The sequence below is a fragment of the Lacerta agilis genome, chromosome 2, assembly GCF_009819535.1.
Source record: "Lacerta agilis isolate rLacAgi1 chromosome 2, rLacAgi1.pri, whole genome shotgun sequence".
NCBI lineage: Eukaryota > Metazoa > Chordata > Lepidosauria > Squamata > Lacertidae > Lacerta > Lacerta agilis.
This window is the reverse complement of record NC_046313.1, coordinates 55,008,851-55,148,488: the sequence shown is the minus strand read 5'-3', so window position 1 is coordinate 55,148,488 and position 139,638 is coordinate 55,008,851. Positions and strand designations below refer to the sequence as shown.

At 41.0% G+C, this 139,638-nt stretch overlaps 4 protein-coding genes across 8 annotated transcripts; all 4 read right to left on the bottom strand.

Annotated features, from left to right (window-relative positions):
- Window positions 1–52,804: 52,804 nt before the first annotated feature.
- Window positions 52,805–76,210, bottom strand: CATSPER3 (cation channel sperm associated 3). Its single transcript, XM_033141843.1, has 8 exons — window positions 75,834–76,210; window positions 73,730–73,883; window positions 69,641–69,880; window positions 62,034–62,216; window positions 60,212–60,352; window positions 59,197–59,316; window positions 55,998–56,155; window positions 52,805–52,901 (listed from the first exon to the last, which is right to left on the bottom strand). Exons 1-8 carry the CDS (start codon window positions 75,938–75,940, stop codon window positions 52,805–52,807), a joined length of 1,200 nt encoding a protein of 399 aa, XP_032997734.1. The 5' UTR covers window positions 75,941–76,210.
- A 1,193-nt stretch (window positions 76,211–77,403) lies between these two features.
- On the bottom strand, window positions 77,404–112,806 carry PCBD2 (pterin-4 alpha-carbinolamine dehydratase 2). 3 transcript variants are annotated; one of them, XM_033140125.1, is made up of 4 exons: window positions 112,657–112,806; window positions 105,910–106,041; window positions 80,315–80,395; window positions 77,404–78,411 (listed from the first exon to the last, which is right to left on the bottom strand). In XM_033140125.1, exons 1-4 carry the CDS (start codon window positions 112,750–112,752, stop codon window positions 78,316–78,318), a joined length of 405 nt encoding a protein of 134 aa, XP_032996016.1. In that variant the 5' UTR covers window positions 112,753–112,806; the 3' UTR covers window positions 77,404–78,315. The 3 variants fall into 3 exon arrangements, with proteins under 3 accessions (XP_032996016.1, XP_032996017.1, XP_032996019.1); XM_033140126.1 differs by lacking the exon at window positions 112,657–112,806 and adding an exon at window positions 102,919–103,049 and having other exon boundaries at window positions 105,910–106,042; XM_033140128.1 differs by lacking the exons at window positions 105,910–106,041; window positions 112,657–112,806 and adding an exon at window positions 80,824–80,841.
- Window positions 112,807–114,647: 1,841 nt separating this feature from the next.
- Window positions 114,648–119,156, bottom strand: TXNDC15 (thioredoxin domain containing 15). Of its 3 annotated transcripts, none has more exons than XM_033140122.1 (5): window positions 119,000–119,155; window positions 117,651–118,141; window positions 116,837–117,000; window positions 116,108–116,238; window positions 114,648–114,909 (listed from the first exon to the last, which is right to left on the bottom strand). In XM_033140122.1, exons 1-5 carry the CDS (start codon window positions 119,070–119,072, stop codon window positions 114,713–114,715), a joined length of 1,056 nt encoding a protein of 351 aa, XP_032996013.1. In that variant the 5' UTR covers window positions 119,073–119,155; the 3' UTR covers window positions 114,648–114,712. The 3 variants fall into 3 exon arrangements, with proteins under 3 accessions (XP_032996013.1, XP_032996014.1, XP_032996015.1); XM_033140123.1 differs by having other exon boundaries at window positions 117,651–118,138; XM_033140124.1 differs by lacking the exon at window positions 114,648–114,909 and adding an exon at window positions 115,706–115,752 and having other exon boundaries at window positions 119,000–119,156.
- A 6,500-nt stretch (window positions 119,157–125,656) lies between these two features.
- On the bottom strand, window positions 125,657–138,261 carry C2H5orf24 (chromosome 2 C5orf24 homolog). Its single transcript, XM_033140120.1, has 2 exons — window positions 137,932–138,261; window positions 125,657–130,297 (listed from the first exon to the last, which is right to left on the bottom strand). Exon 2 carries the CDS (start codon window positions 130,292–130,294, stop codon window positions 129,728–129,730), a length of 567 nt encoding a protein of 188 aa, XP_032996011.1. The 5' UTR covers window positions 130,295–130,297; window positions 137,932–138,261; the 3' UTR covers window positions 125,657–129,727.
- Window positions 138,262–139,638: the final 1,377 nt, after the last annotated feature.

The following is a 139,638-nucleotide window of genomic DNA, read 5'->3' as shown; positions in this document are numbered from 1 at the left end:
TGATAAATATGATCTTTAACTATTAATACGCATTAAAAACGCATATGAAGTTTTCCTGCAGACATATTTGTTGCTTCTTTCTGTCAATACTTATTACCTGTAGATGACAAAGAAACGTAATATAAAATGCACAAGGTACTTCTTTCCCAGTGTATTCCCACCTGTGGTAACCGTTACGCTGGATGTTTCAATAATGCTGTTGTGGAGGATGCAGTATATATATTGTTTTATAAGTTATGTTTTTGTGATTTTTTTTTTCAAAATTAAGAGCATGGGAATAATAATAAAAAAAACCCTCTTCAAATGCTTTCGGTCTTCCTTTCTAGCTATATTAATGTCTAGATCCTCTAATCTAAAGAAAATATCCCAGAGGATATTTTGAATATTACATTCAATACTGCAGTCTGGTAGTGGTGGGCTTTTCCTCCTTTGTCTTCTTATATAATGAGCCCCAAAATGTAAACATGCTAAGAGACCAAGTGAAAAAGTGGCCTGTGCATAAATTGATCAAGTATCACTATAACTTTGACATTGAACGTATTTACTTGCAATTGAGTCCCGTGGACTTCACCGTGGGATTTGCCTCAAAGCCATTGAATTAGTCCCCTTTATTTATTGCATAGATTCCAGTGATATTGTTTCCAAGATTGTGATCTCAGTGATACAATATTAAATACACTTAACTTTGAAGTAAACTACAATGAAATCGATGGGAGATGATTTTCTGCTTGAAGTGATGGGGCTTGCCCTTAAAATCAGGGTCTTTCCCATATACAGTGAAAGTACATGGGAGAAAGTAGAAAGAAAAAGAAAAGGAGCAGAGAGGCTTTTTGCTCCTCCATTTCTGGAAAATGGAAATAATTGGGTGTTGTTGTTGTTTTGCTCCTTGTTAATAGGAAGTAAGCCCTACAGTTTCCAAAGAGATGTCTCCAGCAGCAGAGCTCATGGCTGAAACCTGCAGTTTTGGGTAGAGACAGTCAGCAGGTTATTTAAGAGCTGAACATAGTTTTGATAGAGCCATCCAATGATGTGAACTTTTTTTTGCGTCAACTTTTTGGCCAAATAAATCTTTGAAACAATCCGAGGCCAGTTTTCCAGAAAAAAAGTGAGAAGATTGTGGACCAGCAGCCATCCCTCTCTTGAACCTTTTCTGAGGCGTAGGAGTGGGGGATGCACTCCCTTTTCCAACCTAAGTAACAATACTCCTGGTGTATACCCCATAGACTTCCAACACCTTGGTGGGGAAAAAAGATACTGGAGAAAAAGCACGGTATAACAGTAGGTTTTTAATACTCCACTTTAGGCCAAGAACAGAACCGGAGTCCCGGACACCCCCAATATAAACAGCTGAAATCAAGCTTGCGGTACTCAGGCAAATATTTAACCGTGATTACAAAAGAATCTTGTCAGGAATGAGTTCTGAGTAGAACTTGAGCTCAATGGGGCTTGCTCTTAGGCTGCAATCCTAAATACACTTTCCTGACAGAGAGAACCTTTTATGGACTAGAATCCCCTTTCAAGTGTTAGGTTTCAGTTGCTTGAGATGTACACAGCATGAATTCAAAGATGGGACTGGAGGAGGGATGGAGGGGCAAATAGCCATGAAATGCAAAGGTTGCTGGAGGTCTTTGGCTTTCCTGCACAGATCCCAAATCTTTCCAAGATGAGAGTAAAGTGACACATTCAAAGGAACAGTAATGGTAATTCCGATTTCTTCAATAGGATTTGAAGTGCTCCCAATATATCTCTATAGCTTCGTTTATTTTTACATATCAAAGCCATGCAGAGAAGGATAACACTACTGAGACTGTTGCTGAGGGCATTGCTAGGAAAGTGGTTACTTAAAGCCACTGACATCCCAAGCCTAAGAATACTTTGAAGCCCATTTGAAAACAATTAGACCTTTAGAGTAAATGTGTTGGGTTGTGAATGGAAAAGTAGAGGAGAATCTTTCAAACTGTCAAAGAAGGTAAAATTTGCAACTATAACTGTGAGGTTAGGTAAACATGAGCATCAGGAAACCCCCTTTTTGGAACAAAGGGTTTTTATTTAAGTACACATACATAAGCCTGGTGTGTTTGTTTCATGACATACTACCCTACAGTAAAACTAGCTTTTTCCATGTGCTGTATTTTTTGTATTCTTAAAAAAAACCCACCTAGTTCACTGCAACAAACTGTATGAAAAGATTAGCTATTTTGGTGAGTACGTCATTTGCAGTAGCCATTGGAACTATTTTTCGGTCTCATATTTTGAACTTGATTGCTGGTTAAGGGATGGGGGGAGAGAAATCACATGAGAAGTGATAAGTGGAGAACTGCCATATTTTCTGCATAAATCTGTGTCCAAGATCCTAAGACTTCAGCCATGTGAACAGATCCACAGCCAGGAAAGTGGCCTCAATGTACTATTTCTGTGTGGAGAAGATGCTCAAGTGATTGCTGCAAAACATCTCTCCAAGAGCTCTTTTCGCTTCGTTTATCTGGCAGTGTTGTTATGGTGAAGTCAAAGAAAGGCAGCCTAAGAAAGGAGGAGACGAAAAGCTTCTTGACTCCAATAGGATACTAGCTGTGGCAGTTTCACCTGGCATCTCACCGGCTGGGGCCAATGCAGCTTTTTTCAACACCATGGTATATCACCAAACCGTGATGTGTGGCTGACGATACACCACAATGTTGAAAACCCAATATCGCCCAGCCCTATTCCTGATTGACAAGCATTAAAGAGGGTCTCCCTGGCAGATCTTAACACCCGTGTAGGAATAGGGGAGAATTCAATTTGGTTCACACTGAAAGGTAAACATGCCTAATTTGTACACACAAACTGAAATTTAGCCATCATGCAAAATTCCTGTGATTTTGTAATGTAGAGCTCCAGCCAAATAATGTGTACAAAAATGCACATACTAGGGTAAAGTGTGCATGAAAATGCAGCTTGTTAAAATAACATTAAAATATGCATTATATTGGACAAATTACTTTGCACAAATGTGTTTATTTTCATGTGAGTATCACAAACTGGAGAAGTGAACTGTAAAAATGAGGCACTAAGATAAATTGAAATTTTCCCTTCCTTACACCCAGGCTGGTTTATATAGGGAGATGACTCATTCAAGCATGTACGGCCAAAGTCATTGAGGCATTTGGTATTTGGAATCTTGTCTATCCTACAGCAACACTCATCAGGGAGCCTGAATTAGCAGGAATTCCCAACTGAATGGACACTTGGTGGCAAATTCAGGTTTGTTTCTGTATAATGTGTGAAACAGCTTTGAAGTCTCCACTTAATGCTACATTCTGCATTTACACAGACTCCCATGTCTTAGACTGCAATCCTAACCCCACTCACACAGGAGCGCTCCATTGAATTCTGAATAGACATGGTTAGGATGGCACTGTAGATCTGAATTTGGAGGGAGATGCATGTTGCATCACATACACCCAATCCCCTTTAAGATACTGGTTTATCTATTAAACCAAATTTTGACTGGAAAGATCTGTGAAGTTGCTAGCAAGTTGTGTAAAAACCATAGAGTAGTTTCTAAAACATAACCAAGGACAGACTAATCAAGCAAAAGAAACCATAGCTAATCTGAGCAGGGCGGGGGGGGGGGATCAGTATAGACAACATTTAAAGTTTCACTCAAACATTTAAAATAACCAAAGGGCTCCAAGGTCACCTTCTAGCTATCAGTATTCTGTGGGAGTGACTCAGCTGCACACTGGAAATTGAGGTGTGCATAATTAAAGCGGATTAAAGTGCTCTGGTACAATAAATCCACATTTAAAAAACAAAACAAAACCAGACTTTTGTAGTTAGGAAAGTAACATGGCAATGCACTTAAAAGTGTGGGATAAATGATTGATGTGAAGATATATAAATTCCACATAAGAACATCAGGATGCATGTCATTGTTGTATAACCTCCCACAAACAAATAAAGAAGAATGCTCAATAAGGAACAGGCATCGTATAACCTCTGTATAAGCTTTTCACAAGCAAAGTGGGACAAGTGGCTGATAAAAATGTCACTGGAAAGAGCCCTAAAAGTCCCACAAAAAGATCTATCATTGCTTGCCTTCTGAAAACCAGCAGAGAGGGTCTCAAAGAAGGATTGACTATCAATCAATTCAGAAATTGTCTTAATTGAGCAAGTTAAATTAATTAAACTCGGGACCATTTTTGAAGCCCGCTCCTAGATAACCACTCTCTGTAACCTCAAGGTAGTGAGGAAGCCCAGAGCAGACCATCTGGAGAAGATTTTGATTGGTGAATAGGCTTATATGTGAGAAGGCAGGCCTTGAGGTATCCTAGCCTGGAACCATTTAGGGATTTAAAGAAAACCAGAAATTGGAATTGGGCCTAGAAACCAACTGGGAGCCACAAAGTTGTCTTAAAATCATCATCATATGTTCCCTCTGGCCTGCCCCAGATAACACCCTGGAGGCTACATTCTGAACTAGCTGCAATTTGGGAACACGATAACCTATATTATACCTGGCCAGGCTATTTGTCCACCTATCCCAAGGGTTGGGAACCTCAGGTCTCTCAATCCAGCCCTCAGGACTCTCCTCAGGCTACACTTCCTCCTCAGCCACACTCCTTGAGTGTTTTTGCTTGGCTGGAATGTATTCACAATGTCCAATAATGCCTCTTGCTTGCCCACACCCTCCAACATTTCTCCAATTAAAATAGGGACGTCCCATTCGATCAGGATAATTTTTACTATTTATAACCCACACATCTTACTGGGTTGCCCCAGCCACTCTGGGCAGCTTCCAACACATACAAAAACATAATAGAACATTAAACATTAAGAAAACTCCCCTATACAGGATTGCCTTCAGACTGCTCGGGGGGTCAGATAATGCCATACCCTCCAACGTTTCTTCAATGAAAATAGGGACATCCTAAGGAAAAGTGGGACATTCTGGGATAAGGTTACCAGACATGCCCATTTCCCAGGGACAGTCCCCAGATTTACAAATCAGTCCCCATACAAAATCCATTGAAGTTGAAAAGTGTGCCCGGATTCATTGACAGAAATCTGGTAACCTTATTTTGGGATCAAATCAGAAACCAGGGTGGCTTCGCTAAATTAGGGACATCCCTGGAAAATAGGGACACTTGGAGGGTTTGCTTGCCTGGATGGAAGATACAGAGGAGTATAGCACTTAATTCAGACAAGTTAAAATCTGGGTAGGTGGCAATTATCAGGTTGGAGTGGTTAAAAGCTATTTCTCGGTTGGGATTGGGGAAAGTGGAGGAGAACCCCTTTCAATGCTTACCATTTCCTCACATGCACCCTGGGGCAGATTTTGTCCCTAGAGTTTTCTAGAAACTCTTGGGATATGGCTGGCTATATCTGCAGGCATCTTTTGGCATTCTCCATTCCTGATTCCTGCTTGGGCAAGGCCACATTCTGGACTGTGGAAATTTATTTGAAGGAGGCAATATGTGAAGACTTCTGTTTTAGTGAGGTGTTTTTGATAACTTTTGGGGTTCTTGCGGTTTTGTGAGTCACCTCAGAACAAAAAGAGCTATGAAAAAAGCATTAGACCAGGCTGAGGAAGGCAAGAGAGTCTCCTTTAAAAAAAGTGCCTGGGAATAAAAATGAGCAAAAATAAAAGAAAGTATACAATTTGGCAAGTTAAACATAAAAGTAAAATAACACTCAAGAAGGAATTTGAGGAGCTACTAAATTAAAGACAGCAACACAAACAGCAACAATAAAGTTTCTTCCTTTCTCCCCTCCTCTCTCTCTCTTTCTCTTTTTCTCTCTCTCTGGTCAAAATAAATCACAACAAGGAAGTCTGCCAAAGAATCACTATAGACCACCCAGGTGAGAGAGAAGTACTTAACTATACTCTCTCTGAGTATTCCTTAAGTGAATTCTTTGCTTCCGTCTTCACAAAAGAGGCTGTTGGGGAGATGCTTGTGTTGTCTAAGCCATTATTTTCGGTTGGCAGATCCAAATAATTGCCACAAATTGCCCATAAAATGGGTTTGAATTGCCCATAAAATGGGTTTCAGTTTAGAGCTCATTGGTAGATTAAGCTATGCAAGTTGGCTTTTGCCAAAAATTGACTCTGATGTTACATAAGAAGTAGCAAATGTAGCAGCAATTTAAACAAAACAAAACACAACTCACATCCTAGAAGAAAGTAAACTTGGATTCTGTGGCAGGCAAAATTGATACAAATGGGGGGCGGGATATTATCTTCATGGATAAAAGCTGTCTAATCCTAGAGTGGATTTTTCCACCCCAAAAGAGAGATCAAACCTTCCAAGTTCTTTTATTGATGATATTAATGGGGAGGTGTAGAATCTTTGACTCAGTGGTTAATTCCCAACAAAGGAGATGGCCAAATTGAAAGCACTGTCCTCTAATCCTATATGCTTGGTGGTGAGGATAGTTCTGAGGAAAAGGAACTCTTTGAGGATCTTCTGCATGCACACCATGTGCTCTGCCATTGAACAATGGCATAAAAGTCTTTTGAACTTACTGGTTGGCACTGACTTGCCTTCTGAGGATCCTCAGTGCAGTACTGTAGTTCACAGGGGTTCGATGGCAGACACAAACAGGGCCGTAGCTAGGGGGTGGTGAGGTGGGCCCCCACCGGGGCGCAGGCAATGGAGCGGCACAAAATCAGCTAAAAATATTCCATAAATATAAATATTGATTATTGCCTCATAAGAAATGGTTTTAAATAGAGGGTGAATTGAATGAGTGGAAGGGCGGGGGGGGGGTTGGAGGAGAGGCAGAAAGAAGAGCTAATTTGTCCATGGCTGAGGGGCGCAATCTGGACGGTTCTGCTGGGGCGCAAGATCACCTAGCTACGGCTCTGGACACAAATGGTTCAGCGCATTCAACTGTTTGTTGATAAGGGGACTAATCTGACTTGGTGGGGCTTCTTGTTTTGCATAAACTGATAATGTTGGGGATAATGGAGACAGAAATTCCCAGGTGTCAAAAAAGGCTATTTATGTCTGCCACTACTGCGGCTTGTTTTCCAAATGGAAAACGAGCGAAATCCCAACTAAAGAAGACTGGCAATCTAAACTGATGGAATATGCGCAGCTTGCAGACCTAACATATAGAATAAGAGAACAAGAAGAACATACGTTTAAAGAAGACTGGAAAATATTTATTGAATATATGGAGGGAAATTGTGTATATCTGAAAACGTGGGCAGTGTTAAAATAAATTCAACAGTGTAAATAAGTTTCGATGGATGTTATAATGGAATGCTGAATTGTTTAGTTTATACAAAATATGCAGGGATTTATGTTGTGCAAAATGGACCATAGAAAGAGAGGAAGGGAAGCTATTGGTATTTTAAGGTTGTTTAAGTGAATATTCTAAAATGTAAAACAGAAATCTAATAAAAATTATAATAATAAAAAAGAGAGAATGTCAACACAACTCCCGATGCCTGCCTGCTGTGAGTGGAAGACACCTTTCACACAAGGGTACTTCCAGATCCAATTCTTTTAAAGCAGTAATAACATCTTGCTCCAAAAGCTGCTGCAAGTTGGAAAAGATTAGGCTGGCGAATTAGGCTTTTGCTGCTAACTGCAATGGCACCAGTTCTATTTTCAAATTATCTAAGTAAAAATGGCTTTACTGATTAAAACAAGATTTTCTCTCCAGACTGGCAAGCTGGATGTGAAACATGAGTTTGATACCTTCAAAACAACTCGAGGTCCTGACTCCTAAATCAAGGTTTACTCATGTAGTTTTTGAAAATTAAATTACATGGTGATCTTGCAAACAAAAATGGTGTTTAGCAAACAACATTAGGACCAGCACTTCCTACACATGCTTTATATATCAGTGCATTAACAGAAGCATCTTGATCTTGGGCTGTTCCCAAACATTTTTCTTTTCACACCCTGAGAAGGCATTGAAAACAGCCTTTAGATGATAGATAGATAGATAGATAGATAGATAGATAGATAGATAGATAGATAGATAGATAGACAGACAGACAGACAGATAGATACCGGTAGATAGATTAAGGTTACCACACGTCCCCGTTTCCGGGGACAGTCCCTGGATTTACACATCAGTCCCCATACAAAATCCATTGAAGTTGAAAAGTGTCCCCGGGTTCATTGAAAAAAATCTGGTAACCTTTAGATATAGATAGATAGATAGATAGATAGATAGATAGATAGATAGATAGATAGATAGATATAGATATAGATATTTGAAAACTACTTTCAGTTAAGACAGCTGCAAAATAAAACAGCTTCAGCTGCATACCTCTCTTTGCTTTCCAGTCTTGCAAAAATGGCTAAAGGGGGCTACACAGAGTTCTTTCCACATGGTTAGAAACTGTATATACTGTAAAGAATGTGTAGAGATGGAGCAGGATGCCTTGCTGCTCCTGTCCCAGATTCCAGGAATTAACCTATTCTATTTGCAGAGAGCTTACATCCATTCACCAGCTCTGTACATACTCAGTGCAGCTCAAGGGCAGGGATGCTGGTACGAGCCTGGCCTCCCTCAACAGTTCCATTCTCCTTTTCTGGATGCTGCACAGTCTGCTGTCATCCCCACAAAGTACCCGGCTGCCTCAGGTGCTGTGGAGGATGCTTTCTTGTCACAATTGTTGAAGCAAGACTCCATTGCAGGGCCAGTTGGCTTCTGTACATGGAATGAGAGTATCTCTAAACATTTCTTTTTGGGGGGGGGGAGAACTGCTTAGGAGTATGTGGCGCTGGAACAGTCACTCTCTAATGCAGCTATGCAAAGCAGTTGCTTTTTTCAATTCTGAAAACCAACAATAATTTTTAAGAAGCAGAGGAGCAACTGCCACCTTTTTTTACATTTTAGGATAACCAGCAGCAGCATTTTAAGGATTCGAAAAAGAGGCATAGGGTGACATTTTAAAGCACGGGTGTGGAACCTGTGGCCCTCCAGATGTCTCTGGGTTCTAGGATGGACACAAGACCAGCCTAAGACCTTTTGCTCCCTGAAGCAAGAACAAGATGGCACTTCTCCCTATTTTGACTCAAGAAAACCACCATTTTATAGTTCAAATTGTGAAAAATAAATACAGTAAATGGACAAAAGTACAAAGATCCACAAAACATTTAGGGGTATATGTTCCCCTGAGTTCCCCAGGGAAAAAGCACTGCTTCTAAGAAATTACATACATCTGGGTCATCTAGCTCAATGTCCTATCTATGGCAACCGTCGGTGCCTGATAGTTCAGTCCAATGATGGAATAATCCATCCCCTTACATTTATTCATCTCTTTTACAAAGCAGACATTTCCAAATACTTGACTATGAAATTGCATCCCCCAGTCATCTTGGCTCTCTGCCAATGAAGGATTTAATCACGAAGAATTTGTTTAAATCTGTGTTGAATTGAACGATACAGCCTTGACAACATCTTTTGACAGTGGGTTCCCGAAGTGTTCACAGCACGGAAAGGTACCTAATTATATTAAACCCGATACATATTAATGTCATCCTGTTCTCCCTAGTTCTTGCTTTACAAGAAAGGAAAAAAATAAGAGTTCCTAATTCATGTCTTCCATACCGTTCTTGATCTTTTATTGCATTCTGTCAAATTTCCAAATTGATAAAGGTCCCTTGTAGGGAGACTCTGAGACATGAAATTCAGCCTTATAAAGCTGTATAATTTTATTTTGCATTCCCGTTACATGGTAGTGTAGCATATCCTACATAAATCCAGTTACAGGTAGGTAGCCGTGTTGGTCTGCCATAGTAAAAAAAAATAAAAAATAAAAAAATCCTTCCAGTAGCACCTTAGAGACCAACTAAGTTTGTTTTTGGTATGAGCTTTCATGTGCATGCACACTTCTTCAGATGTTTTATTTTTTGTTTTGTTTTGACTTGTTGTTGTTGTTGTTGTTCAGTCGTTCAGTCGTGTCCGACTCTTCGTGACCCCATGGACCAGAGCACGCCAGGCACGCCTATCCTTCACTGCCTCCCGCAGTTTGGCCAAACTCATGTTAGTAGCTTCGAGAACACTGTCCAACCATCTCATCCTCTGTCGTCCCCTTCTCCTTGTGCCCTCCATCTTTCCCAACATCAGGGTCTTTTCCAGGGAGTCTTGTTTTGACTACCGGTACATAAATCCAGTCACTGAATATTATAGATGCTTGCTAGAAATCTCTTAGGAGAAATCTCACAATGAATCTTTCTGCAAATGTTAATTGACTACAAAGAGTATAACCTTGATAAGGACAATTAAGATGTCTTGAACACGCTGCAAGCTTAAATGTGCTGCATAGAGACAGTAGAAAGCAGAGAGCTAAAGCACCACCTCTTTCAATTGATATGCCTTCTATGTCAGGGGTGGGCAGAAGGTATATTGAGATCAACCAGTAGATCTCTTGATGATTTGCAGTTCAATTACCATAGATCCTTGACTACAGTTGTTTACCATTAGCAACTATCTTTGATCAGAAGCCAGCAACTGGGATAGGCAGTTGTTTCAAGGAGAAACACAAGGCGGGAAAGAATCAAGAACATTCATTGCTTTTCCACTTTAGGTCCCCTTCTCACTTTATACCTGTTCAGTCTCATTCTTCTCAGATTCCTTCATGTTCTGCATCAAGTGAAAGAAACAGGTAAGTTTGAAAATACCCAGAGTTGCGACAAAAAGCAAATGCACTCCCCCTTCTGCACCCTCAGCAGTCACCGTGCATTGTGCCAAATCAATAGTTTTGGTACCTGATGTAGAAAATAGAACAAGTATTTCTTCCTGAGAGTAAAAACACAACAATAATAAATGAAACAAGTATTTGCTGCCCTTTCATGACACCCCAAAACAGTTGCCCAAGACAATGCCACTCTATTTAATGGCTGGACTAGCCCATAATCAAAAAGTTTCTTTTGGTTTATGCAAAATCTCAATTTTCTGAATAATGTAATGTTCAAAGTGAAAGTTTGGAAACGGAAGCATTAAATCTTGCACACACTGATCAGAGAAATAAGCTTGAGTAAAAGTATATTTTAAAGAATACTGTTTATCGAGATAGAGTAGGATCTACTATGGAAAGCTGCTTGTCTGCATTGCATTTGGACACCTCCTAAAATATTGTAACCAAATTTTGGTTCATGAGATCAAGGAGCAGATTTCCATCTTGGTTTGGATACAATTGGACGTCATTTTGAATCAAGATGGTGACCCGAGCCTTTCAAAACTGCACTGATTTTAACCATTGATTTTGAAACATTTTTTTATTGTTGTTGTTCTTTTCTGAAACAGCCTTCTGCCAGTGGCAGCGCCAAGGGGAGGAGGAGCCACCGGCCATTGAGCCGTACGGGCACCACGTTCAGCTCTGCCCCCAGCTCCTCCCAATGTCCTGGTGTCCTGTGCGGGATGTCGGGACATCACACACGCGACATTGCCCCTCCCTTTGCCCTTGCAAGTTGGCACCTCTGCTGTACAGAATATTCAACACTGGCCATGGGGCAGCATCCTCCAGTGTACCGGAGTGTAGAAGACTAGTTTAGGGTGTGCACATGGCACACACAGCTCTGTTCACTCTATGCCCCTCAGCAACTGCTGCCTGAGGCAGCCGTCTCACTCTGCTTCATGGCAAGGCAGGCCCTGACGAAAACAAAATGGCAACTAGGTAGTAGGCAAGGGACTGCATTTCCTCTAGAAACATTTATGCACCAGTTGGTCCTTATCTTGTCTTTCATTTGTCTGTCATAAGACTGGTCTCAAGAGCCGTATGTGGGTTTAATCCATAACCAAGTTCCCAATGGGTGAACTCTTAATATGTCCTTTCTGCATAATGGTTAATTGCAGTTTTAATTCCAGCCCTTCGTCTCTCCTCCAACCAGCAGCAATAAAAGAAGCACTGGGATATAGTACTACTGAGGGCTTAAGAATAGGGGAAAAAATCCCTTTATTTTTACTGATAACATGCAGCAGTTCAACACTATTTCAATGTTAAACAGAGATAGTGTTGTTGGAACTTACTAAAGAGATATTTGTTATTGCATGAATAGCCCTAACCTTGTGCATCAATAACTGCCATTGCAAAGGACCACGGCAGGGTCCGAGGTGCAAACTTCTATGTTGAGTCACGAACTTATGGCATTGGTCCAGAATCCATTTACATCAATGACAGGCCTCTGACTCTTAAGGCCATTAGCGCTTTGAAAAGTCAAACAGAAGAGAGAACACATGTTGTAGCACTTGCCAAACAGATATCACACATGTTGTCTTGGAACAGAGCCGGTGCCTTAGTGCTTCCCATCACTTGCAAGTACAGCGTGTGCAAAACTCTGGCTCTTTATTGGTGGTGTTATTGTAACAACAAGGAAAGCCCTCCAGTTTTCCAGAGTCTGCCTGTTGTGAGAACACTGCACCCATCAATTACCCTCATTACTCACAGTTTGGCATTTCAGGTGGTGCCGTAACCAACATTCTTCACGCGGGACTTGACCTTCGCTCTGCGCACGGAGCTTTGTTTTTGCTATTAGTATTAGCGTATTAAAAAATGATTACGGCTCAAACACTTTCTAAGTCAGTGGGCTGGAGCCAAGTTCCATGAGCAAAGTTTCGCTCATACAATGGTGCCCTCGGAACAAAGCGTCTGCACACAACTCCGTTCTTCTCTGCCCGTTTCATTTCTCTGGATGTTCTAGGAGAGCAGGGAAGAGGGGAGCTGGTTACAACTGGAAGGGGAGACTCCTTGGCTTCTTCCACAGCCAGTCTCTCTGCCTCCTGGTCCCACTCCTCCCCAGCCCTGCTTCTGCCTCAGACTGCCCTCTGCCCCAGCCTCTTCCTGCTCACTAAACCCCGTTACCTCTTCAGCTTCTGACACCTCCTCCTCCCAGTCTGCTCCTTCTTCTCCCCCTGACCACTCACCATCATCATCCCACCACCAGTTTCCTGGCTCTGAGCCTCCTCCCACTGGGGGTTCCCTAAGTGATTCCCTGGCTGGTGCCTACCACTACCTCCTCATCCTGCCAGTCCATGGCAGGTTGTGTTTCGGTCCTCATGTTGTTTTGGAAAATGCAAATTATGAAGTTCCCCTTTAAATGTGAACTGAATCAAATTCCCCCTCCCATCCCTTGCTACAAGGCCAGAAAAATAATACCCCACCTTTTTGTTGCCATTATCTAGCATCCACCAAGCTCATGTAAACACCATAGAACCATTCTTGCTCAGTATAAATGAGACGTGTGCATGAGCTATGACCCTCCATTTCCTGCTTCTGTTTTTCAGTTTTCAGTTTTTCCTCTTTTCCAGGCCAAAGAATTCTGTTCGCTATTTTTTTTATTTTTTGCCTGCATATGCAGGGGTGAAGGGATTAGAAAAAACTCCGAAACTCTGCATTTGAAAAGTGTCATAAAACTGAAAATAAACCCTAAAAGCTTTTGGACCAATGAAGTATCAAGAGGCCAAGCAGCTCAGGTAATTTATCACACAATGAATAGCTGCTGATTCAGTTGCTATAACACCAAAAATAAAAGGGCAAAGAACAGCCTGTAGAATTCCTATCACTTACCCGTGTTTGGAAGGATGGAGCTGGAGAGAAATCCTATGGGAAACACTTAGGAAAGGATCATAAATTCTTCTTGGGATACATCTAAAGGTAGCAGAGCCTATGACATACATGGCTGTTTAGGGTTCACAATCAGAACCGTGTGTGAAACTTGGCTTGCCAGTCAGGTTGATGCCCGAGCTAAACTTCACTGCTATAAGCTGAAACAGAAACCAGAAACAAGGTCCTTGTTGTCAACAGCAACAGAAAGATGACTACTTAGTGAAAAATCTCAAAGCTATCGATTGTCTGTTTAGATTAGTGGACTTTGAAAGCTCTGCTCTTAGTGCACTTATGTGAATTGGATTCTGGGGGCTCTCCCCTTAAATTGAAAGGAGTTTTACCACCTTGGGAGCGGTGGAGAGGTGAACCCCTTCCTTCCCTGTTCCCCACATCCAAAGCCCGAGGCTCAAAGCTTGTGTGTGTGTGTGTGTGTGTGTGTGTGTGTGTATTGAATTTCAGCTTGCAGGATTACAGAGAAGACTTTTAGGGGCTCTTTCTGGGGGCAAAAACAAAGCAAAGCAGCTGGGAGGGATTAGGCCAAGCTGGTGTCTACATTTCCAAACTGATCCACATCTTTGCTCCACAAGATATTGTATCTGAGCCATTCTGAAACCTATTCAAAGCAAACGATTTTCATTTTGTAATGAGACAAGTGTTCAAGGTCTATTTATAGTGGGTTTGAGAGATCATTTCTGAAAAACCAAAAAAAATTGTATTCTTGGAAACACCCCCCTCCGAAAAAGCTTGGATTCTACAATTGGAGGCATCAGGAACAGACACTTTTCAAAGAGGTATGTGTTTCATTGTATAGTAGGCTTCATTTTTAAAATGCATGCCTTGTTTCAAGATGGAAAAAAATTAAGTGAAATTCACACTCTAAGGCTGGCTGAACACAGCTCTATTAGCTCAGAGGAAATTTCCTTCCTTTGGATTCAAGTTAAAGGTTGGTCCTATTTTTAAGGTGGAAACATGGAGGCAGCAGTGAGCCACATGAAGAAAAAAAAAACCCCCAAAGGCATATTGCATTTTGCAACACCCCCCAAAACCTTTTCATCCCAAAGCTTTCACTGCTTACAATTTGCAGCTCTGGTGGGGACTTCCAGGTCCATAGTTTGGGCTTTTAGCCACTATGCTGCATTAGCTCTATTAACCACCATGTCCTCATATTTGGTGTTGACTAGGAAAAGGGAAAGTTAATCAGATGTGTTCTCTCACTCAATACTTCATTAATAAGGGATTGCAGTGAGATCTAAAGAGCTGTTTGACACCCATGGTTTACCTCAGCAGCAGAATGTCTGACCCGCAATCTCACCTCAAACATCATCTGAACACAGAAGCATTATGTGGTGACTTAAAAAATTAAAAGAAGTCAGTATGAATTGAATGTAAAGGCAATGAGTGGAGCAAGCGATGCCCACCGATTCTACTTTAGCCTCAGAAATAATACACTCACTTTATCACCTCCATATTCAACAATCTGCTTGTTACAAAATGCCATGGCTTGAGCATCAACCTGGATAGAGCCGTATATGAGTCAGGCCTGACATTTAACACCGACAGCTAGCTGCTAACAGGGCAAAATGAAGGAAACAAGCGCTCTCTGTCTGAAGAAGAGCGAAAGTGAGTGAAGAGAGATCAAATAATGTTTTTAAGCTAGTCAGTCAGGTAATTCATGAGCTTAGCCATAGGAAGGGAGAAGGACAGTAAGTCATTGATAGAGGACATGTGTTGCATTCAAGAGGTACAAGGTTCATTCAATCCCTTGCGTTCCCAGATAAGAGATGGGAAAGGCAGGTTACTGCCTGTCAGTGTAGACAACACTGAGCTAGATAAATCAACAATACGACTTGATATAAGGCAGTTTCCTGTGCTCCTAAAAAGAGACCTGTGTAGCGAGGCAGGATAGGCACATTTGGGGAAAAAAGTTCAGAGTTGTGAACAGTTCCAGAGATTCACTGTGACCATCACTCATATTTCTGTTGATGAGTTTAGAGTACCAATTTGCCATTTTAGGTTAAGGGCAGAAGAATCAACCCCATGCTCATTTTGTTTACTTTATTCAGGTTTCCCTCAAAAGAAGCACTGCCTCCGAAGATAACAGAGAGGCTGCCTGCATGTGTGGACACACTCTGTGGCAGCCTGAAGTTGCTCACGTTTGAAATTTGGGAGCTTTATAAACATGACAAGTCAGCAAGCCCCTCTCCCCACAACATCCACAACCCTTCTACCTCTTGGAGATGGGAGAACTGCACCCTACAATGCACCATATGTCTAGTATGGAGCACATGAAGACATAACAGCATTGCTGAATTTCAATTGTGTGAATCAGGCTTTGATGAGGCAGAAGGTGGCAGTCTCAACCTTTATTTTACTTTACAATCATTACCGTGGAGAAGTTCTCACTGCTGAAAGTGAACAAAGTTAAGAAGAACATTGTTTTTTTTTAAGTCTTACGAATACCATCAAATTCAAACGGATGGTTAATCGGATAATGCAGTCTCGTCAATAGTTTTCCTTGTTAGAGTTTTTTTTTTAGAAGTTTGTATAATGGTTTTGATCAAGTTCAGCAGACGTCTTTTTCTGGGTCTGATGTAAGCCCAATTTAAATTTAGGCCAATAACTAAAACTCCTGTTATGGTTAAACTCATGTCTGATTTAATAAGGAGGGATCTCCCTCTAACTGCTTGTTTTCAAGTCTTCCTAGACATTTTGTGCGAGACATTTTGTTTGTTTAATAACAGCATGATAGTAGATTTGACTGTTGAATGGCTCCATAAGGAATTAATGTGGTTTAACTATACATTTTAAACATGTCAAATAACACTCTTAGGTAGACAGGAGTTAACACATATTTAAACATGAATTAGTTTACTTTGACCATACTTCTTACATAGAATAAGCCTACACCACTCTCATACATCCCAGCTAGGGGACTTCCATGCAAATACCTGTCGTTAGATGAAAAACTATGTGCACAAAGGGGTGCTGTGTGTATAGTCCCTGCCCTGATTCAGCTGCCAGGACACAGCCTTGGCCATAAAATAAGTGACACGGTTGATCAGCTGTTAGGGAGTGGGAAACAGAAGGCTGGATTTAGTCCCCCACCCCAGAACAGCTGATCAGGGCTCTTGCCAATTATTTGACTAGAAACAGGCACATAAACCCATCAGCTGTGCATGCATTTAGTAGTTCAGTGTGCATCACTGGTGAATGAATACATGTTTACTATATCATATCACTTCAGACAAGCTCAAAGATTCTGGCAATCTTGCTCCCCACCTTAGATGGGAAAGTCTGGGGTTTTAAAATATATATTTCTATCGATTAGGAGGAGAAAATGTTGGGTGTTTGGAGTGAATTTTGGATCCGTATTCACTTATGATTAAAAAACAAAAACAAAACCTCAATGGATTTTCTCCATGACCAATATTTGCTATCTAGCAGACCATTGCTCACTTTGGAACTAGAATTCTTGGGTTTTGTAGTGTTATGAGTTGCGGAGGGTGGGGGGTGGGGAGTAGGTTGTATACCAAGACTTTTCTAATTCCTGGAATAGCCAAACTGCTGCAGAAAACCGGAGAACTCAATTTAAGATTGGAAAAATAGAAACTGACAGAACTGAAATTAACAGCTTCTTTGTTCCCTACTTAGGGGCCATCCTATCACCGGTGCTTTCCATCTCGTCATTCCATAGTGAGGTCAGCGCCTTGATGGGAGCATCAGACATACAACCAGAAAATCCCCGGAGCACTCAGGAATCCTTGTGATCCCATTAATTTCTAGGGGCTGACCACAGTCATCGGTCCTCCACCCCAACAGGGAAAGACCGCTACCATCAGATCAAATCTCACCAAGGGAAAATGTTACATGTAACCAGGGCTTTTCTTCAGCCAGAACTCACCGGAACTTAGTTCCGGCACCTTTCAGATGGGCGCCATTGCCATTCTAAAAGAATGAGGGCGGTATTAATGGTGAGTTCCAGCGCCTCTTTTTCTAGAATAGAAAAATACATGTAACGTATGATTGCCATTATACTGAAATAGCAACAGAATAATAGAATCACAGAACTGTAAGAATAGCTACAGAGAAGACATGTGCTTACCTCTATCAGCCCAGGGTTCAAGGGGACAATTTTATTATGTTAAGCATGGCCATTGTCTCAAATCAATCATTAAGATCTATCTATGAACAAAGACCAGTGATGTTAGATGAAAGTAAGGATGGGATAACTGGCCTTTATCTGAAGGACAGGTAAGATAAGAAAAAGAATATCGCTTGATTATGGAAGGGGTGATGAACTTAGTCCATACAAGCATGTTTTTTAAATTGTAGATGGCTGGGTTGCTTATTTGACAAGCATTGTGTTGGTGCAACAGCTGAGACAAAGAATCAAGGGTAGAGACTTCATAAAGAGATAGCAGATAAGGCATTTAAGGCTTGTTTAAATGTTTTGTAATTTAGATACAAGTTATTACTAATACTTGGTATGTTTCTAGCACTTTCCCAAGGCATTCAAAGAGCACCCCAGTTGGTTGAAGTGTGATACTGATAACACCAGGGTTGCAGGTTCGATTCCCATAAGGGACAGCTGCATATTCTTGCATTGCAGGAGGTTGGACTAGATAACCCTGAGGGTCCCTTCCAACTATTCTATGATACTTAGGCCCAGGTGGCCTTGGTGCCTACGAGCACATTTTATTGCCTTCAGCTGGTGTGACTGCTGTCGCTGTTCCAAGGACTGGGATAGTTTGACCGCACAGTTCCCAATTCATGGCACACATTTTTAGCAACTGCCACAACAGCTACAGTAGTTCTTCCTAAATTAACATAATTTAGTTTTACAGAGGAAGAATAAAAAGCAGTAAGCATTTGGATAATAGAGATAGTTGCGGAGTGTGCAGAGTTGTACATGGATCCCCAGCCATTTCAAGGGACAGCGATAATTTGTGCATCAAAAGCAATGGCAAATTGGATCCCTCTCCAGCATTTGATTTACCTGTTGATAATAGGTGATTTGTTCACCAGGTCCAAGGAGCTCCATATGCACTTCTGAGCTATCATACCTGAGAGGCATTGAAGAACCAGAGTATTTGCTTACTTGAAATCATTCACTACTACATTTTAAATGTATTTCCAGTGTCTGCTGTTTGCAGCACTACTCCTTGGGCCTAAGAGCATACAAAGAAATCTAAACAGACATGCTGAATCTAGGGGAAACTATTGCTAAGAACTGGAACCACTACCTGCTTGTCTACCATCAACTTGATCCTGTTAGTAGGGATGCTTCTCCTGCCCACTCAGTTCAGGCTGCAATTATACCACCATTTACCTGGGAATAAGCCTCACTTAATTCAATAGGATTTGCTTCTAAATAGATATGGTTAGTTAGGATGGTGCTATTCATCACAAACAACAGCATAGAATATAACCTTGTAGACAAAATGAGAGAGGGTATTGGAGCAGATTCTTTGAGCCCAGGGGTATTGTCAAGGTTAAGGTAAAAGGTAACTGACTCCTGAATGGAACCACTGAGCCTCTTGGGCTTGCTGATCGGAAGGTCGGCGGTTCGAATCTGCATGACGGGGTGAGCTCCTGTTGCTCTGTCCCAGCTCCTGCCAACCTAGCAGTTCAAAAGCACACCAGTGCAAATAGATAAATAGGTACTGCTGTGGCAGGAAGGTAAACGATATTGTTAACATCACATGTTTAAACATCATAACTCAGGTACTCAGAGTTTTCAAAACTAATAAACTCATTCCCTCCCTTCAAATTTACCTATGATTTTTAACAACATTTAGAGAACCCTGAAGCCATGTTTGTAAGCTTTTCTTGGAAAATATGATGGTTAAATGAGCATTTGGAAGAAAATTTCAAGTCCTCTCTACATAGGCAGATGGGGTTCTAAAGATAGTTGCTAAGCCCAGCCCCAACTTGTCGTCGTCGTCCTCCTCCTCCTCCTCCTCCTCCTCCTCCTCCTCCTTCATTATCATCCATGGCAGCCACAAGATCAGAAGTGCATATTCCCAGTGGCGTAGGGAACCGCTTTGCCGCCTAGGGCGAAAAATGCGGGGGCACCCCCCTGGGGGCGGGGCGCCACTTCCTAGCATGCGCGGGCCCTGACATCACAACGCATTTGCCGTGATGTCACGGTGCGCACGCACCATCCTGGATGGACTGCGCATATGTGGACATGTGCAGTCCACCCAAGATGGCGGACGCAAGCGGGCGGCACCCATTCTGACCGTGCGGCGGCGCAGCAAGTTTCAAGGCTGCAGTGCGCGAACAGCAGACTTAAAAGTTGCCGCTCCACACGCTTTGGAGGCGCCGATCATGGGGGTGGGGCCCCGCCCCGAGTGTCACCCCCCAGGGCAGTACCCGGGGCAGACTGCCCCCCTACACCCCCCTCGCTCCGCCCCTGCATATTCCAAAGGAAGGACCAGACTGATGGAAAAAGACACAACTACTGAACCTCAGATTCCCTGTCCTAAATCTATCAAAAGCTAGGGAGAAACACACGCCCTTACATTAGGAGACTAGATCTAAAGGGTGTGGGGTTTGGTAAAGTTAATTAACAGTATAAGCCTAACCATGCCTATTTGGAAGTCAATTCAGAAGCACTGGGGATTAATCCCAGGTAAGTGGGGTACCAAGGAAGTACCTTCTGCATGTGTGGCAGATGGTTTACCACTAAGCTACAACTCTACCCTTGAATGTCACTTTAAACAAGACATAGTAAGGGAGAGCTTGGCACATCAGGAGCAGTTGTGAGGCTGGGGGCAGAGCTGTGGGAGGGAAGGGAAGGGAAGCAAAACTTGTTCTTGTAAAAGATTTATAAACTACTAGGTAACTGTATGCTTACATGCAAACTATGAGCACCCCTGCTTATGAGCACCCATGCACAGAGCTTTTATCTTTGCATCTGCAGTGCAGATCTGAGCATGCAAGGCGCACACTGCAGCCCCCTAATAAAGGGCAGGCACTTTTATATGGAAAAGCACTGGAACAAAGGACAAGCTCAGCTTAAAAAGATGATGACAGAAGGCATAAGCTCCGCCATGTTCCCTTTCAGTTGCAGGGGAAAATACAGTAAAGCAATTTAATGAAAACACTTAAATAAGCAAACAGGGACGTTAATTGAACCCATATGTATGAGGAAGGAAATCTAAAGTATACTGATTCATTAAGTTTTATATAACTGTAAACCCTCATACCTAAGAAAGTGCAAGAAGCCATGATGAACTGCCAGCTCGGCTACCAAACTCTCTCCAAACTGGTTTGTTTTGACAAAAACAAGTGGTTTTAATGAGTACTGCAAGTAATAGATTCACCACCATTTTCAGATGCTTAGATCTGGAGAAAATGTGTACTTGTTCCCACAAAAGTGAACAACAAACACACATTGAGGAATATAGGGCAAGTTTTAAACAGATAAAATGCAGGAAAATTTCTCCACCTCCCCCCAAGTAAGCTTTTAATTCTGCTTGAGCCCAGTTTATATGCTTTTCATGTTCTTCTCTAGACTTGGGGTTAGGATTTCTTTTAAGGAAAACCTATGCCTACACAAACCATATGGGTTTATTATACTCAGACCTCCCCCCCCCCACATTTCTCCGATGAAGGCAGGGCTGCCTTCAGATGTCTTCCAAAGGTTGTATAGTCACTTGTCTCCTTGACTTGGGGGGGTTGCATAACTCCATACCCTCCAACATTTCTGCGATGAAGAAAGGGACGTCCTAGGGAAAAGTGGGACATTCCAGGATCAAATCTGTAAATCTGGGACTGACCCAGGAAAATAGGGACACTTGGAAAGTCTGTTAGACCTGTTACTTTAAGGATATTCCAGATTTTCAAGTTCACTGGTGCCAACTATAGGGAGCCCTAGGTGCTCAGGCACTCACAAAATTTTTGTTGTGGGTGCTTGGCACTCGCACCACAAGGCCTTGGACATGACTTCCAGGTCCTTGCGCAGCACAGAAAGTCATGTCTGAGGCCTCACGGCGCCTTGGAGGCAGTCTTGGGTGTGGCTTCTGGGGCTCCCAGGTGCCACTGGGCAGCCATAATCTGGCGTCCAACTCAGTGCCCTGTTCAATTTATTGTGTGCTGGCTTAGGGTAGGGGCAGGAAATGCAGAAGAGAAGGAAAGAAGGCTTCCAGGGCTTTGGAAGGCATTTTGGCTAGGCTTCAGGAGTAGACATTGGGCAAGGCCCAGGCTGCCTGTTTATTTTAAAGCGTTAACCCTACTTACTTAGTTATTATCTTGGGGATCTCTCAAATCCACATGGACGGAACGGCATCCTTAAGATTAATTTGTGTGTCTTTAATTTTAGTGTTGTTTATAGAATTTAATAGGGCTGTGAGTCAGGAATGCCATTTCCCATCAGGCTGCCTTGTGAGGACTTTCCTAGTAATCCCACCTTTTGGGTTAGGAGGGTTGGAGAAGAAAATGGAGGTTCAAGGTCCTGGGTGCAAGAACACTTCGGCTTGGGGAAGTCTGTGGTTCTCTTAGACCAGGGGTCAGCAGGGGCGTAGCAAGGTAAATTGGTACCTGGGGGCAAAAATATTTTTGTCAACCCCCCCTGTAAGACCATAATGGGCTCTTGAGCTCTTGAGTGGTGGATTCAGGAACACGAAGAGGCAAAACACCATGCAGGGTTCAGCAGGATTTATTTTGAGTTACATATGCAAAGCAAAAGGCACAATCCAAAAGTTGGACTGAGCACTGAGAGACTGGCGCGTACTCCTTATAAAGACAATACAGAAACCGAAAATAGAAACCGAAAATTGGCTCAAGGTTCACATGTTCCCTAGGAGGGTAACCTCCCTAGCCTCCCCAGTCTGGGAATGTGTACCTGGCGAGCTTTGAATATACTTGGCAGGCTTCCCAGAAATATAGCAACATCACCTAGCTTGTCAGCACACAGATCCGCTATTGTATGCTGAAGGTTGAACCTATTCATAAGGCATGTGTGTGTGCCTAATCAGCAAGAAAGCATAACTTCAGTTAACCGGCAATAATACTTGTTGCATTAGATAGGAAATACAAAAGCATAAATCAATAATACCCATGCAGGGGGATGAGTCTACTAACTAGGAAATACCTTACATCTTAATGGACTGAATATAATGTTAGTACAGTTGGCAGGAGCCAACTCCAGCTGCATTCCTCCTGTCTGCTCAGAAAGCGCATACATCCCGTCCAAGGCTGAGAGCCCCCCTTGCTCACACAACTCAGAGCTGCCCCTCTCCCAAAGACTCATAGGAACATTACACAAATATAAATCAATACATACCAATACATGTAATGGATACACAACTCCAACAAGCCTGATGCCTCCAGTATGATCAATCAACAAGACCAGCTCTTAAGCCCATTAAAGGCTAACCACAATTAATATTAACGGCACATTCCTTAAAAGGGGCTTTCCGTCCCCCTCTCTCGTGATGGTGTTTCTATGGTAACAGCCAAGGTGCTATTTCTGTATTAACAGGCCATTGTTTAATTCCAGACCGTACACCGTTATCAAAACCTTGAAGCTGCTGGCTAGTTTTGGCTGATTTCCCAGAAATAGTTGAAGAAGCAACATTAAGCACATTCCTTTGTCTCTCTTAATATTACAAAAAAATACAGAAAATATATTAATGCACAAATGCTGTGAATGATACACAAATAAACAAGCTTAGAAAGCAATTAAGGCATTTATAATCAATATGGGATATTTAGCTATTTGAACTGTCCCCTTCATTCCCTCCTTTTCTCTTCAGACAACTCGGACTTCACAGTACGAGTTCGTCTGACGAATCCTCCTGAGCCAAACTGCGATACAGGGCCATTTTATAGGGATCAGTTATCCTTTGCACAGAATCAGAAATACACTTTTGGACACATTGGGCTAAACAAGGGGCCATGTAAATGGATAACAAAATAACAAACAGATATGGTCCTCGGCCATGGAGACCAATTGTGAGCCACTATCAGGTAGCACCTCCTCTCCATTTATAGGGGTAGTAACATCATTAACTCTCCCGCAATGGTATGCATGTTCGTATTTAAAGCAATCAGGTTCAATGGGATGGGTATCAAAGGCATTTCCACCCTTTGCATCTATGGGGCCTGACATGCGTACCGAGCAATTTTCCTTTGGGTTCCTCCCCACAACCTACGCTCCTGTAGGTGCCTCAATAGGAAAAGAAATACCACCACCATGTAAAGTATAGTTAACATGATGCTAACACCTAGAAAACTCAGTGTATTCTCTCTTTGTGTGGTGTTCTCGTGGGGCATCATTTCTCTGCTCTCCACCTTTGGGGATCAACGTATAGGCCACACGTACCACAGGAAGATTTCCTGCTGTTGGAAGTATTCCAAGCAGCTTAACTACTGTTTCTTCCTGACCCTGGGTTCCTGGAACCTCCACCTGAGGGAATGACCCTTCCATTTATTGACGAGAGAAAACTGACTTGCACCGTACACACCTCCTTTCTAATTCCTGACTCAGATGGTCCTGGTATATCGCTTGGCCCCTGTGGCTATAGCGATTCCTGTAAAGCAATACACCTCGTGTGTGATGCCCACCTTCCGGATTAGGAGGAACGGTCTATGGACCCACTCCTGTTCCCCAGTGGCCCTATAGGCCCTGCCTTGACTGGTTGGACAAACCAATGGTAGCACTGTCCTGCTGTCCAACTGTCCTGATACCGTTCAGCTGCTGATGTTTCCCAGTTTCTTCTGCCGTGCGTAGAGGTGCCAGCTTCCCGGGTGTGGCACCAGCAGGGCTGTCGTCTCGCGGACATCGAGAAATAATCAGGAATCACTGTCCAATCTGCTTCAACTTCCTTCACACGCGGACGGTGGACCCACGGGATGGTACCGGTAACTTTCACTGTCGTTGGAATAGACAGGAGAACAGTACGCTGCCCTCGCCAGGCCTCGCAGAATGGGGCGGTATGTTGACCCACACTCAGCTCCTGGTTCGATAGCGGCAACGGTTCCACCAGCACACAAGGCGTTCTAGCCTGGGTCCACCTGTTCAAAGACAAAAATCTGAGACAGTGATTGCACATCATGCTCAATATCTATAACATTTCTCGAAACAGCTGAAACCATTTCCGTTGTCTCTTCAGCACAGGGCACTTCAGCTGCTTTTTCAACTCCTGAAGTTTCTTCTCTAGCTGTAATTGCTTCTGTGGTTACTTCTTGCTGCACTGGAGCTGCACAAAGTACATTTTCCTGTTGATTTTTTTTTTTTTTGTTCTTCTGCTACTAGCACCTGCTTCACTGCCTTCTGTGACAGAACTCTTTCCTTCCTCTGATAAAGCACCCGAGTCCGAGATGAGGGTGCTTCCACCTTTGGTCTTTACTGCTGCAGTTGCTACCATTCCTGTGAATTTCGCTTCAGTAGCTAGCTCTATGCTTCCAACCTTTTTTTTTTTTCCCTTCTCCTCTTTTTTTCTTCTTCTCAGGGGATCCACAGTTGACTCACTTTTCACAGTGTCATCCTCTGTTAACTCGGCCTTAGTGCGTTTTGATCCCAAAGTAAGCGCATCTTCCTTGTCATTCTGCAAAGATCCTTCAGTTGCAGTTACAAGCGTGACATCCTTCGGTTCATTACTTTCTGGAACATCAACTTCAACTTTCTTCCGTGCCTGCCCATCTCAAGGTATGGCTGGCATCTGCTACATCCATTTGGATGACATTCACTACCTTTTGATCAGGTGCTGAGACTTCAGCTACTCCCCTCTCCATAGATCTCTCAGCTACAGCTTGCTCTGTTGATGTTTTTAGGGCAGGGTCATCTTCTACTTCATTCTTTGAAGGCCCCTCAATAACAACTGCATAAACATCTTGCATTTCCCTCTGCTCAGGAGCTTCAGTCCTGTCACCAATTACAGAGGCTTTATCAGAATTTACCTCAACACATGTCGCAAGGGAATCTGAAGTATCTTCTACCTCAGAGTTGAAACCGACCTCATTCTCCACTTGCTGCAGGATCTCCTGTAGATCTGGCTGCTTGGAGGCTGCGGCTTCCACTTCCATAATTCTTCTGACTGTCTGAAAAGATCTCCTTATGCACCTTCTCAGGAGGAAATTTCACTTCCACTATGCGCCCTCCTTCTCTGCAAATACCTTCACACCAGCCTTGAGGGCTGCCTTCTCTATGGGGGCTTCTGTGTTCCTTTCCTTAAGAATAATATCACCTTCTGCTGTTTCTATAGAGGATGCCATCTTCTTTGCTTTGTGGAGTCCTCTGCCTCAACGTCTTTGCAAGAACCTCTGCTTTTGCCTTTGCCTTTGCCTTTCCTTTGGCTTTGGCTTCGGCTTTGCCTTTGCCTTTGCCATTGCCTTTGCCTTTGCCTTTGCCTTTGCCTTGCCTTGCCTTGCCTTGCCTTCGCCTTTGCCTTTGCCTTTGCCATTGCCTTTGGCTTTGCCTTTGCCTTTGCCTTTGCCTTTCCCTTGCCTTTCCCTTTGGAAATACTGGTTTCTGATTTCAACTACAACATTCTCTGTGCTTACTGGTGGTAAGCCAAGTGCGGCATGTTCGGCCATACCTAGGTCACTGACTTCAATTGCTGCATTCTGCACTGGAACTGCAGTTATCTTGCTCTGAATAGGTGCCTCAAACACAAAAACTTTAGCACAGGGAGGCTCAGCTTCCTTTTGCTGCCCCATCGGCCGCCCTATTCCCTTGGGTCACAGGTTCCTTTCCTCTCTGGTGCCCTTTGTAGTGCCTCACGGCTATCATCTCAGGGGTCCAAACGGCTCCCAACAGTTCTGCTAGCTGGTTTCGGCGTTTCACATTGCGCCCATCTGATTCCAGCCACCAACATTCTTTCCATATAGCTCCATCCTCGTTAGTGTGAGGAAAGCATACTCAAAGTCTGTATAGATGTTTACAGTTCGTACATTGGCCAACCATAGTACTTGGGTGAGGCCACTAATTCAGCTGTCTGAGCTGACGTTCCCGGATCCAATGGACCTGCTTCAACTGTTTCATATTTCGCTAATCTCCTCCCATTCTGAACAAAGCTGCTTTTATCGGAGAATGAAATTTAGGCTTGGAGCTTTGTAAGGAGATCTCGACCCAACAAGGGGATGGGACACTCCGACATATTTAGGAATTGATGGGTCAGCGTTTGCCCCCAATCACGCATACCATGGGTTGTAGGAAAGGTTTTACTTGACTGGTCCCTGTTGCCCCTGTAACTTTGATTGACTGCTGGCTGATTGCTGTAGTTGCCACTGGAACTACTGAGTTCTCCATAAAATTGACCACTTGGTTCCCTATTTACATCTGGGCCATGAGTTCAGGGGAACCCTAAAGTGAACCTGGTCCTCCCTATTGCTGGTTCTCAAAACTTTGCCAGCCCCATGAGTACTGGACCTCCTTGTCCGCTATTCCATCGGTCTGTATGATAGGAGTAGCGACTCTCACTGGTTCCTCTTCTTCCACTGGTTCCCCTTCTTCCCCTGGTTCCTCTTCTTCCTCGGCTCGGTTCCCCTTGGTTCCAGCCTTTGCCCGTTCTCCTGTTCGGGCCATCCCTTTTCCAATGGCCTTCTCGCCTGCACCACGCACACTGGTTTCTTCCTAAACCAGTTCCGCGCTCTCTGCCTCTTCCTTCAGTTGCACGTCCTCTTCCTTCAGTTGCACGTCCTCTTCCCTCAGTTGCACGTCCTCTTCCCTCAGTTGCACGTCCTCTTCCCTTCCTCATTTCCTCTTCTCCTTGTTGCTTCTCCCCTATAGCCAGTGCCAACATATTCAATTTCTTCTTTCTGTACTTCTCTTGTTCCCTTTCCTTTTCCTCATCATATTATCATATACACGCTGAGCAGTTGCTATCGTCCACTCCAATGAATGGCCTTCTAAACCACCCTTCTTCAGTATTTTCTTGCGGATATCTGGGGTTGATTGGGCTATGAAGGTAGTCTTTAATAATATCTCATTATTCCCCTCCTCTGGGTTTAGGGGTGTCCAGATTCGAAATGCCTCCTTCAGTCTTTCCAGGAACATGGCAGGACTTTCATCAGGCTTCTGGATAATTTCAGAAACTTTTGCCATATTGGTGGGCTTTCGCGCATCCCTAATGAGCCCTTGGATCAAAGTGCTCCTATAAGATTTGAGCTTCTGCCTGTCATCTGCCTCATTGTAATCCCAGTTGGGATCTGTGGGGGGATATTGAAGCAATCTTTCTCCCTCGTCTACTTTGTCGTCTGCCAGAAGGCGACGAGCCTCAGTACGTACTCTCTGCACTTCTTCGCTTGTTTGCAATGTCTGCTGGCAATCTTCCCAAGTAGGGGTAGTATTCAGGTCAGTGGTAGAAAGTGGGATATGCTGGAAAGTACTAGTTCTGGGCAGGGGTTCCCCTTCCTGTGGGGCAGGCATCGGCACATCCCATGCCTGGCGGAGCGGCATTAAATTAGACGTTATTCCCTTCACTCTTTCCATTTCTTTTAGTCTCCGCTGTTCCTCATAATTTAGCACCAGCTCACTTGTGCTCAGGAAGGCTCTTAAATACTCCTCAGATTCTTTAATTTTTATCTGAGCCAGCCTCAAAAGCCCATCAGACCCACCTGCAGCAGCCTGCCACCTCTTCATGATCAGCCTAGCCCTTTGGTAATTTACTGCAGTGTCCTCTGGGGTTCTGGCATGGATGTCAGGGGTACATGGCAAATCCTCTGGTTGTTGGTTTAACTCATGGGTGGGATACACACTTCTCTTAGGCGTTTGAAGAACTGCCTTGGGGTCTGTTGCCTCTGTCTCTCCTCCTTGTTCCTCTACTGCCCTTGGAGCCTGGCCTCGCGGCGATTGACTCGGTGGGGGTTGGAATGGAGCACTGGGAACATAAGGGGTTGTCTGCTGAACAATGTCTAAGTCTGTTCTGTTGAGATCGCTTGCTACTTGCAACTGTGCTTTCTCCCCAGAGCATGGCATTATCTTCTTTTTGCATTGTTCCTTCGGGTTCTGGTCTATACACCCTTTCCATATATTTACATATGGAATCTGATCCAAACGTGTTTGGATTACTGCTGCCCACAGTGGGTTCACTTTCACAGGATCAAAGGATCCTTCAGATGGCCATCCGGTGTCTAGTGTTGGCCAATCCACTTCACAAAGACTTCTCATCTTTTCCTTGTCTAGCTTGATATCATAGTCATTGCCTTTGTTAGCTAACTTCCAGTTGTTCAAAATGCACTGGAGCGGGGTCAGTGGGGTTGAAGAACCTCCCCCCATTTCCCGCGCCTTCAAACGTGCTTGCACACACACACTCGCACCCGGGGTTCGTGGCCTGGGCAGTCTCCTGCACACAGGAATCTCACTACTTGCCAGTCCCGTCTCTGTCTAGGCAGAGATCCACACTCAGTTTTGGGTTTCCTCTACGGTCCCCCACTCATACACTCTTTACAACCACACAGGCGCCTCACACACCATCTTCCCAACCTATCTCTGGTTCCCTTCTGGACGTTTCACCTACGTCCAACCCTTTTTCCTCCTTTGGGAGCAGCGTTGGGTCACGTCTTATACCTGTGCGTGCCCACTAGCCCTCTCCCAGTTTCTAAGACATCCAAGACGTCCTAGTTCCCTTTCCTCTTTTGAGAGCAGCGTTGGGTCACGTCTTATACCTGTGCGTGCCCACTAGCCCTCTCCCAGTTTCTAAGACATCCAAGACGTCCTAGTTCCCTTCTGGGTGTTCAAGACGTCCACCCTTACCCTAGGGAGCGGCTTTCAGTTGTCTTATGGACTGATCGGGTCCACTCGTACAAACCTATGTGCCTGCCTCCCAGAAGAATGATCAATTCTTCTTTCCCTATCCCCTCTCCCAGGGGGATTCCTTACTTACCCTTCCCGCGGGTTGCCCTTCAGCGCTGCTCCTTCTCCTGTTCCTTGTGTCTGTTCCTTCGCGGCAAGGCAGTGGCCACAGAAACGGCTTTCAGTTTCCCAGTCAAAGGTAGCCTGGCGTGCACAGAAACTTTCAAGTGTTTACAGCGACCACAAGCCAGACCAGAAAAGGCACAGACCTGCCTTCATGTCAGCATCCAACACTCAAAGAGCCCTGGCCCACCCAGGGACGCCAAATGTAAGACCATAATGGGCTCTTGAGCTCTTGAGTGGTGGATTCAGGAACACGAAGAGGCAAAACACCATGCAGGGTTCAGCAGGATTTATTTTGAGTTACATATGCAAAGCAAAAGGCACAATCCAAAAGTTGGACTGAGCACTGAGAGACTGGCGCGTACTCCTTATAAAGACAATACAGAAACCGAAAATAGAAACCGAAAATTGGCTCAAGGTTCACATGTTCCCTAGGAGGGTAACCTCCCTAGCCTCCCCAGTCTGGGAATGTGTACCTGGCGAGCTTTGAATATACTTGGCAGGCTTCCCAGAAATATAGCAACATCACCTAGCTTGTCAGCACACAGATCCGCTATTGTATGCTGAAGGTTGAACCTATTCATAAGGCATGTGTGTGTGCCTAATCAGCAAGAAAGCATAACTTCAGTTAACCGGCAATAATACTTGTTGCATTAGATAGGAAATACAAAGCATAAATCAATAATACCCATGCAGGGGGATGAGTCTACTAACTAGGAAATACCTTACATCTTAATGGACTGAATATAATGTTAGTACAGTTGGCAGGAGCCAACTCCAGCTGCATTCCTCCTGTCTGCTCAGAAAGCGCATACATCCCGTCCAAGGCTGAGAGCCCCCCTTGCTCACACAACTCAGAGCTGCCCCTCTCCCAAAGACTCATAGGAACATTACACAAATATAAATCAATACATACCAATACATGTAATGGATACACAACTCCAACAAGCCTGATGCCTCCAGTATGATCAATCAACAAGACCAGCTCTTAAGCCCATTAAAGGCTAACCACAATTAATATTAACGGCACATTCCTTAAAAGGGGCTTTCCGTCCCCCTCTCTCGTGATGGTGTTTCTATGGTAACAGCCAAGGTGCTATTTCTGTATTAACAGGCCATTGTTTAATTCCAGACCGTACACCGTTATCAAAACCTTGAAGCTTCTGGCTAGTTTTGGCTGATTTCCCAGAAATAGTTGAAGAAGCAACATTAAGCACATTCCTTTGTCTCTCTTAATATTACAAAAAAATACAGAAAATATATTAATGCACAAATGCTGTGAATGATACACAAATAAACAAGCTTAGAAAGCAATTAAGGCATTTATAATCAATATGGGATATTTAGCTATTTGAACTGTCCCCTTCACCCCCCCCCCAGGCGTAGAAAGGTCAGGTGGTACCCGGTGCAGAAAATTTCTTGTCACCCCCCATTGATTCCCCCCCTGCAAAAATGGTTTTATGTGATTTCATATTTTCTTACAAAGGAATAATAACAAGTAATAATAACAATAAACTTTTATTTATATCCCACCCTCCCCGGCCAAAGTCGGGCTCAGGGTGGCTAACATCAGATACATAACACTGGTATAAAATCAAACAATAATTAAATTACCTCCTAAAAACATCTCAAAATAAAATTAAAGTCTAATTAGATGGCTTTCCACAGGGTTAGGGTTGGGAACAGTAAGTGCTCCACTGAACTGAAATTTCAGCCTTCACGACAAAGGAAAACAGCCAAGTAAACAGCTATTTTGGCGGAGGAGGGTCAAGATACTAACTGATATGCATGAAATTTCATATATAGCTATATAATCCCTAGTATAGTAAGATAAGACCTTTGGAGCAGGCATTTTAAAAAAGTTTTTTATGAACTGCCCTATTAGGGCAGTAATTGTTCCTTGGTAATTTGTCACCCCCTCCATTATGGAACATGGGGCAGCCTGCCCCCTGCGCCCCCCCCCCCTGCTACTTCCCTGGGGGTCGGCAACCTTTTTCAGCCATGGGCCAGTCCACCATCCCTCAGACCATGTGGTGGGCTGGACTATATTTTGGGGGTTGAAATGAACGAATTCCTATGCCCCACAAATAACACAGAGATGCATTTTAAATAAAAGCACACATTCTACTCATGTAAAAACACGCTGATTCCTGGACCGTCTGCGGGCCAGATTGAGAAGGCAATTGGGCCGCATCCGGCCCATGGGCCTTAGGTTGCCTACCCCTGTCTTAGACTCTCGAGTTAGAACTTTAAAAGCCTGCATTGAAAGACGTTGGGACTTTGATCCAGATAGGTGTCCTACTTTATTGATACTTCAACCTACAGGTAGGAGACCATACTAAATTTAAACTTTTGTAGCATCAGTCCTTTGCATGCTTTGGTTTGTCATTGCCACACAAGACAAATTCCTGTCTAACCTGACAACCACCACCATGCTATATCTATATCTAGTGTGTGTGTGTGTTCTCCTAGCCACCTACGACACTCTTCCATCTAAGAAACAGTATTATATAAAGCCATTCTCCCCATACAGTAGCTACCTGTAGTTCCCTTCAAGCACATTATGCACTATTGGAATTAGGATAATACGTTCTGTCATGTGTCATTGACACAAACTCTTATCATTCAGCAGACAATGCATTCCTCTGTTTAATTTGGTTGTGACCCTGAAGGTAGATGTGGCTTACATCTTGTCTATATCTTCAGAAATAAGTCTTAAAAAATGAAGAGCTACAGATATTCTATAGACAGAGTGAAAATATCTGTATTTGTCATGGTTCACCCATTTTAAAGTGGTATTTGCTACTAGGCAAAGATACTACAGTCTAAGTATTAATGCTGTGCTTGCCTTCAACCTTGATAATTGGTCTGCATGGTCCTGTGAGAATGCTTGCCAAGAATGACAGGCCACAGCATAAAGCCGAATTACGGTACTCTAAGCAAGTCCTCATCAGGATTTGATTGGTAAACATTTAACAAGAGAACTCCCTATCCTCTCCTGGTACATATTAAACTAATGCCTTTATTTTAACAAGGGAAACAGTTTCCTCAGGCCCCTGCTCAGTCTGCGCCCTGCGAACAGCTAAACGAGAGAGGCTTCCTGGAGTGTTGTAATTCACTGGGACAAAAACAAGAAATGACTATGAGCCGAGAGGTTGAAGCAGTTTGAATTTGATGAGGACCTCCCTCAGGCTCAAGTCACACAAATGTGGACCCTCCACCAACCCATGATAGACCATTGCAAAGCAATCTCTGTCATGGCTAAGTCATTTCTGACCCATAGCTCCCCCCAACTCCCCCACTGTCCCTGTGGGCTAGACCTGCTATCATCATGAGATGTCTGCTACATGAGGCGCACTAACCTGTCAAGAGTATGCAATTTTGCACCTATCCAATCACAAGTATATCCACTTCACAAGGATGCCAGTTGAGAATCAGGCAAATGTTCACATATTGTGAGTTTTGGAACTGTGCTATTTGGCAAAAGCCAAGTGCACAAAACATAAATTTTGCCTCAAACTTTATAACTAATATAGCAAAAGGAATGACCACTCAAAACAGCCAAATGATGTGGGTTTCTTTCCCATAATTGTTAGTGGGACAGGGAGTCCCTCCCGATAAAGTTGTTGCAATTTAGTTCAGCCTCAACTAACTTGAGATGAGTGACAGCAGGTCAAGGGCCATTAAAGAATGTTTAACCTTTAAACAGCTAAATTACACATGAGCATTCCCAGATCAGTGCTTGTTCTGTAGCATTCCACACAATGCCCCCATGCTCTCTTCGCTTATTCTGCCTCAGCCTGCTTGTCAGAAACTGTCTGCCTTCTTTTGGAAGTGATTTTGGATAATGACCAGTCCAACAAACACCTCCGTAGCAAGGGGTAGCTCTCTGACTCTAGAACAATATTGTCCAGCTGCCTTTCATGGCTCATGGACACAATACACTGGCCTAGGATTCACCTGTTCCACCTGCTGTTGCCCATTAATCACACAGTTGCAGTTCCTGCCTGTAGCTCATCAGCATTAAAAATGTATTAACTATTCATCACTTTGCAAGGACTCCTTCCTCTCTGCTAAGCCTCTGGTTTTCATCCAGCATGTGGCTTGTAAAATTTCTGCCACCTCTCCCTTATTTCCCCATCACACTTCACACAGGTCCCACACTTCAAAGCCACAGGAACACACACCACCCCTAAATATCAGGGATGTGATAGAACATCCTCAACTGACTCTGGCAGAATGGAAATTGTTGTGGGTTTTGGAGGGTTCCTGTGGTGGAGAGAGCCTGGAAGGTCCTTCTCTTCTTGCTGTTGAGTATGTAAAACCCCTTAAGCAATTCTCAGAATCTCACTGAAGGCAACAGCAATGCAACATCTGTTTTTCTTTCACTGTTTGATGGAACAATGTCAACATCTTGAACGAAGACGATGATCATTGTTTATAACAGGGGTGGGGAACCTGTCGCCCTCCAGGTGCTGTTAGAATCCATCTCCCATCAACCCATCCAGTGATCAGGGATTATTGGAACTGTAGTCCAAGAACATCTGTGAGAGCCACAGGTTCCCCATCTCTGGTTTAAAGCCTTGACCTGACTTTGCTACCCATGAGGTGCTGCAGGATCCAAAATTATTAGTCAACACTAATTAAACAAGCTTTTTCTATTCATAACATGACCTGAAAGCAGACACGCTTCTCACACTGTTACCAGGCAACGGTAGGCATTTTTAGAATACATTGATTGTTGGGATCCATCTCAATCTGGCACACTTCTGCTCCTGAAATAGTCTTGGCCATTCTGATGGAGGATGATCCATCCTGTAGTAACATCCAGATGGTGCTATTCCAGAGCAGGGTGCAGGTGGTCTGTTTCTGAGCACAATTCAAAGTGTTGTTTTTATCTTGAAAGCTTAATGTACCGGTATATTTAGCAAACTAAGACTACAACCCTATACCAATCTACCTGGGAATAAGCCCCATTGTGGCGGTGGGCACCCACAATCCTGAGGGCGAGATGGCACCCCTGAAAGGTTTCCCACTGCAGCTGAGCCTTGATGATATGATTCATGACAGACCAGTATCCATGGACCAGCCCTGACCAACACATAAAGTGGCAAAGATACAAAATGTCCATAACCCCAGGAGCAGGAGAAGGTGATGTGTATTCTACTGTACCTATGCATGAATAGTGGTCAGTCCATTAGTTTAAGACATATGAGGATTTGATTTTGCATGGGGGCAAGAAATGAAGCTGTGCATAGTATACACCAGTGCTGGATCCTGCCCTCTATAAAACTAAATCCACAACTGAATGCCTGGTCGGGCATAAGATTGCATTTGCTGCACCACTGGTATATAACACTATTTATGAAATTTCACAACACCTGGTCTAATTTTATTTCATATGCTACCACCCAGAGCATGGTTACAGGCTGTGAAAAACCCATAGACATCTATGCACTGATGTTTTCATGTAACTTGAAAGTCGCCTTTTTTCTTCTTCTTTTGTATGCATTTGTATCAATGGGCTAAGTTGGAGTTTTGCAAGAGGAGAAGGGGAAAGGGGGACTCAAGTCATGTCACTGTAATATCTGTCCTCTTTTTCCAGGACACACCCTCTTTTTCATGGGTAGAGTCCTCATAGTGATCCATAGTTAAAAGTAAAGGTAAATGTAAAGGGACCCCTGACCATTAGGTCCAGTCGCGGACGACTCTGGGGTTGTAGCGCTCATCTCGCTTTATTGGCCGAGGGAGCCGGCGTACAGCTTCCAGGTCATGTGGCCAGCATGACAAAGCCGCTTCTGGCGAACCAGAGCAGCGCACGGAAACGCCATTTACCTTACCGCCAGAGCAGTACCTATTTATCTACTTGCACTTTGACGTGCTTTCGAACTGCTAGGTTGGCAGGAGCAGGGACCGAGCAATGGGAGCTCACCCCATTGCGGGGATTCGAACCACTGACCTTCTGATTGGCAAGCCCCAGGCTCTTTGGTTTAACCCATAGTTAAAAGTAGAAGTTGGCAAATGTGTCCTCTTTTTTGCTCTTCAAAATACGGCAACCCCATGTTTGTTGTATTATTCTTCTAAAACCAATATACATTTTATTTAAAAATCACTCTGCTATTATGAATGAAATCTATTTAATATTAGCTGAGTTTATGTAATATATGTTTTGAAGCTGTTGTTCTATATTCTGTTATATACTTGTATGGATTAAGATTGTTCATTGGCATATTAGACTATTTACATGTGGGGGGGGGGGTTTGGGTGCTTAAGAAACCTAAACTTCTATTTATGCTCATGGCATAAATAAATAAATATACAACTTTCTTATTTACTTATTTGTAACTGGATCTATGCTTCGCTATGTAACCTGATCTATTAATGCCAAATGCCAAATAAACACAGAACCAGAAAGATATACACTCCATTAAAATGGCATGTTATCAGCTTTGGAAAACAAAAAAAAAACTTATTCATCCAGCACTGAAAAGACTATTAAACTAGTGTCAGATCATTCCCCCCAGGGAAGGCATTCTACAGACTGGGCAACTGATGCCGTCACTACCAAAAAACAAAACAAAACAAAAAGCCCTGTCTGGAGGTCACCATCCATCTCACCTCCAAAACAAGGTGACCTAAATAAGGGCTTCTGAGGCAGATCTCTGCACCTGGGTAGGTTCATATGGGAAGAAGAGTCCTTCAGGAACACTTGTCATAAGCCACAAAGGGCTTCAAGTGGTCAGTACCAGCACTGTGAGTTTTATTTATTTAAAATGTCTACCCACTCCAGTTAGGGGGGCTTTCAACGGTTTTAAATCATGACACAATAAAATATATTAAAGCACAAAATACTAAAAATGCATAAATATACAACGTACGTGTCTGGAAGTGGACCGGGAGCTAGTGCAACTCCTTCAGAAGAACTGGCAAGACCCCAATCTGAACCTGCCCAATCCCAGCCAGCAATCGAGGAACAGTATTTATTTTTGCACCGACTGAAGCTTCTGAGCAGGTTTCAAAGGCAGCCCCATATGCAGCACATTATAGTAATCCAAATGGGATGTTACCAGAGCAAGGATAACTGTGGACAGGCTATATAAGTAATACGATGCTTAGAAATGCAGGGGGTGGTTTCTGGCAATTTTATATAATTATGGGTAGCATTGTGCAGGCACCTGTAGCTAAAATAGCTTTCTCTGTATGCAAGGTATTCGTTCGTATGCTCTATTTTATCTATTTATGCCTCACTTTTCAGATTCTTTGTGGAGCCTCAAAGACCACTAAGAACAGTAACGAAAGCTATTTAAAATAACAATCCATCCAAAGCTGAAACTCGGCTAAAAATCACAGGCAGTGTATAGTGCCAATAACACAATTAAAAACAGAAAACGACCATTATGACCCCTAATAAAACAAATCATTGGAAGGTGTGCCTAAATAAGAATGTTTTTAATTGGGGGCTAAAAGCAGGAGGAAGGGGCTACCCCAATTTCTTGAGGCAAGATGCTCCCGAACTTTTGGGCACCATGACTGAGAAAACCCTGCCCCTTGTTGCTCACGAACTGCAGCTTAGATGGAGACAGGATATGTAACAGGGGGCAGGGGGCCAAACTTCCTCTGAAGAGAAAAAAACATGACAGCTGAGGCAGTCATTCAGGAATCTAGGTCCCAAACCGTTTATGGGAAGCTGTGCCCCGCCCTCTGGATGTTGCTGGACCACAAACCTCAACACCCATGACCGCTGTCTGTGTTGAGCCTCCCCACTTCTGTTTGTAAAGGCTAAGAGAAGCACTTGGAATGAAGCCTGGAAGCAAATTGGAAGCCAAATGGAAGTTGGTACAAAGTGTTACGTGAACATGAACATGAACTCCTATTGCAGTCTAGCAACTATAGAATCATAGAGTTGGAAGAGACCACAAGGGCCATCCAGTCCAACCCCCTGCCAAGCAGGAAACACCATCAAAGCATTCCTGACAGATGGCTGTCAAGCCTCCGCTTAAAGACCTCCAAAGAAGGAGACTCCACCACACTCCTTGGCAGCAAATTCCACTGTCCAACAGCTCTTACTGTCAGCAAGTTCTTCCTAATGTTTAGGTGGAATCGTCTTTCTTGTAGTTTGAATCCATTGCCCCGTGTCCGCTTCTCTAGAGCAGCAGAAAACAACCTTTCTCCCTCCTCTATATGACATCCTTTTATATATTTGAACATGGCTATCATATCACCCCTTAACCTTCTCTTCTCCAGGAGATTTTTATCAACAAAGGTTTCTGGAGGCTTTTCAAAGACAGCTCCACAAAGAGTAACTTTCATTAATATAACCTGTAGGTAGCTAAGACACACATAACTGTGGTCAGATCTGCCTTTGCCAGGAAAGGATGCTGTTGGTACACTAGCCACAGCTGTGAACAACAAACAGCAGCAACAGCAGCATTCCTGGATACAGTGACCACCTTTTATTGAGGAGCAAACATGACCAAGCAGCACTACCAAATTATGGATTGTTCCTTAAAGGGGAGTGAAAACCTACCCTGAACTGGCTGAATACCTATTCCCAGACTGTCCTCATGCCATCCCAACATAATCTCCATTTCGTCTGCCTGAAGTCTGAAAGAGGGTTTAAAACTAGAAGGCTGGGTTTCTCCGCATAAGCATTTAATTACGTTCTAATGGCACATAATTACACTGAAGTGAAATGTTTTGTAGTCTCTTATGTTAATTATCTCTTCCAGCTGAGGAAATATGGAAAGTCATGATTTCACAGGTGTAATGGCCTGGATCCAAGAGGTATGGAATCTAGAATTAATCATGCACAAGTTACTTGCTCCGCAGGTTCCATTCTCAAAAAAATCACTGTTTTTTGAGACACAGTTGAAGGCAATTTGAAAGCAAGGCCCGTGCTCAAGATGTGTGTGGTCATCCCACTTTTGACTCTGATAAACAGGTTTTCCAGATTTTTGATATTGTTTCAAAACTTGATTTACTGGAAGCTGAGCCTTCATCTTCTTCCATCTCAACGTCCTTCTGTTTCAATAGCATCTCACTTTATACATCTTTTTCTGCCTTATTTAGTTCTTTGGATATTGTACACTCCCACCCTCTCTGAATGTGGGAGTACCCAGGGTTGTTTGGTTTGTTCAAAGCAGCAAACAACAATACTCACATTAAGGCTACCTTCAGCCCACATTCATAATGCAGATTTGTTATCATGCCAACTAGCTCTAGGACTGATGTCAGCATGAATATAATGATGGAAATAAAACATGAGGTTTTATCTAGAGAAGATAACAGATGAACCCAAGGCATCCAGCCATTGACAGAGAAGACTGTTGCTGCCCATGTGCTCCATCATTCTAGTCTCACTGTGACCAAACTGATGCCTATGGGAGCCCAGAAGCATGAAAGAAGTTCAATAGTGCTCTCACAAAAACAGGAAGCACAATTCATTCATGATACTTCTTAGAATATTTGGGGCTATTTTCCATCCTGCATTGATTATGCCAACAACTTTTCCCACACACATTTCTATTCTACTGGCAGATATCATATTCCTCTTCCAGCAGGACATTTTAGCCTTATAAAGCCTCTACTAAAACTCCTTTCTGTATCACTTATCATTGGATCTATTTGTAACTCATAAAAATATACTCTGTTTTTCGATGTTTGAGATAAAGTGCTTTATATGGGTTTGTAGTGTTTCTTATTAGTTCTGAATTTTCTTTTCTTTTCTTTTCTTTTCTTTTCTTCTACATGTTGAATAGCCAGGGATGAGCTACAGCCTATAACTATTAGACATCAAATAAATATTTGCCCATTTGTGAAGACTGATGTATTTCATATCCCTCTAAGTGAATATTTTCCTAATTGCCTTCTCCACCACCTCACATTTTGGCTTTAAAAAAACCCAAAACCTTTGTCATTTTGCATTCACTTTGTAAACACAGAATAACAACAAACTTATTCAGTTGGATCAAATTTAACAGTAACCTACAATAATGCTTACCATCCTGTAATGCCAGAATGCCTTCAATCATCTACATAATCTGCTGTGTAAATCTGACATAGTAACACTAACTGTTGCACTGAATGGACATGTCTTAAGGAATATCAGTGTTCTGATTTATTTTTCCTATTCCTTTTGACTGGGATATCAATAGAACTTTGACACTAAGTAGAATAATATTTTTGAAGGAAGGCCTCCAAGGAAAACTCAGGATGCCCTAGGAACTGAAGTCAGTGCTTAAGCAGGTAACACCTGTCACTCTGTTAGCACACAGCACCATTAATGAAACCAGGTGGCAGATTTGAACAGACACCTGAAACCACTGTTAGAAGCTCCCGTAGAGCATAAGCAAATGGAATTAGAAACGTCTCAACTGTGAGGAATGGAAAATTACTTGGTACTGAGAATTTGTGGGAACTTTTTTTTTTCATTCTAAAGAGTTTGCAAAGAGAGGCAGTATGTGACACAGGAGGAGGGGAAAAGACATTTGTTTCACATTAACAAGTGATACCACTTCCTCTGGGAAATGGATAGCGGACTCTGCCAAATAATTTTTTAAAAAATATAGTCATTTCAGAATATATTCTTTCACGATCCACACAGGGGTTCCCAAAGTGTGGTCTATGGACCACAAGTGGTCCATGAGCTTCATTCCGGTGGTCCATGACTCTGTGGAGTGGCGGGTACAGAGGGGTTACCGGTATGTGTGTTTGAAGAACAGTATTCACAGCAACTGCTCCATCATTCTTTGGACTCAGGCGTCTGCCCAAAAGGTGAACAGGACCGACCAAAAGTGTTGGTGGGGGATGAGAATCTGGGGCTGGTAGTAAGATTGGGGAAGGTCCTGAGTGGGGAAAAGAAACTGAAAAGGTAGTTCAATGGAGTGGAGAATCAATTCATGGGAATGAAGGAAGCAGTGAGAAAAGGAAGAAGAAGCTAAGACACAGAGCAAAAGAGTGACTCGGGGTGGGAATTGTTGTCAGTTTATAAAAAAATGGAGAGTAGTCCACATCGAAAAATATTCATATTTATTTTTAATTATAGTTTTATTGCATGCTTTGTTTCTTAATGTATTATGCTGTATTAAAATTAGAATTCGTCCATATACAACCTAATACAGCACATTAGGATTGCTGAACACTAGGCAGAAAAACCATGAAGTGGTCTGCCAAGACATTCAGCCATTTTCAAATGGTCTGATGGGGGGGGGGAGGTAGAGGAATTTGGGAGCCACTGCAGTAGAAAGTTTAAAGGTTGCAGCCTTTTACAGAGGCAGCTTCCTTTTGAAGGAAAGTATTGGTGTATCTGTGACGACGCTTTATTTGCAATTACACAGTCACTGCCGAATTAGAAGCAAGCTCAAGTCCTCAGTAGCAAACAGCATAGCCTTGAAGGTCCTGCCTATTTTCCTCAAGGACCCTGCCAAGAGGGTGTGGTGCATCAAACCTAGCAGCCACCCAAATTCAAAAGTAATTGAAAAACATCTGCTGTCCATTAATGCCTTTTAAGGAAACCTCTTCAGCCATTAGACTAGATAAAAGTTTGTACATGACAACCAAATATCTCTCTACAGTTCTCTGCATGCATTTTGACATTACAATGTCATAAATGTACGTGTGTTTTATCACACTGCATCTTGTGCCTCAAATGTGAATATTTTCAGCATTTGAAAATTCGGCACACACTTGCAATTTACATCATTATGGATTTCTCACACTGGTCTATCTTAATAGGCAAGTGTCATGGGCAAGGAAACTGCTGTTACGTACAACAGACCTATGGTCTCCGGATATTGTTAGGCTTCCCATTGGTCATGCTGGCTGGGGCTGATGGGAGTAGGAGTCAAACATCTGGAGGGCCACAGGCTCCCTGCCTTTGGACTAAAGCAAGCTCACCAACCTCTGGCTATTCAAAACCCTTACTTGAATGCACAGTTTAATTAACTCTTAAGGGAGGGCATGGAAGCTTAGTGAGACATGTGGTCTTTGGGAAGGAGTGTAGCTCAGTGGGATGCATGGAGAAGATCCTAGGTTCAGTCCCTGGCATTTCCAGGTAGGGCTGTGATAGTCCCCTATCTGAAACGCTGGAGAGCTACTGCCAATCAGTGTACACAACACTGAGCTAGATGGACCAGTAGTGCCACTTGGTATAAGGCAGCTTCCTATGTTGAAGCCATGGCCCTTCCTTCCATACAGATGGGTGAATAACTAGCCTTATTCTTGCAAAGACTGGAGATGCTGAGAACATCTGATCTCCAGGAGAGTTATGAAGCACACTCAAAAGCTGTTTTTTCAGTCCTATATGTCCTTAACCTTTCTGCTTTTCAGCATATTCATTTACATTTTTTAATATCTGGAGGTTCAGGATTCAAGAGTATAAGAGCATACTTCAAAATATTAACACTTCTGCTAAGAAAGTCCCCCAATCAGTCACAGTCTCATGCTGCTTGCCTGGATAGAAAGGGCATGCATATATAACATCTAAAGGCATCCCACCTCCACCCCAAAAGGTATGGAAAGTAGACTGACAAAACCAACATTACCTTGCTAAGTAACTTTGGAAGTAATTAAGAGCGGCTTTATAAGTACAAGAACCTGCTGTGCAACAGAGTAGTAAAACTGGTTTTGAGTCTTCTGATCAAGGTGTGCACAAATGCTTGTAACAGATGGCCGTACAAGCTGGGGCGGGCAGGGAGTTAATATTCATCCAGTTGAAAAGATCTGGGTTCTGGTTCCCCTTTCCTATCTCCTAGTTTCATACTATTTTTGATCTACCCTATCTGAAACAGGAAGCCTTTTGTTTCCATGGAGGCTCCCTCCACTTTTTAGTACCCTGCACTTGTTCCCATTCCCCCTTCCCCTCTCCCCACCATGATCCAGCCCCCTAATGGAAATGCAACACAGAGCTATTGTGAAAGTAATGTCTAGACCAGATCTCAGACATCAGACATATATTTTTTTGTAGTTTGTCTTTTTATCTCGCAGGAACATATTAGCTGGAGGGCATGCTTACTCCTAGTCTTTTATCTCCCAGAATTTGATAGGCATCTTCTAATTTTTCTCTGACACTACATAAGCGATGAATATTTAATTCCAGGTATAACATTTTCCTCTGCAGAGGAGTATTTGTGGAGAATTTTCTAAGAAGAACTGTTGCAGAATTTCACCTATTACCATCTAATCACACACACACACACACACACACACACACACACACACACACACCATTTTACTGCCCAATTTTGGGAGTACATTTCTGTTCAGCCCTGTACAGCACAATCCTACTCAGAAGTAAGTTCCACTGAGTCCACTGGGTCTTTTTTTCCAGGCATACTTAAATTGGACCCAACTAGGGTTCCATGTCAAACTCATATAACAGAGGTTAGGCAAATCTGTTCTAAAAGAACTGCATTGTTTGCCAGTTCATTCTGGGCCTAATTTAAGGTGCTCAGACTATCTGAGAAACCACCTCTTTCCCTACAGATTCTCTTGGTCGGTAAAATTAGCAGAAGGGCTCCCCTTGATAATTCCACTGCCCTCAGATGTTTAGTTATCCATGCTCTGGCAACCCCCAAAGTAGTCAACAATCATCACAAACTAGGCAATACAATATTCAATTTAACACTAGTCCAAATAAATCATGATTTATCATTTAATTATACAGTGTATCTCATTTGTTGCATATTTCTTATTATTTCAGATAATTAAAAATTATTAAATCATAAATTATTCCATCTAGCATGTACATGGCCACAGTAAAAGTGAGAAGTCCTATGCTTGATAGTATTCTTCCCCATTTGTTAAGTCTCGCTGAAATGTGGCCCATATAACTGTCAATGGGGGGGGGGGAAATGAGGTTTCGATATAATCTCTCCATGAAAACGGTCACATATTGTCTTCTAGATCCACATATGTTTTCATTATGCTGCGGAAGTTTGAGGAAGTGTTCTTCGTAAAACATTACATTGCTACAAATGACAACATGAAAACCAAGTTTAGTAGGAACTTGTATGGTTGGTTCCGCTCTAGGGCTTTTATGAGGAGCTTCTGTTTGCAGTTGGAAACGTCTATCTGAATGGTAGGGAATGGGCACATGCAGATGAATTTGTCCTTAAAACCTTTGAAGTTGAAAAGTTCTACAGAATGGCACGGTAGGTCTGACCCAACAAGGGAGATCTCTGTGTTTGAGAACAGGCTTCCATTTATCGGGCCACTTTCATATAAAGAGATGCTGCAAGGGGTAAAATGACAGCTACCCACTGAATACCTGTGCTCAGTGCTGTTAAGGACAGTTCTGTTCACCTCTCCTGAGGTAAGAAAACTGATTCCAATCACCTCATGAGAGAGCTCTATCAGCGCTGGCATTGCCAACCATCTTTTCAGCAGAAAGATTCTCTTGTGTGGGGTTTTATTGTTGTTTAGGACCTTTTAAGTGTATGCATATTGGCTTTCAACGCACTTCAAGCTCTCACTGGATGTTGTTGCACGCTGCTGCTCTGTGTTTATAATTTTTATGGTGTTCATTTTCTATTATTGTCTTTTTGTGTGTTTATAGTTTTATGGTTGTATAGATTCTAAGGGTATTTCACTTCGAAAAGTAAAGTTGACAGGCAGGATATAAATATTTCAAAAATAGCCTGCTCTGTGCATCAGGATTGGGACAGGTGTGTGTGTGTGTGGAGAGAGAGAGAGAGAGAGAGAGAGAGAGAGAGAGAGAGAGAGAGAGAGAGAATCACCAATGTGTGAGAAAAAAATATTCCATTAAAATTATCAAAGATGAGTAAAAATGTTGCTGAAAATTCTCAATGGTGGTGTGCAAGGTTTGGGTTGTTTTTATATCTTACTTAGGGGCTGCGATCCAAAGCAATCCAAATAATTGTACTGAGCGATTAGGCTACATTCTCCAGTGGAATTTAGACACTTTAATGCCTACTCCCCAATGCAAACTGTGTGTGTGTAGCTATTACATAACACAAAATATGTTCACTGTGTGATACTGATATATGAAATGGCCTCTCAAAACTAATGGTCCATGGAGAGGAATTTGTTGTTGACAATGGAAGAACTAGCCTCGAAACGATTTAGCTGTGTGTGCTAACCAATACCCAGTCTGGTGTGTTGGATGTTAATTCAAGGTTCATTACTGTTCCACAGGAATATCTCTTTAAGAGAATGAAAGAAGTAAATTGACCTAGTTTTCCAACTGTGGGACAGTGCAGCAGGTGATGCTGAGTTTGTCTTGATTTGGGCGTGGCAGTAATCGGGTACGGTATATAAGGAGGTCTGCGTACCTTCCTCAGTGCCCTGGGTGGTGGGTCACCGTATGGGTCATGTTCCTGTAATGTAATGTAATGTAATGTTAGCTATGTTAGCTGATGTAATTTCTGTTATTTTTGCTTTTCATTAAACCACTCCTAGTTTTGCTCTACAGTCTCCTCAACCTTCTTGTTGTGCAGCTGCTCTGCTCAGCTTTATATGCCAACATCTGGTTATGGGCCCAGCCATTGAGTTGATGACTGTATAGCTTTGGAGTTGGAGAATAGCTTAAGAAAGGTTTTTTCATTTGCTGCTGCTGTTGCGGTCCTGTGCGTCTGAGAAGCAGAATGGTGGACCGGGTTTCTGAAGTTGAAAAGGCTTTGTCGTTTCCACAACTTACTGATGAAAATTATAGTTTGTGGTCATTTCGGGTGGAGGCGCTCCTGACTTCAGGAGATGTTTGGAAGTATGTAACTGAAAGCCCTCCTGACCCTATGACTGATGCCTGGTCGAAAGGAGATGCAAAAGCCAGAGCATTAATTAACTTGGCTGTGAGTGACCAGCAGGTAGTCTATATAAGAAACAAGAAAACTGCTAAGGAGATGTGGAACAGCCTTGCAGCAGTTCACGTCAGAAAGGAGTCAGCGTCTGCCTTAACATTCTTTAAGCAGCTGTACCAGACAAAGTTGCAGCCTGGTGGTGATTTGGCAGCACACTTGAGGCGTCTGGAGGCGATACGTGGCGAATTAATTCAAAGAGACATGGTAATACCTGACATTCAATATGTGTTTATTATTCTCTGTTCGCTTAACAAAGACTTTGATGCTATAGCTAGCCAGATATCTGCCGTTCCACCGGCACAACTAACTGTGGAAGGGGTGACGGCAAGATTAATGGGCGAGCTGGACAGAAGGGAGGCTTGTGAGATAAGCACTCCTATTTCTGGAGATAATGAGGAACGCCGTAAGAAAGTTTGTGGTGATTCAGCTGCGTTTAAAGCTGGCAAGCGTTGCTGGGTCTGCAATAAACATAGACATGTTGCCAAGGACTGCAGATCTAAAAGGCAGCAAAATGCTCCCAGGACTGTTTCAGGTCGTAATTCACAGGCAACGCCCCAGCAGTCAGCAGCGTATCGTAAAGATGGACACGAGCCCCAAGCCTTTCATGCTCGGACTACAGGTCATAGGAGAGTTAAAGGGACCACGTGGAGTTCTTTTGTTGTCGACTCGGGAGCGACGACCCATCTCTGTAATGACCGGAGCCTGTTTATGTCTTTCGAAGAGGAGATTGGCAAGATACATTTAGCTAACTCTGACGTTATGCAGTCGTTTGGCAGAGGTACTGTGAAACTTGACTCTCTAAACATTACCATAGCAAATTGCACTTACTGCCCTTCAGTGGACAATTTATTATCAGTAAGTTGCTTTGCTCGACAAGGCCTAACTGTGCGTTTCACTAAGAAAATATGTGAGTTTTTCAAAGGAAATGAACGTGTGTTATATGCCCGGGAGTCTGGGGGTTTATATAGACTGTATTTCCAAAAGTATTCACAACCACCTGTAAATTGCAAGGTAATACAGCCAAAACAGGGGTTGAAAAATGTAAAACCACATTCTGGATGTATTCATGAAGCGCACAGACTTCTAGGACATTTGAACTTTACTGATGTGCTTAAGACAAAAGATATTGTTAATGGACTAAATTTGAAGCCATGTAAATACTATATGCAATGTATATCCTGCTGTAAGAACAAGATAAAAGTTGCACGCAAGGGTAAATACTCAGACAGAAAAGTAACGGACGTTTTTGAGCGTTTGCATGCTGATTTGGTCGGACCACTCCCTAAATCATTGGGATCTTCACGATACTGGCTCATTTTGATTGACCAATTTAGTAAATATGTTTGGATTTTTACAATTGCTGATAAATCCCAAGCATTTGAGAAGTACAAAGTTTTTTGCAACTGGGTAAAAACCCACTTTAACAAACCTATAAAAAACCTATTTTCTGACCGAGGAGGGGAATTTATTTCTGAGGATTTTGAGAATTTCCTGGAAGCGCAGGGGACTACTCATGAGTTATCCTGTCCCCGAAGTCCCTGGCAAAATGGGCTTGTTGAAGTAGCACAGCGTGATTTGCAGGCAGGTGTTAAAACTTACCTGCATGATGCTAATTTGCCTAAAGAATTTTGGGCTGAAGCACTCCATGCATATACTTATGTCAGAAATCGCTCTTATCATTCTGGTCTAATTGTCACGCCCTATGAAATGTTGTTTAAAAAGCGCCCTAATCTAAAATATCTACGAATTTGGGGTTCAGATGTGATTATGCACTATCCTGCTAAGCACAAACTGGATGAGCGAAGTGTTCAAGGAAAATTAATGGGCTACCAGCAGGGGGCGTACAGAGTTTATATACCAGCAACTGGCAAGTTTCATATAACCAGAAGCATGATACAAACTGTGAAATGGAATAGAGTTGCTGTTTTTCAAGATGATGATGGTAGAGATGATACTGAGGTGGAAGAAGCAGATGAAGAAATAGAACCTGCAGCAGGGGATAGTGGTGAATTTGAAGACGTGAAGCCTGGGTCTAGTGATTTATTTGAAAATTTAAAGTCACAGACACCTGAGGAAAGATTAAGCTCTTTTGAATTTCCTGATAGTAAGCTAAGTCCACAGGAGTTTTCTCAGTCTGACAATAATAATTTAAAGTCAGAAGCTAGAAGCCCAATTAGTTCCACTGATTCTGAAGGGTCTAGCTCTTCTTCAGGACTGAGACGATCCCATAGAAAGAGACAGGAGCCAAAACGATTTTCAAAAGAACAGTTTAACACTGTGTATGCCAATAAGGCAACCTTTGAGCCTAAAAGCTACAATGATGTTCAGAAGTTACCTAAGCATGAAGCTGTAAATTGGTACAAAGCTATGGATTCTGAGATAGCTTCTTTAAAAGAGCATAACACTTGGTCTCTTGTACCACAAACCCCAGACATGAGAGTCATTGATTCTAAATGGGTTTATAAAGTGAAAATGAATGACAAGAATGAAGTTGTAAGGTACAAGGCTAGATTAGTAGCCAGAGGTTTTCAGCAAGTTCCAGGTGAAGATTATGATTTGTGTTATTCACCAAGTGTAAAGTATGAAACTGTTAAGCTTTTGTTGAAAGATGCATCCCAACGTGGACATTCTGTTTATCATTTAGATATAAAAACTGCCTACTTGTTTGCAGATTTAAAGGAACAGATTTTCATGCGTGTTCCTGATGGTGTATTGGCCACTGAAGGATTAGTATGCAAGTCTCGTTCCCAGTAAAAGTTTTCCTTGATTCCCAGAGTGGACTTGCTATCCTGTGTTCAGAGACTAATACACAACGTACTAGAGTCTTAAGATTACGCTTACAGTTTGTGAAAGATTTGATTGCTGATAAAACAATTGAGTTTCAGTATGTTCCAGGTGACCATCAAATTGCGGACATTTTTACTAAGGCACTCCCGAAGGTCACGCACGAAAGACATGTACGAAATATATTGAATGTTTGTGTTTCACACTAATGAACCGCAGGGGATATGTTGGATGTTAATTCAAGGTTCATTACTGTTCCACAGGAATATCTCTTTAAGAGAATGAAAGAAGTAAATTGACCTAGTTTTCCAACTGTGGGACAGTGCAGCAGGTGATGCTGAGTTTGTCTTGATTTGGGCGTGGCAGTAATCGGGTACGGTATATAAGGAGGTCTGCGTACCTTCCTCAGTGCCCTGGGTGGTGGGTCACCGTATGGGTCATGTTCCTGTAATGTAATGTAATGTTAGCTATGTTAGCTGATGTAATTTCTGTTATTTTTGCTTTTCATTAAACCACTCCTAGTTTTGCTCTACAGTCTCCTCAACCTTCTTGTTGTGCAGCTGCTCTGCTCAGCTTTATATGCCAACATGGTGGAGTGAGTTGTACTCAGAAAAATGACTGCAGAAGGATAACTCAACTTGCTCTGTTATATATATTTAAAGTCAGCCCATGACTTCCGCTTGCGACGCCATTATGGGTGGTCGTGGGTCGCTTCGGCTGCGAAGCACCCAGTTCATCCCGGGGGTCAGGAGCCCTGCAACCGCATAGCAGGGCTCCGGTTGGGGTGCGGGAAGAGCGTCCCGTGCCCTGGGCTCCCCGGCTGTGCCCGTTGTGGCTCCGAACCCTTCCCCCGCACCCCCTGTAAAGGGGGAGTGGGGGTGAAGGGACTACGGAGCCGGGCCATAGGGGAGAAGCCCCAACCGGGATGAAATTGCGGCGGCAAAGCCTGTGATGAGCGTCTAAGTTCTACCTGTCATTAAGGAGCTGATAAGAACCCGGAGGCTGTGAGTAATTGATTGACTCTTTGTATTCCTGGAATGCTCTGGGGGAAGAAGAAAGGCAGCCCGCCTCCCTCCCTTCGGCTGCTGAAAGAAATTAACTCTTTAAGTGACTGCTGCCACAACAATCATTAGAAAGTATTTGGAATTTGAAAACTGAGTCTGTTGAGACCTCCCTTTGGGGGTTAACTGGGGGAAAAATATCTCCATTTGAAGTTTTGGTCTTTATACTCCTGCCTCGGAGAAATGGCGGCGACTTGGAGTGTCGTAGGAAAAATTTGAAACAAAGGAAGGAAGAGACAGGAACTGAAATCTGACACTCACCCTCTCTCTCAAAATGCTGGACTTCGCGCTCACACTGGTATCGAACTCATATTTAAAGGATGAGGAAAAGCTCACTATTTTACAGATGGAATTGCTTGATCGGAAACTACAAGTCTTGAGTGGAATCATTTATAAAAAAGATCTACTTTCCACAGAGGAGGCTTTTCAAAAGTTCTATACAATGGAATCATGCCTTGGCAAAGAGCTGGGAGAGGCGTTTGAAAGATGGTCTGAGATGGCTGGGCAAAACCGGGAAAAGCAACGGGAAATGGGAAAACTTACAACATCCAGACCCCGAGGTGGCAGCTCGGGGGCGAGGGACATGGAATTAGAATTTTTACAAGAAGAAGAAGCAAAAGAAACGGAGGAGCCCAGAACGCAGATGAGGAACGCCTTGAGGCTCGATGCGGGGTTTGCTGTGGATGCAGCCTGGACCTGTGGACACTTGGAGCAAGACAATGGGAGATTTGGCGCTGGAGAAAGACAGGAAAAGACAATGGACAGAGGAGGAGTGGGTTGAAGAACTAAATGTATAATCTAAATGGTCTGCCATGGTATCCGAAGTCGGAGTGTGAAGTCGGTTAATGATAAGTTTATTTTAAATAAGTAAGGAGATATTGAATTTTAAGTCAAAAGCAGCATGATAAAGGACAGAAGAAATAAGTTTAGCTATAAGAATATTTGGTTAAGATTTAAGGTATAATGCAAAGTTGGAGATAAGTATGTTTTCTTTTTTAAGTAAAGTTAATTTTTTTTTTATAGAGAAAAGTTGTTAAGGAAATAGTATATTGAATTAAAACCGAAGGTGAAAAGGCGGGGGAAGTCAAACGTCAAGATTCAGAACTAGAAATTTTTTTTTTGTAAGGTTACAAGTAAGAAGAAGAATCCTGACTTTATGTGTATTTGTAGTTGTTTTTCTATTTGTAGGTGTGGGGTTGGGTTTATGTTATATTATGAAAATGTTAATAAATTCTGTTTAAAAAAAAAATAAAGTCAGCCCATATCTCTCTCAGAAAGTGTCAATAGTTTTTCTTTATGAGCGTCATTTTTCAAACATTTTTGAGCCTAGAATTAGATACTGTACACGTCTGTTTCTAATTTATTTTACTACTAAAAAGGCATAGGGTGACCCAGTCTAACCACTTACTATTATAAAGGACATTTTTCAAGTGGTTCTTTTTGTAATATTATACACCAATCCACTACATATAATCATAAAGTGCTTTGCAGCTGTAAAATAAAAATGATACGCGAGTCAGAAAACTCAGCACCAAATATTATCACCTTTTTCCCCCTTGGGAGGGAAATTCCATCCATGAAATTCTCAAAATACTTCTCCATACAGTTCTCCATCCAACAGTGTCTCTAGGCTGTTTCTCATAGTTTGGGGTTAATTCAAGAAGGGCATATGCTCACCATCTGATACATCCTTTGTGTGAATGCACTTTGTGTCCCATGGCTCCAGAATAATGGACTTAATCACTAAAGAGAATCTTTTCCATCTTGTCCAAAATGGCAAAGTGTATAATCTCAAGCATGTGTTTCAGCTGATTCCCTTCCAAGTATAGCATTGCCTCTCAAGATAGCTGGGAAGTCACAGTATATCAGCTAGACTCTTTCTCTGCAGTAGCATTTGCTGTAACCCAGGGGTAGCCCAACTTGGTGCCCTCCAGATATTATGGATGACAACTCCCATAATTTCTGACTATAAACCATGCTGGCTGGGGCTGATGAGAGTTGGGAGTTCAACAGCATCTGCAGGGTATCACGTTGACCATCCCTGCTCTAAATATGCTGCACACATTTTCCTTGTGGGATAAAGGATACGTTTGGAATAGGTATGGTATAGGTCCCTGCATATACACTACATTAAGACTGAGTTGCTTCCACCAGCCTCCAGGGAAACAGAATTCTCTTGTATAAACAAATACAAAGGATCCCAGCCTTTACAGAATCTTACAACATAAGATGTTGTTTCTTTTTTTAAAAAAAAGTATTTTTATTAAAGATTTTCTTGATTTACAAAAGTATGTGCAATGTCTCTCTGTCATATTTTTTCCTCTATGTAACATTTTTGCAAGTCAGTTTCATTTGTTGAGTCATTAGGAGGAAAAGGGGGAAAGAGGTGGAGGGGGGAGAAGATGGGTGGGGGTGGGGGTCAGATAACGATGTTTCCATTTTACTTAATATATGTAGGGTTTGGTGTCAGCTTTGCTTGTGCAGGTTCTCTGTTGTTCGCTTGTGTTCCTTTGATGGTGAGAGAGGTTGGGGTTGGCCTAGGGCGTGGTTCATACAAATCAATATGGCTAACCTGATCCAAAACACCCACCCACCCCACTCACACATGAAAACAAAGACCACCACAGCCAACCACAAATAAGCTGTTGTTTCTGAAGCATGAAATCTTCATTAGTAATCAGATGCAAAGTATGGAGATTTGAGACATTAGAAACCAAAGACTAGCTGTTATTTGAGAAATAACCTGATAAAGTTGAAATGGATGCATATGTGTATATGCGTGTTTTCCCTTTAAATGAATGTGAATGTGAATATATCCACAGAATTATTTACCTTGAAAGTTCCAGAAAATATCCATGTATGTTGAGGAAGTCACAGAAATGAAGTACCTGTACTTCCAGAAACTAGCATCTCACCTTGAGGGCAATTCATGGCTCCAACTGTGTTGACATCATCATCTCCATTGTGGCACCATGAATCCAGAATGTAGTCTTTCACATCAGTGCCCAACCCATGTCAACTGGGCAAATAGTAAATCAAATGTGCACCAGCATAAGTGAAGTTTCAAGAGACAACATGCATTCAGGAACCCAAATTCTACCATGCACTCCAATTGTTCATATGTGCCCTTTGAGTTGAGTAAGTCTTCCCCAACCTGGTGCCTTCCAGTTGTTTTGGGGTAGAAGTCCCACCATCCCTGACTGGCCCATGCTCATTGGAGCTGATGGAACTTGTAGTCCAAAACATCTGGAAGGCACTAGATGTTGGGGGAGGCTGCTATAGGTGGTGCTCATGTCCCAGGCCCTTGTTTGAGCTCTGTGCTGTGAGAAACAAAATTGCACACAATCATGGGGTCCTTCCCCTTCCCCACAGCAACCAAAAAACTCTCCTGCACACACAGAATGACTCCATTAGTTTGCAACCCATCTGGGTTTACCAGTTAAAAGCTAACACATGGCCTCAGGAAAAATCACACAATATGATCTAACAGTTTGACCTAAGCCTATAAAGATGGAAAGAGATACAGTCGCAAACACAAGGATGCATTAGCAAAGCAGCCAGATTACGTTTATATTTCCTAAGAAGTGAATACAAACAAAGTAAAATTCTAGCTCTGCTGGAAGTTCGTGGAAGTTCTTCCATTCATTTTGCTAATTGCTAAGGAGCATGCGTTTTTTCAAATAGGGGGAAAAAAACTTTTTCGTTAGGTAGCAGAAAACTCAGGTCTTCATCTACGAGTCTGCAGGTTCTGCAAAGGGTTTTCATCTGATTCTTGCAGCATATTAGTCAAAACGGCAACGATTTCATAATACAATTTTTGCAGCCTGGAATGAGAAAACAAGCAAAACACATGCAATGATCATTTCATGATGCTACAACAGGTCTTGAGAACATAAGAACAGCCTGCTGGGTCACTGGACCCGTGGCCCATCTAGTCCAGCATCCTGTTCTCACAGTGGCCAACCAGGTGCCTGTGGTGAAACCCACAAGCAGGACTCGGGCACAAGAGCCCTCTCCCCTCCCTGTGATTCCCAGCAACCAATATTATTCAGAGGCCCACTGCCTCCGACAACAGAGGTGGAACATAGCCATCATGGCTAGTAGCTGTTGACAGTCTTGATGCCCCATGAATTTATCTAATCATCTTCTAAGGCCATCCAAGTTAGTAGCTATGACTGCCTCCTGCAGATGCAAGTTCCATAGTTTAACTGTGGGAAGAAGTGTTTTCATTTATCTGTCTTGAATCTTCCAGCATTCAGCCTCACTGGATGTGTCCAGGAGTTATCATGCTAGGAGAGAGGGAGAAAAAGTTCCTCTAGCCACTTTTAATAAACTTCTATCAGGTCGCCCTTCACAATCCTTTTCTCTAAGCCAAAAAGTCCCAAATGCTGTAACCTTTCCTCATAGGGAGTTTCTCCATCCCCTCGATCATTTGGATTGTCCTTTTCTGGACTTTTTTCAACTCCACAGTATTTTTATTTTTTAGGGGAGGCAACCAGAACTGAGCACAATATTCCAAGTGCTGTTGTGCATTAGATTTGTATAACAGAATTACGATCATGGAAGTTTTATTTTCAGTCCCTTTCCTAATGATCCCTAACATGGAATTTGCCTTTTTCACTGCCGCTGCCGCACACTCGGTCAACATCTTCATTGAGCTATCCACTACAACCCCAAGCCTCGCTCCTAGTCAGTCACCATGAGTTCAGACCTCATTGGGATTCCCCCTCCCCAACATGCTTCAATTTACACTTGCTTACATTGAACTGCCTTTCCCTTTTTACTATCCATTTACTCAGTTTGGAGAGGGCATTTGGGAACTCTTCACATTGGTACATGCAGTTTGGTATTGTCTACACTAACCGACAGTGGCTTTTCAGAGTTTCAGACAGGAATGTTTCCCAGTCCTACCAGACGTCCCCATTTCCCAGGGACAGTCCCCAGATGTACAAATCAGTCCCCATACAAAATCCATTGAAGTTGAAAATCGGGTCCTCCCTTAAAGAGGGCGTGTATTGCAGTGAGACAACCGACACCCTGTGTTGTGGGTGGGTATTATTGGTCAGCCACAACACCCGATTGGAAGGTCCCTCGATGCTGGGTTCAATCTGGCCAATGGGGTGCAGGTCTAAATGTATCGAGGGACCTGTATATGCCCATGCACGTGTCCCAGAACTTCCTCTTTCGGTGCGTGCATTCGGAACACCCACACACCTCTCCTTACTTTTAGGGTTTTTGCGCTTGACCTTGCTATGCCATTGTGTGTTGTCTGTCATTGGGACAAGGGCACGGCAGGAATTTTCCTCACTTGGCTGATTGGCTGTTGCCATTTGGGTTTCGCCTGCCATGTAGCAAATCGTCGCAACTTGTAAGGTTGCAGATAGGCTCTGGTTCAGGTGATAGGGATGGGGAAATGCTCTCACCATCCCTATGTGAAGGGTATTCCGTTAAAGGAATCCAGGGACTCGATGGTTTGGTCAAGCCCTGAGAGGGGGTTGTGCCCGTGCCAGAGTCCAGGGGGACATTTGGGTGGCAGATAGAGCATGTCCCCGGCTTTCAGCTTATCCAGGTGTTCACCCTTGGCTGACCTATGCTGGAACCCTGGGTCAGCGCTACCTGCATGGCAGGGAGCTAGTCGAACCAGAGCATATGCAACCATTCACTTTCTGTAATCAATAAAGTTGTGGCCTACATTCTGCCAAAAACCAAACTAAAATCTGAGTCAAGTGTGAATTTATTTAGGGGGGGAGGTTTCTGGGTGTGAACACACAAAGTGTCCCCGGATTCAATGAAAAAAAATCTGGTAAACTTAACCTAGAGATGCCCGGGATGGAACTTTAGACCTTCTGCACACAAAGCAGATATATTGTATGGATGGTGTGAGTCTATATATTGATCCCCTCAATCTGAAGTTTTATTTATTGCTTCTTTCTGCTGCTTTGACTTACATTATTGTTGTTTTTAGTAAGTCAGTTGATGCATTTTCTTAAATATAAAAGCAGCTTAGAATTATTTTAAAATAAAGAACAATATAACATTCACCACACACAGATTTACACGATCACAGATTTTTGGATCCTGGCAGCAGCCTTTCCAAGGTGCAAGAAACAGCCCCAGTAGCTTCTAACATTCAGCCTCTTAAGTCTCCACCAAAGGCCTGCCACATTTTCATCAGTAGGAACAAATGATCAAAGATCCATATGTATCAGTTGGCAAAACAGAGTTTAAAATGCGACTAAATATTCAAATGTGCTCTTTAGTCATTTCCAAAGCTTCATTCTTCTAACACCAAATGGCCAGTATTAAGGTATTTTTGTAGGGCTTATTCAGGAAGCTGTGCCTTCTATATTGTTCATGCACTTGTTAGGAACAAGCATCTACAATGCACTTTTTTCATTCATTCCTTGTTTTGAACAGAAATCTCCTAACTGGGAAGCTTCTGTTCTTGCAAAAATTTTACATGTTTGAAATGGTCCTGTCATTGCAAAGCTGTTAAACATGGTTTTCTCTCGGACACAAAAAAACAATGTTTTACACCTCTCCTATGGCAAGACCATTTCAAACATTAGACTGCCTTCCATTTCAAAAACTCATTGCATTTGGAAAGATTGGGAAGATTATCCCAGAACCCTTCTTCTTGAAGTTCTAGCTTTCTACATGCAAGGAATGCTTTTGCCCCCTCGGAAGCATTCAGTCATTACATTACCCACCAACATTCAGAATCCCTTAACTTCACAGTATTTACAGTAGGAACCAATGCCACACACTTTAAAAAACATTTCAGTTAGATCTCAGTAAAAACAGTACAGGAGCTAAGGAGTGTTAAGGATTTAAAATAATTAATGTTCGCTGCAGTGAAATAACTATTAATAGGAACGTGATCTGACTCTTATACAGTTGACTTAGGAATTGTTGCATACTTATAAATTGTGGCATCCTGACGATCCAAGGATGACAAATATAGATCGATGAATGGCAGGCTGCAACAAAAATCTTCTAAGATCATGGGATCTGTGTGAAGCAGGGTTTTCTTAAAGCTTTCCACCATTTCATCAAAGGTTCTATATTCAGTTGATTTCTGGTGTGAAAAGACAGGCAACCGGTTTAATGCCAGCACAAAAATGCCACATTTGGCTTCACGGAGCTAGTTATACTGCCCAGCAACAAATGGCAAATACGCAACATTGGAAAGGGGGTAGGTTTTTTATGTTTTAAAGCAGGCAGAGGTGTAGGGGTGGGACATTTTTCAGCCCTGGGGACAACCTTCTGGTACCCATGTGGCAGTGATGGGCAGGGCCAGAGGGGAAAGGAGGCAGAGCAACAAATGTGAATGCTTACCTTTGAATGAGAGGCTAGTTTCTACACAGACTCACATATCCCCTCTGTCCTCCATAGAGACAAGCACGAGGCATTATCAGACTTCAAGAGCACCTTCTAGTCAAGCACAAGCATTCAGGGTGCAACACATGGCCTGGGAGGAGTGCGGCCTGGAGAATGTTCTGAGGGCCAGATAGTGATAACTTGAGGGCTGCATGTGGCCCTCAGGCTTGAGGTGCCCCACCTATGTTTTAAAGTTACAGAAGTCACATCCAGATCAGGACCGGTCCATCTTATCCCTGAATTTCTGGGAGAAGTTTTGTGGGATTTAAAAAGGACACCATATGGGTAGCCCTTTAGAAACTTTACAAAGTTTGTCCATGCTCCATTACTGAGACTGTTTGGGTTTTGTCAAGGAGGAGTCATAGACATCTAGGAAGTTGCTGAGCACCATGTTTCCCAAGGAGTTCCCTTTTTGCATGCCTTCCAAAATCTGTAGGTTCTGTGCTTTTTTCTAGAAAAAGAGGTGCCTGGATCTCACCTTGTTCTCTTACTAATGGCAATGGTGCCCACCTGAGAGGTGCCAGAACTGAGTTCCGGTTGGGGGAGAAAAAAGCCCTGTGTAGGATCCTTCAGATTTCAAAAAGGGTCAACGGAACTCAGTTGCACAGGAAGATATGAGTGAATGTGTGAGTAAGGGATGTGTATGTATAAATTATAAGAAAGCTTAAGGAATACACTTCCCAATTTATGGAACTTGATTCCAAGTGAGGCAAGCTCTACCCATGGGCGTCTGCAGGAATGTTTCATGTGCGGGGCACGGGATAAATAAACATACATAATTAGCATGAGATAACAGGTCTACCATTTCTGGTAGTTCTGCAGACTAAATGGTGGTAGCTAGCCTTCTCTTTGTCTAATTGTCTAGATCTGGTTTCTTAAACGTCAGTCATAGCTATGACTTCATTCATTGGCCCAAAACACCTAAAGGTGGGAGCAGGTTAGTTTCTCTCACAAAACAAAGGAAAACACATGTTGCATCATATCTCGGGGTTTACAGATGCCTGAAACAGGGAAAAAAATAAAAAGCTGGGAATTGGATACTACAGTTCATCCAGCGGCAGAGGGGACCTGCCTCCCTAGCTCTCTGCCACAGATGCCCAAGGCTACATCCCTGTTAATTTTAAACAGGCCTTAATAACCATTTTTCGATTTGGATAATGAATGCTGTCCTTCAGAGTTAGGTGAGCCACTTCTTTTCTGGTATGCAAACTAGTATATTTTGGAAATAGAACTGGATATCTGCATTGTTTTAGTTACAGGTAGGTAGCCGTGTTGGTCTGCCATAGTCAAAACAAAATAAAAAATAAAAATTCCTTCCAGTAGCACCTTAGAAACCAACTAAGTTTGTTCTTGGTATGTGCTTTCGTGTGCATGCACACTTCTTCAGATACACTGAAACAGAAGTCACCAGACCCTTATATATAGTGAGAGAGTTGGGAGGGGTATTGCTCAGAAGGGTAGTGGGAATGGGTGATTGGCTGATAGGTGTGGAAAACCTGTTGACGACTGTTAACGACTGCAATTGGTCTTACAGGAAAAGGCAAGGGGTGAGATGGCTGTCATGTATAATGAGATAAGAAACCAATGTCTTTGTTCAGACCAGGTCTCTCCATGGTTTTAAGTTTGGTAATGAGTTGCAATTCAGCAACTTCTCTTTCCAGTCTATTTCTGAAATTCCTTTGTAATAAGACAGCTACTTTGAGATCTTGTATCGAATGTCCTGGGAGATTGAAGTGTTCTCCTACTGGTTTCTCTGTCTTGTGATTCCTGATATGAGATTTATATCCATTTATCCCTTGGAGTAGGGTTTGGCCTGTTTGTCCAATATAGAGAGCTGAAGGGCACTGTTGGCATTTGATGGCATACACAATGTTAGAAGATGAGCAATTCAATAGTCCTGAGATGGTATGTTTGATGTTGCTGAGGCCAGTAATGGTGTTGTCCGGGTGGATGTGGCAGCAAAGTTGGCATCTGTGTTTATTGCAGGCTCTGGTACCAGTGTCCATGTTAAGTCCTGTTGGTGTATTATTGTGGGTGAGGAATTGTTTAAAATTGGGTGGCTGTCTGTAGGTGATGAAAGGTCTTCCTCCCAGAGCTTGAGAAAGAGAACAATCATTGTCTACGAGAAGTTGTAGATCTCTGATGACGCGTTGTACTGTTTTAACTTGGGAGCTGTATGTGATTACTAGTTGTGTTCTGTTATTTTCTTTTTTGGGTCTACAGAGTTTAAATAGTTTTGTTCTTGGGTTTTATGGATATGTAGTTGTATATCTGCTTTGGGATGCCATGTTGCCTAAAAAGCAATCCAAAAGCCTATTAAATAAAATTAATAAGCCACAGCTAGTTCATTCAGGAGATGTAACAATCGCAGCCCTAACCAGCTACAAGACTAACACTTGTATAGGCTCGGACAATTTCAATAGTCTATTTAGATTTTATAGCTTGAAAGGTACGTATAATGTTCTCTCTGGACCCAATATTCTGTACAGCCTTGGGGTCTGTGGCCCAAAGAATGGAGCACAGCTGTGGCTTTTCCACTTTATAAGCTAAATGAACAACTTCAGTCTGAGCATTAAAGATGTGAAAATCTACAACTTGGTTTACTTTTTAAATTCTCCACAGGTGGGTTATTTTCTTGGTTGGTTAATCATTCATTGTGAATTAATGGAGACTAACTGAATGGGAATCATCTACTAAAAAGTATGCCCTTAATGCAACATAACATTATTATGTGCTAACCTGCTGATTCAGTAATTCCTTTATTTCGTCCTGTTGTCTTTTCAGAATGATCTGCTTTTTTTGCACCAGAGCAGCTTGCCTGTCTGCTTTAAGCTTTTGCTCATATTCGTCAGTTGTCCCCTGGTTGTATTGAAACAAAGGGTGATAGAATATCTTGAGACAAAGCTCCTGTTCATTTACTACATCGTCAGGAAATTTTATTTTCTCAACCCAGTAAAAGAAAAAGGTATGTGTAATCCCTCTCCTTACATCCTTCCCTGCCTCCTTAAGTACAGAGCCAAGGTGATGCTCTGCCTTGGATAGCCTTTTAATCAGCATTTATTACTGGTAGACAAACTGTTCTAGATACTTTGTATAGTAGAGCAGCCCAGTTCATAACCATATCCCTTACACTTCATGCCAAAGCAGTGATAAATCATTCTGCAGAAGTAACAGCATCAATATATTTGAAGTAATTGCTTATACAGTCGTACCTTGGATCCTGAATGCCTTGGTACTCGGGCGTTTTGGCTCCCAAATGCCGGAAACCTGGCAGTGAGTGTTCTGGTTTGCAAACATTCTTTGGAACCCGAATGTCCGGCGGGGCTTCTGTGGCTTCCAACTGGCTGCAGGAGTTTCCTAAAGCCAATCAGAAGCCACGTTTTGATTTCTGAACGTTTTGGAAATCAAACAGACTTCCAGAACGGATTCCATTCAACTTCCAAGGTACGACTGTATATACTTTTGGTGTTAATGTTCATCCCACAAGACTTTTCAGCTTGCAGTAGGACTAGGACAAATCTAAATCACATGTGTCACTATACCCATTTTGCAGTATATAGATAAGAGATATGCCTAAACTGGATGAAAATTAAGCATAGGATTTAGACTAAAATTCACTAATCAGGGCAGACTTTCAGTCACAAATAGTTCACATACATAGCGGTTTTGTGGGCACTCAGTAAGTGCTGGTTATCAAACAAATGAATTTATAGAGAGATAAAATTGCTATCTCTGCCACACAAAGGCAAGTTACCTGAATATCCATGATAACAACTCCAATAAACATATTGAAAAATACAAAAAATCCCAGGAGAATGAACACTATTGTGAATGTCCGGCTTGAAACAAATTTTTTGGCATCCAGTTCATCCTGCAAGTCTGTCCAGCCATCAACCTGAAAGGTCATCAGATCAGTCAGTAAACTCTAAAGAAGAATCAGCCGAGTTTCATATAAATCACAGTGATTCAATTTGGGGTTGTAAGACTCAAATTGTAAAACGGTCGCTTAGCGTCGGAGGCTTTTCTGGACAAGAAGGGTAGAAGTTCTGAAGAAGGTTAAATGTACACAGGGGGAAGCTCTGCACAGAGGAACCTGGCAATTATGGGAGATAGAAACTTAACCAGGAATCTTCTCTCCTTCCAATTGGCTAAAAGACTGGGAAGAGGCGTGAAAATAATGTGCATAAATTGAGTTGGAAGATAGCATAGTTAACAGAAGAGATGAAAAGATGAGAAGAGATAGAGATTTGAGCAGTTGAAAAGCTGCAAGAGAGCAAAAAGTTTGAAACACTAGCAGTGCTGGAACACTAGAAAATGTTTGGCAGCTCAAAAAGGCACTACAACAGAACAAGTCAGCATATGGGCACAGAGGAACCCATATAAGCAGGGGGGTACAGATTCATAAGCATTGGTTTGGTTGGGGAAACAGTCTAGATTAGAACAGGTACATTTATCTCAGGTGCATTTATCTCTCTCTCTATATATATATTTAAAATCTAAAATAATTTCCTTACAAGCTGTTTAATGTTGCTTTACTAAAACCTTAATTAAAGGTTGGGTTGGGGTTTTTTTTGGGGGGGGGGGAGAATGGTCTGTGACCTTGTTATTCACCCCACAGCTAAGTGCCAAACCACTCTATGGTATATAGGGGAAAGCTTAGTGCAGCCTGAGGTGGTAGAAGATATTGACCTGGTGGCAGCAATGAAATTAGCAAGACTGCAGGCTTGGTTTGGTTGGTTTTCTTGCCTTTCTACCTTCCTCAGTGCAATACATTCTTCCCAACACACACACACACACACACACACACACACACACACACACACACTGATCCATGCCTATACTTTCAGATTTAAAACAACTGCTCTTACTAATTAATAGTAATTTGACAGAATCAGAAGATCCTTTGGAGGTAACCAGCCCAACCCACTGCTTCATGCAGGAATTGTTTGGGGCAATCATTATTGTCTCTGAGATCTTGATCACACTGTTGTCCTTGTCCCATTTCACATTATTACCCCTCTTTGTTCTGGGGCCAATCTTGGTGCGTTTGCACTATATGTGCACAAAGATAAACATTGGGGGGGGGGGGTAACAATTGATTATGGGGGGAGGGAAGCCACAAAAACATTCTCAAAGTCTGTCCAGATATCGTGGGGGATGTTGCAGGAAAATTAGGTTCATTGGCAAAATACTTATCAGGGATAACAATGGGGATGAGGTGGAAACTGCACCCACTCTACAGTCTTCTGAAAAATAGCTGGACTGAAGACACGCTCAAGTGTGGCACAGTGTGATACCAGCATGTTTTGCTTTATGGGGCAAACAGCATCTCTAGGGAGGATTTTTGAATGAGTGAAATAATGGCAAGGGGAAAGCTTAAACAACCATCCAGAGAACCATGTTCCTCATCTTAAGTAGACCACTCCCTGAAACTACCTTTGTCCTTAAAATAAGAAAAAACCTTGAAACATAACAGATCTAGACCTAGTTACACCCTGAAATAGTTTCTATTCAAATTGATTTTGCCATTATATAAAAGTAATGTGGGACAGAGCTGACCAAGAATGGATAATTACAGTCACTAAACTGAAGAGAGTGAAAAAGGCAGCTGCTAGGGTGCCCCAGTTACGTGTGTCTCCGTTTTCAGGGTCTCCATACAAACCATGACCCAGAATTGCAAAGATAAACATGAGCAGGAACAACAACACGAGAACATAGATCACATTTTTTGCAGTTTCGGCCAGGGCTGCCACCAGGACCTGGGAAGAGTGGGAAGAGAGAGAAAAGAAAAGCAAGTGAATCCAATTTACATTATGTGAAGAAGAAGAAATTATTTTAAAAAATCAGGTAGGAAGTATGGTTGGGAATCTTCCTTTCCATTTCAACCAGAGCTTCTGTTTCATGGAGTGAAGTCGTAAGTGGCAGGGCATGCCTTAACATGGGTGGATGCACTCAAAAAGAACCAGCAGTCCTAAAATTTATTTCAGGCCTTTCGTCCCCTTTTGCATTTGATAACTGATTCCAGAGGAACAAAATGGCAGCACACATAGCATCATTTGCGAATGACTTCCACTCTTCTAATGGGATTGCTTTCGCTTTACCCATTTCCAGATATTGATCATGGCTTGGATCCTAACTAGGCTTCTGCAACAGAAGAGCTCCTTTCATTCATGGATGGGACCAAGATCCAGCAAAGGATGTCACCAATGGGAAGATCCAAAGTCTCACCAGTATTGCCCTTCCCCTGCAGCCCCCTGTGCTGTTTCTCCTGCTGCTCTGGAGGTATCCCCCAATCCCCCTGAACAGAGCTTTGGGGCCACAAGGGCTGCAGGGGAAAGAGAAAAGAGTCCAGCCTTTCTTTATTTGCTAAGCAAAAGTGACAAAATTCATCCATGGGGATCATTCATAAATGACGCCATGTACTTGTGTTTTGTACTGAAGAATGGGTTCCCAGGTACAGTGTTCTGCGCCTGAGACATGGCTGCATCTGGAGTTACTGACACCAGTTACAAGTCCTTCTACTAGGCATGGGAACTGCCAAACTGACTATAGCCTTGATCTAACGGCACAAAGCAAATTCCTTTGCCACGCAAGAGAGGCAGATGAGCATCTTATCCTGGCTCTGCGCAAACCCACTAACCAGGAACTGACACCTGAACAGACCAACAAATGGATTTGGGATCTGAAGTATGAGACAGTGTTGGCAGTCACAGATGTTTGTCTTAAAAGGACCAGCAGATTATATAAGAACCCCTTTGGCATTTGTATTTGGCATCGGTATGCTTTCTGTAGTGAAAGGAAGGCAGCCAGCCCATTCTTTAGTCAGTCTCTGGAGTAATATAATACTCAAGCAGTGCGGAGTCTTCTGTAGTTTTGAGTTAGTAGAAATGTTTGTGATCTTGGCCAAGATCCATGACCAACAGTCTGACTCAAGCGGTATTCCCAAGTCAGTATTCCCAACCATTCCTCAGAGAGTCTAGTGTACATTCTGATGTAATTTGTAGCACTTTATATGAGTTCATTCTGTTTAGAGTTCTTACCCAGTGACCCTGTGCTTTTCGGTGCTTCCTCTAGGGGCATATTAAGCAGGAGTTCTTGTAGTGCAAAAGACCAACAAGACCCACATCTGCTTCGTAATAAACATTACCGATGCATGCAGTCAACAGTACTGTAGTACTGTAGTGGCTTTGTTATGGAAGGAAGGTTCCTTGAGAAGTCACTACTTCCCTTTTGATTGTGACAACTCTATGTGGGATTGAGAAGTTATTGCTTCCCTTCTTACTGTGACAAGTCTACATGGGGTTACTAATTCAGGTTAGGGAAGCATCAGTTACTCCAGCTATACTGCTGGTGCTAAGCATGACATCTTTCTTTCAGAGAACAGCAAGCAGATTTCTGCTCGCATAATGGGCCTTTCCTTTCCCACCTCCTTTGTGTTGATTGTGCTGAAATCTACTTTTGAGGGTTAGGTGACTTTCAGGAACAGTTCATGAAGTGGTGTAGTGAGAGGGGAGATTATCAGAAATTGCAGAAACAGAAGTGGCTTCCACTCATGCCAGTGTGTCTTTTAGATTCAAGCCACTCCCACTCTATAAAATATTGGCTACCTCCACACAATGGATTATTTAGACTTTATTCACACTCCCGGTAACTGGTGGCCAAGGTGCAGGGAGCTAATGTCTCCCACTTTCAAGCTGTTGTTGGTCTAGCCATTTATTACTCTAGATCAGTGTTTCCCACTGAGTCGACAGCTGTTTTTTTTGGACTACAACTCCCATCATCCCTAGCTAGCAAGACCAGTGGTCAGGGGTGATGGGAATTGTAGTCCAAAAGAGTCCATAATGCTGGACTGGTGTATTGACCAAGGGCAGGGGCAAAGGAGAAAGGTCTCTCTGCCTAGACACAGAATCAATGAAGGGAAGGATAATGCCTTTAAAAGTGATATGCAAATAAATAATAAGTGCCCCCACAAAAAGAAGGGGGGGCTTAACACCTTGCATGATCAGGCTCTTAATCATGGCAATAGAACTGGCCCTCAAAATGAGAAGGAACAAACCCATTTACACTCCACAGCATGGGACGTTTTTATAAAGCGATGTAATGGTGTTCCAGTCAATCAGGGATTTGGATACAATCTTTAAAAAGTCAGCCTCCCTTAAGGAGAGCTGTAAAATGCCAGTGGTAGCAACAGGCCAGCAAGCACCCCTTGAATACTGGCATCCAATAACTTTGTTACCCTCACATCCATCTTTACATTCCTCATCTACGCCTTCAAAAAATCACAGCAGTTCCTGTCGTTAAGAAGAGGCTTTGTGCCTCTCAATCTTGTAAACTGCATGGAGATTAATCCTCAGTACATCGTCCTAAAAGGTCATTTTCAGAACTTGGCATTCTAAACGTTTAATTTCAAACCAAAAAGGCAGATAAACGGAGCACGCATCATCAGCACGCATCATCATTTCTTAACATAACTTCTATGTGTGGGATACCAATGAGGAAACTTTATCCTCAAGGTGGAAATTTATTGCACCTAGGCGGGAGGCAGAAAATTGTAAAGAGTTTGGTTGTTGTTGTTGTTTTAATTAATAAAAGGGAACCATATTAAGAAGGTGTTGCATGTTTTTCATGCCTTAAATTCCATTTCCCTGCTAAGAAGCAATTTAATAAACTATAATGCACACAGAGAGATATATACAGAGAGATATATGCAACCTCCTACGTCTTCCGGGGCAGGGGCAGTATCAGTAAAACACAAAGATATTTTTTTGGGGGGGAGGGGAATGACTGCTTTCCTTCGCAACACAGGGAATTGTCACACCACTTTGGGCCAAAATCCCAAGTCTAATATTTTACCTGTGTTGTGGTCAAAGGCAAAGGATGGGTCTAAGGTACGAATGGTCTGCTGCTGCATTTATAGAGTCACAGGTTACATGTCTACTCAGAGAAGTAAATCCTATTGACTTCAATGGGGCTTACGTCAAGGTAAGTGTGCACAGAATTGTAGCCTTAAATCTGTCTATTCCACCCAAATACTAACTTGGCTTCAAGGTTATACAATTCTGTGTGCTTCAGATATGCATCACTTAAGTGGCTATTTACTTCTTTATAAAAATACGTATTTATATTGTGCCATCTCATGTTAAATATTGAGGTGGTATACAATATATACAAATGCAATGTACGGTGTCAATTCAACATTGAAAAAAGAGACTTCCACCAGTTAATTATACACTGCATTAAACTAGTTTTCTCTCTTCCCAGTTTTATACGGGGTATCCCTTTCTTCTAGTATTATTAGCAAAGATAAATGGGAATGCCTGATTTACCTTCTATAAATTGCTGGTAGTTTTATATACCCCCCCCTCCCAACCTTGTCCCCCAGAAACACTGGATAATTAGCATATAAAAACCTGGTGATAACTGAAGTCCAAGATCAAAAGTAGCGGGATAAAGGCTCAAAAGTGATCATTATAAGAGCTTTGTGCCTATAAATGTCCCACTTCTGGTGAACTTCCCCAGCCAATTAATGACAAGCAGAAACTTGCAGCTGAGCAGCCACTGCACACATTAGCTCCCCACTGAAAACTAAACCTCCAAGGTTGCCAGAGAAAACCATGAGTCAACAGTATTTAGGCACACAGTGTGTTAGAATTTATGTGCCTATATATGTGCATATATGTGCACTCCTGCATACATTTATAATGGCTAAATATTGCAGATTTATAAGTAAACAAATTCATGGATTATTTATGATTGTATCAATACGCAAAAAAAGGGACAGGGGCAAATTTGATTCGGGTTTTTTTATTCTGACCTAATTTGCTCCTCCCAAAACTATACGCAAACCAAAATCCTTTTGTTCACTACTTCTCTGAATTTTGTGATCCAATTATCTAATTTAAAAAAACGGGCACATTAATGCATATATTAGGGGAAAATAAACATGCAAATATTTCAGTGAAAATAACTTACAAGAATTGCTTGGAGAAATGTGTACATTAGGCTAAATTGCATAAAAATGTATGTATTAGGAAAATGCACACTAAAACTCCCAACAAATTTTAATGATGCAGAAACGTGGTGAGCCAAACCTAATGTTGGAAAAGACGAGACAAGAAGAGAAAGCAAATCTGGGCCCAATCTTCACTACACATTTTTTAAAAGTATCATACTTCTTTAAAGAGTCATTGCATCCCCAAAATAATCCTGGGAGCTGTAATCTGTTAAGGGTAATGAGAGTTGTTAGAATACCCCTCTTCCCTCACAGAGCTCAGAATTCCCTGGGAAGGGGAGCTGATTGTTAAACCATTCTGGAAAGTGTAGCTCTGTGAGGAACATAGAGGCCTCCTAACAACTCTCAACACCATTAACAAACTAGTTCTCCTGATTCTTTGGTGTAATGACTGATTAAAGTGGTGTGATATCACTATAAATATATGGTGCAGATCATGGGACCTTCATAGATTCATCCACCCCTAGCTGTAACTGATTAACAGATCATTTATCGATTAATTCAGCTGGCTATTCAACTAAACTCAGGTGGTTCCCAGTTTTAGAACATCAAGTATCTCTCTAAATTGGTAGCTATTGTTGTGGCTACCCCAACTTTTCTAGAGAGCCCCTCCCCAAATGTCTGCAAATTACTGTATTTACTCGAATCTAATGGTTGCCTTTTTTGGCCAAATTACGTTGCAAAAATTAACCAGTGTGCTGCTCTGGTTCGCCAGAAGCGGCTTAGTCATGCTGTACGCTGGCTCCCTCGGCCATTAACGCAAGATGAGCGCCGCAACCCCAGAGTCATCCACGAGTGGACCTAACGGTCAGGGGTCCCTTTAACTTTACCTTTAATGGTCGCCTTTTTTGGCCAAATTACGTTGCAAAAATTAAGGTGCACATTAGAATCGATGGCACATTTACATTCACCTGCAAATACTTTTTTGGGTTTCAAGGTTCTGAAAACTGAGGTGCGCGTTAGATTCAACAGCACATTAGACTCGAGTAAATACAGTAGTTGTGTAGATAATTGCATGATCAGAGGGTTTAAATCCACAGGCACAATAATACACAGTGTGGCAGAAAAAACAGGACTCACAAAAGACATATGACTCACTTAGCTTGTAAACTTAAAAGGAGAAGTTTTGAAATCTGACTTTAAAACCCCAGACTTCATTTATTAAAAGAAACTATACACACATTGAGAGTTGCAGGTCTTTGGAAGTTAAAGCCTATTTCACGTTTTTAAGACCTTGGATGTAAGTGACCTCATAAGACCTCACCATGTTAATCAGAACAAATCAACGAACAGAAGGAAGTTGCCCCTAGATGCAAACTCTAAGTGAAAATTGATCTGCCAACCTTAATCTGAGTCCTGACTGCCTTTTCACTAGCTTTGCTTCCCACCCTTATGTACAATGTTAATTGATCCGTGTCAAGAGAGGGTGAGTTGCTGTCATCCTTTCTCTCTTCCCTGGCAGCATGAGAACCCACTGGTGATGTAAAGTCATCAAGGTTGTTCAGGAGGGTAGGAGGCAAGGCTTGTGGACAATGCTGATTGATCCGCATCCCCAGAGGTTCTCATGCTGTCAGGAATGAATGAATGAATGAATGAATCTTTATTTGGATCAGCCATCGGCCATAGCAATAAAACAACAATACGACATACAAATAAAATAAATAAAAAGTCAATTATATAAAATACATTTTAGGGTTTTGAATCAGTAGTCAATTAGTGGATCTTATTCTGATTGCCCCAGCTAAAAACCTTGCAACCTTTGCTGTCACCTGCTCATCTTGATCTGCCAAGAGAAAGGACACCGTGGCAGTGGTTGGGGAACCCAGAATGGACAATAAAAGAGGGGTGATAATCTCATTCCTCAAGTCTTTATAAAGAGTGCAAGCCAGAAGGGCATGTGCCACCAATTCAGTACTGCCATCTCCACAGGGGCATAAGCGTTTTTCGTGTGGAATCTGTTGGAATCTTCAACAGTACTTTCAATCTTGCAAAAGTTCTCATGCTGTCGGGATAGAAAGGATGGCAACAAGCCACCCCCTGGTGATATGGATCAATCAACAATGTACATAAGGGTGAGAGGACATGCTTGTGAAGAGCCAATCAGAGCTCAGGCTGAGGTTGACAGATCTGCTTTCACTTAAGGGTTTGCAACCTCAGGGCATTTCATTTTGTTCAAGAGCTAATCAAGAGAGGGTTCTGCCTAGTAACATCTCAGTAGCATTTTAAATGCTAAAAACACAAGGCCAGACAAGCAGAATCCACAAAACAGGCTCCCTCTACATGGCAAACACAATTCAGGCAGGAGAAGGGAACACACAGTTCATACCATCTCCTAGAATCCTTCACCAATGGATTTTAACATCTTTTGTAAATTGAAAGCTGGCCATGTGGTATTATTAATAACAGCCATTACAGGTTCTGTGTTTTGACATCATTAAACTACAGATAAATGTTATGCTATTACTGAAAATTTGCATTACCTTTGCAAAAATAATGAAACCAAAAGAATGCAACACTTCATGATAATTAATTCCTTTTCCAAATCTTCCTTGTATATTTTTAGAGTTTCAGCTATAAAAAGGGCAATCCCTGTTCGTTGGCTTTATTTGCACAGGTTAACCATGTTAATAACTAGGAATATTGCCTGATCCTGACAACAGATGTCAGCAGTGAGTATTAGCACACAGTCCAGAACAATTTGAGCTCAATGGGGCTTACTTCCGAGTAGAGATGTATAGGACTGTGCTGTTACTCTGAAACAGAGACCATTTGTTTCCTTCCCTGTTGATGCTACTTGGGGCCAGTTTAAATGTATGGGAATTAACATAAGCTTCCCCACATTTAAAATAAATGAATAAATCCCTGTAATGGAAAACTGGCATTTTCCGGTAATAGGGCAAATAAAATAAAATGCATGCTAATATTCTCTCTGTGTGGGGAGGTGTTCAAAAGCAAAAACACTGGGAAGCATTCAGAAATGCAGCCTGAGATGGTCCAATTCAGGAAGAACTCCTTCCTGTGTGCTTTTCACACATTTGAATCACCCTCTGAGCAAAAGAGAATGGAATTAATCCTCAGTGGGGGAAGGAGATGGCAGTTTGGAAGAGGAAAAGTCAAGCTGTATTTACAGCTGACATCTTTTTCACCACTCATGAAACCACATCCATTTACCATCATCCCTGGGCTGTAGAAGAGGAGTTTGAGAACCCGGAGTGCCTGGAATCCTTTGAGCATCATTGCAGTATGGTGCATTTGCGGGTTGTTTCTATTAATGGTGTATGGGAGGTAAGCAATGAAAAGGACAGTCGCATCAAATCGCTTATAACCATCCTTCCAGTAATTAATGGGATCCAGGTAAAGGTTCATCAGAAACTCTGCTGTATACATGGCCACAATAATCAGATCTGCTACCTGAAAGGGGAACAAAGGTGCATTGTTAGAAGAAGTTATTTTGGTGATTGAACCACAAAGGAAGGTGTAGTTGCTGCTGAAATGGCTTTTGCTAGGTAGACCACATGCTCATTCTTACAGAAATAAAAGAACTTCAGAGACATGGCCATCATCAGGCTTAATCTTATGTAGGGCCATACTGAATATTTCCCGACAAGCATTTTCAGTATTAAATATTATTTTGAGGGGAAATTAATTTCTGCCTCTTCGCTAAAGGCACAGTACAGAGGCCTTGGATGTCAGAAAGTTAAGAGACAGGGAAATCACATTTGCCCCAAAAGATTACCCGTGGGGTATGGTCTATTTCCCACATGGGGAAAGTAAATGTTTGACATTTATTTTGGGATGATGCATAAGTAAATAATAATAATAATAATAATAATAATAATAATAATAATAATAATAATAATAATAATAAATAATGTGAAGATGATAACAGGCAAAATGATCAGCCGAAAGGGGAACATAATAGCAAAGACACATTTAACATCAGTTTTAAGGCTGCTATTTCATATATGGCATAAACAATGTCTTTCTTTTGGGAATGTAGCACAAGTAGGGTAATTAAAGTGCAAAATGCATGCCCATCTCCCACAATGTCCAAGTGCAAGTAGGGCATGCAACCTTATGGACTTCCATTCTCAAAACCTTGATATTAGAAGGGGGGGGAATTTTTTCAAGTGCTGAATGGACTTCTTGACAGTAGCCAGACTTCTCTTTCTGCTACGTCACAGGGATATATAATTAAAGCCCAGAGTTTGTGTACAGTAGCTGACTTGACTTCATGTAAGTTAAGACAATCCAAGGTGTGTGAAAAATAAGTGTTTCTCAAGAGGATATCTAAATCATGAGAGAGCAATTATTAACCGTGTGCTCACTTCAAGTTCAAAATGTTATCCAGGCTCGATTGTAAAAGAAGAGTCCTACAAATGCAATCAAAACATCAGCAGGTGGGCAGATCACTAACAATACTGAATACATTGGTACCTCAGGTTAAGAACTTAATTCATTCTGGAGGTCCGTTCTTAACCTGAAACTGTTCTTAACCTGAGGTACCACTTTAGCTAATGGGGCCTCCCGCTGCCGCCCCACGATTTCTGTTCTCATCCTGAAGCAAAGTTTTTAACCTGAGGTACTATTTTTGGGTTAGTGGAGTCTGTAACCTGAAGCGTCTGTAACCCGAGGTACCACTGTACCAGTGTGGGGGGAAATAGTTGTCAGATAAAAGGTGTTTCCATCATACTAAATGTGCAGTATATTCTACCAGCAGCTTTAGGGCTATTTGAGATTTGTGATATCAATGAAGAGGAAAGAGAGTATGACAGAGAGACATACAGCACATGGTTAAGTTATGGCAGTGTTTTTCAACCACTGTTCCGCGGCACACTAGTGTGCCGCGAGATGTTGCCTGGTGTGCCGTGGGAAATATTGAAAAATTACTTTATATATAGTCAATATAGGCACAGAGTTAATTTTTTTTAACATTTTCTAATGGTGGTGTGCCTCGTGATTTTTTTCATGAAACAAGTGTGCCTTTGCCCAAAAAAGGTTGAAAAACACTGAGTTATGGAATTTGCCACCAGAATATATAGTGATAACTACCAACATGGACATCTTTAAAGGGAATTAGAGAGATTAATGGAGGATAAGGCTATCAATGGTACTAGTCATGATTAGTGTGTCTGTCTGTGTGTGTGTGTGTGTGTGTGTGTGTGTGTGTGTGTGTGTGTAGCATCTAGTGTTAGCCAGATGCATGCAGCTGCTGGGTGACCTTGGGCTAGTCACACTTCTTTGAAGTCTCTCAGCCCCACTCACCTCACAGAGTGTTTGTTGTGGGGGAGGAAGGGAAAGGAGAATGTTAGCCGCTTTGAGACTCCTTCGGGTAGTGAAAAGCGGGATATCAAATCCAAACTCTTCTTCTTCTTCTTCTTCTTCTTCTTCTTCTTCTTCTTCTTCTTCTTACCATTTGCTGGGATCGTGAGTGTTAGTGTGGTTGTGTCCTGTTTGTGGGTTTCCCATAGAATGGTGGACTAGATAGGTCTTTGTTTTGATCCAGCAGGGCGCTTACGGTGTTCATATGACACAATGAACATGTCAGGATTGGGTAGTATCATGTGATTTGGCAAGACAGTATCATTGGCAAGAAGCCAGCTATTCCAATTGCACACCCAATGTGATAAGTCCTATCGTTGAACTATGATGCCCTTTGACAGTCTATCTAGAAATCCCAGGTATGGCAAAGGTATACATACTGCATGTGCATGGCTGCATTTATAGCTACTCGTAGATTTCCTCTGTCAAATAGTGCTGATAGTAAATTCAAATATTTGGTAAAGACAATAAGTTACACATACATTTGGCAATCAGTTGCATTTCATACTATCATATAAACCTTCTGACAAATGTCCCTAGCTATTGTACAGACAGGAGTTATCTTGAACCACATGTGCAAAATGTTTAAACTTTCAATGTATTAGAATGGGTGCAGGATAGTTTTATCAGTATTTATAGTATAGGCTCAGACTTGCTCCATTACATCACCATTAAGTTTTGAAACCATGTTGATAGGGCATTTGTGACTATTCTAAGCCAGATTCTTCTCCCAACATAAACAATTTTTTCAGTAACATAAAATACTAAAGCAGCCAAAGCCTTATTATTATTATTATTATTATTATTATTATTATTATTATTATTTATTTCTACCCCGCCCATCTGGCTGGGTTGCCCCAGCCACTCTGGGCGGCTTTCAACAGAACATTAAAAACAGAGTAAAACTTCAAACATTAAAAACTTCCCTAAACAGGGCTGCCTTCAGACATCTTCTAAAAGTCTGATAGTTGTTTTTTTCCTTGACATCTGATGGGAGGGCATTCCACAGGGTGGGTGCCACTACTGAGAAGGCCCTCTGCAGGATGAAAGGCCAGGCTGGAAATATTATGGTGTACTACTACCTCATTGTTTTTTTAAATATTTTCAACTCTTGCGCTCTTTGCTAAACATTTGTTATTCCTTACTCTCTGTTTCATCCTTTCCCTTCAACCTCTTCTCGACTTACCAGTAAGCTCTCTGAGCAGTGAATGGGTCAAATAGTTGTTGCAGCAGCAGTGGTGGTAATGAGAGTAAAAAAAGCTGACATAATGTAGTGGTTAAGTGCATGAATGGAAAATCTATGGCTCAGATCGAACAGAGGAGCATTATAGAAACTATTACCTGACACCCATCAACACCAGTGTTTAGGGATATTGGCCTACCATATAGGGTATTGTAAATATTGTTGAGATTATGTATGTGAAATGTTTTGAGTACTGAGACCCTGATTCAGCTGGTCATGACTAACAGTGAAATTCTATTGGGTTCAATGGGAAGTACTCATAGGTATAGGGTTGTTTCAATGTTTGAAACTGTTAGTCACAATTCACTTGAGGCTTTCATTTGAGCTCTAACACAACAAACATAAGCTAAATTTTGGCCTTAGTATTTATACTACACTTTCTCCAATTCATACTTTATGGAGTAATATTAATAGTGGACCTACTCCTAAATTCAAGCTGGGGTCAGGTATAATGGATAAGGTATTCCACCAATTTAATGCTTTTGCTTGACAAGAGTATAATATAAGGCATTACTAATATATTGACTTGAAGTCAAGAAGAAAAGGAGAAAGGAATGAGAGAGCCAGGTAAACTCTGTACTTGACTCTCCCCCTGCCCCCACCCTCCGTTTATTCCCTTATTCTTCTGGAAGAGAGAAAGTGGCTTTAGAACAATAGAGAAAAACGAAAAGTTCAGGCAATCAGAGTCTTGTTACCTCCAGGAAAAAATGTGACTCATAGCGAACTTTGTAATCTGTTTCTATAGCCAAAAATATTGCATTGATTGTGATGGTGCTGATCATAACTGATTTGAACAGAGGATGGTAGAATAATGTTTCAACGAACTCATATAGCTCAGTGTCTTTTCTCCTGGAAAGAGAAAGATAATGACAAATTTGTAAAGCAGAACATTCCAAGTTATCCAAACTCAAGACGAGCCTGCTGAATCAGGCCAGTGGCCCATCTATTCCAGCATCATGTTCTCACAATGGTCCCCAGGACGCTTCTGATAAAATTTCAACCAGGACCCAAGTACAAGAGCACTCTCCCCTCTTGTGGTTTTCCAGCAATTGGTATTCAGAAGCATTACTGCCTCTGGCTGTCACAGCATAGCAACCATAGCTAGTAGCCACTGGTAGCTTTATCCTCCATAATTTTTTCTATTTTTTCTTTTAAAGCCATCCATGTTGATGGCCATCCTTGCCTCCTGAGAGGAGTCCCTTAGTTTAACTATGCCCTAAATGAATAAATACTTTCATTTGTCCTGAATCTTCCTACATTCAGCTTCATTAGATACCCACAAGTTCTGGTGTTATGAGGGAGAAAAACTTTTCTCTATCTGTTTTCTCCATGCCATTCATAATTTAAAAGCTTTTATCATGTCACCTCTTATTTACTTTTTCTTTAAACTAAAAAGTACCAAACGCTACGCTACTCTATCCCCCGTGATCATTTTGGTTGTCCTTTTCCAATCCTTTCCCAACTCTTCAATATCCTTTTTGAGGGGAGGTGACCAGAACTGCACAGTATCCCAAATGCAGTTGCACCATTGATTTGCGTACCATTATGACATCAACAGTTTTGATTTTCCATTCATTCCCTAATAGCATGGAATTTGCTGCACACTAGGTTGACATCTTCCTTGAGCTATCCGCTATGACCCCAAGATGTGAGCAGTCCAAGAGATGTCAAAACCAATTGCTCATTTCAACAAGCAATATCTAAACCAGTTGTTCATACCATGCCCCAGTAGTACCTATGAGAAATCCGTTGGATTTAGACAGGGTTGCTGGAACCATTAAACAGGGGGTTGGCCATTGGATAGGGAGAGATATCAAAGGAAAGCTATGCCCCGAGCAGGGCAAGATTTGTCGGATTGTTTCATTGGGTTGACCCAACAAGTTTGGTAATAATATTTCATGTGTGCATTGCTCAGATGAGCATCTGTAACAAGTTTTATAGATCATCTCTGTCCCTTCTTCCAAAAGTAAAGCCACTTTCGGAGAGAACTGAGATCAAAGAAGTGGCAACGGTGATTTGAATCCCATGTAGCAGAGAAGGGGTGAGGAGTGTTAAGCACCTCCACACACTTCTCCGCCCTTTTTTCTCTCTAAAAAGGGGGGTGATCACCGCACACATTTAACAAGTAATTTGGCCTTTAAGAGCTCATGCAGATAAAATGCATGTTTCCTTGCAGCAGCCCCACCCCACACTTGGCAACAGACCCCCACCATCACTGGCCTTAACCTCTCAACACAGCCTACAACACAGCCGACACCTCCTGTTATCCATGAACAGCCTGGCTGACAGCGGCTGATGGGAATTGTATTCCACAACAGGTTTCTCCACCCTTGAATTAAAAAGTCTCCTGCGAGCTCAAAGTACCCCCACACAGTAGAGGCTGCCTTTTATGTCCCAGTATGATTTACTGTTCTGGCCGTGTCTCCTTTCAGTAAGTCTTCTTCGATGCATGTGATTCAATGTCTCTTTCCTTTGGGTGTGATTGGGTCATTCAATGTTCCAAATTGCAGGTGCAGCAGAACAACCTGCCCCCAGAAGAGCTGTCCTGCTGTGTTTGGGGGAGGAGCCACATAGCTCAGTGGTTGAGAACATGCCTCCAAGTTCAATCCCTGACATCTTCTGCTTCAAAGGATCCCGTAAGAGATGGTGCAAAAGGCTTAAGCCCAAGACTCTGGAAAGCTGCTGCCAGCCAGAGGAGGCAGAATTTGGCTAGATTACATGCTGCAACATTTGTGGAACAGCTTCTGAAGAAAAACCAGCATGTAAAGTACAGCTGAAAGGAACCAACTGAAATCTTACCTGAATCCCCACACATAGTGTTTCACATCAACATCAGATTTGGACTTAAAAACCTCGTAAGATAGCTTGTCAATAAGCTGATGTTCTTCAGGCAACTCTACAGCCATCTTTTCAAATGTCTGAATTTTGCTTATGTAGGTGCTGTTAATCCCCCTGCCCCTTAAGGAGCACTGGAGATTTGAACTAGAAAGTCTAGTTGAAAAAGAATGAAATGTTCTATGTGGTCTCACTCCCTTTATGAGATCACATACAGTATACAGTTCTAGAATGGCATGTGCAAAATCTGGAATATGCAGTCCCACTTGAAACAGACGTGGGGAACAAATTTATGAACTAGGAGAAAACTACCACTTGAAAGATGTGGGGAACACAATAAGATGAATCCAAACGTTTTGGATCCAAACACTTCAGAAATCCTAAGCACTGTTACCTCAAAGTCCCAGCTTGCTCAGAGTCAGGACAAATACTTTCCCGCATTCAGGGAATGATTGGAAGAAATTTAGCTCAAATGTACTAGAACTATTTCCTACTGTGAGCCTGGCTCTATTCTGCTAGAGGACAGGATGTTGTCTACCTAGTTGAACTGCGCCAGAAATTGGCATATTTACTGAAATACATAGGAGCACAGTGTCATATTAGATCATTTAAGGTAGTTGAGTGCCCTAATAAGGTACTCAGGGAGCAACAGAGACTGGCAAGAGGGTTGCCCTGCTCACCAAGTGTACCCTCTTGAAAGTTTGACTTCCTGCCAGTGGAGAGGTAGGCGGCGACAATTCATACAGGACCCCCTTCCTCCCTACAGAGAAGGAACTTACCATGAAAAGGGCCAACATTTGCTTTTCTTCCCTATCTCTCACTTACTGAACATCAGTGTGGTTTGCAACACTGTTCTCATAGCATATGCAACAATGATACCTGACATGCAACTATTTAGTTCACACCCTATTCTTGTGACTGTAATTGGTATTATTGTATTTTATTGTGAAGGGGCAGGTAAACAACTGAAATGATAATGAGGAGGAGGAGGAGGAGCACAATTAGGCTTCCACAGTGACTTAATAGTTTTGAAGATCAGAGACAAAGCCTTAATTCAGGTGCATTAGGTGTTTGCATGCTTTCATCTACTATTAGTTTTCATAGTAGGTAAATGGCTTACCGGTACTTTATCATGGGAGGCAGTAACATCTCAGTTATGTATTATTCTTTCTGGACAATCTAGTTTGTCTTCCTGTATCTTCAAAAACTAAGGAATGGCAATTCTGAATGTGCATATTCACTTTGTACTCCCCACATATCCGCCTATTATATATTAAGCCATATTATCTATGTAGTTATTGTAGCTTATTTCTCACTGGATGAAACATAAAACAGTCTCATGCTAAAAGCAAATAGCCCCAAGGCCTGTAAAATATGGGACATCTGGCAACAATACTATAGGAATTTGTTTTAGGAGGGCATATATAAAGATGAACATTATAAATCCAAGAATTTCCAATAAGAATATACAGTTTATGCTAAAGCACTTCATTACTATGACAATGATGCAGAATAAAAATTACACGGAAACAAATTACAGAAGAACTCCATTTACTCATTCCAAATGTTCACATGATTTTTGCCTCTCATGACACAAGTTGTTGTTTCTTCTCCTTTTTCCCCCACTGAAAAATATTTTACTGCAATGCCCTGCTTAAAAACCACACAAATGCCTTAAGTACCTAACAGGCCTTTTAAGAAAGTCATCTCAGACTGCAGTCCCATCCAGGGAGTAAGCCCCAATGAACAAGGTGGGACATACTTTCAAACTCTGCCAGCACAGCATGAGACTCTTAATGTCAGGGTGGTGGGTTCAAGTCCCATATTGGGCAAAAAGATGCAATCAACGTGACTTAAAGGAACTTAACCCTAACAGGATTGTGGCCACAATTCTTTAAGTCCATAAACCATTACGATTTTCAAGAATGCAATGTGACCTTTGAGCACAGAATTAGGTCATGTGTAATGGCTGGTATCCAAGAGTCCCATGCATGAGGATGGTGGGTCTTCTTTTTGGTGGGGTGAGGGGGGTGTCATGAGGAGCTACAGTGTGAAATGGGTGAGCCTGAAAAGCATCAGGATTTGCATAGAAATTGCAAAGAGCCTTTTAATCTCTCAGCCTTTGATGTGCAAGTTACTACAGGTCAGTTATCAAGCAAAAGCTGCGGTTACAAATAATGCTTATCACCATTCAATGCAATATCAGAAATTTGAGCTGCAATTCTCAGGTTGATCTGTGTCTTCTCCATTACAGGATATAAGGATATGGCTAAGGAATCTCTGTTTCCTTACTCTTCAGCAATGGAGGAATTTCAGACCAATTTTCAGAGAGAGAGAGAGAGAGAGAGAGAGAGAGAGAGAGAAGACTGAACAAGCGTCTCATAACAATGCAAAGAAAAATATTTTGAAGGAAATGCTGTTTTGTGATGATTTCGGCATTCATTTGTTAGACAGATGCAGCAGCTTTGTCAATAAACTGAGCCAGCTTGACATCTCGCTTCGTCATTCCACCGCAGTCATGGGAAATGAGAGTTATCTGGACCTGTTTTAACAAGAGAAGAGGAAAATATATATAATTCACCAACCCATGTGGTCTAATGCAGACTGACCAGATCCGGATTCTGCCTGAAACTCTTTTACACACATCTTGATTTGTATATTTACAAACAGTTGGTTTAAATAAATAAAAAAAAACCTGTCTGATTGTAAATTGGAATGGCACGGCTTTTTCAAATAAAAAAGCATCACATAACACAGCTGTCAGGTGAGCAGCCTTGAGAGAACTTGGAGACTAACCAAAGAGAGCTCCAGTGCAGAGCACAGAGAACACTTTAGGGTTAGGATTCTTGGGCTTCTTCCAGAAAGAGGTGTCCAATTAAGTTACTCAGTTTGGGAGGGGGGAAGAGTTGAACAGATTGATTTCAGAAGGAAATCAAGTCATTGACTCAACTGCAAATGCTACGTTGTGCGACTCAAACCAGAATCCTAACAGTGAAGAGCTGGCAATACTTTGCAGTTCAGCCCTGAAAGGGAAAACAAACAAGGTCAGTCCTTTAATGGTAAAATACAGCTGCCTGCAGGAAATTATTGACACCTCCATAATGGAATGCTACATGCTACTTTGCTAAATTTCTGTTAGCAAAAAAAAAGTGGGGGAAAGGAGGGAGGTAAGTGATAGAGCTTTTAAGTCTATATGACTTCTGTCTAACTCTCAGATATTAAAACTGTGCCAGAAATATGTTTAACTCAGAATTCTTGCTTTTCAGTACTACTGATTATCAATTTTCAACACAAATAAAGGAGTCTGTTATTATCAGAAATGATGCTGTGCATATTGCACTCATTAAAGTCACCCTTAGATTTGGTTTAAAATGGGTTATATTTAACTGCAAGCAAACCTTTCTCACAGTGCAATATGAACACTTAGCAAATAGCATTTATAATGCCCAAATCATAAGCACGTAAGTTTAAGATCCTTCTCTGAGACTTTCATTTCAAGTTGCTTTCTCACAGATTCCTGCCCCCTTCACAAGTTTTCTATCCCTCATTTCAGAGCTAAGAGGCATGTTTTGGTTGTAAGTTGCTTTGGGTTGCCCTAGGCAAATTTAATAAATAATAGTAATTGGGATTCTACATTTCTGAAGAGTCTGAATTTCTTATTTCTTAATTTGGAAAATTTGAAAGCAAAGTCTTAATTTTCCTTTACTTTTAAGAGGTCTAAAGAGAAACCAATTTTAGAGATCTACTTTAGAAGATGGATTGCAGCTCATGGCGTGTTGTAGGGCCACCCTAAACTCATGTATGGCAAAACAGGTTTGGGGTTGCTTTCTTCAGTTTTTTTTAAAAAGCTGCACAACCTGTCTGACCCAAAGTAACAGTGGGACAAAGGAAATAGGTCTGTACAACTTGGGTGAGGAATCTATGGCACTCCAGGTGTGGTTGGTCTTCAATTCCTAGCAGCCCCAGCAAAACAGCCAATGGTCAGGGACAATCGGAAGCACCATCCAACATTGGGAAGCTCACAGGCTCCTCACTCCTGATGTATGTTATGGGGGGAAAGGCCTCTCTCAAATGTCCAGCTCTTAAAACCACCATCTGTTTCCAGCATTAGATACTTAATATATTTACACAAATGTTTTCCTCAGTGTGCCATACATGATTTTTATAAATATGGAGTTAATATCTCTCAAGCAGCCCTAGAAGTACTGGCACCTTAAAATCAGCAAAATATAACATCTCGCTGCTGAGATGTTAACAGAAGCATGCAAGACTCTGAAATACTCTGCTGTGAACGGAGGAAGCACCTTTCAGGAAGGTGAGAGCAAGTGTAGGATAGCAGAAACAACAAACAAGGCCAAGATTCTCTACTCACATTTCCAGGCTGTTTTTCAAGGATGACCAGCCAAGGAAAACAGTTACTGGTATATTATGATGCAGTTCATTACCTTATTGTATACATTAAACCACTCAGGGTGGTGATTCATCTTCTCAGCCTGAAGAGCAACACGAGTCATAAAGCCAAAAGCCTGTGTTGAGAAGAAGAAAAATATTTAAAGGTATTATATGCTTTGTTGATGTTTCCCTCCTTATGGGAAAACTTAAAAACAAAAACAAAAAAACCCTGCATTAAATAAAAGTTGTAAAAATGTAAAAATAAATAGGCCCATCTTGTCCAGCATCCTGTTCTCAGTGGCCAACCAGATGCCAGTGGGAAACCCAAAGTTATGACCTGAGAGCAACAACATTCTTCTGTCCTGTGGCTTCCAGCATACTGCCTCCGACTGTGGAGGCACAGTGTAGCCATTGTGGATGATACGCACAGATAGCCTTATTCTCCATGAGCGTGTCTAATCTTCTTTTAAAGCCATCCAAGATGGTGACCATCACTGTCTCCTGTGGCAATGGGCCTGCATAGTTTAACTGCGCACTGCTTGAAGAAATCGTTTTCTTTTACCTGTCCTGAATCTTCACTGGATCTAGTCTAGCCTTACAAGAGAGGGAGAAAATATTTTCGCTATCCACTTTCCCCCATGACATGTCTCCTTTTTTTACATACATACATATGGCACTTTTAACTTGTGCAAGAATAGTAGAAGGGAAGGGCAATTACAAAACAAGAAAGATGCTGAGAAAAGGCCTGCAATGGTTGCAATGCAAACAAAACCCAGCATAACTTCACTTGTGGAATAGAAGCGTTAGCTGAGAATTAATTCTCAATGTCCATACAATATTTGATGGTGAGGTGGAAAAGCATAGCTTGCCCATCTGTATAATAATAAATTTCTCAAGTTGCATCCCACGTTAGTTATACTTAGAGTAAACTCATTGAAACTAATGGACATGATTAGCTGAAGATGAAGATCATTAATTTCAATGAGTTTACTCTGACTAACATTGAACATAGGAAATATACTTTAGGAGTTGTAGTCAAAGTGCTTCAAATGGATTGTGTTGTTGATAATGATTTTTTTATTTTTATTTTTTGCACATAGAACAACTTCTTCAAGAGCAATGGAACTTCGCCATCCAAGCTGCTCTGGGGGATCCCCCCAACCCGCTGGAGAATATTTGGGAATGGTTGGGGGGAGCATGTGGGGGGAAGGAAAATTTCATTTTGCATGTGCAATGACTTGGTGTGATACATTACCTCAGTGATTCTTACAAAAGCTCTATAAAAGTAGAGCATTACTACTACTACTACTACTACTGTTGCTGGTGGCAGGGAAACTAAGACAATATTATTTGGCTTATTGACCACCTAATGAGTTTGTGGCTGTTGTGAGATTTGAGTCAGATGCTTCCACACACAAACTCTTATCTGCTAGGCTACACCAGCTTGGCTTTGTGTGAATCTAACTCTGTAACTTGACTTCCAATACTGAAGTCAAAAGTACTACTAATAACCTAGTGTAAAGATTATTTTAAAAGAAATTTATCTATGATGTATTAAATATGTTCTTTAAAATATATCTTTATAAATTACTATCTAACCATAAATCTAACTGAAATCTCATTACAAAAGGGCCTGCAAAGAAATATGTTCTATCCTACAGCAGCAATTTTGAACGCACATATAATCAAGAAACAGCATAATGGTCGGTAATAGTTCCAGTATTTTTTCCCCCTCCGCCACTGGTGACTGAATGAAGTATGGCTTTGCAAACCATTTTGTCAGCAAGATGAATGCAGTCATTACAATCAGGGCAAATTATTCCAATGAAGTTTTTCATTTACAAATCACCAAACTGTCAGCAATTGAAACGGTCAGGCGCGTTCCAATACTGGTTTCCTTGATGGTCTTGTTTTGTCGCAGCCTCAACCTATCCATGTTTACCCGAATTTAAGCACCACTGAGTTCTACAGGACGTGTTTTCCAGTAAACGTGAACAGAAGTGCAGCCTTTATTTCACTTGCACTAAATTGTAAAAAGCAGTTTTGAAACCTTTGTGAATAATGTAAGCGCTCAGCAGTAATTTATGCAAAATCCTTCCGTAACTTTGTTTAAATACCAACTGTACAAGTATTTTAATTTAATATTTGTTTTCTTCAACATATGGCTGGCTGCTATATATGGTCAACTTCCTATGTTTTTATAAGCAGGCCAGGGCAAGCAAATCTGAGGGTAAATTTTAGTTGGTAGCCATCCCATAGGGAATATTTCAGCCATTAAAAAGTAGGCTAAACTTCACCGGACATAATCTAGGGAAAGTTAAGCACAGGCGAGTCTCATTCAAATAAAAAAAGTAATATTAATCAACTTGAAGTGCATTTGTAAGACCTCTTGGGCTTCAAAGGTTACAAGGCACATTTTAAGTAAATAAATGATTTGTCCCTCTTGTAAGGACTGTGATTTGCACATATGTAGCGTGGAATATTGAAGTCTTCTGATCAGGTTTACATGGACTTGCAAGAGGCACAAATCTTGGTTACAGTCCATTTTAAACACGTACAGCCATCCCCCTATTGCATACATTTTGTACCATGAAAATGAGAAGCAGGTCTGTTGAAGTAATTTCAGCAGAGCAATCTCCATTAAGCCCCCTAAATACTTCCCTTGCTAATTAAATGAAATTAGAACTTTATTGTTTATGGATCACCTTTTGTATCTGTAGGCCTGTAACCTTCCTTTTATAAAATACAATTGGCAGTAGAGGGAGAAGCTATTTAGGATTGATTATATATGAAAACATTATTACATAATCAGTTTGGACATTTCTTCACGTCTTGAAACATAATCAGTAATTGGGTATAATTGGTGATCAAGGAAACTATCTGGTGATCAATTAAAGTAATTACCAGATTCCGGTATCACGGCCAATCTTAATTTGAGCTGGAGTCTGCACTTCTTCAACTTTAATTTAAAAGAATGAATATTATTAAGCAGTCTGCGAGCCAAGATCATGGTCAAGCATACGTGATATGGCAGGAGTGTCAGATTCGTTTTGGTGAGTTTTGTTTGCCAGCAAGCCAATTCATGTTGGAAAGTGTTTTGTTTATTCTGAAAAATACCACCATGGCCTTGACCTTCATTCCAGCACCATAAGTATTCTAGTTTACATAAGTATTCTAGTTTACCACAATGGGAGTATTTTCATATCCAAATTTTTAAATCATTCAACAGTTTTAAAAAGCAACTCAGTGGAAAACAAAAATTAGCACTGTGATTTTATCAATAATGAGAGCCCTTTTAAGGCCAAGGTGTCTCCTTATCCCACTGATCGAAAGTGAAAAATAAACCCTAAAAAGGTTTGTTAGGGCTGAAAGGCAATATAAAAATATATTTTTTAAAAAAGGAAGGAAGGAACCTAGCTAAGACTTCCTAAAGAAAGTGAAGCCAAGATAGAAACATTTGAGCAAACTACTCATACACATCCCAAGCCTTGGGCCAGGAAGACTAGAAGTGTGGAGACTCATGTCATCCATGAGATAAATGGAAAAGCCATGAAAGGTCATTGGCTTCTACTGTGATCTGGCACTTGCTAGGTTGAAGAAGAGTGTGTGTGTGTGTGTGTGTGTGTGTGTGTTTAACTTATGAATCGTTTCCCAAAGCAACATGCAATAGTCCAGGAGTTTAACTCCACACCTTATCAACAGAACTGGCCCAAAAGATAAAGAGGAGAGGGAGAAAAGTTCTTATCTCTCTTAGTAAATGCACTCAACGCCTTTCTAAGGAAACCAATAGGAGATATGTTCAGATACAAATGTCTGATATGTCTGATTTTTCACAGAGAATTTCTCATCATCTTCAACATGCTCCAACTAGTTTTTTTTAGTTGCAACTCCAGGAAACTATGACACATTACACAAAACCATATTTTTTTATATAGCATATGCAGTGCACAAGCCCTAAACATCAGTAGACCTGATACCTGAATGGGGTTAGCATATTCATTCATTCATTCATTCATTTATATTTAGGAAATTAATGTGCACTGCTTACTACTGTAATTAAGTGTTGTAACAAGCATTGCAGCCTACATTACAATTCCCCCCTCCTTCCCATATCACAATTGGGTACTACTTCTTGATACCTGTGAAGGGTTAGACACTTGTTTATCAGAAAGCAGCTTTGAGAAGGCTTTGTGCCTTGAAAAGTCAGATAAATAAGTAGCCAGTTCCAAAGGTTTCATCATATTCCAACATCATACTTCTGATCATGATAACAACAGTGATTTGGCTAGAATTATTCTAAAGTGTTTTGTTTTTAAAGCACAAGCACAAAAATAAAGGCATTAAAATGTTCTATCACATCTTTAAGAAGCAAAAAAAAAAATTAAGTAAGCAGCTAGAAATGCATCCTTAAAAACCATAAGCAATAGTCTGAATTTACAAAAAGATGGCCTTGATAATCTAGTATTCCCAATAAAACTGAGCTGAAACTTCTCTGAAATAACAGCAAATTCCTCTGTTGTGGGCAAATAGTTCCATAAATGTGGGATCCTAAACATGTTGTGTTGAACTCAACAGGACTTGCTTTCTCATAATGAACATACTCTAAGAAAAACAGAGGATGCCAGAAAACTGTTTTTATATGGGTCAGATATATGAAACATACAACATCCATATGCTGTGGCAAAGTTTTTATGCAATCTGCATTTGATGACATCATTGTGATAAATCTGTCCAAACAGAAAGAAATGAAAGGACATTTTGTGCTACCTTCTTTGCGCTCAAAATCACCAAATACTGTAGCTATCAGAGGAAGACACTGTGTCTGGGGTAATTTGCTATTACTCACTCTTAGATCAGGAAAACTATTTCAATACTTTTAAAAACTCAATGGCTCAAAGGATGCTAGCAGAAAAACCTCTTCCCCTCATGGAAGGACTGCTTCCAACCTAACAGAAGACAAGTCATTCTGCACAAAATTGTCACATCACAAAGTTTTTCCTCAAAGCCTTCTATAGCTCACTATATTTTATATACTACAGCCTACACCTCCTCTATTCTCCATGTTTCTCATAGTGTAATGCAATCCACCAGGAAATTGTGGCAGTATACTACAAGTCATACTCCTCTAGCTTGCAGAACAGCTCTTATTTTCTCCATCCACCTGGTTCTTGGGATCCAAACCAATGATTTTGGAAAATGTTTATAAAACTTATTGAAAAATTTATCCAAGCAATGTAAAGTGCTATGGGTTGTTTGGATTAGTTTTACATGCAAACTCAGTTTGTGTCACTCCAAACAATGAGATAAAGCTAAAGTTTGTTATTGGCTTACCACTCATGGTTTATTTGGAGAAGGCAAATCATGAGCCCTGAATTACCATTACCTTGCTCCAGGTAAGAGAAATGAAGTGGATGTGATTTTCTATCTATGCACCAGCACAGTTCCTCATTCATCTTTAGCCCTAGTTTGGGTGTAAGCAAGGGCAATATTGACACATAAGTCCACCACAGCCTTTCGTATTGCTCGGATACATTACCAAGCTTGATAAGCATTTCTTGACATGTAGGTAGATTACCCTTCCAACTCTACAACTCTATAATTCTATGTTTGCTTTTATGTCGTAAAACGATTTCTGCAGCACACATCCTATAACATTACTGCAGCAAACCGTTATTCTGATCCCATTTTGCAACACATGTGCACTCTATTCACTTCTAAGGATTCATACAATTTCTTTGGGAAATGGAACAAAATTACTGAAGGCTATGCTATGTTTAGAAAGCTACACACTTCCTAATTATCTTTTACTTAGCTTTGACTAGCTTCATAATATTCTCTTCTTGTGCCAATGACAATTACTATGTCCAACACACACAGCCAAAATCAATACGACAGTTTTCTAAGTAACTGGGTATAAAATGGATCGGGAATACATGTGTTATATAGGTCTCCATTCTACTTTCTACAAATAATTAATCAGCAAATCCAAGTTACGTGCTCCAATGCCACTTATCAACATTGCACGCCACTTCCCACATATAGGAACTCCTTGCTGGATCATAACAAATGACCAGCTAAACCAGCATTTTGTTCTGAACAGCGGCCAACCAAATATTTATCACAATCTGGGCAAGAAGGCAACAGGCACCCCTAGAGTTGTCTATCCACAAACAGAGGACCTGAGTGGATTTCATGCAAACTGTACACTGTTTACCGGTAATCCTTGGGTTTCCTTTTTCTGATATCAGATCCATCATAGCAAGAAACTTCATCACAATGAAGATGAATCCTAAATTTGTTTAAACGAACTGTGGTATACTGACACTTCCTAAAAATTACACTGTTATGATTAATTCCTCTTTTCTCCGCAAATGACTCCTACTGGGTTACCTTGGTTTACATTTATATACACAGAGTTGATTCTGCATATAACATCGTATTTGAAGAGACATGTGCTGCCTGCTTGCCCTAGCAACACTGAAGAGGGAAACTGCAAGAGTCTGGACAACCAGCCTCCTCTAGGAGCCTACCACATCCTAGGAGTGGGTGGGGGGCATCAGGGCATTCATGAAGATAAAAATCAGAATGTTTGCACTTCTGAAAAATACAAAAGTACAGTTATAGCTGTATGGCATCAACATGCAACTTTCACTTCTTTTGCACACTAATTCATGTTGGGCTCCAAATTTAGATTCTTCCAGTAGGGCAAAAAAACAAGGCATGCCACATTGGAACCTAAATAATTTCTGGTATCTGCCTCATCACAACTTATTCATATAAAACAGAGGCTTTGTTCTTTTTATGCTCAAAGGCAGGTTAGAGACCAGTGTTCAGATACTGAGCACTACACCTCAACTCTGTATTTTTCTAAGAAAATTAGAAGAACTTTAAAGAAAATATATGGGGCTTTGCCCTTTTTACTAGGATTGTAGACTGCTCCATAGCTTCCACACTTGTTTACAATTATGCTGGTGAAGAAACTAGCTAGCCAGCTCTATATCAAACATTTTGACAGCAAAAGCACAAACACTGATCTATTTTAAGTAGTTTGCCACTCTGTGTAATCTTGTAAAAGCCATTCTTGCCTTTGATATTTAGACTGTTTACACTAAGTATGTTATTCAAACAATGTTTTACATATTAACAAATAATGTGAACAAAACTTCACGTTAGAGCAAATTCTTTAACAACTGTCCTGCCAAAATGCTGTGATTTTCCTATAAAATTATTCCTATTTGTTGATCTTACATTGGATGAAACATACTGTAACAATCTTCATAATTTATGTCCTGTTGGGACACCATGATTTAAAGTAACATAATACAGACCAGCACCACTGCTAATCTAAACCACCTGACCAGATAAACAACAGTTTCCCCCTCTCTCTTCACTGAGGGCATTTCTGTTTATTGTCATATGATTTGCTAATTTTCAGGACATGAAGAATAAATGCAGCCAAATCGAACTGTGGATAAAAGTAATGGCCAGTTACACAGTATATTCACATGCAGGTATTAGCACAACGTCAAGAGCTGCAAGAGTGGGTACGAGATATATAGAGAAAAGATTAGTTAAATCAGTACACTTTGATTCTTAAGTAGTTTTAGAAGCTATGTATTTCCCAAATAAATAGAGGTAAAGACTAGGTCCAGCAGCAAGCAAAGGAGTGGGAGAAACTGGTCAGAAAGCAGGTGGAAATGTATGATTTACACACCACTGATATTAAGTAGATGTGCAAATGAGCAGCCCTTATACTCTGTTACAGCAGTGAGAAACTAAGTTTAAGAATATTTTACCATTATGTTTTTTATTAATGTGTCCTATCTTGGAGGTCTTTTCAGGTCAAAAGGGAGGTTTTCGATTCTCTTATTGATAAAGAAATAACTAGCAACAATTAGGCCCACACTCTCCTTTAGTGTGACCTATTTTTGCATGGTCAAATTCCACAGATGAACCCTGATTTACATTGACTTAAGATGCATTCACTTCTTACATAACTATGCAAACGCCCAGCTTTGAGGTGTTTTACACAATCAAGCGGTGTATTAAATTTTGTGAAATAAATGAACAAAGTAAGTAACAATAAATAAAATAAGTAACAATAAATTTACAATAAAAGGCAACTTGCAATTATAAAGCATGAACAAAATTCAACTAAGAGGCAAACTTGGATTCTATAGCCAGAATCCAATGAACCATGCAACAGAGCCCAGAGGGTCTCAAATTTGTTTCTCTCAAACAACATTCCTTCCCCACACCCTGTCCAATGCCAAATGACAGACTGCCTTTGATCTGAAGGGAATTTTTAAAAAAACCATTTTGATATAGCATGAAGGTCAGCTGTTTGGGAGGGTGGGATTGAAAGTTCCATGCACAAGCTTTTAAGTGAGCAGAAAGTAGCTATTTGGACCCTCGCCCACATTTCTGGCAAAGAGACTCAGAAATCATGCTAAACAGGTAGGAGCCTTGATCGTTAAACATACTGCACAGATGCTGCTTTTTAAAGCCATACTTGGGGGGGGGGGGTTTATATTTCTTCATAACATAACCAAGTTTTTACAGCATTCTCCAGCTTCATAAAAAGGTTTGAAAGTGATGTTTTTCTTATTTCTTTTTATTCATAGTATTGTCAAAAAGTGTGTTGGAGGAAACAGCAAAGAAGAAAGGATGTCAGATGTTCCATGTGTTACCACAGGGTAAATATCACTTACCAGCTGACATCCCACTACCATCTCCTTTCCCCAGGTTAGTTATCATGCTTTGTGCTCAACAAGAAGTGGGGTGGGAGAAAAGATGTCACTTGTATTAGGAAATTTGCCTGTGTGGTCATGGAGTGTTTTGTTCTTTGTTTGAAGTAAATGGACTTCCAGCACTCAGCCAAAATATTCTGTTATTCTGTAAGCTCTAGCAGCAAAACACCTGCTAAAGCAATCATTGGCTTTAAATAATAAAGTCTCTGTGTACAATTCAAAAGGACAGAAAGTTTGCTCAAACACACTCAGAGTACTACCTTATTGCACCTCTCAAAGAAAACTAGACATTTCAGGCCCTTCTTAAAGTCATTCTGATTAGAATATGTGCTTTTAAACTGTTAGCTCACATGATTTTTATCCACCTGCGATTTCTGAATATTACACAGCAAACTACACACCTGTGTTAAGCGGAGCACGTTTGAAATTGTAAACTCAAGAAAAAGGGAAGTAAGATGATAAACCCAAGCATCTTGCTCACAGAAATGCCCCTTCCCCACAAAGGAGGGCATGAAAGCACAATGGTGTGTGGCAGCAAAGATCCTAAAACAAGAAAGAAGTACCGAAACACAGAAATCCAGACCATACATTTATGAGCAAAGCAATCCAAAGAGGGTGGGAGAAGAACAGGATGCATATGTTCCCCTTTTCCTGTGCTCTGCCAAAATTAGGACAATAACACAGGAACCTTACACCGAGCCAGCCAATTGGTCCATCTATCTCAGTATTGTCTACAGCAGGGGTCCCCAAACTAAGGCCTGGGGGCTGGATGCACCCCATTCGCCTTCTAAATGCGGTCCGCGGATTGTCTGGGAATCATGAGTTGAACGTGTCCTTTTATTTAAAATGCATCTCTGGGTTATTTGTGGGGCATAGGAATTCGTTGGTATTTTTTTTTCAAAATATAGTCCGGCCCCCCACAAGGTCTGGGGGACAGTGGACCGGCCCCCTGCTGAAAAAGTTTGCTGACCCCTGGTCTACAGCTGGTGTCCTATTGGTTTACAGCTCACAAATATCACAAAGTAATATTTTCTTTTTACTTAAAATCAACAATAAAAAAAGAATACGCATGGCTAAAGATTGCCTTGGAAATCATTACTCTTAACACTAATAAATAAATGACCATTATCCGACCAATTTATTAATCTGCTTTCCAACATAAATCAACTTCAATGAAACAGCATTATCATTTATACTTTAAAGCTAATTTGAAATTTACAGTAAAATTATATAAAGCAACAGTTAGTGTCAGACTTGAAGCCTACCTCAACTTTCAATCTGGTTCACAGGCAGCCAGAGGAGTACAAGACTACAAGGGAGAACTATAGGACACCTCCCGGTATGGACCCCTTCATACACAAGCCCACTCTGGCCCAGATCCCCCAGACAATCCATTCAGAATTACATAGAAGAACCAGCCTAGATGGCAGCATCTCCTGCTGAGAAGTATGGAGGTGTGTCACTCCTATACCAGAGATAGCAGAAATCTGGCACACTGGCCCTTGGGAGCTGCATGTAAGTGTTCATGGCAATTAGCACTAGATTCATCTGAGAGTGTAGAATCCTCCTGACTCTCTGTGCGTGCCACATGCAAATCCCAGACACTGGCTTGTGAACAATGTTTTTAATGTGTGTGCACAAATGGTGATTTTCCATAGTTTATGTCTTAATATAAAGGAGACTTTGGATCCAAGCTAAAATAAGGAAGAAGGAAATGTGAAAATTATACCTAACCAGCTTTCATTATGCAGTTTCCTTTTTACGAAAGAGAGGTTTGAATTGTTTAATGGAAATTAAACATACCAAAGCCTATCTTCTGCTTTTAGCACTTACGTGTGTGTGTGTGTGTAAAAGAAAAGGCATGCCGAATTATAAAACTGTTATTAAAGGTTAGGTAAAATGTCTGAATTATACCAGAAGAATGACAATGAAGAAGTCTGCTTTGATTTTATTATGGTTGCAAATTTCAACAGGTTTGGTTAGTCATCTAAATCATTAGTCTATAATCCTATACTCACTTAATCTTGAAGTAAGTTCAATGGGACTTAACTTCTGTGTAGACATGGCTAGAATTGCACTGTTAATCAAGTTCCCTGCCCCTGATTTGTGACCCTTAAAAAGTACCATGTATTCCACCATGTTGCAGCATTTCTTCTTCTTTGTCCTTTCTGATGAAAAGTAAAGATGACAGTCTCTATCTAAAGCCAGCAGTTAGTTTGAACTTGCTTGTACTTCACACTTAAGAGAAACTGTTGTGTTGTTTTTTTTAGGAATCTCAAAAATACATCTTCATTGAGATTCTGCAACATACATGCTTACTGAAATGTAATAAATTGATAGATAAATCCCTTATACACACAAAAAAATGGAAATGGTATGTGTAATATAAATCTAGAAGATAGTCCTTTGCATGAAGAATCTACTCTAATTCACTTCTAGTTCTTCTACTGCCATCTTCATCAAGAAAATAAAACCAAATCACAAGAAAATAATCCCTACCTTCCCTTTTACAATTCAAAATATTGTATTACAAGAAACTTTCGTCAGTTAACAATGTCAGTGTTTGCTAAACACAAAAATCAAGTTAATGTAGGTTCACCAACACATTGTAAGATCTAGATGCAACAATGAAACTCTGAATTGAAATTCTCAGTTTCTAAATGAGGGGGATCACCTGTACATCTAGAATTTTAGACACATTCATGCTACTTTAATGCACTGACCAGTTAACTTTCTTGGCCCAGCCAGAAGAAAAATTCCAAAACAGTGAAAGCAGAGGAAAAAACTAAAAATAGAGCCCCAGCCAGTAAGGCTGATTTACAGCTTTATGAAAAGACAAAATGAAAAACTGTACTTGATCCCAACTGATAAACTGTGGAGCTGCCAGTGGTTTTTCAGAGCAGATGTAACATTTTAGCAAATGTGATTGTTTGTGAAAGAAATAATTCTGATCAAAAACGAAATTGCAGCCAGCACAAGCTCTGCACTTTGTCATTGTAATCCACTCTGACAGGAAGCAGTAAGTGGAGATTCCTACTGTGAAAGGAGCAGATGTGAAAGGTCAGCCTTGGCCTGGAACTTCAAAACCGTTAACGTGTAAAACAGTGTGCATTAAAGCCTGAAACAGCTAACCACTGGATTAACGGATGTCCGCTAAGTGGGTTTGATGTTCTTTTGGCAAGTAATGGTTAATTTTTAAAATAGGTATAATTGTAGTTTTTCTCTCCCACCCCCTTTTTACCTTTTTACCAGCCAGAGTCCATTTTAATTACAGAGTAATTTTTTTAATGCTTTTAGAAAGAACAAAAAGAACACACAATTTTTATGAACTTGTTCACGGCCACAATTTCAAAGTATAAGGCTGTTAAAGAGATTTGGATAGATGTAACCTCTGCACTAAATATTACATCCAAGACACCAACTATTTATCCAAAAGTGTTCATGAAATCTACAAGACAAAATGTTTATTAACATTTTAAAAATGAATGTCCAGCTGAGATCTTGTTGAAAGACGGAGGCGATGCAAAGCTAAAGACTTGCACAACTGCAACAAAGCAGCTGAAAACAATACATGGTACAGAATGAATGAATGAATAGTGATGGGTTTTTCAGACATGGCAGAACTCCAAATTTCAGTTAATCAAGCCATCTTACAAGTATTCGGCAGCTCAAATTAAGAATAAATAGCTGCCTTCCTTCTGCAGTTGACCCAACCATATGTTCCTCTCCTTTTGAACGTAATGAGGAATCATGAATATACAAAGTGTTCACAAAGCTAGTAACTATGTGATACTTGTGGATTTGGTACAGCTAATGTTGTGGCCCTCTTATAAGCTGCAAGATGGGCTACAAAAGAAATGTCAATGTTAAAACCAGAACATTTAATTCATTATCTATAAATACATCTCTTTTCACACTTTCAAATTAGCTGACTAAGACAATTGCCACTATACCTTGATATCTAGTGGTGTTTTTATCCTCTTCAAACAACCATAAAGTTTCAAAATCAGCAGGAGACATGAGGTGAGGGCTGCTATTCATTAATTTTTGTTTCTTACATTTACAACACATCTTTTATCCAAGAAGGTAAATGCAATATATATAGTTGTCCTCTCCATTTTATCCTCACACCAAACCTATCAGGCTATGAGAGAATTACCAGCACAAATTAACCCAATGAGCTTCATGGTGGAATCAGGATTTAAAACTGGGACTCCCCAGTCCTAGTGCAACACTCCAACTAAACTACACTGCTTCTAAAAAGCACCAGGATATTTTTTTAAAAAAAAAAAGTTTTAAAAAGTGTAAAGTCTCTTTGAGAAGCAAAGACAGTCACACAGTTGTTTGGATTGTGGCCAGTGTTTTCACACATACTTAAGATTCACTGTAGAATAATTATTATAGCATATAATAGTTAATAAATCTATACTACTTTCAAAAGATTTGTTTTCATAAGAGCCAAACTGTATGGAACTTCCTGGCTCTATTTATTTTGGATAGGCCAGGATTAACATACCTAAACCTGTATTGCAATAATCACAGTAAATTCTAGAAGAGCATCTCCATTCAAAAGAGAGAGAGAGAAAATAGACACACACACACACACACACACACGTGTGTGGGGGGGGTGCAGACTGTTGGGCTTGGACGTGAAAACCACAGGTTCAAATCCCTACACAGGCTTGAAGCTTTTGGGCAAGTCACTATCTCTCAACATAATCTAACATACAGGTCTTTTATGAGTGCAAGCATCACTCTGAGGTTCTTGGAGGAAGTGATGGGTAAATTATTTCACAGAAGAATAGAATCATAGTGTTGATTATTCACTTGTAACAAGTTAAATAACCTCACAACACCACTTAAAGAAAAGTCACAGCTAAATCTTACCGATAATAATATGCACCATGCCAGAAGTGTGGGGAAGGGCTACCACATCTACCTTAGTGGCAGAAAGTTCCAGGTTCAGTTCCTGACATCTCCAGGTAAGGCTGGGAATACATCCTACCTGAAGTTCTGGGAAAGTCACTGCCAGACAGTGTAGGCAATACGGAACTAGATTGGCCAGTGGTTTGACTTAGTATAAAGCAGCTTCCTATATTCCTATGTGCAGCTAGAATCCCATTTTTATCAGCATAGCACACTAGCTCTTTTGAGCAGTTCATAGAAGGCAGGCTATAATAGCCCCAGCCACCATTTCTCAATTTCTAGCCTTCATAGTTCAACATGGAATTTTCTGTGCCCAATCAAATTGCCATTCTCATTCTAAAAACAGAGTCAAATGGTCCCCAAACACTTCTGCAATGGTTTAATTATTAGCAATGGCTGTGCCTCCTGATACTGACAATTTATTATTTGGGTATTAGAGCATGCAGTAGCTAAACATGAACAAAACAATACTTGGCATTTGTGCAGACTTTCGCCCCCCAACCAAGCACTCACAGGACTAACAACTGCTCCCTACCAAAACAGAGGTGAGCTCTGATTCCTGGGTGAGCCATCACTGCCTTTATGAAGCAATGGAATCCAAAGGCAACAACCTAATTGGATCTCTTCTGATAAATTGTGCCCAAAAAACTGGTTTACTAAAGGACCAACCCCATAGTAAGAAGGCAGAATGAATGAGGATAGTGAAGAAAACCCAACTTCCTAAAGTTGATAAATGTGGTGAAAAATAATATATGGCAATAGTGCTAATTTCTCTTCCATAAGCATGTTGCCGTTTACAATGGCACTGTATTTTGAAATGAAATATTGAGGAAGTATGCAACTTTTGAATCTGTCACTGGTGGAACAACTACAAATAGAAAGAATAGGGCCGTTTCACACCTGCCCTCTCACTCAGAAGTAGTTTGCTGCAATAGCTGTATTAGCGCTAAAGCTCTTCTCTTCTGTACTAGTTGCACCGCCAACACCAGTTCTGTTCATTCCACTGCATTCAGACCAACTGAGATGAAGTAGGTTTCTGCTGGTGAAAGCACACCCTTATGAAAATAGAGCTACTAATGTAGCGTAAAAGTTCTATTGTTTAAATTGGGGGGGGGGGCTGATATTGTTTTTAAATTAACTGCACATAGGGATGAATGTTGCCTTTACCTTAGGTCTTTTAACAGACTCAAGCATTTTTAGTGGTGCTTTTGACTACCATTGACACCCTGAATGCTGTGAAGTTAAGCATTTGAATGCAGACAACTGCAACAACCTGTGGAATTTCATAAATTCTCCTATTACAAGGAAAAACAATGCCAAATTTCATAATAAAATATTTTTTTTAAAAAAAACACCATGTTGATCAGGTTTACCAGTTTCCTAGCCTTTCTCTCAAGACAGAAGAAATGATGATAAATGGTTAATTTTAAACTTCATTTAATCATCACCCAGGAAATTAGCTTTTGGCACTAGCAGCATGTTAAAATTACGAATGGATGGAAAGCTTCCAGGTCTCACAGCTAAACCTTTGCCCTGCAATCTTTTGAGTCAGATACAAGAGTGTTATTTACTCACCCAATGAGAAGTTATAAACCAAAAGAGGATCTGGTCACGTCAGAACTACTTGTTTTTCTCATTTGTATATATGTATATATATATATATATATGAGAAGGCAGCCCTGTTTAGGGAAGTTTTTAATGCTTGATGCTGTTTTGTTTTTAATATTCGGTTGAAAGCTGCCCAGAGTGGCTGGGGAAACCCAGCCAGATGGGGGGGTATAAATAAATTATTATTATTATTATTATTATTATTATGCTTAGAATTGTGTTACCAGTCTACTCTTGCACTAAGGTTTTGATAATATTGCACCTGTGAATTGATATCTGTTAGTTCTGGAAATTTTACCACCAGCTTTTCATAAAATAAATAACCTCAAACAGGTACAGAAACCAGAAGTTCAATATTCAACCACCATTTTCAAATACAGAGGTTTTTCTCCGCTTTCAAACACTGCTCGTAAATAACCTTGATTTATAGCAAATCGGCTATTTTATCCCTATATACAGGGAGGCTACCCATCAACCTAACTACCCAAAGAATTACTGTTATAAACTTTGCAGGTGCGCAAATCACAGCATATGGCAGAGGACTCAGGATAATGGGAAATGAGGCGGCTCAGGAAAAAACATATGAAAAACACAGGCCCAACGTAGGTGGATATAAAACTCATTCAAAAGGTAATCAAGTGCAACAGTATAAAAAGGGGACAACTAGGACAATGAATCTACTGAAAGCCATGAAAATGAACTTGGCTTTTGAATGGTCAACCTATCAGATTTTCAGTGCTCTTCTTTAGAAAAGAAGCACATCTGACACAAGCTACACCCGAAAGCAATCACTGGTGTGACTCCAAGAAGATTCACACAAAAGGGCTAAATTTGTCACAAATGCTTTTGTTTCCGATCCTAATACAGCCAAGTTGCATTACTCTGACCTCCATTTAACAAATCAACTTAATGGGTGCTGGGAGTGTCATAAAAACCTTTACAGTGGAGTGATTTTTAAAACTTTTAAAATATAGTTATGAAGCAAAATGTTAGGAGAACCCCTTCAATACTGGAAATCAAATTAAATCTAGACATTTCTAACAGTCTTGACAGATATAATCCTGGTTACCATGTAAATTTATGGTAAGCTGCTGTGATATTAGCCACAGGTGCTACTTTTAATATATGGGCCGCATCTGGCTGGGAATAAAGTTTCTCAGAGGACTAGAAATGACCTCACTATCAGACAATGGAGGGGAGGGAAACACAAGGCCACTGTGGCATATAAAAAGCAAGAGATGTGGCCTACAACTGAATATTTGACATAAAATTCATTTTAAGTTTGCAGGTTGTAGGCTAAAAGATATTATGTTTTCAGTACATAAAAAGGCGTAGACATTTTTCAGTCAAAGAGCCAAAGGATTAAGTATTGCAAGACAGCTATGAAATATTTGGACTATGCCCATAAAAACAACTTGACTCAACTTTGATCAACAGAGAAGACAAAAGGATGTGATGAGAAAGTTACAGAGTGGCGGGGTAGGGGAAGAATGTATCCAAATTCAAGTAAGTTCCCAAGGATTTAATTGTTTTATACAGCAAGCTGACCTACAGTTAGGAAATAGCTGACTCCAGCAAGCTGCCAATTAATTAAAAACCTATGCCAAAGAATTCTACCACAGACTAAGGTAAGTATTCCCTTCATGGTACTTAATTAAGTAGAGATAAAAATAAATAAATAAAACCCAGCACTTTATGCCAAGAAGCCATCACCACACATAAAGAATAGAAGAGACCAGTCCATCTAGGTCACCCCTAATGCTCCATTTATAAGCAGAGCTGGTTGTCCCTCAGCTGAAAAGTTCTAAGTTCCAGATGGAGAGAATTAAATTCTTCAACTTGTGCTCTGTGCTCCAAAGTACAGTATTCACATTTTATAACGTGTGTATAACTGCAATAGCTGTAGTTTTGCAGAATTCAAAGGCCAAGATCAAAAGAGCCCCAATCACATAAAGAGGGGTTGCCAACTTGTGGCTGTGTTGACAATGAATGTCGTCGGGGGGGGGGAGCCATCTCCTGACTTTCAGAAGCAGCTTTGGCAAGAGAGGTTCCAAGGGTGGGGAGAAGGGGGCCTAAAAAGCCCTGGTGCACACACAGAATGCCGTGTGCAGTCTGCCAAAGCAATTATATTTTGGTGGTAGTTAGCAAGGGAACAGGTGCTAGCAGCTATTAACAAGGCAATGTTACAAAGAAGTAAGTCCCACTGTGTTCAATGGAGATTACTTCCAGCTAAGTACAAATGGCATTGTAGACTATGTGTAGCAATGAGCTATCTATTATTCCTAATATGTAATGACCTACCCTTCACCAGCGGGTCCTCAGAGCAGGTGACAACAAATTACAAATCAGTATTAAAAACAGCTAAAAAAAATTACAGTCATAGGGTGGGTGCTGAAAACACATGTCTTGGGGTAAAGAGGTGCATGTTCAGCATTCACTGAAAGCTGTACAATAAAGACATCAGACCCACATCTGGGGGGACGGAATTGCACGACTCACAGGCTGCCACAGAGAATGCCTTCCCCTGAGTCAACACCACCCAAAACTTAAAAGGGTGGTTGAACTATTAAGAGGGTCCCTTCTGCTGATCCTAACACCCAAGAGGGTCTGTAGGACAGGAGATGGTCTCTAATATTTGGGACCTAAGTGATTTAGAGCTTTAAACACTAGTGTGAGCACCTTAAATTGGAACCAGAAATGAACTGGCAGCCACTGTAGAACAGGGGTTTTATGGGTTCTAAAGGCAACCCCTGCCAATTAATCTGGCTACTGCATTTCAAAACAGCTGAAGTTTCTGAGTTGTCTTCAAGGGCAGCCTAATGTGGAGCACATTGCAATAATCCAGTTTGGAAGTTACCAGAGCATGGGGTAATGTGGCCAAGTCATCTCTATCCAAAAGGAGCCAGAGCTGGTGAACTAACCGTTACTCCTAGCTACCAAGGCCACCTGGATCTTAAGTGACAATATGGGATCCAGGAGTATGGACCTGATCCTTCCAGGAGAATGCAACTCTGCCTGAAACAAGCAGTCTACCTGCTTCCTTGACAACTTGAAACACACAACACCTGTGTTTTTTCAGGGTTCAGCTTCAATTTATTGGCCCATATCAAGCCCATTACTGTCTCCAAATACCTGTCTAGCACCTCAGCCACCTGACCATTGGTTTTCAATTAGTGGGCTGGGAGGGACCCATTATTGGGTCATGGTTTAATACAAGAGGGGTCTGCAACAGCAGCACTACCACCATACAACTGTTTTAAGAAAATTTAAGAAATAGGCCCCCAAGTGCATGTTTGAGTTAAACGTGAGCCCCAGGTCTGAACACATTAGAGACAACTAATCTAGAGCCCTGAATCTTTCCCCCAAAAAAACTCAGCCGAAAGCCCTGTTGGGTTTTTGAGCCATCGCCAGCATAAGTACCCCCCAAAACACAGAGCTACTATCAGGACTCAACTCTTACAAATATTGCTAGATGGGGTGAGAACAGGTAGAAAAAGATCCAAACCAGGAACTCTGCCTTAATGTCAATTAACAAACAAATCAACACACATCAGCCATATTAGACAGCATATTAAATTCTACTTTTTGAGTGTCAGACTGTGGCTTTCCCCTTTGCATTCTTTGGTTCAGTGGTGCAAACCAAGATAAATCCCTACCCAACATCCTTCAGGACCCAAATTGAGAGACATGCTGGGAGGTTGACAACCACAACAAGTGTCTATTCAATCTGCTGCTGTGTTCACAGTTCTCCCTTCTGTGTGGAATCTCTCCCAACAACATTCAGAAAGGGTCTTCATGCTTTCCTTTTTCGTTACTCCACCCACTCAACACCTAACGGAAGCTACTGTGTGGGGTGAAGCTTTTCAGTGATACGTTATTGAGAGGATTTTGACACAATTCCCTCTCCTTCAATTGTTGCACTGCACACAAATAGCAGGACTCTTCCCCGCACCCCATGTGTGATGTGTGTCTACAGCAAATCCATGCATGGAAACCTATTTCTATGTGCAGATTGCTGTTGCTGGACTGAAACATTCACTTGCCTTACCTCAAACATTTCTCCAAAACTATGAGAATTAGATACTATCAATCCATGCTAAATAAAAAAATATTAATTATAAATCTCAGAGAAGAGTATCATTTAATGGGCCCAAGGACACTTACAAATGTGCAAAAAATACCCTAATAGGAGACAGGCAACTGAGAGAAACCTGTATGCTTTCAGAAATTACCAAACTTACTGGAGTTAAGGAATTGACAGTTAATAAAACTTCAGTAGCAAAACTACTATTTAGTTTGCTCTGCATACTGTGCAAGCCTTTATACAAATATATGACAAGAAACATTATAAAGGGATATCCACTATGATTCTTATGGTTCAGGATCGTGAAATACAGTCACTGCAGATGAAGTCAAGAACCCTGAAAAAATATTCAGGAAACTCAACTCAGCTCAGCGGGATTCCTGAAACATATTTCTTTGTACAACTGAATTGGCAACCTGCCTGCAGCCTACTTCCATTAGATTATTCATGTATCTAACAAGACTGAAATATAACCTAGTCATGCATCTTAAAAATCAGACTAGGAGTCTTCAAACAGGAATACCACCCTGTTAAAAAATATTAACTACAGTCCTGACACTCACAGGGTTTACTTTCTCACATCAGTTATAAGACGCAAAAAAGTGGTACCAAAAGCTAAATGAAGTCTTTAACTTGAAGCCTTTATTTAATAAACATAGTAGTTTTTTGTAAACTGCCTTCAAGTATCCCAGCCAGTCCTGCGTATCTTCAACATGTGCCCCTTTTTCTAAATATCCTTCTCTCTTCTATTGCCGTTTGGCCAAAATAAACAGGAAACTTGGCTGACAATACGGGAGAAAGGAAGAAACTCCGTAACTACTTCCAAACTCAAGGAATGCCGTTTCCTCTACCCTTTCAACTGTAATCATATTCTATGCTACCTACAAAACACACACACACACACACACACACACACACAAAACCCAGAGAAGAATCTTTCCAGTCAAACACATGATTTTGAAGGGTATTCCTTTTGTGATGAAATCCAGCCTTGTGATGATGGCCCTTTTCAAGAGACAGACCGGGATGCAATCAGAAACAAACAAGAGGTGATGCAAAGCAGAGATGTCTCATCTCCAAACATCTGGTAAACTGACCTTCTCTGGTCTAGATGTTTGCAAGACTTTTGTTATGCACGCTGAGAGGAAATAGGGTTAATGAATGCTGCACTGCAGAATTTTGATACATAATGAATTAGGTTTTAATTGATAACTGCATGTGTTTTGTACCTTTAAAAAAAATCCACAAGAGACAATGAATTCAAGTTATAGCTGTAATTTTCAGCGAAGCTTACTGAACTGCCTACATATTAAACAGGAAAGTAACAGATAGTTGTTTCTCCAAAATCCCCAATTTTTCTGTTCCTTTTTTAAAAAGAAAAAATATAGGCAAAAATAGGAAGTGTAAAGAGCTTCTTTCTGTTCGGATGTATATAATCAGTTCTTCAACAGCCATATTTCCTCGCTCAAATGAAGATCAGCTTTCCTCTAGAGCAGTGGTTCCCAACCATATATTTTGCCATTTCCTTTTTTTTTTTTTTACAAATCATATTTATTGTGGTTTCCAATATAAACAATATCATATGAAACATTCCGAATTACATTCCAAATTATTTCTCCAATTATAAAACAAAAAGAAAAGTTCCAAATTGTCCAAATTATTACTTTAAATTTTGTTTACGACTTCCCATGCTTCAAAATTCCAGAGGCTCTATTATCAAAACTATTGCTTTGCTTTCTCTTTCAATATTTCCGCAGCCGCTGACATATCCAACAAGTAAGATAAGTCCAAACAAACAGTATCGCTGTGTGATTTTAAGTCTGTACTCCACATTCCTTCTTTCGCCCTTGCTGGTTGAAGTCCAAAAGTCACATTTGGACCATCGCCATCTTGTTCTTTGTTATATTTCATATATTTTCCACTTTTAAAAGTCCCGATCTGTACCAGCTTTAAAATCTTCGGAGGATTAGCCGACTCACTTATCAATCATCACGTAAAAAAAAAAAGAAATGCAGCAATGTCCTCCTTAAGGACATTTTTTTGCCATTTACCTACCTAAGCATCTACAGTGGTACCCCGCTAGACGAATGCTTCGCTAGACGAAAAACTCGCTAGACGAAAGCATTCGTCTAGCAGGAGGCTGCCCCGCTAGACGAAAAAGTCTATGGGGCTGCCTCGCAAGACGAAAAAATTTCGTCTTTTTTTTTCGTTTTTGCGGAGCGCGGCTCCCATTGCCGCTCCGCAAGACGAAAACCCCGCTAGACGAAAATTTTCGCGGGACGAATTATTTTCGTCTAGCGGGGCACCACTGTACCTAAGCATCTTTAAAATCCTGATGCCACCCCTGCCATGACATATAATTCTTATTATTCAAAAAGTGAACTTCTATTCACGTGGAAGAAGCCCAAAAGGCCATTAACTGTTAATAACTCATTCTCAAATTGTCCCCCTTAAAAATCAAATTGCCCCCCTGGGGAGGTGCCCCACATTGGGAACCGCAGCTCTAGAGACTGGTTTTTCACTGTGGGCTGTGCATAAATATAGAACTCTTTTGGGTAGTAGTTGGAAACCAAGTTATGAATCATAATTGGAAACCCTGGTTTGAATCTTATGTCACCCATGAACTTAAGCAAGCTACTCTCTCACAGCCTCAGTCCTGGGTTGTTGTATGGATTAAAAATGGACTTTGAACAACTAAGAGTGCTATACAAATATTAAGTAACATATATTATTATGGTAAGATTTTACTATCAGATTTATATGTACCTGCAAGAATCCTATTCACATTGATCATTCCTCTCCCCACAGATGAAAAGAATATGGTCACATGAGCAAGTTTAAGATAAAAGACCATGACTGCATTGTTCAGACACAACATCAAAGGCAATATAATGGTAAGTATAATCTAAAAGCAATGAAAGAAAAGGAAAAAAGGAGTTCCTATTCTACCTTTTTATTCTTCACCTATGGTCTGAGCATAAGCCATTAGGTCTTACGTATTTAAAAGCATTTTTATGTCTCCTTCCTTCAGCCAAAAAGGCTCCCAGAGTAGCTTTTGTAAGATAAACAAGGCAGTCCCTGCCTATAGGCTGACTTTCTAAAAGACATGACACAAAAGGAAAAAAGGAGGGGGAGGGAAGATGTTATATCGTATTTACAACATGGTAGAAGATATATAGATTGTCAGAATTCTAAAGCATGGTATTTTAGAACAATTCCGTAAATCCATAACTTGACAGCTTGTCAGTGAAAACTTTTACCAAGTAAACTACCTCTGACCCATATTTACCCTGATTTGCAAAGAATCTGTCCATTCTTCCTCCGCTGGATGTAATACACAAAATAATAGATATTCCTATGGGCTTACAAAACTTTGGCAATAAGGTATGTTAACATCTGTTGATATACAGTCTTCAAAACCTGGAATGAATAAAGAGTTTTCTAAGCATCATATGTCATTTGTGTTATCTGTGAAAGCAATAAAATTTCAATGAACAGATCAATCAACTCAATATCATGTGCAACAAATAAATCTGAAATGCCTTTTATGTCATTTCAACTTGTCAGCTTTTTACGCACCTGATTTTATGCCATCTGCAAAGGGCAAAGTGAAGATCACTGAGGAAATTATACTTCTTGGCTGTCTGACTTTTGTTAAATAGTTGTATTATGTTCTGTAAACTGAAGATTTATTAACTTGAAGAAGAATATGGTAGTTTACATCCTGACCTTAAACTATACTGACTGATACATAGCTGAGTTTTAGGCACAGGTTGTATTAGATCTATTAGATCTGCTCTCGTGTGTGTGTTTGTGTGCGCGCGCGCACACAAACACATGCTTTTGGAAGTTTTTATAAATTAAAAGCATTGGGGTAATAGTAAGTATTATCAACAGCATGGAACTGAAATGTTAAAGATTTAAATCTATCTCCAAAAGCAAAATTTGATCATTTTAACTCACATTAAGTCAAAAGGATTATATGTCACAAGTTGCTTCCTAGTACCATTTCAATGCCTAACTAAACATGATGGTGGAACTGCTTGTGTGCTAGAATATGGGTCATACTAAACGGGTACACAGCAAAGTATTTTAAATCAGAGAATTGGTGGGCAGAAAGGGGTTTCTTAATCTTCCCTTGTCCAAACTAATCCTTCTGAAACCTCCTCACCAAGCATGCTTTTCTGCTAGTGAAGCTTACTTTCCAGAATCCCACTAGCACAGGAAAAAAAGCAGCAGGAAGTATGCAAATTCTTTCTGAAAATCAGATAACATGAACTGAAGTCAAGCTAAGTTTAATTAGCTTTCGAATTAGGAGTGGCATCGATAAGGACTTCCGGCGGCGACGCCATAGCGGGTGGTCGTGGGCTGCTTCGGCTGCGAAGCGCCCAGTCCATCCCGGGGGTTGGAGCCCCGCTACCGCAAAGCGGGGCTCCGGTGGGGTGCGGGAAGAGCGTCCCGCACCCTGGGCTCCCCGGCTGTGCCCGTTGTGGCTCCGAACGCTTCCCTCGCTCCCCCTGTAAAGGGGGAGTGGGGGTGAAGGGACGACGGAGCCGGGCTATAGGGGACATGCCCCAACCGGGATGTAAATGCGGCGACAAATCCCGAGATGAGCGTCTAAGTTCTACCTGTCATTAATGATTTGAAAGAACCCGGTGGTCGTGAGTATTTGACTGACTTTTTTACCTTTGGAACGATCCGGGGGGAAGAGGAAAGGCAGCCTGCCTCCCTCCCTTCGGGAGAAGGAAAGAAAATAACCAGTTTAAGTGACTGCTGCTACAACAATGGATATAATGTGTCTGGAATTTGAAAACTGAGACTGCTGAGATTTCCCTTTGGGGATTAAGTGGGCAGAAAATATCTCCGTTCAAAGTTTTGGTCTTTACGCTCTGGCTTCAGAAAAAATGGCGATGGGAAATTTGGACTGACTGACGTGGGAAATAATTGAAACAAAGGAAGGAAAAGACAGGAACTGAAATTTGACACTCACCCCCTCCCCCAACATGCTGGACTTTGTGTTTGAACTTATTTTGAACTCTGGACTAACGGACGAAGAAATGCTTACTGTCTTGAGACTGGAACTGCTCAATCGGAAATTGAAAGTCTTGAGTGGGATAATAAATAAAAAAAATTCACTTTCCACAGAGGAGGCTTTTCAAAAGTTTTACACAATGGAAGCAAACCTTGGCAAAGAGTTAGAAGGGATACTTGAAGGATGGTTTGAAATGGCTGGGCGACTCCGGGAAAAAGAACCGTTCTTTGGGGGTGGCAGTCCCGGAACGGCAAGATTTGCAATATCCAGACCCCGAGGTGGGAGCTCGGGGGGCAAGGGACGTGGAATTAAGATATCTACAAGACGAAGAAGTATGGTACAAAGAAGCGGAGGAGTCCAGAAAAGAGGGGATGTGTATCCTGAAGCTTGATGCAAGGTTTGTTGTGAATGCTGCCTGGATCTGTGGACATTTGGGAAAAGAAGACAATTGGAAGATTGGTTCCGGCGAAAGACAGAGAAAGACAATGGACAGAGGGGTGTGGGGTGAAGTATTAAATGTAAAATTTAAATGGCTTGTTATGGTACCTGAATTCGGAGGGTGAAGGTTGTTAATTGTAAGTCTATCTTGATTAAGTAAGGAGATATTGAGATTTTATGTTAATAGCAGCATGATAAAGGACAGAAGAAATAAGTTTAGATTTTATAAGAATACTTTGTTAAGATTTATGTTAGAACATGAAGATTAAGATAATGGTGTTATCTTTATTTGAAGTTAATTTCTTTGTTTTGTTTTTTAGAGAAAAGTTGTTATGGAAGTAAAATACAGTTTTAAAACCGAAGGTGAAAAGGCAGGGGAAGTCAAACGTCAAGATTCGAAAATAGAATTTTTTTTTTCCTTAGGTATATAAACAAGAAGAAGAATCCTGGCAATATATGTATTTGTATTTGTTATGTATTTGTAGGTGTGGGTTTGGGTTTGTGTTGTGTTATGAAAATGTTAATAAATTCTTTATATAAAAAAAAAGGAGTGGCATCGATAAATATCCAGAGCTACAAATGGCCTGCCCCAGTCATTCAAGTATGGACTGTCTCATTCATTGTAAGAGTGATTTAACACTAAAGAACTGAAATGATATCTATGGAACCTAAATCAGGATTTGGCCAGTACTTTTAAAGTGATAATATTTGTGTGAATAGATTGGCCTTTTAAGAACAGGTTCCGGTAGCTAAGAAGTAAAAATATAAGCTAAATGCATTTCCTTAAAATAGCAATAATGAAGTATTTACCTGGTTGAACGTTTTGAAGATGAATTCTTTGTATATGGCATCCCTTTCAGTCAGCTCAGACCATCCTGAAGCTTTGAGCTCGTGTAAAACTTGGTTCCTTTCTTCCGTAGTCAACCAGTGAAGCTGAGAAGACTATCAAGGCAAAGGGGGGGTGGATTTCAAAATCATGGTTTCCAAGTTCTGCTCCTTATCAAAAGCTATAATGTGTTTTTTGTCATACTGGTTTATGTAGTCACAGTGAAAATACTGCAGAACAACATTAACCAAAAAATATGAGGTCATTATATTTGTTTCAGGCAAACCATTCATTTCCATCCACTTACATACAGCACCTAGGCCAAGGTCACGATGGCTCTGCGCTACCTCCAAGTTTGGACGCAGTATGCCTTTGAATACCACCTGTTGGGGAACAAGTGGGGAAAGTGCTCTTGTACTCATGTCCTGCAAACAGGCTTCCCATGAGCATCTAGCTGGCCACTGTAAGAATGGGATGTTGGACTATGGCAGCTCCTTTGTCTGCCCATGTGTTGTTTTTAAATTAACATGTATCTTAGGTGGCATCCTAAACACTCTCAACTAGGATAATAAAAAAAAAATCCTTCCAGTAGCACCTGAGCAACTAGGTTTGTCATTGATATGAACTTTTGTGTGCATGCACACTTCTTCAGATACTGGAAGGAATTTCTTTATTTTGTTTCGACTACAGCAGACCAACACGGCTACCTACCTGTAACTAGAACTCTCAGCTAGGGAGTAAGTGCCATTGAATATTTGCTTCCAAATAAGCATGTATCTGAAGAAGTGTGCATGCACACGAAAGCTCATACCAAGAACAAACTTAGTTGGTCTCTAAGGTGCTACTGGAAGGATTTTATTATTATTATTATTATTATTATTTTGTTTTGACTATGGCAGACCAACACGGCTACCTACCTGTAAATGTATATATGCTACAGGTATTAGTGTTCTAAAGCTGACACTATGAGATGCTGTGTGCATGATCCTGCCAAAGTTAAACACTTTTTAAATCTCACTTGTTTGAATGGAATATATGCTTATCTCTCTCACTCTGAGAGCAATACAACTCAACAGAGCTAAGTGTTTTAAATTATACCGAATTAAGTATGTAGTCAAAAGTGTTTTTGTCTTATGGTATTATTATAATTGTCTCTGAGTGATCTGAAAACTATCCAACATCAAAAGTCCTGAAGTAACCGAAGAATCCTGTGAGTTCAACTATTTCCACTCATTCTGATATAGCCATATTTGAAAAGTTAGTAACCATGTACTTCAATGACATATAGCAAAGATGGTTACACATATTAACTTATAGCAGGCATAGGCAAACTCGGCCCTCCAGATATTTTGAGACTACAACTCCCATCATCCCTAGCTAACAGGACCAGTGGTCAGGGATGGTGGAAATTTTAGTCCCAAAACATCTGGAGGGCCGAGTTTGCCTATGCCTGACTTATAGCCAACTAAATTCTGTTTAGAGTACACCCACTGAAATTAATACATTTTAGTCATACCCATTCAAGTCAGTGGGTGTATTCTGAGTATGACCAACACTGAATACAAACCAATGAGCTATTTTTAAATGTTCCAAGAGATGCAAGTGACAGCTGCCCATAGAACTTAATAGATACATGCTAGATTTTAATATATCTGGGGCTTGGCATTGATGTGTTCACTCCACCACACAAACATCAAAACTACCCAATGAGCATATTCTGTGCCTACAGAATGCTGAGTGAATGGAAAACTTAGAGGAAATGGAATGGAACAGTGAGGATCTTGAACACAAGCACCCCACACTGTTAAACTGGGGCTGGAAAATGTTCTGGTCTCCAAATTCAGAACTTTCTCATAATGTGCATTACTTCTGAGTAGACACAGTTGGGGTTGCACTGTAAGCCTCCAATTTTATACCCATGTGACTGTAAGTCCCAATGAACTAAATGATACTTACTTCTGAGAAGACATGTATGAGATCACAATGTAAACTTCAAAATTCAACCTCATACTCATATATATTTCAACCATGGACAATTTTTAAAAATGAATCCTTTATCTGAGCAACTACATTTGCTGCGTGAAAAGTTAAGTTTACCCACTAGATGGCACTGTATTATTTCAAGTCTCGATAGTGATTCATGATAATATAAAGCCAAACAGGCTGTTAAAATTTTCCTTTATTACAAAACATTTTGTAGACACCAAAATAAACATAAACAAATACGTACAAAACTTAAAGACATTACTTAACATGAAAGAGGAAAAAAATCCCTCACAAAACAAATAACCTATAGTTAACATAATTGTGCAGCAAAAAATAACCCCTCCCTTTAGCATGATTAAATGATTTCTTGTTAGCAATGAAATATGCTTTCACTGGTTCTACAAAAATAATTATAGATATTCCACAATTATACTTTCAATTATCTTTCCTGCATCGCTCATGAGCACAAGATGAAACAAGTGAAACTGAATATGGAATTGCCAATACGGCCATTACATTACATTAACTATCAAGATGAAGTACACATTAGTTTCTCTCAGTCAGACATTTCCAAAGAATTGTATTTCTCATGTCCTTAAAATATTCAGAGTGGAATATGTATGTATGTGTTTATTTACTGCAGTTAGGATTACTTTTGAAGTTTTAGAAATCTCATACTAAACCTTTAAAAATTAATCAAATTAACTGCATATTTTAATCAAATTAACTACATATTTTAATCAAATTAACTGCATATTAAATGGTTGGTAGTAATTACAAATTTTGGAAGCCTAATGACTGGTGACAAATTTTATATCTAGCCTGTTAATAATTACTATTCAAATTTAATGTGAAAGGATTTGTTGATGAGATAGTTATTATCAAAATATAAATTATCTTTAGGGGGAAGAATGCTTCTTTTTTATTTTGGAATCTTAATCGATATTTAATATAGTTAGGCTGCAATCCACTTACATGAAAGTAATTCCCATTTAACTTAATGGGGTTTACATCTATGTAGACATGCATAAGATTGCAGTGATAGTATATTTTTCAAGCTTGTATATTTTGTCTTTCTGTGTATATTTTTGTATAAAAATAATAATACACAGGGTTGTTTTTAAAAACAAAACAAAACACTTGAACAACATTTTAATATAATAAGCACATGTGAAGAATATGAGGATAAACAGGGCAAGGGGATCATGATTTTAAGCCTCAGGCAGAGGTCTGAAATGCTTTCATGGAGTCTGAACCAAAGGGCACTGTTATCAAATAACTGGTCATCCTTCCATTCTTTTCTGACATCACTCTGATACCTGAATTACAGATATAGGAGGTTTGGTGGATGCCATACTCTAGCTTTCCCAGATTAATTATAATCGCTAACTTTTATTTGCTGACCATCTTTAAAGCAGTTATGAGGTAGGATGCAATGACAAGATAACGGGTCAAGTATGGCTGTTTCAGTTGCTTGTCCAATATTGACAATTCAATGTCCCCATACTGTTTGCTTTTGATGTTGCAAAATTCCATGTCCTTCTGCAGCAGTTTTGCACGGGAAAACCATGTCTGGGTAGTTTGTCATACTAGTCATATTTGAAAGTGTCTCCTATGTATTTGTGGAAGCCAGCAGTTAATTTAGATCTCTAACTCGTCTGTGAAATAGGCAGTATTTTTTCTTTGTACAAAGAAGGAACCTGAGGTACCAGTCAGTCTGTCACACATCTCACTTAAGCACACAGGGCACATTTCTGGCAGTCAAGGCTAAACCCCAGGTCTTCAATTTGTACACCTATGTATATTTTACTACAGAATGTAACCCAAAATAACACTGGGTAATATCTGAATAAGCTCTACTCAGAGGAGACCCAATGAAATTAATGAACCTAACATTTTCATGCTCATTATTTTCAAGGGGCCGAATCAAAGTAGGACTAACATTGTAAAGTTGAAAAAGACCACAAGGATACAACCTATTGCAATTTTTACTCAGACCCAACTTTCTTCTAACCAATTCCAAATCAGAGTTTACTAATTAAAACATTCAGATGAATCCTACAATAAAATTTTAAGAAAATTAAAAGTGGTTGTTATTTTTGGCAGTGACGCCATGTGCTTGAAGCTGCCCAAAGTGGCAGGGGAAACCCAGCCAGATGGGCGGAATGTTGTGAGCCACTTTGGGTACAATTTTGTGGAAATGTGGTATGGAAAGAAATTGATGGTGATCACAAGTACTTGCTAATAGAAATCTACTTTGATCATAAAGAAAGCTGAGGAGGGATTAAAACCACTGGAATGCTCAGGCTTCTTAGGGCTGCAAGACTCCCTCATATAAACCCAGAGGTCCACTGCCTACCCCCTAAACTGGCAGTATTTAATTGTAGTGTATTTACTCTTTCTGAATTTACATTCTCAAATGAAGCTTTCAAGGCTCTGTGGAAGATCTACATATATAAAAATCAGCTGAAACTGCAGAGGCTGATCCCAAACCCACATCTCTCAGGTCCTATTTGTAGGCTGCATATATCCTGAACTACATATTTTTACTAGCTAATAAAATTCTCTATCTAGTTGTTACATTATGTACTCAGTATATATTTAAGGCATGATATGCAAAATAACCATACACAAATTTGTGTTTGCCAACAATTGCCCCCACATTTTCAAGTCCCGCTTGACAAAAATTATGGCCAGAAACATATTTGGTGTCCCCTCAATGCCATTTAAACAAATGCTGAAGTTTTCAGACTACTGAATTTTGCACCATGCATAATTGTGCTGAACTCACATCCCCATAAATTGCTCTGTCAAGGAGGAAAATTTGTACCAGAGAACTGGCAGAAAGAATATGCAATTGATTTCTCTGCTTCTTATGCAAGTACAAGTCAATATTATTCAGACACAAATCCTTAATTATATGCCTGATTTCATCTATTCTATTCTGTTTCAATTACTACTGCAAATGGTAATCTCTCTGTATTTTGAAGCACAAGGCATTTCCCTAGAGCAAAATAAATGTTAAAAAGTGCTTCTTATAGTCACAGGTGTATCTGCTCACCCATGAAGCGCTCTGGGTGAATTTAAGTCAGTCACTTACTCGACCTAAGTACCTAAGGCTATAATAATAATATGGGGAAATATTTTTTTCCCCATTCTGAGCTCAGTGGAGGAAAGGCGTGATACAAACAAGTTAAATTTTGAGGAATTCTTACCTTTAAACATAATCTAGCATGCATTGTGTAACAGCAATAGGTTCCTGGTGTTTCTCATTTTATTATAGTACATTTCTGCATTGCTCAAAGTGTGCATTATCTTCTTCCCTTAATATACCTTCTTGGTAGTGGCACCCACCCTATGGAACGCCCTCCCACCAGATGTCAAAGAAAAAAACAACTACCAGACCTTTAGAAGACATCTGAAGGCAGCCCTGTTTAGGGAGGCTTTTAATGTTTAATAGATTATTGCATTTTAATGTTCTGTTGGAAACCGCCCAGAGTGGCTGGGGGAAGCCAGCCAGATGGGTGGGGTATAAATAATAAATTATTATTATTATTCTTTATTATTATTATTATTATTATTATTATTCAGTACTGATGAGCCTGCAACTAACATACAGGCTCCCTGCCAATTTAAATAAGTTTTCCACTTGTATCTCTGAATTCAAGGCAGTGAGTTTTACCTCTGAGTAAACAAACATGCACCAGGCCACTAATATGTTGCATTAGTGAAAATTCCCTGCTTCTTCCTACAGAAGGGCTGACTGCAGGGCTGACTGACACGTGTGTTTACTGTTTAGCATCTGGTGTTCACACTAATATGTGGAAAGAACCCGTTACAAAAAAAATATTTTCAGTTATACTGGCTATTTTCTAAGCACCTGCATTTATTCTGATTTGTTTCAAGAGAGATGACATGAAGTTGAATCGAGCAACTGTTATTCTATATTTTTCCAGTGAAAAATTATTGGGGGGGGGAGGGTTGAGCAGGTTCCTTGCACAAGATCAACGTTAACTGTGCAACATGAATTTACAGATACAGTATGTAACTGTATCCTACCCAAAAGTAGTGACAGTCTGGAAGTGTCCCATGCGATGCAGCCTTGTTGTCATTAAGGTGGTTATGGTAAACATGTGTCTGAGCTGCACGAATTCAGGCAGGAGGTGGACTTGAACACAGAAAAGCAAACGTCAGTGTGTCAAGACTTCTAAGCCTGCTGTTCTCCCTGACCTGCTAGCTTGCGGTGCACAGAAATGCGTCGCCATTCCTCGAAAACAGGGGGGCACTCATTCGCGTGAATCCCCCTCCCAAATCTTAAATGGCACACAATCCAGACTTTGGGCTTTGCACCTCAGTGAGCATCTGGTAGGAAACGTTACCAAACACAGGAGGAGACCTATTTGAATGCACTTTCTCTCCAAAGGATGGCTCGTGCTTTCCGAATCCAAAACGTGGGAATAGCAAAAGTTGGTGCAAGCCTCCCTCGTTGGGTCGGAAAGTGGGGCGCGGGAAAGCCCAAGGAATCACTCTCGATGCTTGTCGGAGGAATCCCACTATGAATGAATGAACGGGCGGGTATAAACCAAAAGGTCACCGGGACCCACTTTGCGCTGGAGGGGAGGCCGAGAAGTCGGGGGGGGGGGGTTGAAGAAACGAAACCCAACGCCGCCCAAAGTGACGCTGCTGCCGGGGTGGGGAGAGTCCCTCCGAGTTCCCCTTCCCTTCTTCGCCGCCCAACCTCTCACCATAGCGGAGCACTCGCTTCTGCCGCTGCCTCGTCCTGCCACGGACGTCGGCCCCGCTCGCAGCCACCTCAGGCTGGCCCAGGCGCCGCCTCGCATGGCTCCGGCGTGGCTTCACCGCCCGCCCACCTGGCGCCTCCCACGGGAAAGCGCATGCGCCGCCCACTCCCCCTCTCCCCGGCTGAGGGAGAGGCGGGGTGGAACGGAAAGCCTCGTGACCGAGAGGCCGTCGCTCTCCCCGCCCTCTTTGTTTTAATTATGCCCTAAGCGCACCTAGGCCCTTGGCCTTCTTCTCCACAGCCGCTAGGCGCGCCTACCCCAGCCGGGGTGGGGGGGTTCGCTTGGAGACCGCCTGGCCTGCGCTCTTCCCGCGAGGTTTATCAATTTTCGGTTTTCCTCGAAGGAAGAAACACAAAGTAAAACTCCGCTGCCCCTTTACTCTCACAGCAGACATAACAATTTTTAGAAGAACAAGTGTTGTGGGGAAATCTCCCGCCAGAGATTCGAGCCACCCGCCGTGTCCATTGTGAGATTTTCCCACAGCAGCTACCACCTTTCTCAGCAACTGGCTCTGTCCCTACAGCTACTGCCTAAGCCCTAGGGCTTCTTGGAAGAAAAACACACTTTCCTATTGTACTTGTCCATCTGTATTACCCACTGCAGACAACCCACAAGTTGACCACAGAGAGGGAAGTCCGCTTTATCTCTCTGCCCTCTGCGCGTTAATCGGTGCTGCCACTGCAGGATTGCATGGCAATAGCTGCGCCACAAACGCACTGCAAACTCTCCAACCTGCACATTTGAAATAAAAGGATGCAAAGGACCTAGCAACTTGTACACCCAACTCCCAGCTTGATGAATGCACCTGAACCTCAGCTAATGTGGACAGAAGACAGCGATGACAGCCATCTCCACAGCTGAATGTAACCTTCAGATGCTTCCTTAGATATTTCTTGGTTTCTGGTGCCTTGTATGATTAAAGCATTTTAGTACAGTATTCTACACTGAAAACCATGCCAAGACCACCACTGAAGATGCCCAAAAGGATATTTGGATGTTAATGGATTTATTATGATACAGAAATCTCTAAAATGCAATAGAACTTTGGCGCTGCTGTAGTACAGAATGTGGAATGCAGCTAGCTTCATTGGATTGGATTGGATTGTCTACCTTTAAAAGGTCATACTATTTTTTTATAACACATCAAAATAAGAACCATAACATGAACAAGCAGAGATACACCCTTTCAAGGTTAACTAAGTTCACAATAGTGCTTAAATTACATCTAACATTGCAAAACATGGAATATGTGGTAAAATGTATGATTGTTTATTATCATTTATGTGTATTCCTGATATTAGTGTTTTCTGATCCTTTAGAATGCTGAAACATATATTCCTAGTTCAGCCATAAATAAATGTCAAGTTCGTGTATCAATAGTCAGTGCAACCTTACTAAAAGCTCTGACATGTTAGCAGCACTGTCATCCAAATACTGTGATCATAGCACCACATGTGTGACAGCATCAAATTGACAAGACAGCCAATTCTTACAAATTCCCTACTTATATTTTTAAAAAATATGTGCAGGAAAAACATAGGAGTCAATTGTTGCAGCTCCAAATCTAGCATAGTTAAAATGACCATCTGGGGTGGCTCAGGAAACTTTCTAAAAGCTCCATCTTACACCTATACCTGATCTTTTCCTATTACAACTGTCACCATCTGCAACAGTTTTCACAGGTGCATAACATCTTTGTTTTTTAAATATGAAGCAGCAATTCATTTGCATTACTAGAGATCACCAGATGTCCCCAAAAAGACACCACACTGTTCCTAAAACTTAAGCATATCAGATAGGTATAGATATTTTTGTCATTCCTTCATGACAACTTTATGAACAATTTCCAGCTGTGCATGTTCATATTTGTATCACAAGGAATTTCTGCTGAGAGATGTATGATTAACAATACATCTAGCAATAAATCACAAAAAGTCGATCCACCATTTAATTTAATGTTGTTTAGCTTCTTCTGAAAACAAAATTCTCAGTTCACATATCATTCCTGATGTTCCTGATCTTGACCAGGTATTAACCACCGGATGCTCTCTGTCCGGACAGTGGCATACATGATAAAGCTGATGAGGAACAGTAAAGAAAATAAGAGAAGCCAGTCTATGCCTCTAGTCAGTGTGCTAGGCAGGGGACCATCCTGATCTTCCTCAGTTACCACCACATCAGACTTGGGCTCTATTCCTGGGGGAAAAAATCATTATTAGTGTGGTGCAAGATTGAACAGAATCAACATTACTTATAGATATTTGCACACGGCACCTACAATTTTAAATTTAGGCCTAAGCAATTTAAACTATCAGCTGCTAGAACATCACCAGAGCTCTGTAATTTTTGAATTATAGCTTCCTGGTGCATTAAATAAATAGGTATTTCTAACTGTAACATGTAAAATATGACTCTCTCAAATTTAAGTATTTTAGTGTCATTTGGAAACAGCTCTAATTCCACCTCTCCCTGAAAATGTACCAGTACGAAAGCTTACAATTCCTATTTTAACAACAGCTTAATTAGCCAACTACAATGTCAGTTGTATGTTGTTCAGCTTCCAAGGGGAAAAGCAACAGAAACTGGACCGAAAAGTTCCTTTTTTTGCCCAGATAAAGATCTGTAAACACACACGGTAGAGGGAAAGGTTTATTGCTTTCTCTCACGAGTCACTGGTGACCAGAGCTTGCTTATGTAAGTCTATTTCTATCGCCATTTTCTGTATTATTCGCTGCAGCATGAAAGGAAGAAATCAAAGTGGATCCCAACTTACTATCCCATGTTGTGTAGAAGAACACATAAGACATTGGGTTTCCTCCACTGCTAACATAGGTAGGAAGAGATAGCTGTGGAAACAGTTACCCTTCTCCTCTTGCATTCTCCCCATGTGTCACCAACATTCTCCAGGCGATATCTATTACATTCCCAACTCTTGCTACCACACAAGAGCTGAAGGATCCTTAACCCACCTTACCAAATAGGATAGGATTTGGCTGTAATAGCATACTCATGTGCTGAGTTGATGGCTACTCAGAGCTACTGAGAAAGAAAAGGGAGAGATTGGAATGAGAGTGTGTTTTCTCCTCCCAAATTGTGGAATCCCCTCCTAAGAGAGATTAGATTGGCTTCCTGTTCAGATCTTCCTGTTCTGACAGACCTTTGGAAACTAAGGTACAGATGATGCTGATCACTGGGCTGCTGTCAGGACAAATTGTATTTTAATTGTTGGTTTTAAATACGCTGAAGTGCATTTTAATTATTGTTGTCAATGAGTTTCTTTTTTTATTCTGTATTATATAACTGATGTTTTTAAATGTTGTAAGCTGCCTTGAATCCCAACTTGGGAGGATGGTGGAATACAAATATATTAAATAAATGAGTAAATAAATCCTACCTGTCTGATTAAAAATGAAAGATTTCAGTGTTTCCAGGGTTCGATCTGTATGGTTAAATCTTGCCATTGGCTTAGCTCCTTGAAAAAGAAGGATGTTGGGAACAGCCACAGTTCCAAACCTGGTTGATAAACTGTGAAGACATAAGATAACAACTAAAGAGTTAGCTTTGCTAAATATGTCTTACATTTAACCCTATGAAAAAATAACTGAGGGTTTTTCAGTACAAAATAGGAACCATAGCTACGGTAATTTCAGCAGAAGAAATATAGAAGAAATATTTGGTCACAACACACTTTAGACTCAAACGGACGCTCTAGAAAATTAATAGTATTGTTAATCAATTGCCTTCCACATATGGCCAAAGGCAATGTACAAAGTATAATAAAAACAGCTAAAAATAGTTGAAAACAGAAGTTGAGTTTAAAAACAAGACAAAGTAGACAGCCTTAGCAGAGACATATTCATCCAGCTGGGAAACTGTGGGAACAAAAATGTCTTCAGTTGTTTCTGCTAAGTGCTGGTAATGGGCATGTGGATTAGTGTGAATTGGGCAGAATGTATGCAATTAAAACAGCCTAAATTTTGGATAATAAATTTATAGACAAAGTATTATTCAATTAAAATGCACTTTTCAAGAAAAAGTCCTCTTCTGCACATTTGCTTAACCCTGACTTAAAATACATGAAGATGGTACAGTAGTCCTGAAAGGAGAGGGATATAAAAGTTACCTGCTGTGCTGAGAGGCATCCAAAGCCAAGAAATGAAGAGTTGGGAATGCTCGGGGCAAAGAATTAAAATGAGGAGCCAGATTGGCAGAGAAACGGCACCAAGGAGTATAAAACAGGACTAAGGTACAGTCACTGCCATTTGGATTTAAGAACTCCATTAAATCCTGCAAGAGAAGCAGAAAAGTGAATTTTTAAAGTCGTAATGGGAAATTATTTAACTTAGTATTGCTCATGTTAATTATCCTGATCTCAACAAGGCGGTGAAATACTTCTACATGCAAGGTGAACTTGGTCAATTCAGGTTAAAAAAAACTTATTACCTGCACAACAGTTTTTAAATGACTTAGGGAGCTTTTAACTTTCATTGCAACCATGAAATTCAGGAGATATTTTGACATTCACCTACTTGCCACCATCAGCAGAGACACAACCCACAACCTCATTCCAGGCATAGGCAAATTTGGCCCACCAAGTTATTTTGAAGGACCCACACCTGCCCGCCCATACACCCACCCTACACCCAATGTCATTCTGATAAGAGTAGGGCTTCCAAAGGAGCAACCAACAGTTTAAAGCAACCTCCTGGTTATTTCTTTACTGGAGCAAGGCATGTTTCTTTGCTGGAGTAATGCATCAGCTGATAAGCAGTAGGAACGCACCTTGCTTAAGGAGTAAGAAGCAGTTTCTGTGAAATAGAAATTGCTTCTCCCTCCTAGGACTGCTCTTTGAAGCAGCCCCCATAGTCCCTTTCAACTTCCAAAATCTATAATTTTTATAAATATATAAAAAATAAATTAGAGTGCTTTCCACTTACTTGTGAAATATTCAAGATTTGTAATGTGAAGTTTGTTATCCCTGTAATGTTTCTTTCCTCACAATTCACTTTTGGGGTTTTCACACCATCTGTGCTATTAGAGTCCTCTCCTGATGAAGGATGCACTGCTTCCAGAACTACAGGTGAATCTATTACTTGCTCTTGTACAGGAGACCCAGGTTGAGATAAAAATGAAACAATACCCTGCGTACTGCATTCACCATCAACAGCTGCATCACAGGTGCCGGTGTCATGCTCCAAGACATGTCTCTCCTTGGACTCACCTGGAACAACTGACAGAACTACAGGCTCAGCTGCAGGTATGCTGCTACCCATCATAGCATCAGCTATCTCTGCAGTCCTGTACTGCACCGATTCTTTAGGCCCATCGCTGCTTGCAGGTACAGAACTGCTTTTCACAGTGAATGGTACAGCAGTTTCACTTAACTTTTCAGGTGGCGAGTCAGTGGTTTCTTCCATTTCAGCTACTGCTAAAGAAAATGCAAGAACGTGTAACATATTTAGTGTTGAACAATAGGAATACATCTATCTTTATTCAACGCAACAACGCAGCAGTGGGTGGAACTTACAATCCAATGTGTGAATTGAGGGGGCTCAAAGAAAGCAAACGGTTCAGTGAGGCTCACACACTGCAACAACCGCTGCCACCCTCACCTCACCATAAATACTAGCGTGGCATGAAATATTCAGTCTTGTTGACCAAAGCCCAGTGTCATTTTTTATGAAGTCTTTCTTTACTGTAGAAAATAGACCCCATCCAAGATATGTACAGAAAAGAAACGTACAACAAGAAAATAGAATCTTGCCACCCAATAATACAAGTTCAAATTTGGCTACCACTCTACAATTCTACTACAGCAGGGATGGGCAATTTCAGAATTGTATGGTCTGCTCCCCCCCGCCCCCCGCCCCAGAATCCCCTAGGACCCGCAAGCACATTTCAAGCTTATAAAACAAGAGTAGGCAACTAGATCCTTCACTTAAGCATCTGCTCCCGAGCATGCATGCAGCCTTGCTTAAGCAGCGCTTGGTTTGCTGGATCAAACCTGCAGGTTTCCCAAGCGCAAGACTACATTTTAACTTCTGCCCTATCTTGTTTGTGCTCCAGAGAGAGAAAGAGGAGAAAGAGGAGTTGCTTCTTTCTTCTCCAAAGCATTAATTAAAAAAAAACAAAAACAAGAAGCCGCAATGGGTGGCGACGCGAGCCTAGTTGGCTCGTCCCCCATTCACCACAGGTGCACTAAGGAGGCGCGCCAACTGTCCTCAGCATCTCCGCTCAGCTGCCCCTTCCCCCGGCGGTGCTACCATAGCAACCAAGCCCTCCTTACCTGTAAGAAGACTTGCGAGCACCCAGGCCAGCCAGAGGCCCCGCCCCCGCCCGCGCGAGGACAAGACCATCATCCTCGCAAGGGAGGGGGGAGCTGGGAAAGGGGGACAAGAAAAAGACCCAGCGGATCAAACGGAAAACAAGGTCCAGTCCAACAACAGCCGCTTCCGCTCTTCACTCTTTTCCGTTTCCGGGGCACCACGAAAACAAACAAACTCTATGGAGCTTGAAAAATTCTTTTGTCCGCTGGCGGACCGGATGTACTATTTCTCTCGAGGTCCCGACTGTGCCTCGTTCGGCGGCAGGTGGCAGTGCAGAAACCGAAGACCTTGCCCTTGTCATGATTTGCCAGCATTGTATCTGTCTAACCCGTTTTCTAACTGTTGTGCAGGAAGAAATAAAGTGCCTGTTATTATTATCGCCGTATCTGCCACCAACTTACGAGGGTGGGAAGAGAGCTCGACTGAGGCAGAGTGCTCTGTGACAATCCTGGCCTTGGTACTTTTGCTCCCCAGCACAGATCTAAACTAAGGAGAGCTCATATAAAAATCGGGATTTTCCTTCCCGGTGGCAATCCCCATGGAGATCCTCGTTGTGGCTGCCATCTTTACAGTGGGAGAAGCCTTTGTCATCGATTTGCCTGTTGCTGCCACCTTGGGTCTGTCCGGAAACGGAATCCAAACCAGACGAGGTGCCGTCCAAAGGGGACGGCTCAGAACCGGGCGTCTCCCCGATACATTAGGCAGCCTGAAAGGAAAAGGAGGCATAGAACTACGCAGCTCTGGCAGCCTGTAGCGGTCGCTATAGAGCTGCTAAATGCATAGGAAGGGAAAAGAACAATACCCACTGCCGACGCCAAGCAATAACAATGAATTTACGATAGTTGGCGCAAATTGAAAGTGTTTAAAGCATTAAACCAAAATCGATTCCGCAGCACTCTGCAACCCGAGGCTTCAACATTGTTTACAACCCGCAGAATACTTTGCTCAGCCTCCAGGCGGGTATTCCGCTGCAGAGGCAATTATTTATTTTCGGTAATATACTAGTCCCGCCTTTCATGGGCATCCTGCCTTCTACTGATTCGACGGAAGCTGATGTATCGTTGGTTTGATCTAGCTTGATTGCCTCACCCTAATAATTAAGACACAGCAATAACATCTTCATACAGTTTGGGGCTCTATAAATGGGTTGCAGTATCACTGTCATAGAAGAGTAGAAGTTCCTAAAGTTGGGTTCATTACAGCAGCAGCAGCAAAACAAACAAAACACCTGCTGTCAGAAGATTCAATTTCTGCACCCAGACAACAGCAGTAAACATTTCGGATATTGAGTGTGCTGGCTGGCAATGATAAGGTGGTCTACTTCTAAAACATACCACTGCAATAATGCAGATCTTTCGGAATGTGATAAAACAGAAGAAACTATGACCAGTGGTTACCTAACACAGCTTATGCCTTTAAGGGGAAGAGGTAGGCAAGGAGAGCTCTTTAGTAGAGATGTTAAAAATGAACTTTTAACATGCAAAATATGTTCCCTTTCCGTGAACTAGGAGCTTTGTCTCTTAGAAGGGACACTAAGCTAACACTGCATACACACCATACATTTAAATCACATTCAGCACACACTGCCTCCCCTCAAAAAATTCCTAGGAACTATAGTCGAAACAAAATAGGAAACAAAATAGGAAATTCTTTCCAGTAGCACCTTAGAGACCAACTGAGTTTGTTCTTGGTATGAGCTTTCGTGTGCATGCACACTTCTTCAGATACCTTCAGAATTTCCTATTTTGTTTCCTATTTTGTTTCGACTATGGCAGACCAACACGGCTACCCACCTGTAACTAGGAACTATAGTTTACCCCTCAAAGAGCTAGCATTCGCAGCACTCTTAACAAAGTTCCCATAATTCTTTGAGTGAACTAGTTTGCCTTAAATGTATGGCTATTTTGGTGCTTTGACAATATTTCTGTCCTCAGAAGTTATTTTTCTTTCATAATAATACTAAGAAATACTGTTGTGATAATATTAAGGAACCCAATTTATTTTCTACCACATATTATACTGGCTAGGATCTGACCACATATTATACTGGCTAGGATCTGACCAACAGTGGCCACACTTAACCTTTAAAATGCTCAGTTATTCCAACATGGAGCTAGCAGAACCGATTTGATTCTAATATTTGAATCTGCTGTAGTCCTCACATGTAAGCAATATTCTAGAGTGAAAGGACCCCTAGATTATCCCAAAGATTCACCCACTGTGTTGTGCTTATAGCTATGCTAATTAGCCTTTATTCTAATCATAGAATATAAGCTGCACCTTTAAAATTCAGGGGGGGGGGAAGAAAAAAAGACAATATCCAAATATCAGCCTCTCCCTTAAAATTCCACAGGTACTCACACCCGTTCCGTTTTACCATATGTCTGTTTCAGCAGTGATGTCGTAAAAGCCACTTTTTGTAAGGTCGTGAGTTTAAGCCGCACTTTTCACGGTCAGAATTTGGGGGGAAAGTGAGGCTTATATTCAGGCCAATACGGTACATAGAAATAACTTCCAATGGAAGCCAGTGAGGCATAATATAGGAACTTATTTTACAGACATTTGAAGATCATAACTTTGTGGTTTAGGCTTATAGCATCTACATTACATGCAGAAGATCCCAGGTTCAATCCTCAGCATCTCCAGGTAGAGTTAGGGAAGAACCCTGCCTGAAATCCAGTTATGTAAACAATACTGAGCTACATAGACCCATGGTCTGACTCAGCATAAGATAGTTTTCCATATGCCTATGATAATTCCAAAGCCTGCATACAAAATGATTATCATAGAATCATTGAGTTGGAAGTGACCCTGAGGGTTATGCAGGAATACTGCCCACAGCTGTCCCTGTGTAGGCTCAAACCACCAACCTTCTATTTAACAGCCAGACACACTAAAGTTAAACCATTGTGCTACCTCAAGTGGTTTGTCTGGTCTATGTGCTCATGTGTAGGCATGCTGCTGCATATTGCTCTGCAGTCGGAGCAGGGAAACTTTGGCCCTCCAGATATTACTGAACCAGCATGCATGGCCAATTATCATGTTTGCATGTGCTATCTTCCTGAGTCTTGCATGTGTGCTTGCTCATGTTTGCATGTGATGTTCTCATGATTATTGGGTGGGTGGGTGGTAGACAGACAGACAGACAGACAGACAGACAGACAGAATGAAGAGCAGCCATGACCATGCACTGCAGGTGGTTGAACTAGATGATCCTTTGGGTTCCTTCCAACTCTACAGTTCTCTGATGCTATTATTTGATTTTCTGTCACTGGTTTGGCTCACTTCCTCAAGTGTGTTGTTCTATATCTCATCTCTTTTGATATCTCTGCTATGTTAACTTAATTTTCAGTCTCAGATAATAAAGGACTGAATTCCAAGGCTATTGTCTCAGCTTCACTTCCTCCTCTCCAGACAGCTAATCAAATGGAACTACAGGACAAACTAGGAACATACTAAAAACACCAACAATATGAAGATGGCCTACCTTGCAGGGGCAATATCTAATTACTGAGATATTGTGACTTTCAATACTTTATATCACTGCGAGTTATGTATTATAGACAAGTCATCGCAATCATTGACCTTAGGTTAATTCAATTCCATTTTCAAAAATATCCATTAAAAACAAAAAGCTGTTTTAGGATCAAATGCTTTTCTAAGTAAGTACAACGTAAGAGCCTGTAGAATGCATTTTTCTGCAAGCATGACTCGTTAGCTAGGGTAGAGTGGCTTAACCTGCAATTGGCTTCCTTTTGGCACATGAATTAAATTCCTAAGCATGTTAAACTTTCTCTTAAACCAAAGTTTGTTTGTTTGTTTTATCCTAGAACAAATATAATGGGAGAGATGCAGCAAAGGAACATGAATAGTCCATAGATTATTGTTTATACTTATCTAGGGAAGCATATGAAACAACCTACTTTGGCACTGTTGGATAACCAGACTCTCATACATAATCTCTTTCTTTTCATAGCTACCCAGCAAACTTGAAATGGCCCAAATTGAGTGCACTTTAATGTAAAATTTATGAGAATTCCAAAACAGAATAGAGCTGCCTGCTCGCTGTTTGCAATTGTATGTTCCAAATAAACTAGGTTTTGTATTTATTTCTACCATGACAAAAAGTTTTAACTTATTCATTAGATGGCTAGCCAAAGAAGCCAGAAAGGGGTACAGAAAGATACCCATCTACCTTTAGACTCTGTTAACAATCTAAAGTGTTCTCACTTGCAAGTTATATTTTGCTTTTAATCTTTGGAAGATTTTACAATGACATAATTTACAACAAACTTAGAACGTAGGTTACTGTAGATCGGGGGGGACCCTTGCTGAGCCTATAGAATATCCTTTTGGTATTACTTAAACATAAAGAAGAACCCTGGAAAAATGCAAAAAACAAACAAACCATGCCTTAGAAAAAGAAAAAACATTTTATCCAGGCACTTGATCCTGGAAATTATAGGTTTGTTTAAGGCAGGTTTGGGTAGCAGCTGTATCTTGAAGTTTATCTATTTGAAAATTAGTCTGCTTCATTGGGATCAGAAACTCACAGGTGAGAATTACCATTAACATGAACAATTCAACGAGATATTTAAGATCATGGGTGGGAAGCTTGTGGGCCTCCAGATGTTGCTGACCTTCAAATCCCATCAAACCCAGGTAGCATGGCCATGCTCTTAAATATCTCTTTAAATTGTTCACGTTATTGGTAATTTGCTTTTTGGACATGAAACATGCATAATTATCTTTTATCTGCTGTATGTTTCTGTCCCACCATGAAATGCAGTGCTTGGGACCAAAAGCCTCTTACTGAACCATAATTACCATAGCCAACAGGAACAATGCTAAATTTTGATAGTTCAGGTTCCCCCCTAATTATTATTGATATTGGAACTTTGCCACATCACAGTGATAAATAGAAATGTTGAGATCTTTAAAGAAGACTACTCATAACAACATATCTAGCAATACATCAGATATAACCCTGCATATTCCAAATTTTAAGCAAAATTGTATCAAGTGCCTTACATAAAATGGCATGAGCAGCAGTATAGTATAGCACCATTGTTAGCTGGATGTCTCTAAAATTTTGAATGCAAGAGGAATAAGAATCTAGAATAAAATGAGGATTAAGAATCTGGTATTAGCTCTCAATTATCTACACTGGGTGACATGCAACGTAATAAAATACTCTAAATTGCTTTGGGATGCCTCGTGTGAAGTGATTCATAATGACATAAATAATAGCTGCTGTAGGTCCTCCTCCCTTCTGCAGCCCCCCTAAAATTTACTCTGTAGGGTGGGGTGGGGAAGAAGTCCATTCACATGACGTTATATATCACCTATTGACTAGCAGCAGCTCTCCAGGATTGCAGACACAAGTCTTTCCCAATCCAACTTGGAGATACTAAGGTAGAAACTTGGACATTCTGCATGCAAAGCACTGAACTAAACCCCCTTTCTCTTTATCAGGACAGAAAACATCCAACACAAAAGACAAATTAGGCCCACCAGGGTCCCCAATTTTAACCTACAAGGCTGTATTCTCCAAGTCACACCCACCTGCCTCACACCTGACATCTTATGGTAACAGGTGTGGGGCAGGTAAAGTCACAACTGCAAAGAAACCACCAGGAGTCTTAAAGTGTGCTCTGAATTGTTCCTTGGCAAGCAAGACTTGCATTTAGTGCTTTTAAATGCAAAGACCACTGGGGTCAGCTCCACTCAGGAGCTCCCAATCGAGCACCCAAGTGGAGCCGATCCCTGCCAAAACAGGGTGTACAGTTAGCACTGCTTTCTGCAGGAGTCTCTGCAGCAGCAGTAGCAGCTTTAGTTCAAGCCAAGGCTACAAAGGAAGAAGGGAAATCTCAGGAGTGCACTTAAGAGTGTGGTGCTGATTCCTCCTTTTGGAGTTTGAATAAATTGCTGTCACATAACATCTGCCAAAGTGGTCAGCAGAGGGTGGCTCAGATCTGGATCCAGCCTGCTGATCTGATCCAGTTCCCCACCCCTCCTCTATATGCAATACCACTGTAAAAATGGTTTCATTGTCAAATTACAGAGCAATTCTGCTGATGTAAGTTGAAAACATACATATAATAAAGTTCAGATAAAGATAAATAAAAAACCTGAAGTCACTCAAACCAAGGTTTGAACTGTCATTAAAATTAATGCAAGGTGGTCTTATAACATTTCTGAAAGTCTTTCAAGAAATAGAGGGGCTGCAGTATTGCTGTTTATGGCCACTAAATGCATTGCCCAGCATCCTAATTCTGATGGGTAAGCTGGCCTGGAGATCACAACAAACAGGAAGGGAGTACGGAAAGTAATCCCTATATGGTGGGCCCAATCCCTAATACTTTCAGAAAATAAAGTGGGGGAGAGAAGGGAGTTGGGAATTATTTTTGTTTGGAAAATATATCCATCTGATAGAGAACAAGCCAGGGAAAGCATATAAAAAAGTAGTTCAAAACCTTCCATTTCTTTTTATGGGTAACAATTGAAGAGTTGCTTCATTCATCTGGAAAGCTGGTTAATTTAACAAGTGTTTGCTGGGTTTCAAGTTATACTGTATGGGGGTGAGGGTGGCAAGAATATAAAACATAATAAAGTTATTTGGTGTTTAAAGCAATTACTTTATTAATAAATATACATCCATATGATGACGTAAATACAGATCATGAACACTACTCCATTCCCATACAGACAATTGCACACGAGTAGCTGAAGTTCATGGACATAAGAACATACACAGTATCTAATCAGACTTTTTACAGCAGAAGACAGGGTGATAATTAATGAGCAACTGTTTCCACCAAAATAACCCATCCCATCAGAAAAGCAAACAGTGAAAGATGAGAATCTTAAAACGGCCCATTTAAGCAGATTTCTGAAAATTTCATAAAATTACTATAACTTTCAAGATGAAATAGATTACACATCGCAGAACCTAGATTAATCTATCTGGAAAAAAATCAGAAGGAAAGGCCGCTCTAGTATTTTCTTACATGTATAATAATGTTTGAACTATGTTAAATATATGTATAATAATAAAACATAATGTGAATATAAGTGGAATCCAAGAACTCTGATTACAAGAAACTGTTTTGTATTTAATAAATTGATTGATGCTGCTCTATACATACAGTAATAAAAACAAAAATGACAACTTAGGAAATAGCTGTAAAGTTATCTCTACTACTATGTCTTTCAAAAGAAGGCAAAAGTTAATGCTCTGATATTAACTGCCTTCTGCATTGTAGATTAGGGAATATCTCATCCCTTATGCATTATCCTGACTTGCTGGGTTTGTCCTAAGACCAAAAGCAACTTCAAAACATAATTGAAATGGACCACTGCAAAACAGAAATGCCAGATGAGTCCTGATCAGGAAGTTCTATCCTCAAAACTTGCAAAACATGAAAGAACCTGGATGCATTTAAGAAAATTACCTGTCTTTTTAAAAATGCCACCTTCACAATAGTTAGCCCCTAATTAAACTTACAGCAGTGTTTGTGTTTGTTTGTTTGTTTGTGTGTGTGTAAAGATTTTGAAAATATCCAGTGCAAGACTTCAAAAATAGAAGTAAAATTATTTGGTTCTACGGTTTAAGTAAATTTCACCAGAAAGTGAACAGCAATTTCGGTAAGTGTTTAAAATAGCGGCTGTAGTGTAGATCTCTCTTAATGTTTAATTATGCTAATTGCTTTATCAAAAGGTGAAAAAAGCTATTTTTAAATCAAAAGAAAAGTGAACACAAGTTTGACATGTAGATTTTCTGAACAGTGCCAATACACATCAACAATCCTAACTTATGAAGAGCAGAATTAATTATATAATATAAAATTATCAATTTGCTTTACAAATCATGTATTAATACTACAAGGAGAAAGGGACATTCCTCCTCCCCCTCTCCAATAATATCAAAGTATAGGAATTAACATGCTGTTTCAGTGTTTGTCATGACAAGAGAGTGTTACAAAAAAAAAAAGAAAAAAAGAAAAACACAATGTATTCTGGAGATTATATACAGGAGTAGCAAAAATATTTGAATATACCATTCAAACATCTCAAGTTCTTGACTTCTGTTTCCCCCCACAGCATGGCACTTGTAAACCGCAGTAGAGGATAAAATGAACTGGAATCAAGAAATGCCCAACAGTGTTTTTCTGGCCTCATTGACAAATCCAGGCGTTAAACTACCCTTTAGAGAAATTAAAGAGGGTTTTTCTGCCCCCCACCCAACTTACAATATTAAGTTATTTTAATGGGTAAGTTTTCCATATGATATAATTAATAAGCACTATAAATGAACATAAATTGCTTAGATGAGTTCATTATTTTCTCAGCATACGTGAATACAAAATTCATTATACTAGAGCAATAATGCATCTGCGTTGTCTCCCAACACACTGCACGGCACCATTGAGGAGATGCACACGTGAGAAATAAAAGGGTAGCTTTAAAAAACAGGAGGAGGTAAGTAGAGTTACTCAAAGGTACATTGGTGACATGCAACTTGCTCCTTGCCAGTAAGGTGTGCCGTTCTTGTAGTTTTTACATTCAGCTGCTTTCCTAGAGAGAGTTCAGAAAGGGTCTGAAGCAGCCTCTGGATTGGAAAAGAAAGAACCATCTAACAAAACAGCCAACACAATATATGTCCTGAGGGTGAACTAGCTCACATTAGCACTGTGTGTGTCAGAAGTTGCACCACTGTGGGGAAAATTAGTACGAGTTTCATATTCCGAAGTTTCTTGAGGAAATATATAATGGACTTCATAGCTTCAGCAAAAAATTATTTTACCAGCATTTAGCTGCCATTAGTTTACATGAATAAAGAGCCTTCCAGTACTGTTGAGGTTCAAGGTTGCCAGTGCATACAAAGTCCCCCCAAAACAATTCAACACACCTATTATAAAATACAGGATAAAGTCCAGCTCATTATGAGTTAGGCATCACTGGAACACCTGAAGGCTTGCTGCTTTTTTCCTGATAAAAAAGGCATGAAATGACATCCATTTCTTAAGTTGTCATTACTAAAATCAGAATTGTCATCAAAATGTCAGCAGGCCACAATATTTATCTTACAAAGGAAAAGAATCAATACTGTTTATTTTCATCTCTCTAATTAACCTGAAAGAAGTCTGTCCCCATGAATTAGCAAATATTTATCTATAGCCTCTCTCTTGCGTATTTGAAGATACAAATTTAAATTTTTAATCTATAACTATATGTAAACTTATTTTCAGAATAGTTTTAGTTCTAAAGAAATATTTGGAATATATTCAATATTGAGAGTTTATTCAGTTACAACGTAATGTGTGTATTATACAGTGTCTCTCTCTCAGACATACACATTTTTAAAAATAACAACACATATCCAATTCAATGCAGAACATTTATTTTAGGTGCACAAAATGTCAAAATGTATGTATAGTTCTGCACCTCCATGCATAGATGTATTCCAATAGTTTGTTATATATCTGGGGTCTATAAACACATCAAATTGCAACTTGCTTGTGTGCATCAACTGTATCATTTCCAATTATGATCCATGAAATGTCATCCTTTGGTAGATATACGCTCTCTTAGTACAGTATGTGTGATAAATAAGACTTCCACTGGCAAAATTATTAAACATGACAAGATTATCTATCTGAAAGGTATAATTTTCAACCACACCAAATATTTGAAATCCTAAAAAACTGCTGCCATCTATGCAGATATTGCAGTCACTTAAAATGTGTACATTTATTGACAGATTTGAGAACACAGGGCAAATCTCACATATATCTGTGTATGCCAAATGTCACTAAATGGACTGGATTTATGAGCACACAAATGTGCAGAATCTCAGCCACAACTTTTACTACACCTGTACATTATTTGCATATTTGATAGCACTTTTTAGAAGTTAAATTATAAAATATTTCAAATATTTAATTCTTTTTGATTTGGTATGTGTAGTCTTAGGCTTTTATAAATTTTAAGTCAGTGTCCAACAGTTAGCATATGCAGGAGAGCTACCATACTTTAATGGAAAATAGCACTTTGGATATATATCAGGTGCTACACAGGATTTTTTTTGTTTGGATTACTTGAAACTGATAGCACTTTAATGCAATGACTGCCTGGAATGACCACTTTTTAAAAAATATAGTTTTGAAATTTTGAAGTATCTACAAATATTGAGGTCCGTGTTAAGTTCCAGCCATTGTGGAAATTTTAGTTCTTTTTCTACTTCTTCCTATTCACAAAAAGGAAAAGAAAAAAGAGACACATACACTGCAAACTTTACAGAACTATTCCTGGTAATTCTGTCCTGAATAATTGGTTTCTATTAGTTTATTCTGGTTACTTGTTGACCAAGTCTTTAATTTGTCTATAAATAACCTAGGATGCAGAATTCTGCTAGTTGAATTGCTAACCACATAACTAAAATGGCCAGACAATAACTTTGACACTTAGAATATTAGTAATTATTTTCTGGAAATAGACAAGGGCACCACTGAGGAGTCCGCTTGTAAACGTAAGAAACATTAAGTGATTATGATATGACATCTTTAAAAAAATAAAATGTAGGAAAGTAAGTTATGGAAACGTTACAAAAGAAGTGAAAAAAACATGCCACAACTCAGATAATTTAAAAAGAATTACTGAGGAAATGTTACTTAATTCCTCGTTTTTCACTCAGCGGGTTGCTTGATTTTGCTACTTGTTTCACCAGCAGCATGCACTCCTCTGTTATGTACCACAGCATAGGGAAATGCTGCGCTGCTACAAGTATAACTTAGATTTGCAAGCCGTGATAGAGCTTTAATGCTACCTGGAGGTCTCCCTGGGCTGACTTTGTATCCTGCAGCTTTAGTTGTACCCAAGGGTCTACCTGGACTTGTCTTAAATCCAGCTGCTTTGGTGGTCCCCAGCGGTCTACCTGTGCTCGTTCTGTAGCCCGCTGATTTTGTGGTCCCCGAAGGTCTTCCACGTTTACCGGATCTGTTGAGGTTTTTCTTTTTCTTTATATCATCTTTCGTCTCTATACTCCTGCCACTTGTGGTCTGCAAATGTGGTTCATTTAACGCATCTTGTCTCTGGCATGGTATTGGCTTGTGGCTGACAGTGTGGCTATACTTGGTTTGTTGTGTGGAATACAAATCAAACTGATCAGTGGGTGTCACGTTGTCATCATTAAGGCAAGAACTCTTCCCAGGCCCACAGAAAGGGGAGTTACCGCTGGCAACAGGATGCATCATTTTCTACCAAAACAGAGAGAGAAAGAGGGAGAGATGTAAAAAAAAAAAATAAGGTAGCATTCAGCAGGGAAATATTTACAATGCCCTCCAAAATTAGACAAAACAGCACAGGGCACAAACCAACACCTAAACAAGACATCTTATCAACAGACTCATTAATCAAATACCACTCCAAAACACTATCAATATACTACAGCATGGATTTCTGCTAATTTTACATTTTTGCATTAATTTTTGATTTAGCACAAATAAATATTACACAGAGTTTCAGCATTACAATGATTGGTGCTTTAAAGAAAATCACAGTGAACTGCAAGTTTCTTTTTAAATTAATTTTTATTGGTTTCATAATGATAAAACTTACAGAAACATAAAAAATAATTCCAGTTACAGGTAGGTAGCCGTGTTGGTCTGCCATAGTCAAAACAAAATTAAAAATTAAAAAATTTGCTTCCAGTAGCACCTTAGAGACCAACTAAGTTTGTTTATTAAAAAAATAATGTTTCAGAGGCTATTATGTATAGCTTAGGATTCATTTTTTCATATTTTTCTTCTTAGTTCTTTTCAGGTATATCTGACATGACCAAGAATTGAAAAAGCCATTCCAGTAAGTGTATACTGACATTTTATTTTATTTCTATTTCTTAACTTTGTATACTGTACTGCCCTTCATCTGAAGATCATGGGCAGTTCACAACATAAAGATACAAAATGAGAATACAAAATACATAATAAAAACAAGAACAAGAACAAACCAATAACCTCCCTTCTAACAAACACATTTAAAAGGACATCAATATTTTATGGTGGTACTCCATTGCTTAACGCGTGTGTGAATACAAATAATAAAATAAAATCAAACCATTCCAAAAATAATTTGGCCCCCCATCCCCCCCATGCTCAGCTTATGTTAGCGTCTCTGACATAATACTTCACATTTTGCATACTCTCTTGTGGCTCCTTTCATAGTCTTTTTTCAAAACCAGACTGTCAATAATAGATACAGAATCAGAGCTTTACATTTAATATCTGTGTCATTTTAGAAGAACTATTCAGAAGTCCTAACTGGGAGTCAATATTTATTTGTTGCTTTGTGGTTAGCTCCTGGAAAAATAAAGACCAGAAAGTGTTTGCACAAGTGGTAGCACATTACTTTGGCCACACAGCCTTGCCATAAATTGAGGGTAATGGTTTTAATACAGTTTATAATGTGCATCTGGACACTGATTTTAAGAATGGATAGTCTACAGTGAATTATGGACTGCTGCGATTTCTCTGCCACAATCAATTTCCATGTTTTCCTATATACTAGAGACCAGTCCTCTCTCAACTGTATTCTTATCCTCTATTCTAAGATAGTTAAGAATGCAGGGTCTGCTCTCTTATTTTAGCTTTCATTAAGAAAGTGTTTCTGCATCCATAGGAAATTAAACTATCTCCCCTTTTATATCAAACTACCTTTTATATCATTATAAAAATATTTAAGCTTCTAATAGCATTTTCTCTTTAATGCCCCAAATTTACAGTGCCTGCCTATATTCGCAAACTCAGGATGGGAGGCCAGTGGAATCAATTGTGAAGTACCAGACATTGGTTTTTCTTTCCTGCTTTCCGGCATAGGTATCATGAATTCGTTATGAAGCAGCTCTCCTATTCATTCATAGATAGATATGACATCTCCCATGTAAATCCTTCTTGTTTTGATAAGGATTCAATCAAACCAAAGGTTTTATGTAACTCATTGTTGATCAGTCTCTTAAAAGCCTCTTAACTGGTTGGTCTCCTAATATGGGCTCAGTAGTGGTGTAATTCATTCTCTCTTTACTGGTTGTTTGTATACCTGCTTCTTGTTTATTCTAGGTCTCTTTCCCTCAAAGATGACGCTCTAGTCTACATTTCCAAAATACTAACTGTGGTCTTGGTATCAAGATTGGAAAAAAGGAAGTTTCTAAATGAATGTAAGCTTTGAAATATTTATCTGTTTTAGAGAATATTTGAATATATACCAGAAGTAAATCAGTATGATGTCAACTCTGACCTTAAGAAGAGCTCATTCATTAAACAGGTGCATTTTTATGAAAGGATTGTTTTCCCCCCAGATTGTTTCAAAAGCAATGGCATCAATTGAATTTTTATGGAAATGTTGTTATTAAACTTGCCCTAGAAAGAATTAGGTAATATGGCACACAAAACTACTTATGTTGTAATTGTTCAGCAATCTGTGAAAACTACATTGTTACTTAGAAAGATGACACTGAACTATTTAATTCAATAATTTCTCCATCAAACGAGCTTAACTTTTAAAAAAAAACTTACATTAATTTTCAACACCTCACCTGTCTGCTGAAGAACATTTTAGAAAGGTGGGTAGACTAGAGGTGCTAATGGTATACCAGCCAACATGTAATCTGGCCTTCGAAGTGGTGTTGAAATACAGTGTCTTAACAAGAGGTCATCCAATTAGGAAACAATTATCAACCATTTGAAGCACAAGCCCTTTTATTATCAATGACCTTGTCAATGTGAACATTGAGGATCATCTATCCTCAAAGTGTCATGGTGCTCACTGGAGTCCACACTGTCTGTGGAGGATTTCTCCACTAACCTCAGCAGCAGCTATGCCAGTGGCTTTGTTGTAATGTACAGGTAGATTGATCAAGGCCACTTATATACTGGTTCCAGATAGCTTTTATTGTGGTGCTGCTTCATGTACAACAAGCTTCCTATGCTGAAGTGAAGTGAATTCAAAGTAAGGAGTTGCATGAATCCCACATGCACCTGGTCATTCAGTATACCTGAAGTAGTGTCTCCACCCCCATCATTCAGCCCGGACACTGAGGTCCAGCACCGAGGGCCTTTTGGCAGTTCCCTCCCTGCAAGAAGTGAGGTTACAGGGAACCAGGCAGAGGAACTTCTCGGTAGTGGCGCCCGCCCTGTGGAACGTCCTCCCATCAGAAGTCAAGGAAATAAACAACTATCTGACTTTTAGAAGACATCTGAAGGCAGCCCTGTTTAGGGAAGTTTTTAATGTTTTAAGTTTTATTTTGGTTTTTAGTGTTTTGTTGGGAGCTGCCAAGAAACCCATCCAGATGGGTCGGCATAAATAATAAATAAATAAATAAATAAATCAAAACATAATACATGCTGTGTAACACACAACATAGGAAGCTGGCATGTATCAATGCTTCCTGCCAAGTATATACATGACAAAGCAGAATGTGTGTATTATAAATACATATTATATATAAGAAGAGTTTGGATTTGATATCCCGCTTTTCACTACCCGAAGGAGTCTCAAAGCGGCTCACATTCTCCTTTCCCTTCCTCCCCCACAACAAACACTCTGTGAGGTGAGTGGGGCTGAGAGACTTCAGAGAAGTGTGACTAGCCCAAGGTCACCCAGCAGCTGCATGTGGAGGAGTGGAGACACGAACCCGGTTCCCCAGATAACGAGTCTACCGCTCTTAACCACTACACCACACTGGCTCTCAAGTAGGGCATTTGTCTTGCATGCAGTCATGGTGTGCAGCAGGCACACTTCCAATGTTTTACTTATAGCCAGAAGCAGGAGAGGACACCATGTATATTCCACCACCACCACCATTATTATTTACTTTAATAATTTAATGCCACTTAAAAACATTTAATTATGGGCGGTTTACAAAAATGATAAAATAAAATGTAACAAAAATATATAACAACTTGCTATTAAATATCCAGGAAAAATAATGAAACCAAGTTACTGAAAAAATTCACAACACTCAAGAGTGGTTTAGTATAAAACACTTAATTTCATACAGTTTTGGGTGTTGTTGTCGTTGTTGTTTTGGTGGTTGTTGCTAAGGGCAACAAATGGTCCTAGAATGGCCATAAAGAAGGTACCAGTTGATCCTCTCTAGGAAGGGCATTGAACAGTTGAAGAGCCAGCACAAAAAGACCTGGTAGCCACTGTCTTACTTCACTTGGCAAGGGCAACCGAAGCAGGCCTCTGAAGGGGATCTCAATGTTCAGTTAGGTGTATGTGAGAAAACGTGATCTTTCAGTTATCCTGCTCCAAAGCAATTAAGGGCTTTAAAGATTACCATAAAATCAGCACTTTGAACTAGGTCCTCACATAGGACTAGGGCCTGATGCAATATTATTCTACTATTTTTTGTGGATAAACAATTAATTGTTGCAGGGACAAACCGGGGAAAGAGATGGATACAGGAGAAAGTTATACAGGCTATTAATAAAAGGAAAGGTGTATATGCAACGTCCTCTAGTTAAAAATATCCCAAACAATGAAAATGTTAAGATTAGCTTTATGCTATTATTTGCTTTATGCTACTAAGAAGCAGTAATGAATCAGGTCCAGTATCTTGAATTGAACATTAATTTAACAAAATGGCAGGCCATACAGGATTAAATAAAGAACCTACAATGTTTAATCAGTTTTAACAACTTTTACACTGCAATCTTATATGTGCCTAAGTCTTATGAATATATAATTTTCCCCACTTAATTCATTTATTTGGAAGGAAACTGCAAATAAGTCAATGGGACTTACTTCCAAGTAGGTACATATAGGATTGCACTGTTAATTGGCCAAAAAAAAATTACCTGGATTAATCAAACAGCATATTTTTAAGCATAATATTTTATAAAAGTTATAAAACTGCAAATAGCAAGTATTTTAAAAGGTGTTCCCCCTTTCACATACAACATATGTGAGTATGCACTAACAACACAGAAATTACTCATCTTGTTTCCATTCTATTGTTTTTACCTTACGCAAGTGTACTCTGTTAACTGACAAAGACTCATACAATTAATCAATTATTATCTCTTTAATCCGGTAACAACTCTATTATCAATCCTAAAATTGTTATCCGGTCAAGGATAGAACTCTTCCATCTTGTCGCAGTAAGCTTGTATGCTGCTCTTTGCAGTTCCTGTAGCAAAGAGCAGAACAAGCATTATTATAAAACAATTATAACATTTGGTATCCTGCCTTTCTTCCATTACTCAGAGAGGAGGATACAGGTGATTTTCCATCCGGGCACTGACCAGAGCCAGAGGGTGCTACCCCATGTGGCCACAAAACATGTCTTAGGTCAGGAATGGTTTTTCAAGCGCATGGACTGCAATTCCCATCATTCCTGTTCATTCAGGAGGGAGATTGATGGAAATGGTTCCCACCAAAGTAGTCTGGTGAATAAGCCGTCTGGTCAATAAGCTGTGTCAAAATGCAGGCTGGAATGCTTTCTCACAGGGACTCCTCTAATAGAGAGGGCATTTGTGCAAGCAGATATCTTCTGGCCTAATCAACTTCACTCCTAAGGGGGGGGGACAGTTGGCATGCTGCATTTCTGGCTTTTACCATTAAACAAAAAACATTGCAACTGGAATTCTCATATTGTAATAGGTATTGGAGATAAAATCAGTCTGGTGTACATTCTTAGGCAAATTTAATAGCTTTCACTGGGATCCTGACATATGCTCAAATGCCTAATTCTATCCTCCAAATAAAAATCTGAAGATGCAAAATGAAGACACTATCAATAGCAGAACTCTGAAACATGCTAGAGACTACTTTACCATGCTCTTCACTAGTTTTGCAAAGACTGTGACGAAACTTAAGATGTTCAACAAACATTTTCTTATATCTGCATGAACAGAAATACTTCTCCTAAACATCTACCATAAAATTAACATCTAACCTTAAAATATGTACAAGCTAAATGCACGACAATAATAATAGTGCAATCAAAAGTAAACCACACATGAATTTGAGACCTACTTCCAGATGTGTGTATAGGATTGCAGCCTAAGGGAGCAATCCTACCTCTGGATGGGAAACAGCAGGGCAAAATGGAGTGATAGAACCACTGGTGTCTCCAAAGCCCTCCTACTTGCATCGTCTAGACTGGAAGATAGAGATTGAAATCACAATTTTTGCTGCAGACTGGTGCAGCAGAGGCACCCAATTTGGACCCCTCTCTGAGAAGTGGACCAGTTTAGGATACAGAGGATCCTTGTTACTCCAGTTCCACCCCAAATACCTTGGTAATGGGGGTCCTCCAGCAGATCCATCACCAATAATACATTTGCATCTGCCATCCCTCCTGTGCTGCAGTGAGATACTCTGTAGCACCAGAAGTACCAGATACCCTGCAAGTGTAGAGAACAGTGTACGGGAATATGCGTTGGCTCCAACTACCCTCCAGAAGCACAGATTGGGGGTTAGGATTGCATTGTAAATGTTTACAAGCATAAACTTAGATCCCATAGAACAATTCTAAAGCACACACTAATGCTATGCATGTAATAGTCTAAATGAGATGCACTTAAGCAGCAGGTCTTAATAAATGCAGGTAGCGCTAATCAAGATAATATTTAAGTAACTAGCAATGCAAATTTTTATCAATCCCATATATTAAAGGTATGCTTACACATGTACAAAATACAGGGACAAGTAGAGTTTTTCATTAAACATTTAGTTGGTTAGATATAAACAAGAAGGCACACACAAAGAGAACAGCCCAAAGTGCCTTTGTTAACTAATAGGACACTTAACAAGACAAATTCTAGAGAGATACTGTTATAAAAACCACAAGATGTATATCTTTCCCTGCTACTGAGTGACCATAGCAGTTCAGGAATAGAGGGCAGACTGACAGAAGCTTATCCCTGCTTTCTCCCTCCAACCCCATACTGGAACATAATTGTCCTTCCTGGGACATTCATAGGGAAGACACAGTCGTTCTGTGTCTGTATTAGATGGTGCCTCATTATCAGCACTGGGGGAAATTAAATAGGTCTTGGGGCATGGGAATGATAACCTTTTCCATCATTCCACTTGGGCCAAAAAGCTGTTAAGACTCCTCATCTGCCTTACTCTGGCTAGTTAAATAAGTTACACTTTAATATGCTTGCTCACCTACATAGCCCTTTTGTTCACACTTGGGTGATAGGCAGAAGATGAGGAGAGGAGAGGCTTCCCTCCTTTCCCCCCCTAGGATTATTTTAAAGGATTCGGTTTTTTGTTTCAATTTAGTTATATTTATGTGAAAGCACAACTTGAGGGTGCCTGTGGCGTTGTTGCAAATTTAGACAGCTTCAACCACCACAAAAAGTCATAGTTTTAATTTTGTGAGGGCCTCTGAAAAAAACAAATGAAATAAGGTGGAGGAAGCGCCCCGTGTATTTGTGTGTGTGTGTTGCAGACCAAGCCACCCACCCCGTCTCCCCTACATGGAGGGGAGGAAAAAGAAAAAAAGGCTGTCCAGATCTACTTCAACCTATTGCTGCCCTGTCTGGATGTCTATTATCCAGGCACCCAGCGAAAGAAGGGTCCGTCAACTCCACCCACCTAATTGTACAATTTGATACAGAAACCGGGGGGGGGGGTGTAGAGGAAGCGGCGGAAATGGTGCCACCCCAGTAAACCCCACGGGCACCCCGGGGTGCAAGAAGGAGGGAGGCGCAGGGGTGCTGCCTTCCGCCGACCAAAAACTGCGCCCGAAAGGCTCCAGGAGAGAGAAAGGCGCTCTCCTTCCTTCCTTTCTTTGAAGCCAGCTGGGTGAGGCTCCATCTTGCGCCGCGGAGAACAGGAGAGAAGCGGGCGGCACTCGCAGGCCCGGGGCGGCTCCTACCTGAGGGATTCTTGGCAGGGCGGAGGGGGAGGGGAGGGGACAAGGCGGCGGCGGTTGGTCGCTCGGTCCGCGAGGCGCGAGCTCGACGAGGGTTGTCGTCGTCGTTGTCGTCGGAGGGACGCGTCGCGGGGCGCTGGGGCCCCTCCCCGCCGCCGCCGGCTTCCTTCTTCACAGGCGGCCGGGCGAGACAGAGAGACCGGCGGGGGAGAAGCGCAGACGGCGGAGCGGGCCGCGAGAGCCGGGCCGGAGCAGCTGCAGGGAGCCGTGGCGGCGACGTGCGCGCTCCTGGTCTGGGCCAACGCGCCGCGGGAGCGAGCAGGAGAGGCAGAGGCCGACGGGAGGGGAGGGGGAGGGGAGGCGGCTGGTCTGTGAGGAGGAGGAAGGGAGCGGCAGGCGGACGCCTCAGAGGAAGGGGCCCCTCGCCGGGGGAGCCGCTCAGGGCCTGGCTCAGCCGCGGCGGAGGTGCTGCCTGCTCTGAGGCGGAAGAAGAGAAATGAGGGAGAGACGTGGGCCCACAAAGAGCCTCGCAGCGCTGCGAAGGCGAACCGGTGCGGTATTGTTGTGGCATAAGCTCATCACACACACCCACACCCACACCATGAAACGTTAGCCCCCCATATAACACACACACACAAATGTAAACAGTAGTGGAGTCGAATTGCAATGAAACGGGAAAAGTGCAGCCCGCAAGCATTCAGCTGAAAGCTTAAATGACTGCAAAATATAAGCAAGAGGCGAGCCGGTAAGAGTGCTCTCCTAAACCTAATTGCCAGGGAGAGTAAACACATCAAACTTGATGGGACTTGCTCCTGCCTAGCCGTGCTTATGGCTGATGCACGCATATAGGAATATCGCCGCAACTTTCTCTTAGGAAAGTGCTTAGTGCTCTTTACTGTAAGAATAGTAGTTCTAGTAGCCTTTCCATGTTAAGCAGCTGCATTAATGTTGAGTAATATTAGAATTCGCTCATTATGAATGTAGGTTTGGATAGAACGCATGCCAAGTTTGGAAACGTTTTGGTCACTTGGACTGGACTGTTTTCATTTAAAAAACAAAAAAACAAAAAGGAATGTGCTGGAGGAATAATTTAAGGCAGCTATGCTATTATCCTAAGGCGGTGAAAGCTCGCCGCGAGAGCCCGTGTGTTAGGGAGGAGGGGTGGGAAGGGGATGCTCACAGATGTGAGAGGTGGATTGGGGAGAAAGAGAAGTGTGAGACCGAAGGTAGAGAAGATATGGGGGGGGGGGAGAGACATGGCCAAAAGGGAAGAGATGAGGGACTGAGAGGAGAGAACAAGAGGTTCTGCAGTCTTCTGACTGGATAAACTCAGGGCGAGTAGTTTAGAATTTACCAGCCAAAGCATCTTAATCAGTTGTTGCAACAATGAGTCATGAGCTGTGGAACTTTAAATGCATTTTAAAAAAAATTGCAGCTGAATCCTCTCAACTTGGGTTTAAGCTGTCATAATGGCAAAAGTTGCATGAACATCCAGTGCAAGGCTAGCAAATTGGAGTTATAGCTCTCTGCCCCACATTTCTCAAGCCTCTTCCGGTGCTCTTAACATAGTTATGTGCAAGCCCTGACACTGGCTCACTGTTGTCTACAATGACAGGCAGTAGTTAAGGATTTTAGACAGGGAATGTGGACCAGCCTTACCTGGTGATGCAAGGGATCGGACCTGGGATCTTGTGCATGTAAAGCAGATGC

Bases quoted from the DNA above. Each gene is read 5' to 3' on its own strand.
- CATSPER3 (XM_033141843.1), bottom strand. From the start codon at position 75,940: ATGGCTGTAGAGTTGCCTGAAGAACATCAGCTTATTGACAAGCTATCT. The intron at 59,317-60,211 runs GTAACTTGCCTT...CAATACAACCAG, and splicing joins TTGTTATCATGGATATTCAG to GGGACAACTGACGAATATGA. The intron at 52,902-55,997 runs GTATGCAACAAT...TTCTCATTCCAG, and splicing joins CAGGATGCCACAATTTATAA to GCTGCAAAAATTGTATTATG.
- PCBD2 (XM_033140125.1), bottom strand. From the start codon at position 112,752: ATGCGAGGCGGCGCCTGGGCCAGCCTGAGGTGGCTGCGAGCGGGGCCG. The intron at 106,042-112,656 runs GTGAGAGGTTGG...TTGCCTTGATAG, and splicing joins GAAGCGAGTGCTCCGCTATG to TCTTCTCAGCTTCACTGGTT. The intron at 78,412-80,314 runs GTAATGAACTGC...TTGTTAAAACAG, and splicing joins GGTTTAATGTATACAATAAG to GTCCAGATAACTCTCATTTC.
- TXNDC15 (XM_033140122.1), bottom strand. From the start codon at position 119,072: ATGATGGTCTTGTCCTCGCGCGGGCGGGGGCGGGGCCTCTGGCTGGCC. The intron at 118,142-118,999 runs GTAAGGAGGGCT...CATTTTCTTTAG, and splicing joins GCTCGCAAGTCTTCTTACAG to CAGTAGCTGAAATGGAAGAA. The intron at 116,239-116,836 runs GTAACTTTTATA...ATGTCTTCACAG, and splicing joins GATGCCTCTCAGCACAGCAG to TTTATCAACCAGGTTTGGAA.
- C2H5orf24 (XM_033140120.1), bottom strand. From the start codon at position 130,294: ATGATGCATCCTGTTGCCAGCGGTAACTCCCCTTTCTGTGGGCCTGGG.